The sequence below is a fragment of the Pleurodeles waltl genome, chromosome 4_2 (genome assembly GCF_031143425.1).
Source record: "Pleurodeles waltl isolate 20211129_DDA chromosome 4_2, aPleWal1.hap1.20221129, whole genome shotgun sequence".
NCBI lineage: Eukaryota > Metazoa > Chordata > Amphibia > Caudata > Salamandridae > Pleurodeles > Pleurodeles waltl.
The window spans coordinates 783387240-783531418 of record NC_090443.1 but is presented as its reverse complement, the minus strand read 5'-3'; positions in this window follow the sequence as shown (position 1 = coordinate 783531418).

The window sequence follows — 144179 nt, the reverse complement described above, 5'->3', positions numbered from 1 at the left end:
CTACAACTAAAATGTCCACTCATTTCAAAGAGAAAGCACACAGAGTAGAGGATTACCAGTGGTTTATCCTGGAACACCATCGAGAGATTATTTGTGAGTCCACACTGTTCGAAAAAGAACAACAATGGGTCTATAAATTACACACACACCAAATTGGCCTCAATGAGAACATACCTTGGAGCCAGCTGACGAAGTATTAACATCATATCAATCATTAGTCAAATACCCATCTCTTAAAATTAATGATAGACCTAGCCAGCGCAAAAGGTTCTCTGTCCATCTCATTCCTTTAAAATCCATAGTGTCACAAATAGAAAACCTCTCAAAAATAAGTACTAGCCACTCACATATACATCAACATCACTGTAAGAAGTGAACGAGTAACCCTTTGTTAAACACAAGAAAGAAAATCCCAAATAATTTTCAAAAAGATAAGGGAATCCCCAGTTCTGCCTCCGTAAACCCATGACGCCCCAATGACCTCTGTACAATTACAGGCACCCACAAAGGATACCTACTTTTAGGATCCTCGTGGACCCCCTTTTGTTCCATGGGAGGCCACCATCTTGGGGAAGTTAGCGGTTTAGTGTTGCATGCTTCAGCATGCCAAGATGCAAGAGCTACTGCACATTTAAACTCGGCTTCCATGTGAGCATTCAAGATTCAGACCCCGGGGAGGTGAGCATTAGGTTCAGAGCGGGAGTGCCGCTTCGAGGAAGTAAGTGCCTTTTGAACATTGTTTACATCGCACTGCAGATGCGGTACGATGAATCTATTCTAAAACTTTGCTAAATCTCTTGAGTGTGACTACAAGCCCACACCCCTCCCGGAGGAGCCATAATATGAGAGTCCAAATACATCTGAGTAGGTTACGCATGCATCACGTATGTGCTGTTTGGTGTGTTTCACGTGTTTACAAGTTTAACAGTTTTAAATGTCTTGTATTGTTGATTGTGAGAGCACTTTGGTCTCTCATTCCTGATATTTATGAGTGCCATTTCCCATGAGTGGGGTGCAGTTTGCAAATGGGTAGCACCACACCCACAAGCAACATATATAGTGGCTCATTACAAATGGGGATTATGATAACCATGTCTCTCTTGTATTTCAGCAGGTATCAATGACGGACACCATAAACGATAGGAGCCTAGGGGTAAGGCTCCGAAACATGTAGTCTAGGAAGTCAGGTACATTACATCCCCCACTTACGCAGCATCCTATTTAAGCATACATCCTACAAGAGATCTATTAAATCATTGGAATTACTAGGAGGCAGGTATTTTAACTCACCCAAGGCCCCACCACTCCTATCCATCCTGTGATTCGCTTTGACGAGATTTTATCAGTGCTTTCACGTATCCCGTAGGTCGTAGCATGCCCCTTCAGTAGCGGAACAGGAAGAAACCCAATGATGAAGCATGACACCAAGGTGTAACCCTGGTGGGTGAGGGTTTTTCTAACAGGAAAATCCTTTTTCCTACCCATCTTGTGGTAGTTCTTTTAGCTGGGCCTCTGTTGTAATGTTATATAGGCTATAAGGAGGACAGACCCAGCCTCACATCCTTCTTCTTCCTCTTTGATTTTGTACATATGATTAATGTACGTGTTTTTAAGCAACTGCCAGTGTATCAGTTCCATTTATAGTGGAGGCCCTTCAAAATATTACGTTTATTTAATCAACAGTCATTTAGAAAACTCACTTGGGCCCAGATTTAAGAAGGCCTAGCGCTTCCTTTTGCCACATTAGCTTAATTTTTTGTGATGCTAATGTGGCTCAACGAGGCCAAACTCACCATGCCAGATTTACAAAGTGGTGCACTAAGTACATTTCACCACTTTGTAGCACCTTGAGCCACATTATGCCTGCACCAGGCTTAATGCATGGAAGAGGGTGACCCCCCATTAGGGGGACGACAAAAATGGCATAGTGGAATCTATGAGATTCCACTGCACAATTTTTAGTGGCTATTTTGTAACGCCTGCACAGAGCAATAGCTAAAAGGGGAACACCATTATTCTTTGGCTCCAAGTTTTTGGGTGCTAACCCTGTAATGTGCTACAATAGCATAAAAATGTATTCAGCTATTGTCCCTAACCTGCGCCATGATGGCACACACATGGTGGTATTAGGGGAGCGCTAAGGGGTACAAGAAAAGTGGTGCTGAATGCAATGCAGCACCACTTTTCTTAACTTTAGGCCTAATACTTTTATCTTTGATAACATACCTGCTAATGCCAAATCCCTTTCTTAGTTAAGACTCTTTTGTATGTCCCAACCCCATGCAGCATTCAGGTAACAAACTACTCTAAAATTCTATATAATGTCCTTCACATATTTCTATGAGCAGACAAAGACTGAAATTGAAAACAAATTAATAGTTTATAACAAGTGTAAGCAGAGAAGTTGTTGGATCTTTGGGCCCAATTAACAAACAAATAAGTAAATGTGACAACAGATGTAGGTGTGAGTGTAGTTTAGAAATGTCTGGAATTCACAAAAATTCACAGGAAAATTTATGGAATGCAGCACCAGGCACAGATGTGTGTTCCTGGGAAGATAAGATGACATTCTGCGACAAATTACCCCACTTCATGTTGCAGTTTTTCCTGTCCTATTTTGTTAACTTTAGGACTCTCTGCACTATATGACTGCTAAACAGTGGTAAAGTGGCTGTGCTTTCCCCAGTACATATGCTGTATTTTAGAGCTTCCTATTTGGTTATTTAACTTGTCTTCATGTCAATTGAAGATGGTGCCTAAAATGCACCTATGCAATGGAAAGTTAAATGTCAAGTTAAATACACACTGCATTGTGTATTTACATCACTGGCATCCAGGACAAAAAAACATATGTCTGCCAGGAGCACTACTGTTCTCTGGCTCGGCTGCGGGTTTAATGAACTTCAGCTAAAACAGCAGGGAAAGTGCCTTTAACATGCAGGAAAAGACAATTTTTTAAATATTCTTAACTGTTTCCAAAAGTATGCCTTGTAAGCCCAAAGGGCAGGGTGCTAACATAAACATAGGACACAGTATATATTGGAGCTGGCATGCTCTAAAAGTGAAATAAAATACAAATGTTATTTCACAGTATTGGTCATGCAAGTCATTTTGCATACAGCTGTAACATAACATTAAAATCTTAATTTCCTATCTTAACTAGGGAAAATGCTAGACGAATTATTCAAAGTTATTTTAAGCTTAGTTGCTCAAATCAGATGTACTGGTGAATTCAGGTTTGTTTATAAAGTATCTGGCCTCCTGGAGCGTTCTAAATCTCTAATGTCCAGCCTTGCCCCACCGAAGGATTCGGACTTCCAAAAAGGTGACTTGGGGCCAGATGTAGCACACAGTTTGCACGTCGCAAACAGTGAATTTCGCCCCTGCAAACTGCACTTGGCAATGCACAAAACCCCTTTTGCGATTCGGTAACCTGGTTACCGAATTGCAAAATGGGTTTGCGAGTCGCAATCAGGAAGGGTAGTCCCCTTCCTAATTGCGAGTCGCAGTGCAATGCCAGATTGCTTTGTGACCGCGAACGCAGTCGCAAAGCAATCGCAGTTAGCACCCATTTCAAATGGGTGCTAACCAATTCGCAAAAGGGAAGGGGCCCCCTTTGTGAATGGCATTAAAAACATTTTTCCAGAGCAGGCAGTGGTCCTATGGACCACTGCCTGCGCCGGAAAAATGAAACGAAAACATAAAATTTTTTAGTTTTGTAAATCATCTCGTTTTCCTTTAAGGAAAATGAGCTGCATTACAAAAAATAACAAAATTGCTTTAATTAAAAGCAGTCACAGACATGGTGGTCTGCTGTCTCCAGCAGGCCACCATCCCTGGGAGTGCCGCGAGTCTCAATGGGGTTGCAAATTGCGACCCACCTCATTAATATTAATGAGGTGGGCCTTTGCGACCCCCTTGCGAGTCGCAGATGGTGTCAGGGACACCATCCTACATTCTGAATTGCGACTCGTAAATTGTGAGTCGTTCTGACTTGCAATTTGCGGGTCGCAATTCAGAATCTACTCACATCTGGCCCTAAGTCCGTAGGTAAAACCTTGGTCTGACAAGGAGAAATATTTATCCCACAAAGAGATCTTGGCTGCTGAGAAATTGAGGTTTGTCCATCTTGGAGCTTTTTGCACCAATGACTACAAGAATGAGCTTAACAATAAAATATATGATTTTGAAAGACCTTTACCCTTCAGTAAGTATTGTACGTGCATTTGTGACTAAGATTATTTTTTTGTCATCATTCAGAGTAGCAAGGAGGGAGAGAGCATCTCAGAGTCAACTTAGATATGGTGTTGCTTCTCTCTTCCCCAGTTCTGGTATGCAAACAGTCTGCTAAGCGTCACAAACGTGTTTGAAACCTAGTGCAAATGTGTGTGTGAAATCAAGTTCAAATTACTATACTTAAACTAGTGTTTAACACATTGGATGTGTGATGTTCAATGCAGCACACATGAAATGTGTGTGAAGTTAGGAGATGTGAAAGCATTTCTCCTTCTAAATTCTGCCTCAAGAAGGTTTTTTTGGGTGGAAAGAACTGTCTACTAATATTAGCATCTAGGGCCTTACATCAACTATCATGGGTTGTAGTATAGGAATGCTCATTTACCACCCGTGGGATGACCACCTCATAGGCTTGTGTGTATTTTTTTTGCAATTTTTATATAGCACAAACCTGGCCTCAGAGCACTTTAAATGGGCACCATATAAAAAATCAGGTTAACTTTTGTTTGTTGTAAGTGAGGGGAAATTAGTTGATGTTGAACTGACTTCACGACTCAAACCTGGCTTCCCTATTCCATAGTCAACAACTCTGTTGGTAAGACCACATTTACTGCAAGAACCTTGGCGCAAAGTAACCTAAAGCTCCACTTGAGTGACTTTTAGTGCTACTTTCCACCATAAAAGAAAGTGAAAATTTATCCAGATTTTGAGCAGGTCTGTATAAAATTGCATGACTTTCCAGTGGAGCAGGCTTGATAAATATGACCCTAATTCAGATGGAAAACAACTTGACTGGGATGACCCACTTGATGTGTCTGACCCCTGCTCCATTACAGTCACCCAGAAATTGTGTGTACGTCCAAGTTAACCTGAAACATTTGTTTGGTGCAACACTTTTTCATGGTACTTTTTCCCCTTAAACATAAGAAATTCATATATTTGGTTACCCTTAACCTATTTTAATGATCTTGATGTTTTTTCACTCGTTTAAGTTTGCTTTTATTTTTCTACACTGATTTAGAAGTTTTTAGTGTCTGGTGTTTTTCAAGGAGCATCTCAGAGCTTCTGGAACCTTGGGGTGAGCTGTGGACTTCAAAAGAACCTTAAAGGAACGTCTGGAAGAAGATCCACAAATATGGAGAAGTTTAGAGAACTTTTGGAAAAAAGCTCTATTAAGGGACTGACCCGCTGCGGCAACTCTAGCCGGCTTGCCTGAACCACGAACCGGCCTGACTTGCAGGTTTGTCCCGGTGAAGAAAATCTCAGAAAAAGTGACTAAGTCCAAATGTAGAAAGTTGACCGGGGACCTCCCAGCCAGTGTATCCAAAGAGGGCTCCAGGGACGTCCGATCAAGATTCAGGTTTGCCCCGGTCAAAGGATTTTTGCCTCAAAAAAATGACTAAGTCTGAAGGTAAAAATCTCCACCGAGGGCTCCTGCAACACGTATCCAAGGAAGAGTTCCAGGAGGTCGGATTGGACTGGCGATTTGGTCCCACTGATGAAAATCTTCAAGAAAATGACCAAGTCCAAAGGCAAACTTTTGACAGAAGCTTAACTCGAGCTGTAGCCGAGCAGGACTCCATCGCAGTCAGCCTCAAACTTTGACTTTGCCCCGGTCGAGGTGTGACCAGATTAACAGATTGGCCCTATTAGTTTCTAAGCGTTAAAAAGCATTAATTTAAAAAAAAATTATATCTTCTGTTCCCCTTATCCGTTTTAATCCTTTTGGTGTCATTTAAAAAAATATATATTTAGGCCCTCATTACAACATTGGCGGTAAAAGCCGCTTACCGACGTGCAGAAGACCGCCAACACACTGCCGCAGCCAAGGAATTCCGTCACAGCTATTATGACCCACAGTTCGGAATCTGTCAAAATTCAGACACCCACACAAGTCCGCCACACCAAAGGTCAGTGATAAACTGGCGAAAACAAAACCTCCACCGTCACACCAACAGAAATACGCCCACACTATCACGACACACGAATCCACGCAGTGGTCTTTCAACCACGGTATTCCATTGGCGGTACACACCGCCGCGCTCAAAATACACACACATTTACAAAACACAGCCACATTGGACAATTCGAAATACACACACCTGAGACACATACACACACCACTCCCACACACCCAATACAATATAAAACACACACCCACACCACCCACAAACCCCTACTACCACAAAATCCGAAAGAAGGCCAGAGAGAGACAGCACCAGCAAGAACAACAGCATCCACAGGCACACAACACCATCACCCACAGAACTTCCACGCACCTCACACAACACACCACTACATATCAGCACACTTATCACCACACACTCCACCCCACACATCACCTACACCACCCCATGGCACGGCAAAGACACCCCAGGTTCTCTGAGGAGGAGTTCAGGGTCATGGTGGAGGAAATTGTCCGGGTAGAGCCACAGCTATTCCGATCACAGGTGCAGCACACCTCAATTGCAAGGAAGATGGAGCTATGGCGAAGAATCGTGGACAGGGTAAACGCAGTAGGACAGCACCCAAGAAATCGGGATGACATCAGGAAGAGGTGGAACGACCTATGGGGGAAGGTGCGTTCCGTGGTCTCAAGACACCACCTGGCGGTTCAGCGGACTGGCGGCGGACCCCCACCTCCTCCCCCACAACTAACAACATGGGAGGAGCAGGTCTTGGCGATTCTGCATCCTGAGGGCCTTGCAGGAGTAGGTGGAGGAATGGACTCTGGTAAGTCAAATCTTAACTAATACATCCCCCACCCTACCTGCATGCCAGCACATACCCCCACCCTCACCCCATCACTCTAACTCCTCAAAAATGTCCCAACATCACAAACCACACATCCTAACACCAAGCCCTGCATGCAACAACAAAGCATGGACACCCATCACCAAGGCATGCCACTGCACATACCCATACAACCCCCTAAACCATCATCACACAAGGTCCCACACAGGAATGAAAGCACTGGGGTACACGGTCACCCACCCATTCCACACCATGCCACACACAGATGTAATAAACATCCTTTTATACCCCTGCAGGACCCATACCCAACGTCACCGGACATGTCCACACCACCAACAGAAGAGGCCCACAGTGATGACAGCAGCTCTGTCCAACTGGATCTAGATGACCAGCACGGCCCATCAGGGACCTCTGGACAGTCGGTTCCCCTGACACAGTCACAGGCCACTACAGACCTTCCCCCCTCTGGAAACACCAGCACAGCACCCACCCAGCGGGCCCATACCTCCGTCCCCAGGACACGTCGATCAGCAGTGTGTCCACCACTACAGGGAACCCAGGCTAACCCACCACCCCAACAACAACAGGGACCTGGGGGCAGTGGGCACACGGTCCAGGGGATGGAGGCCCAGGAACACAGGGGAACTGCGAGGGCTGCTGTGCGACAGGGGGCGGACAGGCCAAGGGAACCCACTCTCCACGAGGCCCTCTCCTCCATCATGGGAGCCTACCACCACTCCCAGGAGACGATGGCAACGGTACTGGCCAAGTTTCAGGAGACCCTGCGCCTGCAGGAGGAACAGTATATGGGCTTCAGGGAGGAACTCAGAACCATCAGCTCCACCCTGGGCACCATCGTAGGGGTGCTGAAGGAACTCGTGAACACCAGGAGGGACACTGTTGCACTACAAGGGGCCCCTGACACTAGCCTGGATGATGAACTGCCCACTACCTCCGACGGCGCTAGTAGACAGGACGCCCCACCACAGGACCACCACACCAGCACCCCAAACCCTGCAGAGGGAAAACCACCCCACAAACGGTCCCTGAGATCCAGGACAAAGACAGAGCACGATGCAAGACACCCGCCAAGAAATGAGACCACCCTGATTGTCATCCTACTGTCCCACTTTGTCACCCTGTCCGTACTTAAACTGCCCCAGCTCCACTTCCTATGCCCATATGGGCAATGCACCTGTGAGACTAATAGACTGGACTCTGCCATGGACATTCCTCCACCATCACCCCTCACCATTTTACTACCCCCTCCAATATTGAGCACTTAAATAAACACACTTAAAGCACAAAACAATCTGGAGTCTGTCTGTGATTTCGAAATAGTGTATTACAATTACAGTGACAAAATGCTCTTACAATTGTAATGTCAACATACCTATGTCACACAGCTCTAGTCCATGAGGAATCTAAGCAGATGTCACACAGTGGGACCCACATCTGTGAAATCATAAGGGAAAGTGACAACTCAGTGCCAACACACTGGGTGAAAAGGACAGGCAGGAGAGAGGTAGTAGTGTTAAAGTACATGTAGTAGGTAGGTCTGTACTCTTACCTGTGTCTCACTGGAAATATTGCTGGATTACTGAGACCCTTTTGTTTATGTCTTCTTCCTCTGCTTCCTTGACTTCACTGTCCACAGGCTCCACTGCTGCCACAACACCACCATCTGGACCATCCTCCTGCAGAAAAGGCACCTGTCATCGCAAAGCCAAGTTGTGAAGCATACAGCAGGCCACGATGATCTGGCACACCTTCTTTGGTGAGTAGAATAGGGATCCACCTGTCATATGGAGGCACCGGAACCTGGCCTTCAGGAGGCCGAAGGTCCGCTCGATCACCCTCCTAGTACGCCCATGGGCCTCATTGTAGCGTTCCTCTGCCCTTGTCCTGGGATTCCTCACTGGGGTCAGTAGCCATGACAGGTTGGGGTAACCAGAGTTACCTGCAAATGGCGAGGGAGAACTGTTAGACATGCACTAACCTGTTGGGATATCCCCAGACCTAGACAACCATTCCCACTGTCTTGCTCCCAGGTGCTCACCTAATAGCCACACACGGTGTCACTGGAGGTGACCCATCACATAAGGGATGCTGCTATTCCACAGGATGTAGGCGTCATGCACTGAGCCAGGGAACATGGCATTCACATGGGAGATGTACTGGTCGGCAAAACATACCATCTGTACATTCATTGAATGATAACTTTTCCTGTTTCTGTACACCTGTTCACTCCGGTTGGGGGGGGGAACAAAGCCACATGGGTCCCATCAATGGCACCTATGATGTTGGGGATATGTCCCAGGGCATAGAAATCACCTTTCACTGTTGGCAAATCCTCCACCTGAGGGAAAACGATGTAGCTCCTCATGTGTTTCAGAAGGGCAGACAACACTCTGGACAACACGCTGGAAAACATAGGCTGGGACATCCCTGATGCTATGGCCACTGTTGTTTGAAATGACCCACTTGCAAGGAAATGGAGCACTGACAGCACCTGCACTTGAGGGGGGATTCTTGTGGGATTGCGGATTGCTGACATCAGGTCTGGCTCCAACTGGGTACACAGTTCCTGGATTGTGGCATGGTCAAGCCTGTAGGTGATGATCACATGTCTTTCCTTCATTGTCGACAGGTCCACCAACGGTCGGTACACCGGAGGATGCCGCCATCTCCTCACACGTACCAGCGGACGGTGCCAATGAAGGACAACAGCGAGCACAGAGTCAAACAACTCAGAGGTACGCACCCACAGCTTACACAGAACACCAATCAGAATCCAAAAAGTGGCCTTTATGTGTGTTGAGTCTAGGCCTAGGTATGTGTGACGCAGTTAAAAATGAAGCCATGTGGGCCCCTGAAATGGCGGCTGCCTGACCTGTAAAGTGGGACAATGGGATGTGAGGTAACTGCGCTGGCGTTGTACACCGTCGCGGTAGGCGGTCGAAGACCGCAGCGCAATGCTGCATTGGTTAGCATTGGACCCTATGGGTCCCAGGAGCCAATGACGATGTACGCCGGCGGTGATGGTACGCACTGCCGTGGACGTGACCACCATTTTCGATCTGTTCAATCACTTGATACCTGATCTTCGACAGGAGAGGACCTATACTGCAAGTGCTGCTGTGACCTCGTTCTGGAAGAGACAATGGCTCGAGTGTCTGGGAAAAGGACCCCTGCCTTCACATCGGAGGAGTTGGAAAAACTCGTGGATGGGGTCCTCCCCCAGTACACGCTACTCTACGGTCCTCCAGACAAACTGGGAGCATGCTGTATGGGCTATGCCTGTGTGGAGAAGGCTGGATGTAAGAAGGAAGGGGGAGATGTGGCGTGCATGAAACAACAGTAAATGCATGTGCCACTTGGCAAGGGTAGGGATGGGGGCCAATCACTTTGACGGTGCAGTTGGTAATAACTTACTCTTCCCCCTGTACATTTCATGTAGGTCAGCGCCCACCAGAAAAAACATTTGGCGTGCCATCGCCAAGGACGTCCGGACCCTGAGGGTCTACCACAGACGGAGCACCCACTGCCAGAAAAGATGGGAGGACATTCGCCGCTGGAGCAAGAAGACAGTGGAGGCTCAGCTGGGGATGGCCTCCCAACGTGGCCATGACCCCCCTGATGTTCAGGATCCTGGTGGTGGCCTACCCGGATTTGGATGGGCGCTTAAGGGCATCACAGCAGACACAAGGGGGTGAGTACACTCTCATTCTGCTGACTGCGCGCAGTGGAGGGGTCTGGGTGGGGGAGGTGGGCTGTGGGTTTCCCTAGGCCAGGGCGAGTTCCGTATGCAAGGTCCCTCCGTAAGGCAGGCCATGTGGCACCCCACCCCACCTCTGTAGAGTGCCAAATACACCTAGTCATGCCCCTGGATCATCTATGTGTGCAGACGTCGTCCATAGCCTTGTAGGGCATTTCCCAGGAATTGAACAGTGGAGCCCAAGAGCGCGGCGTAGTGCACGGGGCTTCTGTGTCTGTCGTGTCCACCAACGGTAGCGGTAATGCATGCACTCAACATGTCTTTCTTCTGTCGCCCCCCCCCTTTTTGTGGTCTCCCTGTTCTTGTGTGCACTAGCATCGTCAGGCGGAGGAACAGTGGCACCGGAGCACCAGGGGGCTGCATCCCACACGGCCATGGAGGGTCACACTATGGACTCGGACTTCATCAGTGGGACGGAGGGCGAGGGGAGCTCCACGGCAGGGACAGGAGCTGAGACCAGTGACACGGACTCGTCCTCTGATGGGAGCTCCCTTGTGGTGGTGGCAACATCTGTGCCCCCATCTACATCTGTACCACCCCCCCTTCCAGCACCGCCCTCCCAGCAGCCCCTCAGCCTTCACCCCATGCCCGCTCACCCTGGAGGGTAGGCATCACCTTCGCCCCAGGCACCTCAGGCCCTGCCCCAGTCACCCCTGCTGCCCTCAGTGAGGAGGCCATTGACCTCCTCAGGTCCCTCACTGTTGGGCAGTCTACCATTTTGAATGCCAGGGTGTAGAAAGGCAGTTGCAACAAACAAATGCATTCCTGGAGGGCATTCATTCTGGTCAGGCAGCCCTTCAGCGAGCTTTTCAGACTCTGGCCTCAGCACTGATGGCAGCCATTGTCCCTATGTCTAGACTCCCCCCTCCAACTTCCTCCACCCCGACCCAATCCCCTGTACCTCAGCCTATCCCAAGCACACCTACAGACCAGCATGCACACACCTCAACACACAAGGGAAGCTCAGGCAAACATAAGCACCACACATCCCACAGGCACTCACGCAAGCATCACACACATGCAGACACGCCAACATCCACTGCCTCCACTGTGTCCCCCTCCTCCTCGTCTCCCTCCTCCCTCCCAGTCTCGTCTACACTCACACCTGCATGCACTACCTCTACAGCCACTACGTCCCTCTCCAGCACACCCACCACCACACCCCGCTCACGTGCAGTCACCACCCCACTACCATTCACACGTCCCCTGTGTCCTCTCCCAGTGTGTGTGTGACGCCCCCTCCCAAGATACACAAACGCAGTCACACACCCACCCAACAGCCATCCACTTCACGACAGCCTCCAGCGCATGCACCTTCACCCAAAGTCAGCAAATGAACACCTCCTACAACCACCACCTCTTCCACCACTTCCAAACCCCCTCCAGCTACCCGTCCCAGTGTGTCCCAAAAACTTTTCCTGACCAACCTTGACCTCTTTCCCACACCGCCCCCACCCCGTCCGTCTCCTAGGTCCCGAACTAGCACGTCAGCCACAACATCTCCAGGACCAGTGGTACCTGTAGTCACCGGAATCTGGAGTCCACCGGCCACCAGGGCAGCCAGTGTGGCACGGAGCCACAGCACAGACAGTCCCCCACCTGTGAAGCATCAGAAGTTGGCCAGTGCCCGGCGGGAGAGTGGGAAGACTCCAGCCACCAAAGCCGCTCCTAGGGGTCCCGGTGGGAGTGTGGACTCAGTTGTGACACCCTCCAAGGTGGGGAAGGGCCATAAGAAACCAGGAAAGTCTGGGAAGAGCAGCACGGCGGAGAAGACCTCCATCATCCCCTCTGCCACGGAGGCCACCTCCAGCACCAGCCCAGCTGCCCAGGACAGGACCGCCAGCACCAACCCAGCTGCCCAGGACAGGACAGCCAGCACAAGCCCAGCTGCCCAGGACAGGACCGCCAGCACAAGCCCAGCTGCCCAGGACAGGACCGCCAGCAAAAGCCCCGCTGGGCCATGAAGGACCGCCAGCAGCTGAGTCTCTGCAAAGGAGACCGCCACCTCAAGCACCGCTGCACAGGGCACCACCATCTCAAGCACCGCTGAACAGGGCACCGCCACCTCAAGCACCGCTAAACAGGGCTCCGCCGTCTCAAGCATCTCTGGCCCATTAGCGGCAAGGGCACTGACGCAACTGAGTCCGTCAAGGGGTGAATGATGCACTCTGGGCACCATGCCCCCTCCAGAACCAGTGGAGACTGTCATCCACTACCTCTGTCCTTAGCAGGATGAAGCACTCTGGCCACAAAGCCCCCTCCAGAACCAGTGGAGTATTACATCCACTACCTCTGTCCTTGGCAGGATGAAGCACTCTGGGCACAAGCCCCCCTCCAGAACCAGTGGAGACTGTCATCCACTACCTCTGTCCTTAGCAGGATGAAGCACTCTGGGCACAAAGCCCCCTCCAGAACCAGTGGAGTATCACATCCACTACCTCAGTCCTTGGCAGGATGAAGCACTCTGGGCACAAGGCCCCCTCCAGAACCAGTGGAGACTGTCATCCACTACCTCTGTCCTTAGCAGGATGAAGCACTCTGGGCACAAAGCCCCCTCCAGAACCAGTGGAGTATCACATCCACTACCTCAGTCCTTGGCAGGATGAAGCACTCTGGGCACAAGGCCCCCTCCAGAACCAGTGGAGACTGTCATCCACTTGAGAGACTGTGGCTTTGCACTCCCCAGGATTGAACAGTGGGCAAACCACCCACTGTAGAGACTTGTGAGACTGTGGCTTTGCACTCCCCAAGATTGAACTTTGGGCAAACCACCCACTGTAGAGACTTGTGAGACTGTGGTTTTGCACCCCCCAGGATTGAACAGTGGGCATGTGGCCCCCTCGTGGATTATATATTTTGTACATGGTGTATATATATGTTTCTGCCTACTTGCTTTTAATATATTACAATGGTTACACTCATTTTCTATTGTCTTTGTATTCTTCCAGGGGGTTTGGGGGGTGTAACTGTGATGTATTGATATGCATTAGTGTGTGTGTTGTGGTGGGTGAGGGTGGGGGTGTTGCATGTTGCGTGTCCCTGTTTGTTCCCTCCCCCCTCCCCTGTGTCGTAGGTGCAGTACTCACCGTGGTCTTCGCCGCCGGCTTTCGTGGTCCTGGTAGAGGAGCAGGAAGACTATTGCAGGAAGAATTTGGAGTTCCGGATCCATGGCGTCTTCGTACCTTGTGGGTTGTGTAGAGGTGAGCGTTTTTCCTTCGGGATTCCTGTTTCCGCCGTGTTTTTATCCGCGGTGAATCCGACCCGGAAAAGGTGGCGGATTGGCCTGTCATAATAGTGTGGGCGGTACATTGTCTCCCGCCTGTCTGTTGGCGGTGACCGCCGCGCTTTTTATTTGTACCTCCATGGCGGTTAGAGTGTTAAAGTGGCTGTCTTTGTTGGCGGTTTCCGCCACGGTCATAATTGCAAATTTTTTACCGCCGGCCTGTTGCCGGTTTTACCGCCGCTTTAACACCGACCCCCAGGGTTGTAATGACCACCACAATCTATTTTTAGAAATTGGTGTTGGTTTTATATTGTGTTTTGTGTTTTACTTATTTACTGATTTTTAAATGCTTTACACATGTCTCATAAGTTAAGCCTTGTTTCTTGTTGCCAAGCTACCAAGGGTTGAGCTGGGTTTAATTTATTGAGACCCAACTGGACCTAAGTGGAGGTTAGTGGCCTTTTGTGTAGGTACTTACTTGCCGTTACGATTAACGCATTTTCCAATAGTTTCACTTTAAAATTTGTGGTACTGCTTGAAATTAAAATGCACTTCTCTATGGATTGTCTGCTGCTTTTGCCATCATTACGAAGGTTTGACCAGAAATTTGCTTAGAACTGTGATTTAATCTAACCACGTAACATTTGTTAAATTTTCTTACGCATTCTCACCAGGACCAATTTTGTCCCTCTGTGCAGGACTCCAAAGTGAAGAAGTCCAAACAGAGGAATAGGCCCCCTGTAGAAATGATTTTTTTCCTCTACAGAGAAAATATTGTTTCCTCTTAGAGAAAGCCTTTCGTCTATTGCCCCTTTTCCCCAATACATCAATTCTTCTTTCCTCCCTGGAAAGGAATTTGCATCAGCTCTTTGCTGAAGTAAAAGTTTTAACGTTTCACTGATGCAGAGAACACTTGGAAATATCTGCATTGGTGATTGGGTTTATGCCTGACAGAAATTCCTTTTTGAATTTTTAGTATGAGTAAAAAGTAATTTTTTTCATAAACACCGATTTAAGACCAAATTTACTTTTGTGAATAGCTACGTAAGTCTTCAAATTTGGTATAAACCATTTCTTGGTGTGTTGTACCATATACCTTAGCTTCTAGCATGCATGTTTTAAGAAACTATATATTTTAGTTGCTCCTGCTGTGATCAATATTATTTTTAGTATGCCTGGGCAAAATGTGATTTTTGCTGGAGTAATTGGAGTAATTTTGGCATTTTTATATTATAGATCCATTCTCCTAATGCACGTGAGAAACTGGGTTGTTGGTTGAGTGGGTTATTAGCTAGGGGTGGGTGGAGCTCATGGAGTCTCACTATGTGGTTTTCTGGAAAGTGGTTAAAAAACTCTAACAGCTCCATGGAAATCTGCCAGCAGGCATGTTGCTCGGCACACCCATTCTCGCTCAGTTTTTCACACTTGGGAGTGCTATTTGTGTTCTCGTGGTGCAAATATCACACAACTGGCACCATGCGGTTCGCATGGGAGATGACATTTTGTTTTCTCTGTCTGTGCATGGTTCTAGGCCTAACTTTTAATCCACCCTTAGGGCCTCATTACAACCCTGGCAGCCGGCAGTAAGCTGGCGGTAACACCACCAACAGGCTGGCAGTGTTCCACCAGCCAGTGATGACAGTGGCACAATAGCCACGGTCATACCGCCGGCCCCTCCACTATACCACCAGACTTTCGCCTGGCGGTCATAATCCCCAGGGCAGCGGTGCAAGCACCTCTGCCCTGGGAATTATGAGTCCCCGACCGCCAGCCTGGCCACGGCGGTAAACACCGCCATGGAAAGGCTGGTGGAAAGGAGGACTTGGGGTGCTTTGCCTGGGGGCCCCTGCACTTGGCATGGGCAGTGCAGGGGCCCCCAGGCATAGCCCTGTCGCGCATTTCACTGCCCAAATTTCGGGCAGTGAAATGTGCGACGGGTGCTACTGCACCTGCTGCATATCAGCATTGCCGCCGGATCTATTACGAGCCAGCAGCAATGTTGATGTGACTTTTCCGCTGGGCCAGTGGATGGTAACACTGTTACCATCCCCTGGCCCAGTGGAAAAGTCATAATAGGGAGACAGAAATACCGCCGGCAATGGTGGTATTCTGGCTCCCATAGCCTCAGCGGTCTTTTTTAAAGACCGCCGAGGTTGTAATGAGGGCCTTAGTCTTTTCGATCCCACCCTTTTCTCAATTATCCACCCCTCATTTTCCTTTACTTTGTCAGTGTGTGTCTTTGTGTATTTTACTTTTCTGTCATTTTTTGGTGCATTTTTTGTGATTTTTTAAATACTTTTTTTTTGCTTTTCCCTTTACTTTTAAATTCTTTCTTTCTTTCTTCCCTCTATTTCTTCCAGTTTCTACTCCATGGAAGAGAGTGACCGAGGGAGTGGTGATGTCACTGTTGCTTCTAGTTGCTTACCTTGTGGGTGTCGGCACCACCAATAGTTGCAGCCCTGCCCCATTTTCATAGAGGAGGAGGTGGTAGCACCTGTCTTTTTTGTGTAGCACCACCTCCCCTCTATGCTGCCAGGAAGCATCAGGCCTGGGAGTGGTTACATCCTTTGGGAGCGAGGGTGTGCCGATTGGTTTTTGAGCCCCACCAGGATACAGCTCACACAGCAGCAGTTGGGCGGACATAATCAACCATGAACAGGACCTGATCATCCTGATGGGCATTGAGGTGTCAGGGCTCTGTGAGTAATCAATATTTAGATGTTGTATGTGATCCACAATGCTATTTTTTTTTCTAAAAGCAGTGCTGACTCAGAGGTAAGTTAAGGTTACGTTAATTTATTATGTGATCCAGTTTGAGGCTAGCATGGTTAGTCAGTGCTTCCTAATTGTACTCTTGGCGCCCGTTTGGGCTGGTTATTCCAGAAGTCATACAGACAGAGACTCCTCCAGTCACCAAGAATAAGATAGTGGTAGTAGTAATGAGTAATATCAGTGAGTTATCATTCCCTTATTTGTGCCTTTTTTTGTTTAGCTTATGCAGTCCCTCCCAATCACAATCCCCCAGTGATATTTTATCATCATAGTATGTATGCATCTATGCATTAAAAGAAAATGGAGGCTGTTGCCCCATCAAAAGGGGTTGAGAAGCAAAGATCAGTTGTTACAATATGAATGCATTGTTAGTGGTATGTAGTTGTAAATGCAGGGTCATATTTGTATTTACATGTCCCTTTGTATCACCAGAAGTCACATTTAATGAGGGTCTAGCTCGCACATTGCAGGGCCATATTTACAAGGCCACATGAAGCCATCCTGTGTGGATCTTTATGGCCTTGTAAATGTGTACTGAGTCAACGTGGCTCAAGACGCTGCGTTGACTTACCCTGCAGAGGGATGCGTGCTATGGGTGTTATGGTGGCTGTTCCCACGTAACACCCGTAGCATTTGACACATTCCCAGATTTACAAGGCTTTGTAAACCTGGGAATGCATCAAAAGCCTACACCTCCACAAAGGAGGCATAAGGGGGATGCAATAAGGAGTAAATACCTTTATTTCTTCTAACTTTGTTTCCCTTTCTCTATGTGTGCAATATGCAGCACACATAGAAAAAGTAAAACTCTTCTTTTTATTGTTTTTTTGCAGGAAGGTGTCCCTTCCTGCACAAAAACAATCATCCCCTCAACAAAGGTACCCTTGCAGCATGGTTCAAGGGTACCTGCATTTGCTCACGTCAGCCCATTGTGTACCAACACAGGGGAAAAGGATAGGAGTGTGCCATATCTTGTAGATAGGGGACATTCCTGCCCTTTTTGTTTTAAGCAGTTCAGCGCTGCAAGAAGGCTTATGGTGCTGCCCTGTCAAAAGTTTGTAAATATGGCCCATTTTTTAGGAAATTTGGAGTAGGGCTTAGGTGTAGGAATTAGGAATGTAAAAGTAATAGGTCAACTCAATATGACTCAATCATACTAGGGGATCTGATTTAGAAAAGTACAATGTTACTGTGTTTGCCTCTGCTTGTCAAATTTAACTGTACCACAATATTTTTTTAATATTCTTTATTTCTTACCTTATCACCCAAGGGGAAGAAGGGGGCAACATCGGCGGTGGGTCCAGGATGAGACAAGGGTGCTAGTGCCACCACCAGTGCAGATGTTGGCAGATCTGCTGGCCCCAGTAAGCCTTTCTGTATTATTATTAATATTATTTCCCTAGTGTTCACCCCTCCTCATTTCGAATAATTTTTCTTTTATCGTTATCGTACCAGTCTACTTTTATTGTACTTATTTTGTTCTGTCTAAGCTTTGGTAAATTATTGTTATCCCTATATTTATCTATTTTTCATATTTTTGTACGTGACTTCCTCCTGTCTGTACTAGCTTTCTTCTGCTTTCTTACTAAGCTTAGCATTCCCTTCTCCCCTTATATATCTTGTGGATTGGTACTTTAATACTAAGAGGACCGATTTTTTGGGCAGGTACTCTACTGACAAGAATGCATGCCCAAGACATCTTTTCTGTGCATGTTTGTGCAGGTCTTCTTTGCCTTGCTCATGCCCATTGCATTTGCCAACCAAGACCTCACAATAGGTTCTCCCGGAATGTCCAAAGTATTCCACTGCCTTATTGCACAGATGTAGTAATGCCCCTCCATTATGAAACAGTTGCGGTTGATTTGTCTATCGACAAAATTCCTAAAGTGAATGATGGAAGAAGGTAGGACTGAAATGATTTATTTTGGTTGTATGTTGTTGAAATCTAAAATGTGTAAAAAAAAATTCAGCCGCACGGATCACCAGTGCAGGGGCCAGCAGCGCACCAGTTGGCAGGGTGCTGCAGTGGTCGGAGGGGGAGAACTGGCGGCAGCAGGGAAAGGCGTTGGTAAGTCATATTGCTCTTGCTTCTTGACAATTGCTAATATACTCACTACAAGGAGGTTGTTTGTGAAGCTACTGGTTTAGCAGCTACAGCGGGAGTTGAGTTGTTAATGTCCTCTTCTCTCTGCTAATCAGCAGATAAAAGCTCATAATGAACAGACGCTGCAAACAGTAGCTTCATGGAAAAGCAACAAAGGATAGACAGCTAAAAGAAAGAATGGGTGAAATGGTATATGAGTGAAAGGATGTGTGGGTAAAAAGAAAGGATGTGTAGGTGAGTGATGCATGGGTGGGTGAAAGGATGGAGGAAAGGGGTGAAAGGATGCCTCAGTGGATGATGGGTGGATAGGTAAAAGCTGATGCTCCGGTGAGGAATGGGTGGGTGGCAATGGATGATGGTATTGAATGATGCGTGGGTAAATGTAGGGATAGGTGAAAGCAGGGTGTTTTAAAGGGTGGATACTGAATAGGTGACTGTATGGATGGATGGGTTGGTAAATCTGGATGACTGGATAGGAATAGTGAAAGACTGGATGAGAGAGTGTAAAGTTTAAATGGTGGGTATTAAGGGGGAATAGAATATAGGAATGAAAATATCAATATATAATTGCTTGGATCTACAAATAAGGGAGCTGTTGTGGAGAGGGACATGTCTGCTATTCACCTATTTCACTTCGTTTGCATGGTTCTCAAAGCCTTGGTTCAAAGGGGGGTATTTTAATTTTCTTTCTTCTCCCTTAACTCACTGTAGTTGAAGCAAGGCAGATATGTATCCTCCCGCCCATCATCATAGCTCCTTCCCCATTAGTCACCCATACTACTATGATGTAACTGCAGTGTGATTCAATTCAGCAGTACAATAGTGTTGTCTGTGCAATGTGGCCCTGCTTCAGTTACATCAGGCTACTATGATGTAACTGCAGCGTGGTTCAATTCAGCAGTACAATAGTGTTGTCTGTGCAATGTGCACCTGCTTCAGTTACATCATGCTCCTATTGTGGAACTGCAGTGTGTTTCAATTCAGCAGTACAAGAGTGTTGTCTGTGCAATGTGCACCTGCTTCAGTTAATACAGCAGTTGCAAAATTATCAATGTATTGCAAACTTCAAAGGTGTGTTTACCTCCCCCCATCCAGTGCCCACTCTGTCACCTCCTAGTACTTCAGTCCTTTTATCCTTCCAAAGTGCTGTCCCAGACACCCGAAAAAAATGAAAAATCCTTTTTGGCATGCGTCACATTTATGTACACGTGATTAATAATTCAGAGCTTCCATTAACTCATTCATGCCAGTTCAATTTTACCCTTTTGACATCCGTCAACTACAATGAAGCATGAGTGAGTAAAAAATTGCCCTGTAACTTGTTGCAATCAGCTGCATTAAATTCCATTGGCCCTGGGACACCAACCATTTACTGCTACTCTCCCACTCTACCTTAAAAAAAATGTTTGCACAAAGCACGGTTTATCATTTGGCTTTTTCCTTTTTCTTTTCTGCTACAGCTACTCCTGATGGATATCCAACTGGCCAGGAGATAGCAGCCTGACCACGACGGCAGAGACTGGAGGGCATCTGCAATGAATATTAGTCACTGGTAGACCTTCAGGAGGAAGAGGACAAGGCCCAGGCAGCAGTCAACATGCCCGCCAGTTCTATGACCTCCAACCGGCCGCCAGTGACTCTGTCATTGGAGCCGCAAGCTGGCATCAGCCGGTCCCCATTCTACCACTGCTATCCCACCTCATGCTCAGACTTCCAACTTTCAAGGCCGTGTCCTACAACACTTTGTGCACCTGGACCACAGGATGATGCACATAGATAGAGGCAAACCTGGACAATCTCCAGACCTGCATGAATGCCCTCTTATGACTCTTTTTTAAATGTTTTGTTTTGGTGGGAGGGACACTTGTTGCTGTTGGAGAAGATGGGAAGGGAGTAGGGACAGGGTTTTCATATTGGACTTTTTGTTGGACATTTTGGGGATAGCCTTTTTTGTTTGGGGAGAGGGGTGTCCCTATTGTTGGTGGAAAGGTTGGGTTTTTGTATTTGTTAAAAATAAAAAGAGATCATTTATTTTGCTTGATTTCTACTGCAAATGCTTATTTTGGTGTTTTAGTTTGCACTACTGTCTTTTAGTGAAGCTTTTTTTTTTAATCTGCTAAAAAGAAGTGTATATAATTTACCTATATCCTTCCTCTATTGCCCTCTGCAACTATATTGACCACCAGGGGATGATTTCCGTTGCCTAATTTGCCTACAAAAACCTAGATACACATAAAGTAAGACAACATCTTCTTTAGTAGGAGTTAATTACTAACTTAAAATGTTAAGTTCAATCCATAGTTCTCCTCTTACCTGAATAGATAAAGCAAGGGAGTCTTTATACTACATGTTTTTTCCCAAGGTGGAATCTTAGGGATGTTGGGCAGTAGTAGTAGCAGACTATCACGCTAACAGAGAAGACAGAAGGTGCCACTCCCACCTATGTGAACTACCACTGCAGGATTAAACAAAGGGCTATGTATCAATGTCAACTACAGTGAAAGAAAACAGAGAGTTAGTAGATCATATTATCACATAACTTTAGAAGAGTGAGACGGGACTACCACAATGACGGTATCTGACACACAACAAAGTCGACCTGATATGACAATAAAAACTACCAAGATCAATCTCTTCTGAGCAATGGTGGGGCGCTAGTATTCAAAAACTAAACTTAGGAAATGGAAGGAGAAGTGGGCCCAAAGTCAAGAGATGCTGCACACGGTTAAGCGTTTACACAACCCACAACACAACAGGCCTTAATGATGATTTTGATGGGGCAGGTGTGGAATATTGCTCAGGTAATAGAAGGTCATGCAGTGAGTTGGTGTCTCTTTCAGCACATCCAGCCCAGAAAGTGTGTGACCTCTTTATGATGTAAAATTAAGTCACACCTCAATAAAGCACACAGTCTGGGGGAAGAGAGTTAGGGAGCTCGATGAGTGGATGGGAAAGGAAATTTGGGGAAATGTGTGACAAAGACAAACACTACACAAAAGAAACCATGACAATATTCATTGTTAAGGAAGCAAAGGATGAAGGGATAAGTATGACCAGTTCAATTAAATGCATTGCAAACACTCCTTCCCAGAGAGACCCAATATTGTATATCTCTAAATGTTATGTCTTCTAGGTTTGAAAAATACAACTTATGGAGGATTGAATTTGAACCACCCAGTTCTAAAAATTATGATGGAAAATGCTACTGTATTGCAAAATTGGGTGGTGTATCTCCCTTCTTCTTGGAATGTCCGTCACTCTTGGGTGCCTGAATGAACCTGTGTGGTATATAAGATAGAGTCTTGAGCTTTCCCCCAATTTTTATGTGTAGGACCAGGAGAAAGACTTAGTATAAAAAAAAAACAGAAACTGTATTATAGAATAAAGGAGAAGGACAAACAGAAGCAAGGAATGCTTCAGGAGTGCACCAAGAAGACTCAGAGGCAGAGCAAGATCATAAAAAGGAGTTTCACATTTGAGTCAGCAATGCAGCAAACACACACTTAGCAGCATTTCCCAAATCAGCCCCAAAACAATGCAAATCATCAGAATCAAGTTTGTAAATTTGTTGGACTCACTCGCTCACTGTCAGCCACACATATATCATCAACCATCACTCACAATAACTCAATATATCACCATTCATTGGTGCAAAAGTTAGTAGTTACCTCTTCCAACACAAGCATGTGGTTGAACAAAATGGAATCTCTTCCATTGGTAACAAGTAGCAACACACTGGAATTTGGCATTGGCACTGGCAGTCTTTTAATCAATGATCTTCTGGGGCAGCCCTGCTAGGAGATGTAAAAAAAAAGGATAGGCAATGGCATATGAGGGAGGCAGGCATCGTCTTCAATGTTCTGAAGGAAATGTGGGGGCTTCTTCACTGCATACTGGTCCAACTCCAATCCAGCCATATAATAATGTGTGACTAAAAAATGGTAGGACAGCATAAATCCAACACAAACATAATGTTCCACTAGCATTTTTTGGGGGGAAAAGAAAGAAAGAAAGAAAGAAAGAAAGAGAGAAAGAAAGAAAGAAAGAAAGAAAGAAAGAAAGAAAGAAAGAAAGAAAGAAAGAAAGAAAGAAAGAAAGAAAGAAAGAAAGAAATTCAAAGATATATGATTAAAAAGGTCAACGATGGCACTAACATACTCAGACCAGGAAGTAGAGGTTGTTCTCAAACTCAGGTGGTTCACTCAGAACTTGGTCAGCAAACACACTTAATTCTGACCAATTTGGAAAGTCCTGGAACATCCTCTGAAGTGCCATTGGTGCTGACACTTGATCAACCCCTCTTGCCTTGCCTCTGCACTGGACTTAAGACCTGCCACTTGAGATCAAACCAATGCAGAGGTTGGGTCAGATTCTTCTGGCGCTGTGGTTGCTGGTGTTCTAGTTGTTCTCCAGGCTTGTGGAAGGAGTAGGATTCTTGGCACAGCCGTTCAGACACCTTGTTATTAAATTCCTACAAGACGTTTGCAGCTATGTATGATTTCTCCATGGTGATCATGGCTACTGTTGCATGCTGCTGAACACTTCTTAAACTTTCTTTAGGGTCAAGATCCTTAGATAGCTTTTGCTCTACCCCCACAAAAGAGATCCAGTGGGCAGTGAAACATGTGCACTCCGTCGCCTGACAACTGGTCCACATGCCTGTCATCAGGTGGATAGTGCATACAACACTTTGCTGCAAAGCTTATTCAAACAATTGCAGAACTGCTGAGACTCCTGCCCTGCCAAGTGGTGCCCTATCCAGTCTCTGGGCCCTTGAAAGATGAAGTTGTCAGAACAAGAGCTGAAATCCATGCACAGAACGCTGTGCAGGGAAATTTTTGACGCGCCATCTGCAACGCTGCTGATACAGGAAGCGCCGCCCACTTCGCTGCAAGAATCAGTGCTCCACCTGCATCGTGGCTGCTGATAATGATGCAAACCCCATGCAGCACAATTTTCTAACACCGTGCAACTGGATTTCTCACGCATCATCCCTGGGCGTGGATCCAAGGTGCCCTGTCTGGAAATCGATACATTGCTCTCTTGCGAGGGAGAAAAACAAAGCATCACCTACCCGACCGGAGAAGAAATGATGACCGGCTTCACTTCAAGTAAGGAATCGTCGCATTGCTGACTTTTCCGACGTACGCTCGCCCATGTGGCTTTATTTCTGATGCAAACCAAGTACCTTGTGTAAAATCAACGTTTCCATTATTTCCTATAGAGTAAGACTCTTCTTTTTTTGAAAATTTTTATTTTGACTAGTGTAAGTTGGATTTATGTCATTTTGGTCTTGTTTGATTTAGATAAATATTGCCTATTTTTCTAAACTGGTGTGGTGTCCATTTTGTAGTGTTTTCACTGTATTACTGTGTGTATTGGTACACATACGGTACACATGGCTTCCGAGATAAGCCTGACTGCTTGTCTCAAGCTACCAAGGGGGTAAGCAAGGGTTATCTAAGTGTGTTTCTCCATTTCCCTGACTAGAGTGAGGATCCTTGCTTGGACAGGTGGTAACCTGACTGCCAACCAAAGACCCTATTTATAAAAAGCAGCATACAGTGGAGTGGCATGCAGTGGAATAAAGTAGAGTGTTGTGGCATGCAGTAGAATGACATAGAGGGAGATAGAGTATAGTGGGGTAGCATCCTGTGTAGTGGCTTAAACTGAAGTGACATAGGGGGTCATTACGACCCTGGCGGTTGATGCAGAAGTGGCGGTTTTACTGCTAACAGGCTGGCGGTAAAAAATTTGGAATTATGAGCATGGCGGTTACCGCCTTGGTCATCCGCCACTTCTCCGATCAGACCGCCATGGCGGAGACGACCGCTGGGCTGGAGACTTGGGTCTCCAGCCCGGCGGCCGTCACAAGACCCCCGGCCGTATGATGACCCGGCTTACCGCCATGGAGTACATGGGGTTTGGAACCGCCATGAAATCCATGGCGGTAAGCACTATCAGTGCCAGGAAATTCCTTCCCTGGCACTGATAGCGGACTCCGCCGCCCCCCACCCCCTCCCCTGAGTCCGTCCCCAACACCCCCCAGCCACCCCCAAAGGTGGTAGGACCCCCCACCCCACCCCTACCCCCGACATCACAACACAGACACACACCCGATACGCATGCAGACACCACCAACACACATTCCGGCACACACACGAACAAACATGCCAACAGACACACACACAGTCATACACGCACACCCTCATTCAGACATACACGCACACATCCATACAGACATACATACAGACAGACACGTACACATTTCCATTCACACTACACCCCCGCATGCATACACGCACTCACACACACCCTCTACATACTCACACGCACACCCCCATGCACCCACACATCACACAACACCCCCCCAACCCCCTCCCCAAACGGACGATCAACTTACCTTGTCCGTTGATCTTCCGGGAGGGGACGGGATCCATGGGGGCTGCTCCACCGCCACAACACCTTCAACAGAACACCGCCACACCGAATCACAGAATGTGATTCGGTGGGCGGTGTTCTGTTGACGTGGCGGTGGAGGTGGAGCAACCTCCACTTCCCCGCCGCCCACCAGTATGGCTGCTGGCGGCTTTCCATCCAGAAAAGGACAGAGGGCTGCCAGCAGTCATAATACGCTGAGCGGAAAACCGCCACCACTGGCGGTCTTCAGCACGGCGGTCCCTCAGCGGTCTTGTGAAAAGACCGCCGAGGTCGAAATGGAGTGGTGTACAGTGACATTGCACACAGTGCAATAAAATACACTGGACTGGATTAGAGTGGAGTCCATGCAGTGGAGAGGCGTACAGTGTAGTGACATTGAGTGCAATAACTGGCTACAGTGGCATGGCATATGGATGTATGTGATTTTTAGCAGCAATATAGATTATCATGTGCAGAGTAATACAAAACAGCAAATTGTGATCTCTTGTGTTTCTCCAGATTTACCAATCAGTGCAGGTCACACACGGTCGTCTTGCTTTCCTTTGTAAATCTGACCTAAGTATTACATTGCTCATGCAACACCATAAGTGATGCAAGGGTACTTCAACCAAGTATCACACCTAGGCTTTAGTTATATTTTGGGTCATTTTATAGAGTGATCCAGGAGACTGCTTTCTTTTCTATCTCATCCTGGAGGAGTCTCCCCTCCAATTGTGCATATTCTGGAAGGCCAGTTACGCCATGTTTCTTTGCCTTCCATGCATGTTGGATTTCTAGCTATCTGAAGTATTGTGTTTTATGTAATTGGTAGTCTCGCTGGAGAGAGTTAAAGGTAACCAATGTTCTCTCCTTTATCAGGCCTCCCAATCTGAGGATCCCAATGGTATCTCATTGCCCAAAGTCCTTGAGTTTCACTATTTCTTTCAATCGTATTCCCGCCCAAAGGGGCCTTTCTGGTGTGATTTGTGTATCCCATTTTGTTAATCTCTGTACTCCATTCCATGCTTCAACTGTCATCTGGGTTGCTGGCAACAGTTTTGTTAGTCCCATCCACCCATATAGATAATGCAGATAGGGGCGCGATTGAAACTGGGCCCTCTCTAACATATATGTGGGATGGTCCCCAGGTAGATGCCCCCAATCATTGATTGCAAACAGATGTGCTGGCCCAGAAGTAGGCCTTAATGTTGGGAAGGGATATGTCTCCATTATACTGATTTCACTGCAGTGCCTTCACACTCATCCTGCGGTGTCCACCTTCCCACAGTAGCATCCTAACCTCCCTTTCTATTTTAATACATATATCATCTGGTATTTTGTAGTAAGTATTTTGAAGGATATACAAGAGGTCCGGTAAGGTGATCATCTTGCACATGGTAGCTTTCCCTAGGAGTGTTAGTGGCAGAGGTATTTTGTAGTAAGTATTTTGAAGGATATACAAGAGCTCCGGTAAGGTGATCATCTTGCACATGGCAGCTTTCCCTAGGAGTGTTAGTGGCAGAGACTTCCGTCTTTCCACGTCCCCATGGAATTCTGTCAGTACTATTCAAACATTGTGGTCTAGGCTTTCATCTCTGTCAAGGGCCACATTTATTCCTAGATATTGGAAGCCCCTCCTGTCTATCTATACTCAGCCTGGGCAGTCCTGTATGTCAAAATTGCTTCCTGACGGGTATAAGTTTGGCTTTTCCCAGTTGATTTGAGAACCCACGAGGGCCCTGTATCTTCAAACAGTTGAACTATCCCTGGAAGTGTTGTACTTGGGTGGGTGACATACAAGAGAATATCATCAGCATTCAATGAGATTCGTTCCTCACTCATCTCCTCACTTGCCTTACCTTGGCTGGACAAGAGAGAAACCAAAGCCTGGTGGGTAGATACTATAAGGGGGAAGATGGTACCTCATATAACACTGCCAGTGAAATTACAAGACTATCTGAATACAGTGCAAGTCCTCACCTTGACAGAAGAGGAGTGCTTGTCCTTGGAAGACAAAGGTGTCCTTTCTTAAGTCATAACTGCCATAGGCACCCTGAATACCAGGTAAACCCCGGGTTCAAACGGTACACCAGCAGAGCTCTTTAATAGAAATACTGGGCTCCTGGGTCCATATTTCCTGAAGATGCTCCAGGAAGCTAAAATGGGAGGAACTCCCACTAGACCTCCGCAGAGCTAACTTAGTAGTGATCCATAAATTTGTGAGGCCTAAGCACATTGTACTCCTTTTAGATGATTTCACTTTTAAATATTGCCAAATGCCTTCTAACGGTGATCACCACCTTGATACTTAATCATCAATCCTGTTTCATGCCACAGAGGTTGACTAGTCTCAACTTACAAAAGTTTTACAATTGGTTAGAGACTGTAAGACACAAAAAAGATCCCCACATATTTTTGTCCTTGGATGCTAAAAAGGCGTTTGACGTGGTTCACTGGCCCTTTATGAGACAGGCCCTGGGGAGATTTAGGTTTGACCCCATGTTCCTTGCCTGAAAAACAAGGAAGTAGGCCTCTAAAGGAAAAACTGTTACCATAGCTGATAGTGCAACCCCTCTTAGAATATATGTGCACTGTATTTATGAAAGAAAATAAAACTTATATGAGACCTGTCCTGATGCGTCGGAGACCGGTCTTGATTGCTCATTTCATATAATTCAATATTCTGCTTGCATCCTTCCATTATTGTAATTTCTTCAAAAAACTATAGGTCCCTGGCAGCATCATTTTAGGCCCTTGTGACATATCTTATGTCTTAGCTTAATACATTTTCATTCTTTGTTGATTAAATATCTTCTCTATTAGAAATTGGGGGCTTCATTTACAACTTTTTGGCACATGGCAGCACTGGGAAAGAATGTGCTGTATTAATGACATATGGTGCAATCATGTCCCTTCTGGCTGCACCAACGCACAAATCAGAGCCTTACACCAATGCAGGCGCCCTTGCACCATGGTGGAAGGATGTCTGAGTTATTGACACAATTGTTTTGTGCGGGGACACCTAACTGCACAAAAAGCAATGAATTAAGGTATTTACCTCTTTCCATGTGTGCTGCAAAATGAACCACACATATAAAGAGGGAAAAACAAGGATAAATAAAAACCATTTCTCCTTGTTATGCCTACCCTGGGAAAGCACACCGTTCTGATGCATTCCTGGGCTTACAGATCCTTGTAAATCTGGGAATGTGTCAAAACCCAAGGGTGTTGAATGGGAAACACCACTGCAATGCCCATGGAATGCCTCCTTGGTGTAGAGTAAGGCAAGACAGTGCTATGCGCTGCCTTGACTTACTCCATATCTGTGAGGCCATGAAAAACCATGTGGGGTGGCTTTGGGTCGCCTGATACATATGATTGAGAGGCCTGTGCCAATTCAGCATCATAAAAATAGACACTCCAATGGTGCAGGCTTCTTGTAAATGAGGACCCAATCTCTAGTTGGCAGAGGTGTGCACACTGTCCAAGTGTGGACCACAGTTCTAGCCAGGGTAAGTCAGATACCAACCCAAAATAACCAGTGCTCACCCTCTGGTTGCTTGGCACAGAGCAGTCAGGCTTAACTTATGATGCAATGTGTAAAGTGTTTGTGCAACACTTAATTACAGTAACCCAGTGAAAGACACCACAAAAAGACTGCAGATCAGTTTAGAACAATATAGTACATTTATCTGATTAAAACAAAATCAAAACAACAAAAATCTAAAAGTAGAAGTTGAGCTATGAACATTTAAAGATTAAATATGGAAACAGTGCTTAGAAGTAACTAGCAGCCAAAAGGTTACTTGAGGTCAAGAGCGACCGGTGCAAATCCAAAGTACAAGCTGACCGAGATGAAGGGTGGGCCAGCTACAGAACCCATGCAGGGTCCACTGAAGCAGTACCTTTAATGGAGCAAATCATCAACTTTGAGGGCATGATGCATCTGTTTTTGTAGTAATCGGCTGCCAAACTCACTTGTGAGGCCCAGGACTGGAGGGGGAACCTTGTGCAAGGGTAGGACCCACAGATAGCAGAGTCCAGCACCACCAGAAGAGTTACAGGTAGTTTTTGAGGCCTTGGAGAATCTTGAGTTCAAGGATGTAGAGAACAAGGCCAGGCCCCCTCACTCCAGGCAAGAAGCAGCAGGCCAATAAAGCAAAGCAAGTAGCAAAGTGGCAGCACCTCCTACAGCACAGCACACAAGCAGTAGGACAACACAGGCCAACACAGCAGTGCAGTTGCAGAATGGCAATCACTCTGGCAATACAGCAATCCTGATTCCTGGCAAAGCGTCCCTGGTTCCAGTAGAGTTCTGAATGTGTGGAGTCTGAGGTCCAGTACTTGTACCCAAATGTGCCTTTGAAGTGAGGGAGACTTCAAAGAGGTCTTTGAAGATCACAGGGTCCCTGTCCTTCCTTCCCTGGCTCCAAACATCTATACAAAGGGATATGCAGCCCTTTGTGTGGGGAGAGGCACAACCCTACTCAGGTGAAAGTGAGGCAATGCTAAGCTCTGCCCCACCATCAAGCTCCCATTGTGGGTCACTGTCTAGAGGGAATGCACAAAATCCCAACTGTCACCAACCCCAGACGTCTATTCAGAGATAGGCAGAGGCACAGAATGGTTAAAGTAAGACAATGTTAACTTTCTAAAAGTAGCCTTTTCAGACTTTCAATTTAAAATCTGACTTCATCAAAAGTTGTGATTTTAAATTGTGAGTGCAGAGACACCAAATCCAACTTTGTTTTCCCAATTGGAAGTCACACTCAAAGGCTGCTTCAAGGTAACTCCAATGTTAACCTACGGGAGGGATAGGACTTGCCGTAGTGAAAAACAAATTTAATAGTTTTTCACTACCAGGACATGATACACTTAAAGGTTCATGTCAAATTTTTAAAATGCATTGCACCCTGCCTTATGGGATGACATATGCAATAAAAAGGAAGGTTAGGGACTGGCAAGTGGGTACACTTGCCAGGTCGAAATAGCAGTTTAAAACTGCACAAAGGCTTTACAGTTGCAGGTCTGAGCCATGTTTGAAAGGCTACTGTAGTGGGTAGCACAATAAGTGCTGCAGGCCCACTAGTAACATTTAATTCACAGGCCCTTGGCACATGCAGTGCACCTTACTAGGGACTTATAAGCAGTATTAAATGTGCCAGTTGTGGAGAAGCCAAGGTTACCATGTTTGGTTACAATGTTTGGAATACACAGCCCCTGCACTTTAGCACCAGTCAGCAGTGGTTAAGTGCCCCGAATCCTAAAAACGCAAAAATTAAGTCAGTAAAACTGGAGGTTAGAGGGCAAAAAGTGAGGGGAACCGACACCAGGGATGCCAGGTCTAACATCCTCCCGGCAGAATACAGACTTCTCTTCCATATTGAAAGGACATATTCTATTTCCAAATACAAAAGATTTGCCCTCAGTAAATATAGTTTCCACATGGCTGGTCCAATTGGAACCTGATGTTTCTGTAACTATTTCTTGTTTACATTCCAGCTGAGACAAATTGGTAAAATGTTTATGAGCCCTTATTCTTAGATGCAGTTTCAAAATACTGACCGTTTTTTCAGTGAATCAACTTGCTATATCCCTTGTTATTGCTGTTCATTTACAGTGCTCTGATAGCTCTGATTCTTCTGATACCCGCCTCATTTCATCAGTGCAAACAGTTTTTCTTTCCTTTCAATACAGTCCGGGCTAAAACCGTGATGTTTTCCCCTTGTACTGCTTAAGATTCTTTCTCTGTTTCGTAAATTTGTTGTCTCTGGTTTCTTTAAGTTTTACAGACTCTGTTAGTGCCTTATTCTCATAGATGGTATTTTAGTTTCTCAACTGGTAAGATTTGCATCTGCTTTCAGAGTGCCAAACAGATTGAATATTTCAGTGTCCTAGCTACCATTGATTGTAGTCTGTTTGAGGCCCTGTACTGATTGTCCTCTTGCTTGCTGGGGAGTTCAGTATTCCAATCAGTCTCCAGTTGCAGAGTTTATGTTCGCCATCAATTCTCGAAGTCATACTAAGTTCTCATTTTTCATGGTCAATCTTAACCATTAATAACAACGTAGCCAGCTGGAAAGAACTGATTTGACACTCGCTGATGGAGGAATGGAAGTACTTTATAATCTGTTGCCCAGCTTCGTAAGGCACTAGCAACACTCGTGCAAAGTGGACTGTATTTCCAGAATTGGTCATGTAGAGTTAGTGCGACTAGGTGATACAGCTATAACCACAAGTGCCATTCCCTGGCCTCTGTGCATTCAGAGACCAGATAGTGAATAATTATGTGCACCCTATCATCATGCAGTTCTTTTAGATAAAAGTAATGTTCTGTTTTCTGTCTTTATGTTCAACTGCGAAGTAAATGACAATGTTATATAAGGGATGTTTTGAATTGTTGCTTCTGCGCTCATTGCTTTTTTAACGGATTAAGGATAATTTTGCCAAATTTCAATTTTTCCAGTTTTGTTGAATTTAGTAATATATTTACATTTGTATTTCAAATTGGTGTGGTTCCTTAACTTCTTTATTTATGAACTTTAGCGCTTGTATCATATGTTGTTATGCCTCACACACATTTTATATCTCGTAATTGAGGCCTGCGTCCTCCAAATGAAAACACCACTGGAAAGAGAGAGTTACCCTTGAGGGGTTCATATGGGTTTTCAGTCAATCCAAGTCACTTAGTTCTATTGTATATTTCACTGTTTGGGAAGTGAATCCCATGAATGTGCCAAATGATTTGGAGTTCCTTAATTTCCCGTCTTCCGATTCAGAAAAGTATTTAAGCGAGAATCGCTGCATGCTCGAAATCTTAAAATAATTTTGGGACACATTGTTAAGGAGCAGCTTTGAATGAACTTGACTTACAAGTCACATTTAATCACATCACAGATAAGTAACCATATTTTCACAAGACTCTGAAAACTTTAAAAAGCTCTAGCACCACATTAGCATCATTTTCTTTTTTTTTTACTAATGTGGTGTTCAAAATCACCTCTCCATATTTAAAAAGTGTCTCAATGGATGCATTGCACCACTTTGTAACCCCTTGCGCCACATTATGCATCCCCTAGGCATAATGTATGCAAGGGGAGTGTTCCCTCCTTGTGGGGGGTGAAAATACGGCGCAAAGAATTAGCTGTATTTTTTAACACCTACTCTGAGCAGGCATTAAAAGGAGGCACATCATTTGTTAAAATGGGCCACTATGTACTTTGTAAGACTAGCTCCAAATTTTTTGGTGCTAGTCCTGTAAAGTACATCAATAGCATTAACATTTTTTTATAATATTACCCCTACCCTGCACCATTGAGCACGGTATATTAAATACAGTACACACATGGTGGCGGTAGGGGGGCGCTAGAAAAGTGGCTTTGCATTGTACGTAGCACCACGTTTCCTAAATCTGCCCCTTATTTTTTTAAGGTTAATCTTTATCCCCCTGTCTGTGTAAAGTCAGATATATTGTCAGATATATTTTCAGTTTCATGGTATGTTTAAATTTTTGATGGCTTCTGACTGTTGCATTGCTTTATCTGCTGCTGCCTTGGATCCACTTTCTCAGCTGTGCACACTACTCCAAATAATTTCTTTCAATATTCTGAACAAGCTTCCCCTGGGCAAAATTAATTCTGCTGCTGCAAAGCTGACTTCAACTGCTGATGATGGTCGTGATAGTGGACAGAGGAGCCCTTGCAACTGTACTGATAATTCCACTTTCTATAGTCATCTAGTTCAAAGAATATCCTAAGAACTACAGAAACTGAAAAATATGCCTTTAAAGTTATACTGCCAGATGGACCCTGCCAAATGATCTGTCCCTTCTGCAGCCTTTATTTTAGTGAAGCTGTCTCTACTTTGTCAGTGGCTGCACAAATTCTGCTACACTGATGATTAACACCACATATTCTGAAGATTTCCCAAGCTGCTACCTGGACAGACTCCAAAAACTTTATAGAGATTTTCTTGACAAACAATGTCATTTTATAAGGTCAGGTGCAAAAATGGAAAGTTCTGCCATATATTGTACCTAATTGTAGTTTTCACATTCCTGACCACTGTGTAGGCATATGAAATTTCTAACAGCTAATTATCTGAAGAGAGAGGATGTGATTAGGAATGTTTTTGTTTTATTTTTAGCTATTTATATAGATCTATATCCCTGGTTTACACATGCATTTGAAAGGACAGGAGAGAAAAACAGATTTGGGTGTGGTGGTAATTGAGCAAATTAGGAAATTAATTAGGACAGGTGACTCTTAAAGTACCTGTGGATGATTGACAAGATCATTCAAGGCATCAGGTGAATAGGAAATCATGCTTCACCCTGTTATTGACTTTTTTTATGACAACATGTAAGTATATTTAAGTAATTAACGAATTAGCATAATCAGAAGACTTAGGATGCAAGCATTATATAGATTTGTTCTAGAGGGTTAATTGTCTTGCAGCTCACATGTGCCTGGCCATTAACAGCTCTTAATTACCCCCGTACCCTCACAAAAGATGTGAGAAGCGTTCCTGGCAACAATTCCCAGTAGTTTGGTATAGAGATGGGTGTCTTTCCATTGGTGTTCGAACATGCACCTTAGATATCCATTGAAGAACAGTAAGATGGACCTCTGAAAATATTTTTGGAACAGCACAAATAGATAGCAATGCAAATACGAAATAGGGCACACAAATATTCACAGCAAGGATAAGTTGCAATATAAATATTTAGTCCCTCATAATGACTTCGGCGGTCTATTCCGTAGACTGCTTAAGTCACGCCCGCCATATGACCGCCAGTGTTTGCGGTCTGAAGACTGCCATATTATGGCTGCTAGCTGCTCTCCACCACTATTTGGAGGGGAAACCGCCAGCAGCCATACTGGAAGTCGGCGGTCTACGGACCTTGCTCCGCCACCACTGCCATGTCACCACAACACCGGCCGCCGTATTACAACATTGTAAACAGCCTGGCGGTGTTGTTTTGATGGGGCGCTGGTTGTGGAACAAACACCATGGACTTTGTTCCCTTCCGATGATCACTGAGACCACTAGGTAAGGTGATCATCCAACAGGGGAGGGGCGGTGTTGAGTGTTGTGTGCATGAATGGTGGGGATGTGTGTGTGAATGGAAGAGGGTGGGGGGTGTTGTGTGTGTTTGTGTGTGCATGTGTGAAAGTGTCTGTGTGCTTGTGTGAATGCATGTATGTGGGGGATGGGAGAGTATGTGTGCGTGTATGCGGGGGATGTTGTGGCAGTGTGTGCATGTGTGTGTGAATGAGTGAAAGTGGATGTATGCATGTATGTATGTATGTAAGTGTGGTGTGTGTGTGCCTGGATCGGGGGGCCAGTACAGGGATGGGGGGGTCAGTACAGAGAGCGGGGTTGGGGGTCAGTACGGGAACTGGGTGGAGGGGGCATTGCTGCTGGGGGGGTGGGGAAGTTCATGATGGGGTCAGGCGTGGGGTGGCTCCTACATGGGGGGTTGGGGAGTCCTGTTGTGGCGACAGGAATTAGTATTCCTGTCACCAGTATCCTTACCGCCAGGGATTTTGTGGCGGGGATGCCGCAACAGAATGCCTGGCGGTAAGGATACTCGTTATGTTGAGGGTGGTGTTAGGTGGACCGCTGGGTCGAAGGTGGTCAACCTTCAGCCAGGCAGTCCCACCCCTCTGGCGGTACAGGGGGTGAATTGCCTGTGATGCAGCCACTTCACTGCCGCAGTCATTATTTGACAGGCTTGCACCATTATGCTGTTGACGGTCTGATCGCAACCGCAGGCGTGGCAGTACAGGACCACCAAGGTCATAATGACCACCTTAATGTAGAAACAATAAAGGCCAAGGGAGATTGGTTCATTACTCCTAAAGGTATGTTATTTTATGTTATGTTATGTTATGTTATGTTATGTTATGTTATGTTAAGTTATGTTATGTTATGTTATGTTACGCTTTGTTCTCTGTTATGCAGATTTGTACAGGCGCTATTACCTGGGAGAGTATTCTGGCGCTGAGCACTTGTGAGTTTAGGCAACTTAGGGCCTAGAGAGACACCTCAAAGAACCAGGTCTTCAGCTTCTTGCAGAGTTCAAGAATTGATGATCAAGTTCCTATGTGTAACAGCAGGTCATTCCACGCTTTGAGGGATGCAGGTAAAGGCTTGACTGCTACATCTGCTTTTCTTTGTGCTTAAGATGTAGTGAAACAATATAAGAACATCCAGAAAACCACATTGGGGAAAAAGTAGTTCAATGGCAATATTTGAGGCAAGTCAGATGCGTCCTAAAGCAGGACACTCCATGGATAGAAACTACTGGGGGATAGGAGAATTTGTAACTCAGTGCACTTTAGTTTGCCTCTTGTACTGTAGATTCTCTCCATGAACGTCCGATTCATCACCTGAATATATCAAAGTGGATGATGTAGCCCTGGCAGAAAATGTTAGACCATTCAAATGGGTTTCCTGAAGCCCTGTCTTGTTTCTTCCCCAAAGACAGGTATTTCACACTGTTCCCTAGCTCAATGTGGTTCTTGGTACCTGTTAAAGTTTTTTTTTCCAAGGGGCTGGTTGCCCAGGTTGCTCCTTTTTTTTACTACGCTGGTTAGATCTGCCCATTATCTTGCTTTCACCTCACCTCCATGCTAGTGATTTCATTATAGAGGGTGGAACAGGGGGTATAAGCTGTACACTTCTCTTCTGCACATAATACTGCTCACTAGGAATCCACTCGCTAGGTACCTATCCAGTTTCATGGCTATGTCACGTTCCACTTGTTAAACTTTTCTGTTTATGTTTGGATATTGATTTATTGGTTATACAAAATTATACAAGTGTACTGCTGCCCTATGCAATCTGCCTTATGACTCACCTGGCCGATATGTATGTACTCTGTTAAAATTCAACAAACACACTTTAAGCAAAAAAAGATTCAAAAGGTAAAACCAACTACACCAACCTGCAAGAATGGTGCAGTTTCTCAGGTGTGGTTCTAACAAATCATTTCCTTGTTGTTCAAAGGTTCTGTGTTCACCTTAATCCAAGACCATGTCTGCTTCTCATCATCATCGATTTCTGAAACTGTTCTTAGCAACAATATGAAATAAACCTACTCACAGAATAGACAGTTGTTCTGACAGTGCACATTCCAAAAACAAATGTTTCCAAATTCCTGTTACAGGCACCAGAAGGTCCTCTTGCAAAAGGCATGGTACCATTCTTCTTTTGGGACCACCTGGTGCTGACATGAAAGTGGACCAAACAATAGTTTGTTAAAAGAGAACCAGTATTAAATACTGAATTGGTCTTAGTCCAAGAACTAAGATGTTCCCTCACTACTCACCCCCTCTTTTCCTATACTATACTATTGCCATATGCTTAATGATACCAAAATTACCTCATAGCAATTTTCAAGCTAGCATACAAGGTGATATGTTCAGAGAAAATGAAGTCTCCCTTCCCTTACAACTCCACCTCCCAGAAAATACAGCAAAGCAGTAGAGAGAGAACATTTGCTGAGGATCCTTCCCTTAAATCAGATACTTGTGAGATTGGCTAGTCGTTTAAAAGAAGACAAATTGTGAGCACTGGTGAACTCATCTTCCCTTCCTGAAGCATTACTGACTAACATTTGGTAAGTATCCTATCCAAGGTGAGTGAAATGTAGAAAACTGTGAGCATGATATTCTGCTTTACGATTTTCCTATCTGACCTTCAAATAGTATGAAATGTTTTCCCACCCTACTGGCTTTCTAGTCAATAAGGCTTTGTACAAGTGCCAGAGTTAGCCTAGGGCTGTGGCATGACGGTAAGAGAGGCCTAGAGTGGCAGTATCTTCACAAAATTGACACAATAATACTAATATGTAAAGATCGTGGTCAATAATAACTCTTTATTAGTATGTTTCTAAAGGTTAGTATTGATTATAGGTTGGATAGTAATGAAAATAAACTGATTTATGAATAGATACATACAAATGTACAAGAAAAGCTATTGGATTTCAATTGAATTGATGTGAAGTGGAAGAAATAAACTGAAGTTTGTGCTTATCAGTAATGACAAGAGGAAGTATTCAGGTTCATCAGCAAATTTGGATGTCTGTATATGCATGGACAGTATGAGTCTGTGTCTACCATTTCTTGTTAAAATAACCCAATTTGTGTTTGCACATTTAGGTAAGTAACCTCTTACGGAAACACTAAAGCAGAAGAGTGTCTTCCAGAAAAAGCGACAGAAGGAAGGCGCATCCCAAAGGCTGACCAATGAGGTGATAAACTGGTGTAGCTACAACTTGGGGCAAGCTAAGGGTCAGTACTGTATTGCATATCTCCCTCATGTTCTATGTTTACCTTTCACAGTAAGGCTCCTGAATGACCCGCAATCTCAAGACCTCTGTAGAATCCCAAAAAAGAAGTCAAGGCGCTTGCAGAAGCAGCTCTGCTTATTGGCACCAGACATATTATTTCTCACATCTCAACCCCTCTTCCAAGGAGTCTACTTCCATCAGTGTATAAAAATCTTTGTATATGTAGCTAAACCAAAGGGGTATTGGTGCCTTAATCTTCATTTCTGCAGACCTTTGCCATTGGTCATGTGAGTGGTGCCTTTCGACTTTGACAGTTCCTCTACCAGCCAACATATGTTTGCTTAAGATACCATGGGGCATATGTAAGAAAAGTGGTGCTGAACGCAGTGCAGCGCCACTTTTTTTGCACCCCTTAGTGACCCCTTAACACCACAATGTTTGCGCAGTATTTAAAATATGGTGCAACATGGCAGTAGTTAGGGGACTAGTATCAGACTTTTTGACACTAGTCCAGAGCTTTGCAGGATTCGCGTCAAAAAATTAGATGCTAATCCTCAAAAGGTCATTGAGGCCCTTTGTAATCAATGGTGTGCTTCCTTTTAATGCCTGCTATGAGCAGGTGTTAAAAGTGCTGAAAAAATCAGTTAGATTTCTTTGTGCCATTTTTTTGCCCCCTTAACGAGGGAATGTCCCCTTTCCATACATTATGCCTGGTGCGGGCATAATGTAGCGCAAAGGGTTACAAAGTGGCGCAATGCAGCATTGTGCCTCTTGTAAGTTTGGGGCAGCAATTTTGGCCTCGAATCATGGGTGGAGTCCCAGAGGTACTACAAGTCACTTTTCAGTGAAATAAACACACCAGAAAAAACATAGAATGAAAAGCTTATAGTAAAGCATATATGGTTTGCTCTATATGTATTAGGCATATTTTTCCACAATCAAAATATGGGGTGTGATGTTAATCCTGCAAAGCACCGGACAAGCATCAAATATTTTGATGCTAGTCCCCTAACTACCGCCATGGTGCATTATATTTTAGATATAGCACACGTTAGGGGGCACTAACGGGCGCAAGAAAAGTGGTGCTGCACTGTGTGCAGTGCCATTGTTCTTAAATATGCCCCACAGTTTGGTTGTATGCAGCATAGAAGTGAAATAATGATGTTTCATGATGATGGTATAGTCGATAATTTATTACTGACTCAACAATGTCCAGCAAGACAAATGCAGCAACCAAATGAGCAGCTTATGTGAAATGTTAGATTACTAACATTATTTTCTGGAGTCCTAGTGGTGAGACATTCATGAAACTCACACACTCCAGGCCTATGGTGACTTGCATTATGTACTGTAAATCCATTGTGCTCTCACGGTGCAGCTATCTGACGATGTACATTATCTAGTGGTGTCTACTGAGACATCCAAAGTGCAGCTCTAAGATTACCATGCATCATGTACTGTAAAATCACCATGCTCTTAAGATGCAGCTGTGTGATAATGTGCGTTATGGACTGGTCTCCAAGAACTGAGACATCGATGAAGCATTCACAGTGCATATCTGTGGTGGCATTATGTATTCATGTCCAAATCTTGAGAAGACCACAGATTACATTGAAAGAGGTGAAGCTATCTCAGGATCCTACCTGAAGATGAAGAGCAAGGGGGAGTTTTAAGAGCTGAAACCACAGGAAGTAAAAAGAGGGGCAGATTTACTAAGTTTTGACGCAGTGCAACGCAGCAAGAGAACTTGCTGCAGTGTGCTCCATAAAAGAGAGAGGGCAGGAATTCTTCATCTCTAGTAAGATATAGTACGTCTGCTCTCTCTCTGCACTGTCACACTAGTGACTGCAAAGTGCCAATGCAAGGGTGCCTCTGTTGCACGCAAGATTGTTTTTGTGCAGGAAGGGGCACCTTCTGGATCAAAAAGAATCAGCTGATTATTTTTTTTCTCTTTGTATGTAGAAAGATCGAAAATATAGAAAGAAGAAAGAGAGGAGAAATAGGCAGATTTCTCATTATTACACCTCCCATGGGAAGGCAAAGCATTTTGATGCATGTTTACTATAGTTAGTAAATTTATGGTGTCTCTGCATTGCATTGTGAAGCTCACTGAAGGTCTTGATTTGCCCTTGCATTGCCTTTCGTGATGCATGAGTAAAGCAACCCCTTAGTTAATCTGACCCAGAGTTTTTAGAGTTCTGCCTATTTTCTGTTGGTATGGCTGCTTTATCAGCCTTTCTGTGTATTGGTGCACTGGTCAGTTCCTGGGAATAGGTGCTACCACCCTTGGCTACACTTAATTTTCCTAACCGAGGGTATTCACAACCCAATCTCTGATATTTGAGACCTTAAATTCTAGTTTCAAAAAAATACAAATAATGAGCAATTAAAGCATTTCATTGTGCATTGCAGCACAACGTTATGATTGCTAAACAAAAGAGGAAAAATACTATTCCATGTCTAGAGTGAAAATCACTACAAGCTCTCTGCGAATGAAATAATATATCAGTGTTTGAAGAGAAGAAAGCTACTATCTACACCGACGTCTGAATGTAGAGATGAAACGAGGTGGCATCAATAAAAGATGCTGTAAAGTACAATTTTATAAATGGTAAGATTTAACTTTAATACTTTAATGGCCCCATCAGCCTATTGAAGCATTAGAAGTAAATCCCTGATGTATTTGCTTCTATTGCTCTATAACAATAGACCTCTGCCCGGACAAGACAGAAGCATCATTAACATTTATAGTTCTTTCTGGTAAAGGGGCGGATGACATGCAGGCTACAAAGGGATACTGTAATTCAAGCACTATTACATTAGATCTTGTAACATTAAAGCTTGTGCCATAATTTCCACTTCTCCATTCTGTCAGTGATTATGAAATGCCGAATTGTCTCCTTCCTTAGACATACCCCATTTGAATCTATTTAGAAGGCATTAGTTATGTTTTAATAAACCGTGTTTTGCCTTCTGGAGTTTCAGAATTTCACTCACTGCAGCAGCACCAATGTCTCCATTCACATTAAAGGGCCACAATGTCTAAGAAAATAAGGTTAATTTGATGTTGAAGTGGTTATTGAATATGAGACTGATGATTTGTATGTCGTCCTCATTTTAAGTGTGTTATTATTTTTTCTGATACTCTAAATGAATGGCTAAAGACAAATGGCAACCTGGGAAATATTTCATTTGTTGGAATAGTGTACATAATATACATTATTTTGAGAATGGAAAGGCAAATCTGAGACAGACTTGTCATTTTCCAAGCAAATACTAGATGGTGGGTTCTGAAATTTCGAGCTCAGTTGTTGACTGCATGGCCTGCATTGCTATATTTGTTTTTCCTTTTCTGGCATCCCTGTTTTGAATGCTAGTAGCACACAGCTAAATTCTAGCAAGGCATGGAATGAAGAAAAGCACAGATCAAGAGGGGCCAGAGATTTTACATGTCATACACAAAATTACGTTAGTAGGGTTCCTTAAACCACTTTGCGAACTGATGAGGTCGAGCAGGGGTGTTAATTGGTCGTTAAAGGCCTCTTATCGCTAAACCAAATGAAGATTTTAAGTTCTTTCCTTAACTAGCTGGCTTCATTTTTGCTACAGGAGGATTATTAACACTCTACAAAGAATATACTTGGTTTCATGATCTGTGGTCTGCATTATGCTGTTTGAACGTGGTAGTTTTGGTGTGTTTTATCCTGTTTTAGGATTTTACAACTGATGGTTTGTGATACATTCTGCAAACCCCTTGATCACGTCTTTTGGCAAAAGAAGCCATATTATAAAACTGTCCCCGGGCTAAGGTGAGGCAACAGCTGTTTCTACCTATTTCTATACCATAAGCTACATCCATGTTGCAGGATTGGCCATTGACACTGTGACGACAGTTCTTTAATACATATTAGATGCTTGCATATTTCATGTCTATCTGCTCTCGAGGGGGTGGGGGTTATCTCATAAGTGTATGGCACAATGTATATGGGGAAATGCCTTTTCTCCTGCTCCTACATAATAAATATTGATATGGGCACTGAGACAAACATACTTGCAGGATGTGCACTAGTTGTATGCCACCAGAAAAGTGTGGCATAATAGGTGTATACACTGTAGCACAAATGTTGAAGGGAATTTGAGATTCCTAGGGAGACCAAATACATCACTTTGCATGTAGGTGCAGTCACACCCATCTGCATGGTGCTGCATATTCATCTTTTGATTATCAGCCAGATCTCCACCAGGGCAGGTGCACAACTGAAGTAGGGACAGGGAGATTCTTTTTGAAATGCAACTCATGTATATTTTCTAATCTCTAAAAAGTACAGATAAAGGGCCTAATTACGAGTGTGGCGGTCCTCGGACCGCCACACTTGTTGTGGTTGTCGGACCACCGCAGTTGTGGCGGTCCGACCACCACATAGAAGGTTGGCGGGCAGCCCTGGCACCCTACCTCCATCTCAAATGGTATCGGGGATCTCGATTGGCTGACAGTGGGTGCTGGTTGGAATCAGCCAGGGCAGCGCTGAAATCAGCACTGCCCTGTTGATGACAACCTTGTTCTCTGCCATCCTTTTCATGGTGGCTTTACTGCCATAAATAAAGGCTGGCAGAGAACAGGTGCAGGGGGCCACAGTGGGCCCTTGTACTGCCCAAACCCATGGCATGGGGAGTGCATGGGGTCCTCCTGCCCAGCACCTTTTTATTGCACACTCTCCGCTGCGCAGAAAGTGTGCATAACAAGGGTGTTGGTTCCCCCTGCGGTTACGAACAGGAGACAATGCTAACACCATGTTCCTGCTGAGCTGACCAGTAGAAAGTTTTAAAGGGACCAGCGGGGAGGTAGCGAGCGCAATGGCAACCACCCTGTCAGCATTTTGGAGGACCGGTGTTCCCGTCTGCCAAACTAGTAATCTGGTCCATAATGTGGAAACAGCAAAATCCCAAAAACTTAAGCAGTTATTAAATTATAGAGGACGTATTTACACCCCAGTGGGAAAACACACTGAAAGTGACCCAAATGCTATTCAAATACACATGCTTTGTCAGGGCTACCGCTAAAAATGTAACATGTTACCAGTTTAGCGAATCTGACCATACCCCTAAAAATACTAAAATAAATAGAAGTCTGAAATATTTCACAGTACATCAAAGAGGCCAGTGCAAGCTCACTATAGTCAACTGAAATGATATATGTAAGTATTACACCAAGCTTGTATACATAATCAATATCAGAATACAAACATTCCATTTGGGTATGTACTACTACCCAACAAACATAATGGAACCCACAATGAAATACTAACACATAAAAACAATAAACTGTCAGCTACAACCCACAAAAACCATCATAGATTTTAAACAGGGAATTACTTTGGCCATAATTAAAATCTACCCACATACAGCAGTTCAGGGGAACTGCTATCACTTCAAACAAAGCATACAAAGGCATCTACAAAAGTCCACCCAGGGGATACATAATTCAACTAGCCAAGAATTAGCATACAGAATAAAAATGTTACTACCTTTAGCATATGTCATAGTAACAGAAGCTATTAATCACTTTGATATCTCAATTGAATTCTGTCATTAGCAATTATGTGAAACAAAACTAACTCTACTAATGGATTATTTTGAGAACAGTTGTGGTAGTCGCCTGTAACAATAAGGCAATAGACAAAATCCAAGTATCACATTCCATGGTGGAATGTCAGTGGCAGTATCATACTTCAAGAGGCAAAAAAAATTATGCAGTGGTGGCACAATTCCTTGCAAGGAACACTTGAAAAAAACTGTCCAACAGTGCAACAATTCCTAGAAATACTTACAAAAGGAAAAGCTGCCCGGAGTTCAGAATGGTGCAATCCCTAACCCAACTCAAACCAAGAATCGCCAAATCAAGTAAACAAATACATGAACTCCTAGGACCTTATTCGCAAAGGTAAATTCACATTTGTTTGTAAATTTACCATTGTTTGCTGTTCACAAAGGTATTTCATTTGTTGTATTGTTATGACTGAGGAGTCTCCTCGCTTAAAAGGATTGGACTGCCCTATCTTTTTATGTGCAGAGATTCTGTGGTCGTGTAGATATTACTAGTAATATACTTTTGTGAATAGAAAACAATCATAACACAAAAGTGTAAGTTTACATTTGTGAATCAGGACCCTAGTGTTCAAAGTAAGACTCTTTACTAACAGCCATGGCTTGCCATATCTAGGCTTAATAGGAAGAGTCTTATAAAAAAAACACTAAACAACAGCACTATATACCTCCCCTAAACAGGAATGCTCATACTTGAATGGCATGGAAATAATCAACTATTTTAAAGAAACAAACACTTTTCAACCAACATTAACATTATGCTAATTCATAATAACTCATGTAGACAATAAATAAAAATAAATTCAGAAACATTAGAATTGTCCACCCAATGCCATACATGATGAATCTAAAATGGCAATCCCAAAAATTATAGATTTAAAAAAGAGCCCACAGAAAATGCCAAATTAAACATAGAAAAGCAGAACAACCACAAAAAAGTCCAATAATCCACAAAGTTCATTCCAAACCTGAAAAATTAGACAAAATAAATAAAAGCTTAACGCAAACTGATAAATCAATAAAAAGGATTACAAAATTGGGTAAACAGAAAAAAATACATCTAGATAAAAAATAAAATCTAACTTCTTAAAATAAAAAACCTAAAGAAATAAAAACATATACACCTACCCATAACACCGACAACACTAGTATAAAATGAAGTACAGAAAAAGCATTCTAATCAATGTTAAACAAGCATATATATTAAATTTAGGCATTACATTTCACAACAAGGCCTGCCAAAATATTGTAAACTAACGCATACACACACTAAAGATATACATTAAAACAAAATTGTATTACAAAGTCTAGGCTAAATAAGTATAACACCACCATTAAAACCATAGAAAATTGAAGTAGAACAGTCTCACTTGAACAAGACATGAAAAATGGGAAACCACAATTGCAAACTCCACACACATGCAACAATGATTAAAAAAAGACTACAGAATCAGTACACTGGTTAAAAAGGCAGAAAAAGGAAAATAAAAATAAATAATTTCAACCTATGGAAATCGATGTTAATATTTTTAAAAGTGCAGTCTCAGTAATGTTGACAAATTAAAAACAAATGTTATAAATGTTTTCTTGGTTTAAAAACATATTTATATTTATATTTAATGTGTAAATATATAAAAAAATACTACTAAAATATAAAATCATTTTTTCGTGCTTTGTGTAACAAAATATGTTTGTTAAATGTTCCTGTACAACATCTTATAAAAACCATGTATCTATAAAGATATTTGTATTCTAAATGAGACAATATGTGTAATTGTAATTATTTTGAATCAATCATGTATTTTTCAGAATTTCACAAATATTCAAAAAAGTGCTTTTTATTTATTGAAAAAATAATGTAAAAATGTTATATATTTAAAAGAGATGTTTAGAAAATGAATATAACAATGAAATATACAAATGTATACTCCCAGGAAAACTACAAAGACTTTATTCTACAAATGCATAAAAATCAAACAAATGCTACCAGTTTATGGATATCACATTTACTGTACCAATTAAAAGCTTACCACAAATGACCACCATTATGAAACTCCAAACTTAACCACATTAGGGGAATTTTTGTTCTCTGGGGGCTCTGATTTATCATTCCAACTCCAGGGGTAAGGTTCAGATTTACTATTTCTCTTCCAAGTTTCACCACATCAGGGAAAGTGTTGTACTGTTTAATTTCAAATTCAACTCCTCCCATATAACACTAAAAATAAATCATTACAAAAAGTAATTTAAAATGCCCGAAAAAGGTAAATTACACAATATAATAACACAAATTGAGAATACTACTAAAACATAGAAAAATAACCAATAATTTCTATAATGTTAAAAGAAATATCATTTTTTTTTTAAATAGTTCAGTTGAAAATTATTTACAAAAAATCCGGCAATTTTTTAAATTATAAAAGTTAATTCAATGCATATTAAAAAGCCTAATGATTACTTTTTTCTTCCACAGGTGCGTGCTTTGTTTCAAAGACTGACTCTAGATCATGTGCGATTTTTGAAAAATTGAACACTGTTTTTTGCCAAAGACTGCTCAGCTTGTTTTGTGGAGTTTATTTTCCTCAGTGCAAAATGCCTTGAAACTCCAGATGCAGTAAATAATCCCTCCAGACATGACTTGACCCTTGACCACTGGTGCCATTTTTCTCATGCAAACATGCCCTGCACCTTGAGTAGAACTCTTACTTGCTCCTCACTCTTTCCGAAGACTTGCACCCTTCTCCCATCCAGGCAGCTGATCCAGTTCCACCTACCTTCACCAGTCTTTGAACTAAGTCTTGATGGGAATATCCTGCTTTGGATTCATTTTTAATCTCCCACTAAACATTTGGGCCCTCATTCTGACCCTGGCGGTTTGAAACCGCCAGGGCCGGGGACCGTGGAAGCACCACCAACAGGCTGGCGGTGCTTCCTGGCCAATTCTGACCGCGGCGGTAAAGCCGCGGTCAGAAAAGGGGAACCGGCAGTTTCCCGCCGGTTTTCCCCTGGCCAAAGGAATCCTCCATGGCGGCGCTGCAAGCAGCGCCGCCATGGGGATTCCGACCCCCTTCCCGCCAGCCTGTTCCTGGCGGTTTACACCACCAGGAAGAGGCTGGCGGGAACGGGTGTCGTGGGGCCCCTGGGGGCCCCTGCACTGCCCAAGGCAATGGCATGGGCAGTGCAGGGGCCCCCTAACAGGGCCCCATAAAGATTTTCAGTGTCTGCTTGGCAGACACTGAAAATCGCGACAGGTGCCACTGCACCCGTCGCACCGCAGCAAATCCGCCGGCTCCATTCGGAGCCGGCTTCATCTTTGCTGGGGCTTTCCCGCTGGGCCGGCGGGCGATCTTTTGCAGATCGCCCGCCGGCCCAGCGGGAAAGTCGGAATGTCCCCCGCGGTCATTTGACGGCGGGGAGGTGTTTGGGCGGTTTCCGTCCGGCGGAATGACCCCCTTGATGTTTTGGTGTTACATAACTATAAACATTGTTTCACTTACCATTATCTTCAATTGGAGAATTCTCAAAAAATACATTTTCCTCTTTAGCAACACACCTTTTTGAGACATATGCCATTAACTAGTCTAATCCAGTAACACGGGGTTATTCCTTCACCATTCCCGATTTTCTATTGGTCTCTAATTACCACAAGCCCCAGACTAACCACTATGTTCTAGAGACCATGGAGCTCCATTATGTTACCTGTTCAAGCTTTGTACTGGAGGCCTTGGTACCCTGACTCACCGGTACTGCAGGCATTCATATTTGCACCTCTAACCCACTTTGCACTAGTGCATGTAACTCCTTAGAACTCTACATCAATTGATTTAGTACAAACTAGTCCAATCGAGACTTTGTAAGGTTACAGGATTGCAAAAAAGTGAAGTGATTGAGGGCTGCAGGGTGAGAGTTTTCAGTAAGAGGGGAAGGCTACAGGATTTAAGGAAGCTGCAAATTTAGATGCTAAATAATAAAATAGGATTGCAGGAGGAGAAGTAAGAGGCCAAGTGAACAAGGAGAAGGGAAACTGTATGGGCAGAGCCAGTGATGTTGGAACACGTTTTAGAGTTGAGGTGAGGTCCAGTAGGTTCTGGTCACTCAAAACATAATTTTATTGTGCTCCAAATAGCTGTAACACCAAAAGGTTGTACTGTGAAGGGATCTCTGCATTTTAGAATACTGTGTCATGGAATGTTGTTTCTTACCATAATAGGCCCAAATCATACCCTAATGTTACTTGTTCACACAATTTGTTGTCAAAATATTGTGTACTAGAATTTTCTCTTTATCACTGGTAGATACTAAAATTATAAATCTTATGAATTATTTGCAGTGTAAATCTCAAAATGCCATTCTTATTACCTGAATGCTTTAACTAAGCAATTAAGGCTGGCATTTATTGATAACTGTTTTTCATACGCTGCTTGTTAGTATCCATCTAAGCTCAGAAAACATGGACAATTTCTGCTTGGTGTACTTGTGATGTACTGTTGTTCTTTTGTTAAGATTCTACACTTTTTGTTTTAAAAATACCCATAGTGACTAAATTCTCAGGATTTGACAGTGCCAAGCCAAGACACACTCAGTATTCTTCCAACAATGCATCATCACTTATAGATTGTCCCTGACAACAGATAGATCTTACACACACCCATCAAATGTATCTATGCTCCCACATTCATTTAAAATATTGCTCTTTCTAATCCTGGCATCTCTCAGTGAACTACTATTGTTAATACCTAGACACAATATGGCTGCTGTAATTGTTAATACACAGATTATCTTCACAAAAAACTGGTCTTGATAAAACCTAAATTTACTCAGAGTTCTGCTCTTAACACCCAGAGTTTTTCATTTGTATAATAGGGACTCTCTTAATTTTGCATACTTTGATACTTTCACTCAAAGATCTACTCTTTATTACAATCAGAGTCATTAGGAACAGGGACGTAGATTGCTGTTAGGTGCACCATTTTTGACAGACACAACAGTAGCAGGTGCACATAATGATGTGCCCTATTGCATTTTATGCAACAATACAGAGTCAAATGCAGAAAAATCCCTTCTAAGACCTAACCTTCATCAATTACTGAACAACCAAAGCCCATGCCAGACTGCACTCTTTCATGTGCAGGTACATACAAATTTAACTTAGTGAGTCTATACACAAGTGGCATCACTTCTTATATGAGAACAGATGACCACATCATGCTCCTTCCGAACTAAGCGAGTCTTCCAATCTTTCAGATCAACTCACAAAACTGAGAGGGTCATTATGAGTTTGGTGGTCAGAAACATCTGACCACCAAACCCCTGTGACGAGACCACCACAGTGGTGGCAGTCTCCCCACTGGCCCAATTGCAACTTTCCCACTGGACCGACGTGCAGTAGCCAAGGTTCCCGTCCATTATCCCACTAGGAAAGGTGCAGCATCATTGTTCCCGGCTCATAATTGAGCCAGCAGCAATGCTGCAGCAAGCAGGGTGCACCAGAACCCTTGAAATTAGCACTGTCTGCACAGAGTTTTTACAACAGGAAACCCTCAACTGTAGGAAACCACATAAAAACAGTATCACGATGAAAAAGGGCAACAATGATGTGCACAAACTGGTTAGCCACTAAGGGAGCCAAAAGTACAAACTCCTGCTCTGGGGCACGCACCTCCCTCTTCGCACATGTCCTTCTGAAGTTAGTTTTGTGTCAATGTTCCATTGTGCATGTCATTGGCAAGCACAAAAGTGCAGCAAGAGATGCCAGTCTTGGCACACACCCCACCCTCCATTGCAGTTCATCATGTCCGAGATGTACTGATGTTGCATCATCATGAGGCAGATGGCCCTAAGTCCCTCTTTTAGTGCATTGAGGCTGTGATCAGTATCGTTCATCATTTTAAGCATTTCCCACTGGATTATTTGCAACCAGCAGGCATTAGCTTTTGTCTGCAAGGTAAAGAAAGGTATGGACACTCCTGCCAATACTTGGGTGTCAGTGACCAGTCTGAACTCTTCAAGAGTGTCCATGTACTGAGCCCAGTCAAAATAGTCAGCATCTCTTATCCTTTGAGACTGATGCAACAATGTTGTTTTCTTACTCAGCGGGTGTTGATACAGTTAAGACAGATAGTCTTCAGGGATGAACAGGGTTGGGGTGTGGAAGGTGATGAGGGAGCAGAAGTCATGCCATCCAGGGACAAGGTGGCTGTAAGCTAAATTGCTGCACTGCCAACAGGTGTCCATCAGCATGGAGGTTCCGCATTGAATGTCCGGGATGTGCAATATTGTGCCACAATTCTTTTTGCTGCCCAGCAGGATGGTTCCTTTGCCTCTGAAACATAAGGAATACATTGTGAGTTTCTGTGCAGCTATAGTTCCCTTCTATCAATGTGTACCTGTCTATTTCAGTGCCCCAGATCTCCTGACACATGGCATCTGTGCTATTGGTTAACCTCCCCTACGAGACCCAATTCCCTACATATCATTGAGATGGATGCCCCTGCACCAAAACTCCATGTCCGGGGTCCATTTGTTATTGATGAAAACAGCTCCATATATCCTAAGGGTCATCCTAGGGCCACAGAACAAAGCTGGAGCAAATGTCTTTGTGCACTGACAATGTGGTTTATCTACCTTTAAGAATCTCTTTTCATTAAAGTCAGCACCAATCAGTGTCCTCCCCTATCGCTCCCATCCTGTGCATCATGTCTAGCTTGGTTTGGATGTCGCTAGGCTGGGTAAAATAGTACAGCATTGTAGGATTGGTCCCATAGCAGGTTAGGATCACCAGTACTCTATGAGGCTCTACTCTACTCAGTTGCAACTTGGCCCTAATTCTACACAGGTACAGATGGAAGAGGCATTTAACTTTCTCAGGGGCCACCTCTTGGTATACGTGAAGTCTATCTGTGCTGACTGCATGTGGTATCAGCGAACAGACAAAACATGACCTGGCTGATGTCTTAGAGCCCATGGCGTTAATGTGCTGATACCACATTTTGTAAAAGTGTGTTGTGTAGTGCTTGTGGGATGGTGGTGTTGGGTGCAGTGTAATTAGAGGTGACTTGTGAGAGGACCCTTTGCAAACATGGTGACAATTTCGGAATAGACTCCATTAGATTAGACTGCTCCTTGGCAATGCAAGGATGCTGTAGCATCTGTATCCCCCAAGAAGGTAAAAATGCATAATTGTACATAACGTAGGAAACATCATGGGTTTAAAAGTTGTTTCAGAGAAGAGACAACTGTGATGTTCTTTATGATTAGATGACTTGTCTTCCTCATAAAAAAACGTTGGGGAAAGTTTGAAAAAGTCTTTGGGAAAGGTGTTGTATAGAACCCTATTGAGGGTGTGGATGCAGAAAGTCCTTGGCTGTGTTGTAGCTCCTAATGCAAGAGTTTTGTTGGGCAAAACAAATACTTTTTCTTGATCCTCCTGAGGATGCTGCTGTGGCTGCTGAGAGGGTGTTGGTTCACTGTAAAGGTGGTGCAGTTTTAGCTGCTCAAATGCAAACCTTTTGGCCAAGATGTTATTTTGCATGTTGCCAAATTACTTTGAGAGCATTTCTATGTTCCCATACTCTTGGTGAGGCACCAGAGGGTGACCTCAATCAAGATACCTGGTTTTGGAGAAAAATAGGAACATTTTATTTTGTATACATCATTCTCTCTTTTTTTTCCTACATGTCATCGGGTCTCCTTCCCCTTTTTTCCATTCCTGACCAAATTGTGCGTTTTGAAGGGTATGTGTCACTGGGTCAACCTGTAGTTTCTAACCTCAACTGGTGCTCTGCTGGAGCCACTAGCCGTTCGGTGCCCTTGGAGTGGGCCATCTCCCTGACTTGCAAGTGTGAGGGGAATGTGAAAGAGGAGATGTGTCATACTTATCACAGATGAGTGATTTCCATGTCCCCTAAGGTCACGTGTGCGCCCATCGGGTCCCAGCATGTGTCATGCTATGGGACCCTTCAAAGTGGTGCCAGGTTTCTTGACAATGCCCTTTCCTTGATGTTTCCTTCAAACTAGTTTTGGGCCCCTTTGTTGGGCTCTCGGGTGGATTTTTTTGGTCATCTGTCTCTACAATTGTTGCATGGAGGGGGTTAGAAAACTGTTCCGCCCCCGTGTCTGTACTTTGGTGGTGTCCAAATTTGGCATCTTTGTTCAACAAAAATGCTGCAAGGCCTTGCGTGTCGCTGTATCATTAACCTTACTGCATGAGTGAGCTTACTCCTGAATGCTACTCTCCATGTGTCTGTGATGGATGTTTTGGGCTCCCTTCACTGGTACTCCCCTCTTCCTTGCACTATATCCTTTTAGGCCCAGCTGCTGTGGTGCAGTCCTGAGGTCAAAGAGGAAGCAAGAGTCATTGTGTATGGAAAGTCTGGAGCAAGGCCGGGAACTCATCAGACGTCACCCAGGTCATGGGTATGGACCAAGGCGGCTGAATATCTTGATGAACCACCCTCTCTGCTGACTCAATGATATGCCATGTTTCTGTTGGACTCATTTGTGTGTTACCAGCAATATGTGTTTTCCCGCTACCCCAAGTGCACAGAAAGCCAGACCCTCAACACTAAAGTATCGCCTGCTTTGGAACTAAAATGGGGACCCACGCTTATTTGGAGGTTTAAGGAAACTCTATTGCTGTTTGGGACTTAAAGCCCTTGGTCCTGGTTGGGGACATGGGAATGGGGATCTTTTGAACCCGTATCTGTGTCCCGTCCCATTTGCCTGTTGGCTTAAGGGCCTGCGGTGCCTGCTTTTATGAGGTGGCCTGAGTGTCACACCACCCCCTTTGGGACTGCCCTCCTCCTGGGGTGTGGTTAGCTAGCCCCATCCTGGGGGATCAGGAGCAAAGGGGGCCTGGGCTCTGGTGGACACCACAAATGGTGAATTTCGGCAAGGATACCTGGTCGACAGTCGCACATCATCCTAAATGGTGGACTCTAGCAAGGACTCCTGATCGCAAATGAAGGTTTTGAATGCCTACTATTCTCTCGTTCTTCTGTGTAGTCTTGCCTCATTGAATTTTAAGGTGGGTGTGAAGCGCATGCGTGCATTAGAGGTACTGTGCCTGCGCATTCTGTATCTGCAAGAAGGTGTTGTCTCCCCATACGGCCACCCCTCCCTAATGTGGATGCTGCCCTGGTCCTTGTTGGGCCAGGTTACCTATCTGCAGCTGATGATGACTTGTCCTGGTCAAAAATACCTGACCCTTCTGTGGTGGTGTGGCAGTGGACTCATTTCCATGTAGATGAACATAAAGTGTACTGACATTTCCCTGAGATTTATTTTGCTAGTGAAATTATGCAGGCCTGGCTTTGGCCTATTGACTTTTGCACATGGTGAGCTCTTAGGTGGCACATGTTGGCCATGTGGCCCAGTTTCCTACAATATTAGCATTGTATGGAGTTTGGATGCTGCCAAGCACCCTACTGTCTGTCATTGGACATACCTTGGAGCTCTCTGCAGTTTTGCAGTGGAGCACCTTTCATGACCGGTGCCATTTATATGCTTATGGCCAACCTTGCCTACTTGAGGGCAATCTTTCACAGCTTATGTTGGACCAGCTTACCGCTGTCCCTCTGGGCCTGGTCCTGTTTTTCCTTTTCTTTTTTTCTGTTTTCTTTGTGGAAGTGTAATATGTGTGCTTGTATCTCCTGCCAGGACTTAATTTATCAGCAGGCCTTCCCTTTTAAAGGACATTATAGGAGAAGATAACCTGAAGGCCTGTATCGATCAATGCTTGTACTGTCTCTTGTCCCCACCATTCTCTCATCCTCCCTAGAAAATCTGTGATGGTCTTTCCCTGTTTCATGGTTCCAGCCATCAACCCTCTTAAATCAGGGCAGTCATAGAATATTTCCCTCAGGGCTGCACATATCTGGTGCCTGTATGAATTAAATGTGGCCCCATTGCGCTCTGACTTGGTCAGCGTGACCACTGGGATGCAGGCTTGGCCAAATACCATGTTGGTTTGCTCTCCAAAAATGCTACTCAGCAAGCTTTTAACATCACCTTTGACTAGGTTTATCCCACTGTGTTCTTCTCGAAGTACGAGATCCATTTCTCGGCCCCATCCAACAATGGTGGCTGTTTAGCCCTCAACACTTCATTGTCCATCTGAGCCCAATGCACATAGATGGCCCATGATGTATTCTTCTACACTAGTGGACACATATGAATTATGTGCAGCCCGCTGGTTTCCTCTTAACCCATGCCAGATATAGTCCTCGGGGTTCGCTTTGTCTCCTGCATTGAAGGATTCCTCCTCTGACCAGGGTCTGTCATACTGGTCACTTTCCTCGGTCCAGTGAGCTAGTATGGGGCAAAAGAATCATGCAAACATTCTTCCTTCTCTTGAGCCACTATATCCCTAGAGGTTGACTCACCAATCCAGTGTGCTCAGGGAGGGTAGTAAATTTCCTTGTCGCTGCTTTCCTTATGCATACACAAAGACACCATTTTATTCTTCTGTGTTTGCACCAGGCTGCCTCGGTCCCTAATCTCCTGATTAGCCTCTCTCTCCTTCACTGGTGCTCTGGGGATGTATGGACCCCAGTCAGAAGCTTCCCTTCTGATTCCAACTCGGATTCTTCCATGACTGGGGCTCTATATCTACCCATACCCTCACGAGGTGAAGGACGCCCTGCCTGACTCTCTTGTTGGGTGTCTAAGGCACAAGTTCTCTCCCTCCTTAGTAAGCACCTTTCTTTTGATTCCAATCTAGACTGACTCCTTTGCTCAGAGCTGCACACTGTCCTTCTAATTTGGGACCTGCCATCAAATTCGATCTCAGTGGTTTCCTCGACTGCTTGAACATACCTTGAGGCTCCTTCTTCACTGCCAGACCTCAGAGGACTGTGTCCTGTTTCATCACTTTCACTAGCGATCACACTATCTAAGATTGCTACAAACCTTCTTTTACTCTGATTTCCTCCCCACACCTAATGGGGTGCTTTTCCTGTGGGCCGTTAGGGCTTTGTCAATCAACCGCAATGGATGTGCCATCAAGCTTCGTGGTGCCCTAACGCTGCACTAATGTGGTGTAGGGAGTGCTTGCCCATTAGTTTGATATGCATAAATCTGGTCGCCTGTTGTCTGGTTGGGGCTTATTGGACTCCCTCGTTGGGTGGATTAGTGTATACCAATGAAGAGTTGGTAGGCATAGGGCAAAGCACATCCATGTTTACATATGACGGGGGTGCGGTTGCCTTGTTTGCTGAAGGTGGGTTGAGGTTATCCACCTGGACCTCCTCAAAGAAGGCCCATAGTTTCAATAATACTTCCTGTTTCTCCTTCTTCTGTCCTGTATACTTTGTCTGTATATAGGTTTTAGTGTGTTCAATTATGTTGATGTCGAAAGTTCCCTCTTTAGGCCAAGGGTACATTTGTGCCTTGTTATGTGTGTACAACTCATGGCAGAACTTACTAAGTTTCTTTGTCTGAGTGGGGAACTTACTCTTCATGTGCTCTAGAAGGGTTTCCATGGTGGGAGTTGGGTAGTATCTTTTTCTTTAGGTGTTCTGTTAATCTTCCACTTTTACGTCATTAGAGGAACTGGTTACCCATGTTCCACCTTTCTATGTTTCTAAGATTTCTTTCTTCTACGTAGTTTGTTTTTCTATTTTATAGACCTTTTTCAAATTAAAAAAAAATCTCCAGTGGTGGGGGATCTATACAGCTAGTACTAAACCTACTCCAGTAGTGGGAAATATTTACAAGGGGCTTGCCAACACTAATTTGTTAGGGGAGGATAGATACACACAGGGGATTCAATGAGCTCAGTGATATCAATGTTATTCACAGATGCATCACATTAAATTCTTAACAAACAAACACTAGAAGATTCACAATCCTAGAAAAAGTGAAATCGTTAATTCACTGCAACATTAAAAATTTGTCGACAAAATTGCAAGCCTTACTTTGACATCAAACAACAATTTTGTGTGAATTACCAATTTGCCTCATTACACATAAAACATCAAACACAGTCACATTGATCTATCAGCATCACAGTATCAAAATGAATAACTGGCAGAGGTGTTAGCAATCTAGGCCCATAAAAAAGAAATCAGGGAAACAGCCTATCTGCTAAGCTTTATCCCTGCCCACCCCTAGTGCATGTTATTCCGTGACTAAAGGAAACTGTGCAGGGATTAGGGGAGACCGATAATCTAGTTGAAACCAGGTTGGGGAAAAGTGTTATAACAAGTTGTGTGGAGAAAGAAGGTACTCACTTAACTGATTATATACCCATTATTGGCAAAAACATAAGTTATGCCTACTCTCTGTGATTCAATCGTTCTAGGTCCCTAACATCCGAATTATACCCTATTTTAATCCCAGGGGTCCAGCGTACCATCTGCATAACACCCAGTGGTCCAAGTAACCACACCTCTCATTTCGTTCAGATACCAGCAGTGCTAAGAAAATTATAGTGCTGAGATATCCTCATTAGCCTATTAAAATTGAGATTTGGGCTCCAAATCACAACCAGAGCCTACAGGTACCGAATGCATGATGCCCAGTGGTATAACCGAACACACCTTTTACTTCTTTGAGACACTAGCAGTGTTAAGAAACCGATAATGCTGAGATTGAGATGTGGGCCTTATGCTACACCCAAAGCCAATGTGTACTGACGGCATGTCACCCAGCAGTCCTGGTGATCACCCTGTTTAACTCACTCAGTGTACCATTGTATATCACCTGGCTGTCCAGCAAATAGACACCTCTTGAAACATAGATGTCAGCTCTATGTCACACTTACAGCCTATACATACTACTGCATCACACCCAGCAGTTGAAGCGGTCAGCAACCAATACAATATAAAACAACTCAAACGATAACAACATTTTCACCCCTCCTGACGCTGACTATCAAGAAGGTGACTCCCTGCGGATTATGGTCTCCTAATTGGCCAAACACAAAACGCTAGGACTAAGGAACAGATGTGGTCTCCACCCTGCGGATTGAGCAGAACTTTCAATAAATTGCTGCATCTGCTCACAATCCCTGCTGCAATGTGAATCCATCTGGGCTGGGAACTCTTCCTTCAGCTGCATTCTAGTCCGAGATGCCAATCTGTGCTATCTGGCTCTTCAAAATTTTAATCAACAAGGGATTTTACATTAAAAAGCAAAAGACAAGAGGCATTTGGCAGAGCAAGAAACAGTTTGTTTAATCAAACATTACAGTCTGAAGAGAAATTACAAAATCAGGTCTGAGGACTTTCTCTCAGAGTACATCTGTTTGGAACACACATTATACCATTCTCGAATACCATAAAACTATAAAATGGAAACAGTTATTGTGGAGTCATAAATATATATTCCAGAGAAATAATACAGGTGGGTCTCGACCTGACTCAGACACAATACGGGCCATTAAGATGCTCCACCATTCCTTCTGCTGAAACCTCTCATTGTGCCCTAGCCCTTGCCAGTCAAAATGATAATTATTACAATTCCTGGGACAGCTCAAAATATTATTAATCAAGTTGCCTGTGCAATGCTAATGAAAGGTATAACACTCTCCTTTACATAGGACTTCTGCTGGGCTAATTGTTAAATTCTACTGGTTGTGTTTCTTTTACCCCAGCTCATATGTTCAGCCAGATAAACATGAACAGGTATTTCAATTTATCACATCATTATACAATTACCATGGGTTCTCATTGTTTCAATTTTCCTGTATTTAGGGGTCAGGCAAGGGAACATTTCACTCCTGATATCATCTTTTAACCATACCTCACTTTCCCTTTCTTTCACCTACTCATACCTAATTCCCTTTGAGGGTGTAGTTCCAGTTGGAGTCTATTCACAGTTTGCATAGTTTGACCAACCTAGATTATGTAGGGCAATGTACAGCTCAGAATCCTCGGGGTTGTTCACTTGCCATCATAGAAAGTACAGCTAATGTCTGATCTTAGGCCCAGTAGCATTCTTTTCCCCTTTGCTTCTTTACCTCCCAGTGTCGAAGCATACCCTCAAACTCTGCCCATTTCTGTACATCTTGGTTTATAGGCAAAATGTAAGCCCTAATTATGCTTTCTTTCTCATCTTTTATCAAGTATAAGGGCCAGATTAATACATTTGCTAGCCACGTTTGCTTTCTTCAGCTTAGGGTACAAACCCAGTATAAAAAAATAAGGTTTTATCAGAAAGTGGCTATCTGTTGCTTCATAAAAGAAACTCATAAACTCTCCTTGGTACTTTATTAGCAAGGGACACTGCCTTACCATGGAAAGAAGATCTGCTATCTCCTCTACACATTTAGTGGCTTTTGCTTGGGCCCATAGGTAGAGTATATTTATCCTGCAAGAGTGCTGTGAGTCCCAGGATATGGTATGATAAAAGTGGATCTGTATGAAACAGGCAGTCCAATATATTTTCAGGGCCTGTAGAAGTACCAGATCTAAGTCCTCCTCTCTTATAGCCTTTGATTATCCACTGTCCACTCCTCCCCAGGTCCCAAAGTGTAACATTGGACTAAATAAATATTGCTATGTATATTAGAGTAACTGTCTGATGTCTTTCATTCATTGTGACAATTGTTGTTGCTCAGGTTTTGTTTATTGTATTTTGAAGTAGTAAAACATATACATGACAGAGCCAGAAGATGCAAGCATTTATAAAATATGATCTTGTTAGAAACAACGCAGAGGCTATAGGCACTCCATACAGGAAAATCAAATGGTGCAAAGGAGGTGTCCAATACACCCAATACACAAAGCTGCAAAATGCATTTTAGACCTGACAGCCTAAGGGTGGTCATCCTCTAAATGTTTGCCTGCCTCCCTCCACTTTTCTGACTCTGTTTTTGCTGGGATTAGGACTCTGCGCACTTTACTACTGCTAACAAGTGCTAAAGTGCATATGCTCTCTCCTTTAAACATGGTAACATTGGTTCACTCCCAATTGGCATATTTGGTTTACTTATATGTCCCCAGTAAAGTGCACCACAAGTGCCGAAGGCCCTGTAAATTAAAAGCTACTAGTGGGCCTGCAGTACTGATTGTGCCACCCACATAAGTATCCCCTTAACCATGTCTCAGACCTGCCATTGCAAGGCCTGTGTGTGCTGTTGCATTTAAAATTACTTGCCAAGCCTTAAACTCCCCTATTACTACATATAAGTCACCCTTAAGGTAGGCACTAGGTAACCCATAGGGCAGGGTGTTATGTAGGTAAAAGGCAGGACATGCACATATGTGTTTTAAATGCCCTGGTAGTGAAAAACTCCTAAATTCATTTTCCACTACTGTGAGGACTGCTCCTTTCATAGGCTAGCATTAGGACCGGCCTCATATACTTTTTGAGTGGTAGATTCTGAACTGAGAGGGGTAACTAGGTCATATTTAGTATGTCCAGAATGGTAATTGAAAATCCTGCTTATTGGTGAGCTTGGATTTTATATTACTATTTTAGAAATGCCACTTTTAGAAAGTGAGCATTTCTCTGCACTTACAAACCATCTGTGCCTTACAGCCTGTCTCCAATCAACATCTTGGCTGGGCTGGTTGAATGCCCCCTTATGCTTTTCACCCAGACAACCACAAACACAGGACACTCAGACACACTTGCAGTCATCTGCATATTGAATGGGTCTTCCTGGGCTGGAAAGGTGGATTGCCTGACACTTACATTTCAAAGGCTAGTGGCCTGCCCTAAAAAAATGGACCACCAAACCCCCTACTGGGACCCTGACCGACAGGACTGTACTGAAAAGGGAACTTGTGCACTTCAAAAGCCCCGTTTGAAGTCTCCCCCACTTCAAAGAAATTTTTGGATATATAAACTGGGTCTCAGACCCTACCAACTCAGATACTTCTGGACCTACTCCTGCAACCTGTCAAGAGGAGCTGCCTGACTGCCCAAAGGACTCATCTGGACTGCTTTGCTGAGAGGCACTGCTGCCCTGCTGGCCTGCTGGCCTGCTTGCCTCTGACTGTCCTGAGAAGGACTCTGCTTTCCACAAAAGTGCTCTTCAAGGGCTTGGATTGAGCTTGCCTCAGGGCGAAAAAGAATTAGGGCCTCATTACGACTTCGTGGGGACCTTTCATAGGACCGTCAAAGCCGCTGCAGGGAAAAGACCGCTAGTAATGGAGGTCTTTTGCACACCCTATTATGAGTTTTCCGCTGGGCCTGTGGGCGAAAACAGCGTTTCCACCCACTGGCCTTGCGGAAAACTCATCACAACATTGACGCCGGCTTGTAATCGAGCCGGAAGCAATGTTTTGGTGCGTCATGCATTTCACTGCCCGTAATTTGGGCAGTGAAATGTGCGACGGGGCTGTCCATGGGGGCCCCTGCACTGCCCATGGGACTTGTACTCCCCAGGGCATCTCTGCTTGCAGCGCTGCCCTGGGGGATTGCAACCGATGAGACCGCCCGGCTGTCGACAGGGGGCAACCTGGCAGTGCCGGCAGTCGGATCATGGCCCATCAGCCACGGTCAGTCGGACCGCCCTGTCTGCAGCGGTCTGACCACCACAGCGAGTGTGGTGGTCTTGAGACCACCATACTCGTAATGAGGGCCTTAATCTCTTCATGAAACTCCCTGTTCATCAAAAATGGATGCACTTGTTCCGGAATCGACACACAACTGGCAGTGCGACAGAGAAATCGCAGCACAGTTGACCAGAAAAACGCAGCCTGACTTACCGATCAGAAATTCGACACAGCACCTGCCTTCTGATGCATCACCCGTGTCTACTTCCAGCGCGTCGATGATTTCCCCCGCATTGTCCCTGGGCATCATAAGATCCCCTCATCGCAGTAAGGAACCAAGACTGTGCGCTGAAAAATTATGCAAACCTCTTGCAGCATGGAAAGAAATGACGCATCACCTGTGCCGCGTTGGAAAATCCAAAGCAACACCCTATTTTTCCATGCACCTCCTCCTACTGTGCGTAACAAAGAGACAACTGTTTATTTCTAAGGCTTAAAATTCTTTTAACTCTTTTACAATTGATATTTCAACTTTTGATAATTGAATCTTTGTAATTTTTACCTTATTTTATTCAGATAAATAATATCTATTTTTCTAAACCTGTGTGGTGTATTTTTGTGGTGTTTTCACTGTGTTACTATATGATTTATTGCACAAATACTTTACACATTGCCTTCTAAATTAAGCCTGACTGCTGTTTGCCAAGCTACTAGAGGGTGGGCACAAAATAATTTGGATTGTTTGTGACTTCCCTGACTAGGATTATGGTCTCTACTTTGACAAAGGTGTATACCTCTGCCAACTGGAGACCCCATTTCTAACAATGCAGTATGTCTCATTACATAAGGGAAAGAACAAAGCTAAGTAACAAAGGTAACGATTATTTTAAAGCACAGACGTTTCAGGGTTCTTGGCTCCCAGGTCTCCACACTTGTCTCAGTGCTGCTATCATTGCACCTCGCAGAAGGAAGTTTCCTTTTTTGATAACAAATTCTTCTAGTTGTTTCCGAAGTCCATCAGTGCCTTTCCTCTGTACAGGTCTCTGACCGTTTGATGTCCCTTGCTCATCTATGAGCTACTGTAGTTGTGCAGATACATAAGGTTTCCATGTCAGCAGCAGCATCTAATCCCCATCCCTAAGTGGGTAGTTGAAGCTTTGTTAGACCAATTCATAGTCTACTGACCTGCAATATAACATCTATGGTGATGGTGTCCATTTCGCTAAACCACTCTCTCAAGATTACAACTGTGTGTGGTTAAAGTGTATAATAATCTACTGAGTGACGCCATTTTTTCAACGGCATTTCTTCCCACTACTGATGTGGGCAGCATCATTCAAAGCTGTGTGCACACCTACATTGTTATTATAGAGGATTTGGTATTTTCATCTAGTAAGCTTATCAGAGTGTAGGGAGTCATACTTTCTTCCATGGGCTGCTGCACTGAGTAAGCACTGGACTTTAGTTCACTTGCGGGCCAGATAATTCCCCCAGATTGGTCAGAGTATTTTTAGCTTTCTCTGTGTCCAGATGTCTATCATGGAGTACAGCATTATGTCTTCTACATAGAGGAATATGTAATTTTCTGCAGTCACCATCAAGATGCCTCTATACTGCTCACCTTCCGATCTTCCAGGTCAAAGGTATTGTCATGATGGCTAGAGCATGGCTATCCCTGCCTGATCCCTTTCTTCATTTTGGGGCCTCTTACATCACCTGACCTAAACAAACCCTTCTTATCTTGTTTTGGACTCAGGCCCTCATTACCACTTCGGCGGTCTTTGTCAAAGACCGCCGGAGCCGCTGCAGTCAATAGACTGCCATTGCTGGTGGAGTCCGGACCGCCATACTAGGAGACCTGAAAGGACTTCCGCCCGTTTAAGTTCCAGGTCCGTCGGCCTGGCCAATGCAGTTGAAGAGGCGGTTCCACCACCAGCACCACCATGGCAACAAGACACCGCCTTCCGTATTACAATACATAATATGGTGTGACAGAGTCCTGTCAGCAGTGCTGAGCTGGCAGTGGAAAACGCCAGGCACCATCCCCACCTGGACGGCCACTTCGACGGAAAAGGTAAGTTGATCGTACAAAAGGGGGATTTTCTTCAGGCCATGCACATTCCAAATAATCATCTTAATCTTTGATGCCTCATCAACCATTCTCAGAAGGGTTTTTGACTCCCACCTTGCACCCTATGTATTGTCAGGAGGGAAGTGTCAAAATGTTTGTGTTGTCCACTTCCCACCATACACCAACATATTGTTATATACTGTGTTTATTAAGGACAACTCTGCTCGCATTAAGTCATAACCTGAGCAAACACCCTGTAGGAAAGTTCTCCTTTTTGCCCTGGTCACCCCCACACTTTTTGGACAGGTACTGGTGGTTACTGACTCTTGGCTGTGCCTTGGGTACTTCTTACCAGTCCCAGGGCCAGTGCTCTGTGTAAAGTGGATATGCAAATTAGGCTAATTATAATTGGCTAAGTCAACCTACCTATCAGTCCCTAGTATATGACAGGGCATGTAGGTTTAGGGGCCACAGCATAGGTAGTGCACCCATAGGTGCACTGCTGAGGTGTCCAGTGTCATTTTAAATGCAGGCCTGCCTTGCTGGCTGCTTTTAAATTAGTTATATGCAAATTCGACTTTGGAATTAAAAGTAGTTCCAAAGTCTTAAACTACCTTATTTTTACATATAAGTCACCCCTAAGGTGTGCCCTGTGCGCCCCTAGGGATGAGTGCCATGTAACTATAAGCAGGGACCTTATAAAAATAGTTTTATAAGCCCTGGTGAGGTAAAAATAGCCAAAAAATGTTTTCCCTCATTGTAGTAAATGGCCTTCATAGGCTAGAATGGGGAGACTTTATTTTAATTTTTAAGGTCCCCTTAAATGATGGATACCGAGAGTTTGGTATCAAATTAATTGTTATAATAAATCCCACAACTTCCAGATGTTGGACTTAATATAACTTGTTCAGGTAAAGAGTTTTAAACTTTACCTGAAAAGTTGCCAATTTCAGCCCTCATTGTTTTTGCTGCTGTGCCCTGATTGGCCAGCCTTGATGAGGTGTGAAGTGGCCTGGCTTCACACAAAGAGATGTGCCTGTGGGATGGAATTTCCCCTCAGCAGATGGTGAGGCAGGAAAGGGGAGGGCTGCCAAACTGGTCTTTAAATGCAGAGAAGGACATTTGGAACAACCCAGCAACACCCCCACATCCTGCAACGCCAGACAACTAGGTGCCCCCTTGATTAGATTAGGAGAGGGCAGGAGAGGGGTGTGTTTATATGATTTTTAGCCACACCAGTGGGTGGGCTCAGCCAGATGTAACCTCCAAAAATCTGATTCAGCCATGATGGAGTTTTTGAAGAATGTTGCCTCCTGGGATTGATTTTTGCCACACTTCCCAGGAAGTGGTCATCACAGGGGGAAGGACCCCACACCTGATTGGAGAATCAGGACCCCCCTGTTTTTCACCCAGGAGCAAGGATAAAACTGGCAGACCTGCACCCACACCTCAGATCCCCAACAGATTCCAACAAGGAAGAACCAAAGGAGAAGAAGGACTGCCCTGCTGGACCCCTGGCCTGCACCTGGAACCTGCACTCAGAAGGACTGCACCAGCTTCACACTTGGGCTTCACCACAAGAAGGACTTTGCCTGGCTTCAACTGGTTCAAGGAGGAACTCCCTGTTTGCTACAGGTGAAACATTGCTAACCAGAGTCCCCTGCACCAACTCCTGAAGAAATCAGCCAGTTTTTGCCCAGTGGCCAAAAAGGAGTTCGTCCAGGTGCATTCTGGGAGATGTAGTCCGCAACCGCAAGGATCATCTCAGAGCTTCTGGACCCTTGGGGTGAGCTGTGGACCCCAAAAGAACCTTAAAAGAACATCTGGGAGAAGCCACAGAAGTTTGGAGTACTTTTGAAAAAAAAGCTCCATAGAGGGACCGACCCACCGCGGCAACTCTAGCCAGCTTGCCTCAACCAAGACCCGGCCTGATTTGCAGGTTCGTCCCGGTGAAGAAAATCTCCAAATAAGAGACTAAGTCCGAAGGTAAAAAGTTGACCGGGACCTCCCAGCCAGCAAATCCGAGGACGGCTCCAGGGATGTCGGATCAAGATCCAGGTTTACCCCGGTCGAAGGATTTTCACCTGGAAAAAACGACTAAGTCCGAAGGTAAAAATCTCCACCGAGGATTCCCGCGATGCGTATTTGGGGACGGGCTCCAGGAGGTCGGATTGGACTGGCAGGTTCATCCCGCTGAATAAAATCTTCAGAAAAGAGACTAAGGGGGTCATTCCAACTTCGGCGGGCGGCGGAGGCCGCCCGCCAAAGTTCCCCCACCAGAAGACCGCACTGCGGTCCAAAGACCGCGGCGGTCATTCTGGCTTTCCCGCTGGGCTGGCGGGCGACCGCCAAAAGGCCGCCCGCCCGCCCAGCGGGAAAGCACCAGCAACAAGGATGCCGGCTCCGAATGGAGCCGGCGGAGTTGCTGGTGTGCGACGGGTGCAGTTGCACCCGTCGCGATTTTCAGTGTCTGCCAAGCAGACACTGAAAATATGAATGGGGCCCTGTTAGGGGGCCCCACGACACCCGTTCCCGCCATCCTGTTTCTGGCGGTGAAGGGGGTCGGAATCCCCATGGCGGCGCTGCTTGCAGCGCTGCCGTGGAGGATTCCCTGGGGCCGCGGGAAACCGGCGGGAAACCGGCGGGAAACCGCTGGTTTCCCTTTTCTGACCGCGGCTGTACCGCCGTGGTCAGAATGGCCCCAGAAGCACCGCCAGCCTGTTGGCGGTGCTTCCGCGGTCGTTGGTCGCGGTCGTTGGCCAGGGCACCACCGCGGTCGGCCTTAAACTTTGACTTTACCCCGTCGAGGTGCAACCAGATGACCCAACTGGCGCTTTTTGTTTCTAGGCACTAAAAAAACAATAATTCTTTAAAAATTCATAACTCCGGTTCTCCTTATCCGATTTTATTTGTTTTTATGTCATTTTAAAGATACAAATATAATCTATTGTTATAAATTGGTCTTGGATTTTTAAACTGTTTCCTGTGTTTGATTTAATTACTGTTTTGTGATATGTGAATGCTTTACACTCTGTCTCCTAAATTAAGCCTTGTCGCTCGTTGCCAAGCTACCAAGGGTTGAGCTGGGTTTAATTTACTGAGACCTAACTGGACCTAAGTGGAGGTTAGTGGCCTATTGCTAAGTGTAGGTACCTACCTGCCCTTACCAATCACCCATTTTTCAACACACCCTTATTCCCCCCCCATGAAAGGCTACTAATGCTCCCCCTCTAAACTGCTTTGAATATCAGACTTGTGCCTGTCATTTGGTAATACCTTTTAACTTACTACCCAAAAAGTGTTGTGTATTGAAGAGACTCTTCTGCCACTAGAAGTCCTGGCTGGCAACAAAAAGTCCTTCATTTATTCAGGTCAGTTAACGCCATTGTTGAATAAGACTTTTTAGTATGTTATCATTACTTCTTTCACTCACTTCACCACTCATGGTGCTTGCTGCTTATTGGCAATCATCAGCCAAGCAAAAGTTTCTTTTTAGCAGTTTCTCTTCTCCTGTCGTTAGTTGAGATATTTCCAGGGCTTGTTTAGAGTCAGTGTCTGTTTCACCTCAAAGTACTAATACTTCCAGTACTAGTTGGGCTTTTAGTTTGTCCAGCTGCCACTTTTTTCCTGTATTTCATTTAGTGGGGGCATCTGGATGGGTTCTTTTAACCTTATTCTGTCTTTGCTTAAATACTCAAAAACCTCCCTGTCCATTTGTTTGTGATTCCACCCATTCACACACTTTCTGTGGTGTTATGAAGAATCTTATCCTCTCATTGCTGGTTCTACATCTCTGTTTTAAAGATGCCCTTGTGTCAGTCTCAAAGGCATTTGCTTGTATCTTCTCTTACAGAGTTGGGATGTTCCCTCTTTATCACTGTGTCACTTCTTTTTTTCTCTGCTGGACTGGGCTCTCACTTCCACTCCTTAACTGCTAGCAAATCATTTACTCTGATATTGTATAGGCTACACAGTTCTGTTTCATGTTTACTTGCTCTTCTCTCTCTTGTGTGGGTACTTTCTACTTCCCCTTATTTTTAGCTGGGTCGGTTTGACATATCTTTAGGCACCAATGAGAGCTAATCATGTGTGTAGTTTCTATAATACAACTGCTAGAAGTCAAAATAAGAGTTAGAAGGGAGGGATTCATTTCCAGCTCACAACTCTGGAATTGATTTAAGGCCTATTCACTGTTTGTTGATGTCTCCAGTGCTGGCTTCAGGCATGGGAGGTAGGGTGCCCTCTCTTTATTGCCTCTGTTAAAGCCACCAGCCTCTCATCCCAGGTCTTCATCCTTCCCCCATCACATGGGACTGCTACATTCACTCACTGGCTAAACTAAGGTCAGCCAGTGAGGGAAGGCAGCAGTCCTTCACTCGCCAAAGAGTAGATGGGATCAGTGAGAGTTGCTGATCCCACCCCACTCTGTGACAAAGTATCATTGATTAGCAGGATAATATGATACCTTTCATTAAACTAAAAGTGACAGTTATCCCACCCTGGAAGTGATGTAACTTCTTTGGATGGGACTTCCAGGCCTCTGAGCGCCCACTCCAGATGTAACGTCACATCCAGGTCCCATGGGGTGTGGACCCACGGGGTGTGACATCACTGTAGCCAGGTGATCAGTCAAATGGCTGCAGGGGGGGACCCCCCCTTAGTCAGGTGACCGATTACGTGATGGTGGTAATGTTACAAGTGAAACCTGCCCCGGAAGAGCATGTCACCCAGTTGTGACATGCCCTCAGTCAGCTGGACTTCTGATCCCTACAGAACATATGAATAGGATATGGTGTAGTGGTGTCAGACCCCATTTGGTGTCTAAACATGCCCGGGCTTGTTGCACCCCTGCTCAGGAGGACTGCAACATGCCTGGGCATGTTGTAACCCCAACACCCTGAAGACCATGTGATTAAGTTGAGACGTAGAGGAGTATGGCCCCTTTTGGAGAAAGGAATACCTAGAAGGAACTCCCAGCGTGGAGGCTGCCAGAGCCCTGTGCTCCTCCTGGAAAGAGATTCTGTTAACATTTTGAAGCAGTACAACTACATCGCCAAAAAGACGCCAGATACAAATGGCATGAACACCATTGGTAAATATTACCAAAGTGTGACACCTGCACCGATTACCCCAGTTTTGCAGCAGAACAGTTCTAAGGACACAGGTCACAATGTCACAGATTTTAATTGAGGAGTTGTGCAAGACGTTTGCAGCTCTTAGCCTCAATTAATTGATGTGGCTGATTTTCCCTAAGGACGGATCCAGCAGCAGTGTGGCCTCCAGTAACGAGGCATTGGCTTGAAGCAGTTTTGTCGAGATGGATGATGCAGAAGGGCCTAAAATGGCGCCTAACGCTCCAATGTATGAAGAAATGAGGTCTCCAGCCCAGTCGTCGCCTATTAGCGTTATCGTGTGAGAGCCAGGGGTGAGTTCGGGCGGTGGTTTGTGTTGATGTATCTGCGTAACTCTCAAGAGATAGGAGGATTTTTTAAACAAGCATCATGCTCTTAAGTGAGTAAAAAGATATTTTTTTTTACATTTTTAAATTCTGCATGCAGACACATATTCAATATTACCTAACAGGTTGTCCTTCTTTCTTTTTTTGCATTGCAGAAAGCATCATCAAAAAGAGCAAGGGGAGATGGTACACCACCACTGGTTAATTCAGTTAATTTTTACTGCTTATTCAAGCGGAAGCTGACCATTGTTAATGCGCAAATAGATTATCACAGGCAGGCAGACATCATGAGTCTTCAAGATCTAGCCAAACATAACAACAAAAGGGGATACATATTAACGATCATAGATGTATTATCCAAGTACGTCTTTGCAGAAGCACTACATGATAAGATGCCATATTCAGTAAAGGCAGAACCCCTCAGACACTGCAGACAGACACAAGAAAATAATTTTTCAACAAACGGCTTCAGAACGTATTAAAACAACACTCAATCCATCATTTTATAATGGATACAGAGGTCAAAGCAGGAGCATTTTAACAGAACCTCAGGATGTGGAGACATTTCACAGCTTACAACACATACCGTTATATGGACGTATTACAGACATTTATAGATGTTTTTAATGCCTGCTACAACAGAACCATCAAAACAGTGCCACTAGCAGTAATGACGCAAATGTTTTTAGCAATGTGGAGAACCATGTTCAGCAATCGGTTTGCAATCAAAGTAAAGAAACCTCTTCTAAAGGAAGGTGATCATTTTAGGGTGTATAAGTTAAAAGGGGTCTTTTCAAAAGGCTACCAACAGACATTTAGCAATAAAATATTTAGAGTGGCACAAGTAGATCTTAAAGAATTTATAGATATATATATATGTACAGTTTAAAAGATTACAACGGTTATTAGGTTACGGTCTTTTTTTTAAAGAAGAGTTACAAAAGTTGGTGGACAATCTCCAGCAGGTCTACAGGGTTGAAAATGTTCAGAAATGGAAAGGTAGATGGGTAGAAAAGAAAGCCTTAATCAAATCGATTGATTCGAGAAATGGAACAGATGGGTGCAGGCTAGCAATCTAAAGGTCATGTGAGTATAGAGCTCTCTACACCAGAGACCAGGTCATTTTATTTCACGTTACCTTCAATGGGCATGTTCCCCGTCAGTCACATTTTTAATTTTACAGTGAAACTGGCTAAATCTGTAGGCCTAAAAGGGGAGTGGGAGGCAGCCCTAACTGAAATCTAATACCCCGGAACATGGAATAAGTTTACCTGGGCAGAGGCCAAGCTTACTATGAAGTGTGATCAGAAGGTCGCATATCTCTATGCCGGGTTTACTCCCAAATAGTACCCCTCCACCGCCACTGTGGTTGAGGCCATCAACAAATCCATAGCCAGCATTGAGGCATATTCAGATATTCATTTATATTTAGATAGCTTCCGAAGGAAGGTGTTCATGAAAATGCCTAGACTTGATACAGAGTTTATCTGTATGGGTAAATTAAGCAGAGTATTAGGGACTGTACAACATATGAAAAGCACTGTGGAGCCGGACCATATGTTTCCTGATATTAACCAAGGATTCTATATGCTCTTCATATATACCAATAATATAGAACTTCAGAGGGTGTGAGATAGTTATTCCCTCTTGTTAAGGTGGGTACAGGTGAATTGTGAAAACAACATGTTGGTAAATATTCAATATATCATGTCAGACTACGTACCAGTTACGAAAAGAAACACTTTTGAAAACAGTCTGAACCGGTGTCTTTTAAATATGGGAAAGTGATTGTCAAGCTTCATTTAAGGCCAAGACACTGACTATTAAAAAAGCCGTCATGGTGTTCATAAATACACATGGCGACATTGCCCTTTCCAGGGACTAATAGAGACACCAGGCCAGATATGGTGGACCCCCATTCTTTCAAGGTTCCCCGGTAATGTATGATATTGGGCTTGGAGTTTTTTTCCCAGTTCGTTTAGAAGAGCAATGCCTTTCTTGAAAAGAGGTTATGAAATGGCAAAACCCTACATTAAAGCAACCGCTGCAAACATTGCCCAGGATGTGGTAGGGTCTGTGACATCGGAAGTAGCTAAGCCAATGAACAAACTACCCCAAGGACCCCAAGGAGAAGCTTGGCTATCTATAAGCATAACACAAGTGTGAAAAAGAAGCAAAAAGCATCAAGGCGGAGGGGCATGCCCCATTCCTAAGAAAAGCCGATGCAAATAAGCATCGAAAGTAGATTTTTCATTAAAGACAGGCCTGCAGGTGCTTTAACTCTGCACTCTCTGATAGAGTTTTTTTATGTCAGGGTCTAACGACATGTATCTAGATCTCAACACTACTCTTCTACATCTGGTCTGTAAAATCACAAAAGAAATGGTGCCAACATAGACACTGATGCTAAAGTTACAACAATCACCTACCCCGTAGCTACCATGTTTACCCAAGTAAATATTACCCTCGGTGAATGTTTCACAACCCAAAGTGATGATATGTACACCTACAATGCCTACTTTGAGAGTATTCTCAAATACAGCAGTGACGCCTGGGCTATTCTAGAAGGACACATGGGCACATTTTGGAGACAAGGAGCTGGACAGACCCATTAAATGTTTTGTAAAGAGACCTAGCTTTGCATCTGAAATTAAACAGTTTGATCTCCTCCTCAATTGTATACATTCCAATCTCTTTCTCCAAGATAAGCTACTCATCGATGGTATTGATGTTAAAATCAATTCACTCGCAACAAAGACCTTTTCTGTCTCATAAGCGGCAATTCACAGTGGTGTACATTTTTCATACTGGCCATTAGTTTATTTCGAAAAGTGTGAAAGTGTCACTCAGCATTCTACTGGAACACGCTGAGGCTTTACAGCTATTGAACATCAAGTATGCTGCTGAAAGAGTAGCTTTGAAGATATTCAGCATGCCCGCAGGGACGAGGTTAACCCAACAACAAAATGTATTTTTGGGACAACTACCAAAATTCATCATCATAGGGTTTGTCAATAACACAGCTTTTAGTGGTCTACACCTCAAAGCCCTTCAATTACACTGCGCTGTTTCACAAGGGAGCTGTAATTCCTGCAAAACTATACACACACCCAACTGTGAAGACAATAGTTTTGTTAGGGAATATCTAGGACAGGTTTCAGTAACAGGAAAACACCTGTGGGACTCTGGAGTCATCATGTCGAAAGAGGGTAGACAGCGACCTGTACAACCTGATCAAGAATGGAAATCTAAAAGCTGAAGTACATTTTAAGCAACTCCTAGAGGCGAAGGTGAATAGGGTTGTATTCTCTGAGTTTGAAAACATCATCCAAATCACCCGCACTCACTACATTTTGTTTGATCATATTTTAACTGTTGTAAAAAGGACACTTTTCAGATTTGTGATTTCTTAAGCAAACAAACATATGCCAAGTAATACTTTTTAGGGGTATTTTCAATTGATACATTACCTGCTGAAGTTGGACTCTCTTGTGTTTAACACAGATGAGCTCTAAAAGGGAGGAACTCATTGGGTGGCTCTGTTTCTAGATAAAGACACTGTTATGGTGTTTGACAGCATTGCAGCATTCCCCACGCACTGCATCTATACAAAACTGATATTCCCGTATTTAAAAAAGTTTAAAAGTAGTATATATAGTATTATTAAAATATCAGAGGGTGTTACGCTTAGAATTTTTTTAAATCTATATACAAGTGACCTTGCTAACTACAACTGTCTTGCGAAAGAGAAGACCTACAGCAAGCACTGCTACATCAGCTTTCACAGTTTGTCAAACGTGTAAGCCTGTGTGAGGTACCCCTTTGTGTAAGGTTAAATGTGCAAAATAAAAATAAAATATTATTAAATCTGAATACCTTTGTGTGGTTTGTTAATCCCAATTAAACATACATATTGAAGCTTTCAAAATAACATATTTTGTAAAAGATACCAAACAAATAATAAAAAGTTTTTTTAAATGGTTTTATTTACAAATCTGTTTTCATACCACAAGGGCACTTTCCATTTACTACAAAAAATAAAACAAATGAAAACACCTCTAAACAAACATAAACATTGCTGTATACTACCCAGCTACGCAAGACAGTTTTCAAAGATGCATTAGACAGGTAGCCACATCTTTATTCTGAAAGAAACCTGTAAGGTTCCAGAACTAGAGCCTTGGCACTCCTTTCAGGTGACAGCTGGGGTTAAAAAAGGTGATATTAGTGTCTTTTAGCAGGGGTGGAATACAATAGGTAGCGGGGTCTCTGGAGGCGAATAAGCCGGATCTTTTAAGTTTTAAAAAGTTTCCTGCGTTCAGCATTACCTACAAGCATAGAAGGAATGTTGAGGTCTGCAGAGACATGCAGAAACTGCTCCCAACCTCGAGGAGCTTTCTGCTGTGGTAGAGTTTTGGGGTGAGTGAGGCAACACAGTTCTTTGACCTTGTACATGAACAGTTGTAAGTACTGATTTGGTAGCTGTAGCGCTCATGTTCTGTCGTTTAGTTGACCCAGTGATTGTTGACCCTGTTTAAGTAGAGTGTCACCCCCAACGGACTTGTGCAATTGATCTGAGCATTAAAAGACCCAAAAATACACATTAATTAGTAAAAGACATTTATTGCCTTTTGCAGCCACACGGTTATAACTAGCATACTAAATAACTCTTTACATTTTCAGAAGACCCCTTCAGCTGGTGGAGAAATGCACTGCATAAGAAAACATCCATATGTTAGGATGTTTAGGATACTACATTTCATAATACACACCCGCTTTTCCGCTTTGAAGTAACTGTTTTCTTTGAAGATGGGCAGTCTACAGGATTCTCAGGTTTTCTTTTTTTTTAACAAAGTCTCAATCCTCTGCAAGCTTTTCAGTGTCACAATACTGATGCTTGGGGCCGTGTTATGAATAGGCTCACAATAGTTGTGGGATTCCAGTGCAAGCCTGGTGTCTTTGCAGAAAGGATTCCACCTTCATTTCCAATATTAGCTCTAGTTTAGTGAGACTCTTTTGGGTTACGGGATACAGGGTGCAGGTAGGCAAAGGGATACTTGAGCGTCTTCACTCAGCTTTAGTTATCTAGACCTGTGCTATTTACCTGCATGCTGCGGGTTATCCTGAACACCTATTAAACAGGGAGACTTGAGGCCCTCCTTCTTTGAGGTAAAGGTTTGCATCAGCTCCTCAACCAGTGAATCAATGTGTTGAACGCTGCCTGAAAAAGAAAACATGTGGGAACAAAAGAACCCCTTTTGAAATATGTGATAAGGTTTCATCTTTCTAGACCTAAGTATTTGTTTACTTTAGAACATGCTGCATGCACACACTCTATTAATCAAGTGGGACCGATGGGTAAGTGATAACAATGTCTCTGTAATGACCAGCGCAGAAGGGTTGAAAGTTAGCATGGGAGAGATAGACATAAAGGCATTGGAGTGTGCTGGTAGGCACAAACATAAGGCTTGAAAGGTAGCATGCAAGATGTAGCAGGACATGCAGGATGGTGCGGTAATAAGACATGTACAGTTATCAGAGCAACACAGCCCTAAACACACATCAGTACCTTTTATGCAGGTAAGTAGCCTCAGTGTCCCACTCTGACGGCAGTACAGCCTGCAAAAAATACCAAACAAATTTGATTGAAAGAGTAAAAGATGCTACAGTAATAATATACACCTACAATGGAGCTTTTTTCTTTACTTAAGCCACCCTTTCAAAAGGTATCACAGTAGAAGCCTGTTATCATGTTGGGAAAGGTGAAGGTTTTAAGACCCCTTTAGAATTTTAGCCTAGAAATGTTAACTCAAGCTCTCAGTCCTTGCCACGTTAGACCCGTTGAATTCTCAGCCTCCAAACCCTTCAAAGGGTACAAAACAATATCATGATTGTATAATATATTCCGCATATTCATTTTGCCATGTTTAACATAAATTATTAACCCGTGCTAACACTGACAACAGCTACAGCATGCACGAATCTCAATGACAAGCCCTTTGTAAAGATTGCCACAAAGCCCCTTTCGTTTAAAACACACCACACCAGACACACACTACAAGGTCTTTTGAAACATGGTTTGATTACATGTATCTGCTTAAAAGCTGTGTTGAATCAATCCCATCAAGAACACATGTAAATCACACCAGAACATTATTGCAGGAGTTTAGAAACAAACTAACCTTTAAACAGAAGGCCTTGTATCATCTAAATATTCAGTCTTGCTGTATGCAGACAGAACATCTCATGGATCACTCTTAAGTTCCAGCCTTCTTATGTGCATGTGTACACAAACACACACACACACAAACACACATACACACATGTGCATACACACCTGTACACACATGTGCACACACACACACTCGCACACATACACATAACGATAACACCTATATTTAGATATCAACTCCCCTAGACACATGTGGATTCATTTAATTCTTTGAGAATATCGTTTGAACAAAGCATTTTATCACACATAAATTTAAACTAAAGAGATATAATATTTATTTTCAATATTTATGCATAATATCCATGTATATAATATTACACATACAGCACCATTCAAAAAAGAAAGTGACACATCAGAAGGTTAATGTTATAGTGCTGATGATGTAGGCTCCTACAGTCCTCAAACGTAAAATAGATAAATCAAGATTCTACAGCATGTTGATTTTATATTGTTTGAACACAAACTGCATACTTTAGCTGTGGATATGCCCCAGCTTCCCCTTCACATAATAAAACTTCCGCCTAACTATTTTTTCCCCACATGACTCACTGAGCATGCTAAATCTATCAACTCAGCCTTTTGTGAACACATTCTTGCTCTCAAAAAGTTGAATGACCCTTTTTATTCAAAATTGAGCCCTGCAAAGCCATGCTGTAGAAACCAACATTTCAAAATACTAAGCATTGTATTACACATGCAATAGAGAACATGCAAAAATGGAACCCAATGTACCGCCCATAGTATTACAACCCCCCAATCCACCACCTTTTCCGGGGCGGATTCACCGTGGATAAAAACACGGCGGAAACAGCTTTTGCAATGGGAAAGAGCTCACCTGAACACATCCCACGAGGACTCCATGGACCCGGAACTCCAAATACTCCCTGCCCTTGTGTTTCTGCTCCTCTACGACCAACATCTACGTAGGCGCCGAAGACAACGGTGAGTACTGCACCTACGACATGGGGGAGGGTGAGGCAAAAGTTAGGGGGACACCCACCAAACACCCCCACCCCCACCCCCAACCTCACATAATACAACATACACACCAATGCATTCACAAAAATCACAGTAACAACCCCCCCGGAAGAATGAAAAGACAAAGCGAAATTTGGTCAAACATTGTAATGTGGCATAATACATGTCATACAAAAATATACAGAGATATATATGAAAATCAGTCATAAATATATACATTACGAGAAGTAGTGCAGATATGTACATAACAATGTCCGTACACCACCAGTCCAAAAATGCATGGGGGAGGCCCACAAAGGATACCTGACCACAATCGGAGAGAACACTGCCGGGGCATCAGATAGAAATACTACAGGCACCTCAGGGGGAAGGGAAGGGGGTGCACCTCAGCCAGATGACTGCAAAGCCAGATCCACAATGGGGCTCCATGCCCATTGATGTATCCTGGGGAGTGCAAAGCCACAGTCTCTCAAGTCTCTACAGTGGGTGGCTTGCCCACTGTGCCATCCTGGGGAGTGCAAAGCCACAGTCTCTCAAGTCTCTACAGTGGGTGGCTTGCCCACTGTGCCATCCTGGGGAGTGCAAAGCCACAGTCTCTCAAGTAGATGCAGATCTCCACTGGTTGTGGAGGGGGACTGGTGCCCAGACTGGATGAGTCTCCCAGTGAAAGTACCTGTCCTGTCACTGTCCCAGCTGCACATGGGATAACGATGCCTGATGTGGCGGTCTATTCATTCCTACCCGGTGGTTGCCCTGTTCAGCGGTCTTCACCATGGCGGTCTTTGCCCTGTTCAGCGGTGCTTTGCCATGGCGGTCTTTGCCCTGTTCAGCAGTGCTTTGCCATGGCGGTCTTTGCCCTGTTCAGTGGTGCTTTGCCATGGCGGTCGTTGCCCTGTTCAGCGGTGCATTGCCATGGTGGTCTTTGCCCTGTTCAGCGGTGCTTTGCCATGGCGGTCTTCGCCCTGTTCAGCGGTGCTTTGCCATGGCGGTCTTTGCCCTGTTCAGCAGTGCTTTGCCATGGCGGTCGTTGCCCTGTTCAGCTGTGCATTGCCATGGCGGTCGTTGCCCTGTTCAGCGGTGGTTTGCCATGGCGGTCGTTGCCCTGTTCAGCGGTGCTTTGCCATGGCGGTCGTTGCCCTGTTCAGCGGTGCTTTGCCATGGCGGTCTTTGCCCTGTTCAGCGGTGCTTTGCCATGGCGGTCTCTGGACTGTTCAGCGGTGCTTTGCCATGGCAGTCTTTGCCCTGCTCAGTGGTGCTTTGCCATGGCAGTCTCTGGACTGTTCAGCGGTGCTTTGCCATGGCGGTCTCTGGACTGTTCAGCTGTGCTTTGCCATGGCAGTTCTGGACTGTTCAGCGGTGCTTTGCCATGGCGGTCTCTGGACTGTTCAGCGGTGCTTTGCCATGGCGGTCGTTGACGTGTTCAACGGTGCTTAGACATGGCGGTTCTGGTACAGACATTGGTGTGGCATGACGTTCCCTAGACTGGGCATTGGTGTGTGGCATGACGTTCCCTACACTGGGCATTGGTGTGTGGCATGACGTTCCATCATAGCCTACCTGGGCTGTGGCAGCCGGGGCCCTCCTGGGCAATGACTCCGGCGGTGGCGGTGGTCTCTGGACCAGTGACAATACTTGGGCCCTCCTGGGCAATGACTCTGGCGGTGGTCTCTGGACCAGTGACGATACTTGGGCCCTCCTGGGATGTGACTCTGGCGGTGGTCTCTGGACCAGTGACGATACTTGGGCCCTCCTGGGCTGTGACTCTGGCGGTGGTCTCAGGACCAGTGACGACGGTGCTGGCGGTTGTGTCTCGACCGCCGGAAATGATGGCGCACTTCTCCGCCGTGACACTCACAACAGGCTGGGCAGACTTCCTCTGGCCCTTCACCACCTTTGGAGGAGTCACAGCTGACTCTCGAATCCCCTTGGAACCCATGTGAGTTGTTTTCCCACCAGGAGTCTTCACACGGTCCCGTCGTCCACTCTCCAATTTTAGAGTCTTTACAGGGGGTGGTCTGCCAGTGCCTTAGCTCCGGGTCATACTGCCTGCCCTGGTGGCCGGTGCACTCCACAAACCTTGAACAGGCACCACTGGTATTGGAGGCTTTTTGGCTGAGGCGCTACGACGGGACTGATGAATTGGAGGCGGGGTGGGGGCAAAAAGGTCAACTTTACAGAGGGACAGTTTCTGACGAACACTGGGATGGGTAGTTGGAGGGGGCCTGGGAGTGGAGGAAGAGGAGGTGGTTGTCGGAGGTGTCACTTTAGGTGTTTTGGGTGCAGGTGCAGGTACTGGAGGCTGTCGTGAGGTGGATGGATGTTGGGTGAGTGATTGCCGGCGTTTGTGTACTTTGGGAGGGGGCATCACAGACACACTGGGAGAGGACACAGGGGACGTGTAAATGGGAGTGGAGGTGGTGAGTGCAGGTGAGCGGCTTGTGGTGCTGGGTATCCTTGTGCGAATCATGGTGCCTGTAGATGTGGTGCATGCAGGTGTGTGTGTAGACGAGACTGGGAGGGAGGAGGGAGAAGAGGAGGAGGGGGACACAGTGGAGGCAGTGGATGTTGCTGTGTCTGTACGTGGGTGAGGCCTGCTTGAGTGCCTGTGGGTTGTGTGGTGCCTATGTTTGCTTGAGCTACCTGTGTGTGCTGACTTGTGTGCATGCTGGTCTGTAGGTGTGCTTGGGATGGGCTGGGGTACAGGAGATTGGGTCTGGGTGGAGGAGGTTGGAGGGGAGAGGCTAGACACAGGGACAATGGCTGCCATCAGTGCTGAGGCCAGAGATTGCAGGGTTCGCTGAAGGACAGCCTGACCAGAATGAATGCCCTCCAGGAATGCATTACCGTGTTGCAACTCTCGTTCTACACCCTGGATGGCATTCACAATGGTAGACTGTCCAACAGTGAGTGACTTGAGGAGGTCAATGGCCTCCTCACTGAGGGCAGCAGGGGTGACTGGGCCAGGGCCTGAGGTGCCTGGGGCGAAGGTGATTCCCACCCTCCTGGGTGAGCGGGCACGGGGCGAACGCTGAGGGGCTGCTGGGAGGGCAGTGCTGGTAGGGGAGGTGGCGGCTGTACCTGTAGAAGGGGGGCGCACAGATGGTGCCGCCACCACAAGGTAGCCCCCATCGGCGGAGGAGTCGGTGTAGCTGCTTGGTGATCCGGTGGCCGACGTGAAGCTCCCCTCGCCCTCCGTCCCACTGGTGCATTCTGAGTCCGTGGTGTGGCCCTCCATGGCCATGTGGGATGCAGCTCCCTCGTGCTCCGGTGCCACTGTACTTCCGCCTGATGATGCTGATGTACAAAAGGACAGGGAGAGCAGAAAAAGGGGGGGAAGACAGTAGAAAGAGAGTTTTAGTGCATGGCATACCGCTACCGTTGGCGGACAAAACAGACACAGCAGCCCCCTGCATTACGCCGTGTTCCTGCCCTCTGCACATGCAATTTCTGGGATATGGCCTACATGGCAATGGTGGACATCTGCGCACATGGATGCCACAGGTGCAACTATACCTCGACTTGGCACTCTGCTGAGGTGGGGTAGAATGCCACATGGGCTACATTACGGAGGGGCCTTGCCTACCGAACTCGCCCTGGCCTAGGGACACCCACAGCCCACCTCCCCCACCCAGACCCCTCTACTGCGCGCATAGTCCACAGAATGAGGTTGTACTCACCCACTTGTGTCTGCTGTGAGGCCCTCAAGCGCCCATCCAACTCCGGGTAGGAGGGGGGTCATGGTGCGACGGGCACCCCTCCCACGTTGGGAGGCCATCCCCAGCTGAGCCTCCGCCGTCTTCTTGCTGCAGCGGCGAATGTACTCCCATCTCTTACAGCAGTGGGTGCCCCGTCTCTGGTGGGCCCCCAGGGTCCGGACCTCCTTGGCGATGGCACGCCAAATGTCCCTCTTCTGGTGGGCGCTGACCTACATGACATGCACAAGGAAAGAGGAACAGTCATTACCAACTGCACCGTCGTTGTGAGTGGCCTCCTCCCTACTCTAGCCATGTGGCCCATTCATTCCCATGCATTAATGTTCTATGAACTCTGCCCCCTTCCCTCTTCCAACCAGCCCTCTCCACCCAGGCCTAGCCCATACAACGTGCTCCCTGTGTACTAACCTGTTGGTCGTAGAGTAGCGTGTACTGGGGGACGACCCCGTCTACCAGTTTCTCCAACTCCTGTGCAGTGAAGGCAGGGACCCTTTCCCCAGACGCAGCAGCCATCGTCACGTCCAGACCGAGGTCACAGCAGCACTTGTAGTGTAGGTCCTCTCCTGTCGAAGGTCAGGTATCTAGTGATTGAACTGATAGAAAATGGCGGTGACTTCCACGGCGGTGACGTCCACGGCGGTGCGCATCATCACTGCTGGCGCATCTGTTCATTGGCTCCTGGGACCCATAGGGTCCAATGTTAACCAATGCAGGATAGCGCCGCGGTCTACGACCGCCTACCGCGACAGTGTGCAACGCCAGCGCAGTTACCCCACAATCCCATTGTCCCAGTTTAGAGGTCAGGCAGCCGCCATTTCAGGGGCCCACATGGCTTAATTTACCTCTGCGTCACACATAGCTAGGCCTACACTCAACACGCATACAGGAAGGGTTTCGTGAGTGGTGTAGTCTTGTGTGTAACTGTGGGTACATACCTGGAGGAATTATGACTGATTCGTCGCTGTTGTCCATCGTAGGCACCGTCAGCTGGGACAGTTGAGAAGATGGCGGAATCCTCCATTGTACCTACCGCTGGTGGACCTGTTGACAATGGAAGAGCGACATGTCATCGTCACCTACCGGTTTGACCGTGCCACAATCCAGGAGCTATGTACCCAATTGGAGCCAGACCTGATGTCACCAATCCGCCATCCGACTGGAATCCCCCTGACGTGCAGGTGCTGTCAGTGCTCCATTTCCTTGCTAGTGGGTCTTTTCAGACAACAGTGGCCATGGCATCAGGGATGTCCCAGCCTATGTTTTCCAACGTGTTGTCCAGAGTGCTGTCTGCCCTGCTGAAACACGTAAGGAGATACATCATTTTCCCTGAGGTGGCAGATTTGCCTACAGTGAAAGGTGACTTCTATTCCCTTGGACATATCCCCAACGTCATAGGTGCCATTGATGGGACCCATGTAGCTCTGGTCCCCCCCACAGGAGTGAACAGGTGTACAGGAACAGGAAGAGTTATCATTCCATGAATGTCCAGATGGTATGTTTGGCAGACCAGTACATCTCGCAGGTAAGTGCTATGTTCCCTGGCTGAGTGCATGACGCCTACATCCTTCGGAATAGCAGCATCCCTGATATGATGGGTCAACTCCAGAGGCACCGTGTATGGCTACTAGGAGACTCTGGTTACCCCAACCTGTCCTGGATATTGACCCCAGTGAGGAATCCCAGGGCAGAGGAACGGTACAATGAGGCCCATGGGCGGACTAGGAGGGTGATCGAACGCACCTTCGGCCTCCTGAAGGCCAGGTTCAGGTGCCTCCATACGACAGGTGGATCCCTATTCTACTCACCGAAGAAGGTGTGCGACATCATCATCGCCTGCTCCATGCTTCATAATCTGGCTTTGCGACGCCAGGTGCCTTTTCTGCAGGAGGATGATCCAGATGACGGTGTTGTAGCAGCTGTGGAGCCTGTGGACAGTGATGAGGAGGGAGCTGAGGAAGAATACAGCAATATTTCCAGTGATACTCAGGTGAGAACATTTTCATGTTTGACATTACATTAACTTTCACAGGTCTACCTCTATCCTGTCTGTCGGTTTCAACCACTATTTGGTAACTGAGTTGTACCTTTTGATTACTGTTTCAAAGGTGTGGTTACCAACGTGTCATCTGCTTGCATCCTTCAAGTACTTGTGATGTGTGACATAGGTATGTTAGCTTTACAATGGGAATTGCATTATCACACTGTCATTGATAATACACATTTTCAAAATCACAGACTGACTCCAGATTGTTTTGTGTTTCAAGGGTGTTTATTGAAGTGCTAATTATTGGAGGGGGTGGTAAAATGGTGATGGGTGATGGTGGAGGAATGTCCATGGCAGAGTCCAGTCTATTAGTCTCACAGGTGCACTGCCCATCTGGGCATAGGAAGTGGAGCTGGGGCTGTTTAAGTATGGACAGGGTAACAAGGTGGGACAGTGGGAGGACAATCAGGGTGGTCTCATTTCCTGGCGGGGGTCTTGCCATCTTGCTCTGTCCTGTTCCTGGATCTCAGAGACCGCTTGCGTGGTGGTTGTCTGTCTGCAGGGGGTGGGGTGCTGGTGTGGTGGTCCTGTGGCGGGGCGTCCTGTCCACTAGCGCCGGCGGAGGTGGTGGGCAGTTCATCGTCCTGGCTAGTGTCAGGGGCCCCATGGAGTGCCACGGTGTCCCTCAAGGTCTGCTGTATGTCCTTCAGCACCCCTACAATGGTGCCCAGGGCGGAGCTGATGGTCCTGAGCTCCTCCCTGAACCCCAAATACTGTTCCTCCTGCATGCGCAGGGTCTCCTGCAACTTGTCCAGGACCGTCGCCATCGTCTCCTGGGAGTGGTGGTATGCTCCCATGATGGAGGATAGGGCCTCGTGGAGAGTGGGTTCCCTAGGCCTGTCCGCCCCCTGTCGAACAGCAGTCCTCCCAGTTCCCCTGTGTTCCTGTGCCTCCGTCCCCTGGACCGTGTGCCCACTACCACTGCCCCCAGGTCCCTGTTGTTGTTGGGGTGGTGGGTTAGCCTGGGTGCCCTGTAGTGGTGGACACACCGCTGATTGACCTGTCCTGGGTAGGGAGGTTTGGGCCCGCTGGGTGGGTGCTGTGCTGGTGTTACCAGAGGGTGGAAGGTCGGTGTTGGGCTGTGCCTGTGCAAGGGGAACCGACTGTCCCGAGGCCCACGATGGTCCGGGCTGGTCATCAGGATCCAGTAGGGCAGAGCTGCTATCGTCACTGTGGGCCTCTTCTGGGGGTGGAGTGGTGTTGTCTGGACCCTCCTGTGTGGTGACGGTCCTTCGGGTTCCTGCAGGGGCATAAGAGCATGATTATTGCATGTGTGTGTAATGGTGTGCAATGGGTGGGTGAGCGTGTGCCCCAGTGCAAGCATTCCTGTGTGGGAGCTTGTGTGATGGTGGTTGATGTGGGTGTTATGGGTATGTGCAGTGGGCATGCTTTAGTGCTGGGTGTCCATGCTTAGTTCTGTCATGCAGGGCTTGGTGTTGGGATGTGTGGTTTGTGTTATTAGTACATTAGTGAGGAGTTGGAGTGATAGGGGAGGGTGTGAGGGTGGGAGTGTGTGATAGCATGCAGGTAGGGTGGGGGATCTGATAGTTAAGATTTGACTTTCCAGTGTCACATCCTCCACCGACTCCTGCGAGGCCCTCACGATGCATGATGGTCAAGACTTGCTCCTCCCATGTTGTTAGTTGTGGACGATGAGGTGGGGGTCCGCCGCCAGTCCGCTGAACCGCAATGTTGTGCCTGGAGACCGTTGAACGCACCTTCCCCCGTAGGTCGTTCCACCTCTTCCTGATTTCCTCCCTATTTCTTGGGTGCTGTCCCACTGCGTTGACCCTGAATACGATTCTTCGCCATAGCTCCATCTTCCTGGCTATTGATGTGTGCTGTATCGGTGAGCCAAAAAGCTGTGGCTCTACCCGTATGATTTCCTCCACCATGACCCTGAGCTCCTCCTCGGAGAAGCGGGGTGTCTTTGGCGTGACATGTGGTGGTGTGTGTGATGTGTGGGGCGGTGTGAGTGTTGATGTGTGTGGTGATGTGTAGTGGTGTGTGGTGTTTTGTGCGCGGATGTGGGTTGGGTGATGGTGTTGTGTGCCTCTGTATGGTGGGGTTGTCTTTGCTGTGCAGTCTCTCTGGCCTTGTCTCTAATTTGTGGTCGTAGGGGTTTGTGGGTGATGTGGGCGTGTGTTTTATATTGTGTTGGGTGTGTAGGAGTGTTGTTTGTATGTGTGTCAGGTGTGTGTATTTTGAATTGTCCAATGTGGCGGTGTTTTGGAGATGTGTGTGTATTTTGACCGCGGCGGTGTGTACCGCCAATGGAATACCGCGGTTGAAAGACCGCCGCGTGGATTCGTGGGTCGTAATAGCATGGGCAAATTTCTGTTGCCGTGGAGGTCGAGGTTTTGTTTTCGCCAGTTTATCACTGACCTTTGATGTGGCGGACTTGTGTGGGTGTCTGAATTTTGGCGGATTCCGAGATGTGGGTCATAATAGCTGTGGCGGGATTCCGCGGCCGCAGCGGTGCATTGGCGGTCTTCTGCACGGCGGTAAGCACCTTTTACCGCCAATGTTGTAATGACCCCCATAATGTATAAAAGTTTTTACCTCCAGAAAAGGTGCTTGAGTGTCTGCCTCTCTAATATCTTCAAGGTCTGGGCAGCTGTAATAGCATGGTTCTGAGTCTGCGATTGATGCAGGGGGTCCACATGTCCACTGTCTCCAAAAATGTGTGTTTTTCAGCTGCAGGCAGAATAGACTGGGGGTCTCCCACAAAAAGGGATTTATACTGCAGGGTCCTAATTATATACACTTTGTACAAAAAAGAGCAGGGAGTTCCCTCGTGGAGACCATTCCTAATTTGGGAATACTTTTTAACTGAAGGAGGCCTTTATTTAACACACAATGGATAACTTATTCTTGATTTTTTCAACAAAAGTTTTAATTTATGCACAGTTTTCCAACAATAGGGGAGTTCCCAGGTATGACAATGGTTAACTTATTCTTTTTATTTAATAATAATGGATGCAAATGCACTGAGACTAGCTGCATATGTAATGTGGCCCTGTGGGCTTCAGAGAGAAGGAGTCCCTCTGAAGACAAGCTGGGGTCTGAGCTACCAGCTTGTCTTATGAAAGCACCGTAGACCATGCTGGCAGCTTTGCTCAGTTTTTTCTTTCTCTCTCTTCCTCTTTTTCTCTTTTTGCTTCTCTCTCTCTCTGACTCTTGTTCTCTACCTTCTCTCTGTCTCTCTCTTACTATGTCTTGCTTGCTCTCTCTCTCTCTTCTTCTCATTCTCTGCCTTCTCTCTATCGCTCTGTCTCTCTCTTTCTCTCACTCTCTTTCTCTCTTTGTTTATCTTTCTGCTTCTCTCTCTCCCTCTACATCGCTCTCTCTCTGCCCCCTATCTCTCTGCCTCTCATTCTCTGCCTTCTCTCCGCCTCTCTCTCTCACTCTGTCTGTCAGACTCTTTAAGCTCTGGTACCCACATGTGCATATAGTACACCAGTAACAGACACCAGTTTTTTCTTGCTTGAAAAATAAAAATCACCTAACAAGACCCTGCATAATAACAGGGTGTACTGTGAGCAAAACAAGCCCAGGACTTGTTCCACCCCTGCTCAAGAGGGTTGTATTGAAAACAGCTGAGGACTACACTCTAAGCAATGATGTATGTTGGTCTAAGTCACAAGGTGAATTTCTGCCTACAAGTGCCTACACCAACATTATAGCCCACTTGCTCATATGTGGGGGCTGCTATAAAACCCTCAAGATGTACCCATATGTACCCTCAAGATGTACCCATATGGTACATTCCAAGGGTTGCATTTCACCCTGTGGTTGCTACATGCCCATTGGGGTCACATGACCAGTCAGCTGACTAAGGGCATGTCACAACTGGGTCACATGCTCTTCCGGATCAGGGGTCATTCATGACATCACAGGCATCACGTGATCGCTCGCCTGACTAAGAGGGGTGTCATGCCCAAGTAGCCATATGACGGATTACCTGACTAAGGAGATGTCACACCCCACGTGACCACACCGTAGGTCACATGACCCACACGGTCATGTGACCCAAATGGGATGTCAAATCCAGGCAGCCCCCAGTGTCCCAGAAGTCCCGGTCATGGATGTTACGTCACTTCTGGGGTGGGATAACTGCCACTTTTAGTTTGATAAGAGGTACCATATTATCCTACTGACACTGACACTTGGCCCTGGGCACTAAAGGGCCTAGAAATGAAGAACTCAGGTTCGAGGCAATCAGTAATGCTCCCCCTCGTCTCCAAGGGGAGGGCCTCGAGGTGCTTTGCCAGGCTGAAGAGGTCTTGCCCACAGGAGATGTGACTTCTTAAGCCCAGCAAAGTTCAACTTGACAGCTAGACGTCTGGGCATTTAGCACATGTCAAGTTCCTGACTGGCTGACCTGAATGAGAAGAGTGTCTGTCAGGCTGACCTTTGCTTAGCCTGTCAGACACTCTTCTTTCTGGACAAAAGGTGAGGATCGTGCGGCCCCTTCACCCATTATGACAGGCCACAGCTGCTTTCTCTCCTATTTTTTCCTAAACAATTCACAATAATATAACTGATGGTTTTCTGTCACTATCCACCAAATAGTGAGAATTTTCTCTCATTTATGTTGTCTCTGAAATCAGGAGGTTGTCCTTGTTGTTCTTCAAGATGGAAGAGAGAATGCAAAGGAACGCTGTGAGCAGTGGAATGAATGTGCTACTCCATTGGCATCTGGCCACGTCCCCTCCCAAATGGACTAAATACCACCCCTATGTGTGCTGCATACCCTTAATCTGTCATTCCTTGAACCTTTCTAGGTCCCACTCATGTTCTCATACATTCACCCTTGACTAAAACCCCACATACAACACCACCTCCAGCAATAAAATTATGTCACTCACTCTATGAAGTCCATCTTCCCTTTCACCTCACTGGTGGTCAGTAGTGCATCTCGATGTTTGTAATTGGTTAATACCAATATGCATGGTATGCTAGGGGCAAAGGGCCCCATTTCCCCTGTTTGCATTAGGTTCCTTTGCTACACTACGGCGTCAACTATTATATTGGTGTCCAAAAAAGGTTGTGGCTGCTCATAACTGCATAGTTTACATACTTGGTGTGACACTTGCAGGTTCACTCGTTCTTACAATGCGGCTGATGCATCTTATGTGCACATTGGACGTCTTAAAGCTCAAGGAGACTTTTACATAGTTTTTGAATATACGATATATACTTCTCAGAGGCCAAAAAGAGATAGTGCTGGAATTATATCTAGCAGAACTTCAAATTTAAAAAACAGTAATTTCGAGTTAGCTCTATTCATCCGGATTTGAAAAGTAGGTTTTAGCACCTGCCAAACACCGCCGGCGAGGTTTTCCTTAAATAACCTACATTTTTCCCCTTCGAGAAATTCCGTTCAGTCATATTTTCGCGGAAAATCTCTCGATGCATCATTATGTGACCGTCTTGATGCTATTGCCCCTCAAGCTTAAGAAAATGTTCTATCAAGTTGTTTCGTTGTCCTCGGATAGCTCTCACGAGCCAGTATTAATTTTACTGGAAGATGTGAAGCCTTGGGATATGTAAAACTTTTGACCTAAATTTGAAGTTTCCACTAGTGCAGCCCTTAGCCACTCATTCCACAACATAGCTTCTTAGGTAGCGGCGGAAATATATTTTATTCGTTGATGGTAAAATCTCATAATTTTTGGTGTACACCCGCACCGAGGCTATTATTGAGCTAAAATATTATAAGTAGTTGCTTCTGTGCCTATTCTTGTGTCATAGTCAATTTGGAATAGTTGACAGCAGCTACTGCCAGCACCAGAATGAATTTAGAGACCTGCTAGGTAGCATAAGAGCTAATTTGGAAACGATGATGAAAATAATTCTACACTTGAACAATTTGAGCTGAATGACTGCCTACTAAGCAAGTAGGATGCTGTATTATTCCAATGAATTTAGAATATTCTCTTTATAAACTACCTTTAGAGTACAGGCGACTATCTAAAGCAGCCCTATACAAGTCACAGACCTACAACAAACGTACAATTCCCCCACTGATTGTATAATTTCCAAACATATTAATCATAGCTTGGCGTTAGACAAACCAGTCAAACTATGTTTATTTGACTATTTCTGACTTGTCACAATCCTTGCGATTAATTCAGACGGAGCTTGTATGTGAAAAGTATTATAATTTCTACTGCAGTATTGGTATGGGATCTCAAATTAGCATTATGACACTTGCAGTGTTGCCTCATGGGACAGCCCAGTTCTAAACCTGACCACTACACACAGCACTGTTACAGTTTTTTTTTGTTATTTTTTTTTAACAAGAATGGCTTTGGCTTCGCACTGTGAAAAGGGCATAAGAGGCTGGAGACGGAATTCTCAAAAATCTTAGACTGGACATCCGGTATCATGGGATAGTTTGAAAGCCAGCTAAAGTCAGCAAGGCTACTCCATGATGGGAAACGCTTCAGGACTTCTCAACTTCGTGGGCAATTATTTTTGTGTTTGAGCAATAGTGTATTAAAGGAAAAAAAAAGAACAAAGAGGCATACAGACAATATTACAAGTTACATAAAAATGTAATTAAATAAGAATATTAAAGAAGGGATCTCTACAAAACCTTACGTATATAAGTATGACATAAATAAGGAAAACAAAGAAAAAGTAAAGTGAGGAACTAAAATGGAAATAAGCATATGCAACAATTCCAAGAATACTATAAGGAGTAATAGTTGAGCTCGAAGAATAAACAACTATGTATAATAGATATCAATACAATTACAAATACAATATTAAGTATGAGTGAAACATTCAAGATGGCTTGAGTACTTCCTCATATCTAACTCAAATGTCAGCATGAGTTTGTAAAACCTGAGATAAATATGACGCTATCGGAGACCACAAAACATGTATTGATATGGCAAGGGAAATCGTGGACAATGTTTTATTATCGCCCACTTCTACTGGCAGCTGGTAATCAACGAGGATGAACATCTGTTAAAAGACGCCATATAAATAACATCAATGAGCACAGTGGAGAATGATACACCAAGGTAACTATGAAAATCATACTCTTCACTTGATTGTAACCGGAATTCTTGTGACTCAGCAAAAATGAATAATGCTGCACAAATCAGAGGCTTTTTCTTCTATTCTCCTTCTGTTTGATTTTAAGCCTGCATTTTCCAACTTCATTAAATGTTTTTAATTGAAAATGTTTTTAAAAGGCAGAAATACAACTCTAATTATAGATTGTTCATCACAAAATTGTTATTTGACGTGTGCCTCGATTACAGATGAAAAAAAAGAAAGAACTGAAAATGTTATACTACTGCTCTGCTTGGAATGTTGAGATTACCACACATGGCAGATTTCTTAGAATGAGGACACTAAGGGGGTCATTATGACCTCTAGGGTAGGTGGTAATGTGGCGGTAGTGCCGCCAACAGGCTGGTGGTACATACCGCCACATTATGACATTGGTGGGTTGGCTGCAGCCAACCCGCCAATTTACCATTCCTACTGACATGGTGGTAGCAGCTGCAGGCCGCAGATAACAATCTCCAGCCCAGCAGCCGCTATTGTACCACCACGAAAACCATGGCGATAGACCCTACCAGTGACAGGGAATTCCCTCCCTCTCACTGGTAGGAGGCTCACCCATCGCCCCCAGACATCCCCCACTTCCTCCATCCACGCTCCTCCATTCTGATCCCCCACTCCCCATACACGCACACACTCGCAGACATGCACCACGCATACACCCACTCACACCGGCATACACACATTCATTCACGCATACGTCCATTCATTCTCGCACACATCCGTACACACATTCACACTGACATGCAGACACACATTCACATTTCCATTACTACATACATTCACACCCATGCATACACCCATGCAAACAACACTACACACACAGGTTCATTCACGCATACACTCACACATTCATGTACACAACCCCACACACACACAACACCCTCCACACCCCTCCCCTGTCGGAAGCCCAACTTACCTGCATCCAGGTAGTCTACCGGCAGGGAACGGGACAGGGCGCCACTACTGCCAGCAGCGCACGCCAGCAGAACACCGCCAGGCCGTATCATGGGTCATGATACAGCTGGCGGCGGTCTACTGGTGGGGCGCTGCTGGTGGTAGCAGTATCACCTTACCACCATTCGCCAGTATGGCCACGGCTGGATTTCCACTCTTCTTGTGGCAGAAGGCCGGCTGTGGTCATACTCTGGCGAATGTATGGCAGCCCCGGTGATGGCCTTTTGTCAGCCATCACCACGGCGGGAGGCAGCTTATCCGCCAATGTCTTAATGTGGGCCTAAGTAATGCAGTTCAACTGAATTCTATCTATAGAGTTTTGTTAAGGTTTAGTTAAGATTAACAGAGTGAGTAATGTTTACAAACCAAAATCTCAAGAGAACTGGAAACAACCAGTAAAGTAGGTTAACACTAACTCTCACAACTGAATACACATCAGGACCAGTAGGTTTCTAATGAAAATATAGTTCCAAAGGGTATGTACAATAAACACCAGCGCAGCTAGCTCAGCCCAAGAACCTATTATGGTTGTGATTTCATTTGAGTTCATATAGACATAATTAGTCAATGAAATGTGGATTTCAAACAATGTCCATAAAGCAACTAATCAACCAACGAATTCAAATTGACTTATTAAAAATATGAAAACATGAAATTCTAATGTATGGCACTTAAAGGGAACCTTTTTCGACTATCTTCCCCGCAGCATAATAAAATGGGTATGTCAATGACCTTCGTCCTCAAATATAGACTGTGCATCACTTATAAACTTGACTTGCGCACTCAGGAAAGCTCATCTAGGGACTCTTTGCTCATTTCCTTCAGCCTTAATGGAAAAGGGAAAGACTAAGGCTGGTGAGAAAAGCAAGGCACAAACATTTTCCTGACAGAGTTGAATATGTGTGAGACAGAGTATTTTTACCCACAGTAAAGCTTCACTGGGAGGCAGAGAGCACGGTTAATTGCAGGGCTATAAAGTCCAGGGTGATGGGCTCCTCAATACTGTAGTACATGAAAAGATCTGTGTTAAACGTTGTAATATGTTCTCTAAGATAGCTGGAAACAGTGCACTGCATAGACTTTTCTGTTTTAGCAAAAATATTGAACTCATTGGGGAAAATGGACAGCCACGCTTATAATTGTTCAAATACTAACTTTTTCAATCACACAAACAACCACTCCCCGCACTTACATGAGAAGTGAAATAAATAAAAAAAAAAACTTGAGTTAATTCTCTTCAGTTAAAAAAAATCTTTATGAACAATTCAGTGTGAAAAGTCCATCAACTGCAGCATAAAGCTCTACATCAACACAGTGTTTTGGGCAAACAATCTCCCTTCTTCATGGAGTCACTGGAACATAGATATGTGAAACCATGAGAAAGGGAGAATGTCCTGGTTACATAGCTGTAATCCTCATTATTGTTAGTCCTATTCATCCTTTACCCAGTCTGAACATGTGAGGTAGTATCCCATCAGAGACAGGAAATGCTTGTTGATCCCACCCATCCACAAGCTAAGAGCTATAATTAACTAGCCTTATCTCAGCCCTTCCTGAAATACCAAGCAACTCAAAGTCCTAACATAGGGAGGGTGTGTGTGAAGTATGACTGGGTCGAGGACAAGTAGGACTAAGAGTAGTGAGTATTGCCCGTAAATAATCAGGACATTACTTCTATGTCGCTCATCCATGGCACAGTCCTAATATATGAGGTATACTAAAGCATACACTCCAGAAGATAAAGGGCTTTGCATTATGGACACCTGAATAAAGTACAACAAAGGATAGAAGCACACACCCAAGTGAATTTAATGCCACATCCAAAAATAATGTAAACATTCCAACAGGAGCAAGATACTCCACAGCCTGCTACACACCACTCCCACAATTCAAGTGACTTGTTTACACACAATTCAAACAATAATGTCTAATAAAACTGTGTTCAGAGGACCAAGTCCCAGACCAACAGATTTCACCCAAGGCATTCCTTTAAAAGTGGCCCATGAAGCTGTCACTCGTCTGAAGGACCTGGCCTGAATATCAGAAGTGCAAGACAAATCAAAGCCCTGATATGCCAAGAAGATGGTGTCTTTATTTCAATGACTGGGAGTCATATTAGACACTGCTTTTGTGGGTCCTGCAAGACCAGAATTCATAAAGAGACCATCAGAAGTCTGAAATGCAGCAGATCTGTGAACATACACAGATGATGCATGTTTAACATCTAAAGTGTGCAGCGCTCACTTCTCTTGGGAAGAAAGAAGACAGAGGCAAGGTAAAACAAGTACCTGAGAAGAATGAAACTTAGAATTAACATTTAGAGTGAATCTATAATCCAATTTTAACAACTGCATCTTCCACGAACCTCAAAACAGAGGCAAACATTTCAAAGGAGAAAGTTCTCCCAAGTGCCTGGCTGACATGATACCCACCAGAAATAATACCTTAAAGGAAAGAAATTTCATATCCACAGAAAAGAGAGGTTCAAAAGGAGGGGATTGAAGAGCGTGAAGAACCAGAGAAAGATCCCAAGGAAGAACAGAATGTTTGTCAGGAGGTGAGGTCAGAGAAAAACTATGAAACAACCTGGAAACTAAACTTCCAGCATTCAAGGAAAACGAAACTGAATCCCTAACTGTTCTGACAGGCACCTACTGACTTTTCAAAGAAGACAGTGTATAACCTTTATTAAACCCATCCAGAAAGAATAAAAAAGTAGAAGAAATTGTACAAGACGTAGGAGAAAGATCATGAAAAGGACATCGTGTCAAACGTCATCCAGTGTTTACAACTAGAAGACAGTATAGAAGATTTCCTACAAGAGCCCTCAACCACCGCAATAATGTGAGCAGGGAAACCTTGCTTCTCTAGTCTGTGCCGTTCAACTTTCAAATAGAGCTAGAGGAACCAGAAGTTATGGACTGAGAGACAGCAGATGAGATGGAATCCAAGGCAGGGTTCATTGAGGAACAATGTCCAAGCTCTTTAATAAAGAAAACCATGACCTTATGGCCAGTAAGGAATTATCACCAGCACCTGTGCCTTCTCCCATTGGAACTTCAGCAAAAAAAAACTAAAAGAGTGGAAAAGGAGAAAAGGTATACAGCAACATTATATGCCACAGAATTGACAAGGAATTTACTCCCCAGGACCCTAGTTGCGGAGCCCTAGAGCAAAAGGTTGCCAGAAGTGCATTCACCCTGGAAGGAAATAGGTTAACCCCTGGACATTCAAATCATCAGCACATATGGTGGAACACCCTGTGAGAGACACACAGATCCCAAGGGGATGGGAACTTGTGGCTCAAGGCTTCTGCCACAACATTGTCCATCCCCTTGATGTGTTGAGCAGATTAGATTGAAGATGACGTTCTGCCCAACTCGCCACAGCACAAGCCACCTGATTGAGTGACTGGCTGTGAGTTCTGCCCTTATGATTGACATGCCTATGTCACTGTGTTGTCTGATCAAATCAGGACATTGCAGTAGGACAGCTGGGCTTGAAATACCAGAGGGATCTCTCCATCACCAACAGTTCTTTCCAATTGGATAACCGCATGGTCCCCAATCTGTTCCATCAAGCTTGGAATAACTATTGTACCACTGTTGCACCCCAAAACAGACCTCTGGCATCCTTCGTCACCACCATTGGAGAAGAAGTATACATCCTCATCCCCTTGGTAAGATTTGCAGAGTCCAACCATAAATATATTCTGCGAACAATGTCTAGAGATACAGGAATCTCCATGGTCATATCCTGAAAGGGAGTTGTCACAGATCGGTGTAAGTACCACAAAAACAGTAGATGCAACATGACCCACAGCACTGTGAAAGCAGAGTTTGCCATGTGGCTTTGCACCTTCATCCATTGAAACAAGGGTGCTGTCTTCTGAGACATTGGAGATGCCAGCAGAGACTGCAGGTGCTGTATACTGGACGGAGGAAGGAAAACCCTGCACGGGGCAGAGTCAAATTCTACTCCTACAAATGTCCTCAGTGTTGAGGGCTGGAGATTGCACTTTCAAATGTTCAAAAGAAAACCAAGGCTCTTTAGTGTAACTATCGTCAGCTCCAGATGTTGTTGTGTAACCTGTACAGATGGGGCTTGGAGCAGCTAATCATTCTGGTAAGGAAATAATGATATCCCCTGAAGATGAAGGTAAGCCACCAGAGACACTACCACTTCTGTGAATACCCTTGGCACTGAATGTAGGGAGAAACGTAGGACACAATACTGCTAATGATATACCATCAGAGAGTAATGCAGATACTGCTGGAAGTCTGATACCATGGGAACATGGAGCTATGAATCTATGAGATCCAACTTCGTCATTGCAGATCCTGTTTGAGTCAAGGGAATGATTTGTTGCAAGGCCTCTATCTTGAATGGGACGCGCTGAACATATCTAAATGACAACCAACAAAACACCAGACAGCCATACATACTATTTATCAAATTCAGCTCAAAGTGCTCTAAACCCTAACAGGTGCACGATTGACAGATCATTTCACATAAAATTGCTATCAATCACTGTGCGGTATGTCAGAAATGAGGAAGTGAAGCTGGTTCTGGAACACGCTTGTGTGTAACATTCCAAGCTGGCTCAGTCGTTCTCCCTGCAATGTACGCACTGCTTCTGCAGCTATAACAGCCTGGCAAGGCCCCTGCATCTGTGTAAAAATAGAGCAGGACTTCAAACTCCTGCTTTGATAAAAAAACAAAAAACATATCCAGGAGAGTAAAAATAAAGCGGGCAGATCTTCCTGATCAGACCGCTTACCTCTAAATGAGTCAAAGGAGCCCAAATGATTGTCCTGGCTTTTGCCTCCTCCTTGTTGACCACAGGTCATTCCAAAGTCTAGCACAAGAAGGAAACCCGTGACAGAAGTGTTGCAGGAGGAAACCCCACCAGTCATCTCTGCATCTCTGGTATCCTGCCAGTGACAGTGAACAATACAGAGACTGCTGAAGTAAGGCAAGTTAATTATAGCCCGTAGCTGAATAATGGGTTGAGTCAGCAAGCACTTCCTGTTGGGTTTCTTGTCTCTGACTGGATACTACCTCATAAGTTAGGACTGGGTTGAGGAAGAGGGAAGTAGAGGTAATTTTTTCCCCAAAATACGCCATGTCTGTGTTGAATTTTAAGTTGGAGTGTTTTTCTGGCTTGTTAATCAAACAATACTACCCCTACAAGAAAATATTCATCCCTTTTGTCCCCGACTCCCTCACACTCCTCCCTCATACCCCACCTAATGCACAGATGCATGCTTAAATTTACCATCTGCTTGGGGCAGGTGATAAAAGCATGTGGTAAAACACCATTGAATTGCACATTTCGTATGGTTTTACAATCTAAAACATCAGTCCCATGACTCCTTCATCTGAGCTCCTCATTCCGGTGCTGACAATGTGAAGTGATTCAGCCTCGTCAGCAGCCTCTTCCCACAAGTGTTTCTTTTGGAGACACCTTCCGCAATTCTTTTTCATCCCCATTCACTACACAGCATAAATCCCTCTACCCTGTGGGAAAACTGTCAGTACCATGCATAAACTGTATTGGAGGTGTCTTTACAAAGTAAGGGAAGGGCATGGTAGGGTGCAGGACTGGAACAAGAAGCACTAGTATTAAAGGTTATGAAGATTACAGGTAAGTAAGAGGAAAATACACGCGGTTCCACTCATATTTGCACTGTTCTTGTGCAACATTACAGCAGAATAACAGAAACATCAGATGTTATTGTATTGTTACCCCAGTAATGTGCAAGTGTCAGTCAGTCAGTCAAAATAACTTTATTCGGCGTTTTGCCATAAAAGTATACATGCATACATAAAAGTCATCATAAAATACAGTACTTATAGCATTCATAAAAAGCAAATCTATTAAATCTAAGCTTATCACCCAAGCTTACTAAAACAGTATAAGATAATAAATACTTATAAAAGCGTATATAATGATAAGACAATGTAGTAATAAGACAATGCATAATTTCTCTTAATAAATAGTCACATTACCAGTTCATATCGGTTTCTAATGGTTATAGCGGATTTAATAAAACTAAGAATAGAAATGCACATTTGTTTGGATGAGAGGCTTTGGATGCCAGTCAGTCCTTCTTTGTAGGAAGAAGTGTGCAAGTTACGCAAAATGGGTAATAAAAAGGATTGCCTGGGAACTGAATAAAGTTTACAAAATAAAATAAAGTGGCAAGTGCTTTGTTTCGAAAAGTTATCACAAGGGCATGGCGGTAGTGTTTTTTCCCACACGCATTTTATCGGGAACGCCACTCTAAAGTGGATCAGGTTAAATCTAAAAAGTACGAGTAAAGAGTATAAAGAAGGGGTCGGGAACCAGACAAAATAAGGTTCTAGCAAGTCTGATGATAGAATTTGTATGTATGAATTAAAAGAACTCAATTTCTCTGCCACTTGGTATCTAAGATTCATAACATGCTCTTTATGTCAAAGTTTAACAATTTCTTTCGCATTAGCTGGCAGGAGCTCTGGTTTAAAATACATATGCTCCAAGTCCAAGTTTCGGAAGCCATTGTGAACAAAATTTAGCCATGGAATTTTGTTACAGTTTGTCAGTGAAATACAATCTTTTACGCAATCGTGTGTTAAAGTAGCCGCCGGGTTTAACTATACTTTTATCCATAGCAAAAGTGGGGCAATATCTATCAAATCTGTAATGTAGCGGACTCCCAGTTCCTCATGGCATAAAATGTTCGCTATGTTCTTAGGTACCATAAGTAACCGATGAAGGAATTTATTCTCTGCAAGCTGTAGAATGCTTGGACTGGTATATCCCCAAAGGCCGCCCCCATAAATTGCTGCCGAAACACATTAGAGTTATAGACCGTGAGGATCTGGTGGACTGGTCTATGCCCTAGTCTGCGGGCAAAACGAAAGATTGCCTCAACATTTCTTGCCAGTTGTTGAAACTTAAAATTCAAATGGAATTTCCAAGACAGAGTGGAACTTAGATACAGATCTAGATAGCAAAAGTCTTTTACTTTTGTCAAAGTGTTCCCCCCCATTCTAAAACATTTGGTATGAGTATTTTTAGGACCGCAGGTCATAACGTGTGATTTTTTTAAATTAACTTTCAAATCAAGCTCTCGCGTGTGTGTTAAAAAAAGATCCAGGAGAGTCTGTAGACCATTGGCCGTGCGGGCAATTAAAACAGCATCATCGGCATATAATACAATTGGCAATTGTCTAAAACTCATCCTTGGTAAATCCTTACCATTTTGAACCAAACAATTATACAAGCCGTTTATGTACAGTAGAAACAAAAAAGGTGCCAGTGTGCAGCCCTGTCTAACACCTCGATTGGAAACAAGGGGGTTAGACCTTTCGCCGTGTTGTCCAAACTGAATTAAAATAGAGAGGTCAGAGTATAAGCGTTTGATCAAATCCAGCAAATCTTGCTCAATCCCCATTGTATCCATTATGTCCCACAGTTTGCTCTGTTCACCATATCAAATGCACTGGACAGATCTATAAATGCTAAGTGGATAGGTTCCCTTTTGGCAATAACATATTTACTGAGGATAAGATGTAAATTTAGGGCCTGATCCACTGTGCCTAATCCAGGCCTAAACCCATATTGAATTGGCGATAAAATGTTTGTCCTTACAACCCAATCCTCGAGCAGGGTCAGAATGACACTCCCCAGTATCTTTGCCATGGAGTCTATTAAAGAGATGGGTCTATAGCAGAAAGGGTCAAGCCTATTACCCTTTTTGAAAATCGGGACGATTATTGCCATTAACCATGAGGAGGGGATGGCCCTTTGAATAGCACTGTTCAGAACATTTGTGATTAATGGAACCCACAGATCAGGTAGAGATTTAAGTAGGTCCACCGGTATCCCATCGGGGCCAGGAGGTTTCCTTAGTTTCATTTTAGTTATTGCTGCACTGATCTCGTGTGCCTCAAGTAAAATGCCGCTCTTAGTTGGATTTAGAGTAGCCGAACATGGGAGGCCACATACCTCCCCTCCATCAATACAGATGAAAAATGGTCTACCCAAACCCCCTCACTGTGCAAGTGATAAGCAGGACCTTAGTGTCATGTCTAATTAAATTAATTGTGGAGTCTCATCAAATTCAGATGTCCAGAATTCTGCTGTAATATTTGTACTATCTTATACAATAATTTGTGTTTTTGCACACTGCGAGAAAACTGGGCTGATTGCAAAGCCCCCTCACTTTTGCCCCCATTTTTTAACTGATACTGGTGTTTTCTTCTTCTGATTGTTTCCTGGGCACTGTTAGCCAGTCCCAGTGCTCTGTGTAAAAATGTAAATAGTAATTAGGTATAATTACAATGTGTACTTACAACCTGCCTGTAAGTCCCTAGTATGCAGTAGGACATGTGGGTTTAGAGGCCCAATAGATTTAAGCCACTTATGGGTGCACTGCTGTGGTGTCTGATGTCACCCTGCTGGCTGCTTTTAAATTAAAATTAAGCCCACATTTGATTTTGGAGTTTAAAGTACTTCCAAAGTCCTAAATTACCTTATTTTTACATATGTCACCCCTAAAGTCTACTCTATGTGCCCCAAGGGTGGGGTGCAGTGCAATCATAAGAAGGGACATTATAAACATTGTTTTATAAGCCCTTGTAGGGGAAACATTTTTCTTTTCCCCCACTGTAGCACATTACCTCCATGGGCTAACAGGGGAAAGCAATATTTAAAATTAATAAAGTCTTACTTTTGATGGGAGTGAGTTAAAAATCTAATTGAAGTTATCAAATAATAGTTAAAATAAATCTAACAACTTGCCAATGTTAGATTTATTATAACGTTCACAGGAAAAGAGTTGTATAACTCTTTCCTAAAATTATCTAAAATCACCCCTGTATTAGCCTTTTCTGATTGATCAGCTGTTGCTAAGCTGAGCCAAGCTGCCTTAATGAGATGTGAAGTGGCATGGATTGAGACAAAGGAACCATCTGATGGGAGGAGAACTGCAGCAATATATGCAACAGAGTAGGAAGGGGCTGGGTAGCTAAAATGTTTTTTATAGGGGAATAGACAGTTAGGACAGGAACCAGACCTCTCCCTTTCCTTGCACCCCCAGCTTGATGTGCACCCCTATAATTAGATTAAGAGAGGGGCTGGAAGGGGAGTTTAGGGAAAACAGATGTAGGTGGGCTTAACCAGACCTGATCCTCCAGGAGAGATTTTCTGTATTCTGGATGTTTGTGGAACAGTACTTTCTGGGAGGAAAACATGCCATGCTTCTAAGGAAGGGATCATCTGTGAGAGTGGCAACCTCTACCCCATTGGTCTGGGGTGACCCCCTGCTTCCCAGCCCAGAAACCCAGATAAAAGTGGGAGATCAGATCTCTGCCCTGCTAAATCCTTGGTCTGCACCAAGAAGGAATGCACTTACAAGGACTGCACCCACTGCACACGCTGGGCTTCATGAAGAGAGGACTTTTCCTTACTTCAAAGGATTCAGGAGTGGACTTCCTGTAAGCAACAGAGTATAAAGGAACTAACAAGCGTCCCCTGCATCACATCCTGCAAGAAGAGTCCAGCTGACCAGCGTTCAGTGGACTTTTAAGGCTTTGACCAGGTGCATTGTGGAAATTGTAGTCCCAACTCCCAAACAGCAGCTCAGAGCTTGTGGAGCCTTGGATTAAGCACGTGGACACTTCAAGACTCCAAAAGTACCTTCTGGAAGAAGATCCAGAAGTTTGGAGATGTATGTAGCACTTTTGGAAAAAAAGCTCTATAAGGTTGCCAAGCCGGCAACGTTGAACTGAGACCAGGCCTGAATTTCAGGTTTGTCCCGCTGAAGCTAGGACAAGATTGGCTTCTACTTGTTAAGTCTTGGATTTCTTAGCATAACAGCTGAAAGTTTAAAAGGCTCAGCATGCACTTCCAATAATAATGGCATATAATAAGCATATATTTAATAATTAATACCATAGGTTGGAAAAATGTGATTGTCCCCTTTTCAACAATTCAATTAAAGCTCCTGAGTATGGAACAAAACTGTCCCTTCTGCACACATTTCATATGATCAGACAGGAAAGAATAGATGTACTCCCATGCTCTGCCTCACACCCCAGTGACTTGCACTGAATGGATCGTGCATAAGCATAGCAAATGATTATGTGTGGTCTCACAAGGATAACATTTGTTCTCTAAGCGTCGAGAACGGAGTTTCAGTACCTCAAGTGGGGTGACAACCTGATCAGAAATTATAGAAAAATGCTAAATAATTCTGAAATTGTTCCACTACTATTGGTTCTGTAATTTTCACCACAAAAAGGAAAAGTAGATCTTGCTCTATATTTTCCTGTCAATTTATGGTCTGAAGTGGGTTTTTAAACAATGAAGGAATCAGAAATGTGATTAATAAATTGAAAAGGTGTTTCACTTCTGTCCAAACAGACATAGTCGAGCAGTAGTTTAAAACCTGTTGGCCGTGCCAAAAGGAACAGGTGATTTCTCAGAAAGATGCATGTTAAGTCAAAGTAGCACTAAACAAACTTACTGGCATGAATACAGCAAAAAAAGTAAACAAAGCAATATAGAAAAATTAAGAAAACTGTTATAAAGGTTACAAGTAGAGATACATAGGACAGATCTAATAAAAGTGGCACTGCAACTAGTGCAGTGCCACTTTCCTTGTGTCCCTTAGTGCCTCCCTACCACCAGCACCATGTGTGTGTCGTATTTAAAATAAGGCGCACCAAGACTCAGAGTGGGGGGCAATAGCATCACTTTTTTATGCTATTGATGTACTTTGCAGTAGTAGTGCCAACATCTTGGTGCTACCCCTGCAGAGTACATAGTGGCCTATTTTAAATAATGGAAGCCCCCTTTCAATGCCTGCTCTGAGCAGGCGTTAAAAGTGCTGAAAAAAATGGAGCTAGATTCGGTGCGTCATTTTTACAGCCTCCCGCAGCGGGGGAATGCCCCCCTTGCATACATTATGCCTGACACAGACAAAATATGGCGCAAGGGTTTACAAAGTGGTGCAATGCATGCATTGCACCACTTTGTAAATATCGAGCAGAGAAAATGCTGCCTTGGCATAAAAAAATGACACTGTGTAGGAGCTAAGGTCGTGCTAGGGGCTCTTAAATATGCCCCATCATTTTTAGAACTGGATGAGTGGTACCTGATACATGGAATTCTATTGTTCTAAAGCAGGAAAACGCAAAGTCCATATCAGAGACAATGTTTCTGATAGGTTAAGACAGATATATTATTTCATGCGAACTGCAAGAATGTGGAATATGGTGAGATTATTTTTACTTTGGGACTTTGTGCTTGTTTTTTGTTCTCAAAATCCTAAAAGCTAGTGATTGTCCCTTGATACTAGACATATCTTTGTTTAATCTCTGCCACAGACTTCAGTTATATCCCTAAAAACTCTGACCAAAGAAACAGAATTCCATAGTTGACAAAGTCATTTTGTCCCTTGGATATCTGTGGTGACTAGGCCCTGGTTCGTTTTCTATCTTCAGACTTAGACACATTTTTGGTTCTTGAAATCCTCCAGCAGCAAGCTTGGATTCTGTACAGAGCAGATATGAACAAGGTGAGATACCTTCACAAGGAAGTCAACTGCAACCTTTTTCTTTAAGGAAGGAGACTCAAAGCAGAATGAACATAGCAGTCTTGCCACTGATGATTGCCCTTCCTACATGATCTCTGCAGGACCTTATCTCTTCCTCTAGAGGTATAATGTCCTATAGTGTAATGATAGCGGGAAAATCACTCCTCGTCTCTCCTAAAACCCCCAGGTCTTCAAGAGGGGGCTTTGTGGCAAAAGTACTCTTTCTATGCAGTACTCCCTCATTCTCCAATCTCAGGTGGACCTTCTCCTGCAGAGGGATCCTTGCTGCCTTTTATCTCCATGTATTAGCAACATTTGGATAATGGCTTGCCCTGTGAAGCAGTTCCAGCCCCTAGTGCAAGCAGGAATCATGAGTCACTCAATGTTATTTCCTTGCAGGCATACAAACCTCCTTTCTTCCTGGTGTTCTTCCTATGGTGTTCCTGGTATTCTTCTAATTTGCATGAATGTTCTGAGGAGAAGATGATGAGTTTCTGTTCTTATTCTGTGAACTAGCCTTTGATTCAAGATTTCGTTACACCTAATCTTGGCAACTTTCCACCTTTTGTTAGTGGTAAAGTGTGAACAAACTATGCAATCTACTGAATTGGTGATTTACAAATATGAGCATGCAGCAAAGTTCCTCTCCTTACATGTGTGAGACAAAACCTACAAGATGACTTAAGGAAAACATCCATAAAATATTCTGGACTGTGATTGACCATTAAATTTAAAAATGAACCTGGTTTGGAAATAAAATGCTGACAAAGCATTTTTGGACGATTCAAATGGTCAGAAAATGCTGTAAAGAATCATTGGGTGATAATAGATCAAATCCACCTTCAAGAACTTTAGTGCCCTCATTCAGATGATTTGCCCTGCCAGTCACATCAAGCAGAGTAAGACAATGCACTAATCCAGTGCCGCAGAACTACTGTACAAGTCAGAATAATTAAAACCTCAGAGCTTATGAGAACAGCAGTGATTAAACTGAATGGTAGAACTTTCAACTAACAGTGACTGTATCATGTTTAGAATTCAAGAAACTGTCACAATAGCCTTTGGAACCTTCAATCTGGTACCAACCAGGGCATAACAGTCTAAATCACTTACCTTTAAGCTGTACTTAACAGAATGTCATCTATGAAACTGTGGTGTAACAGGCAGAGTTCTTTGAATGTTGAGATTTTAGCAACAGTGTTCAGGATCTTTGTTGTTGCAGACCGTTGGCTGTGATTCAACAGCAACAGTGAACCCAACATGGGATGGAACTTTAGAAAATATGTATCCAGTGTACTAAGAGTGCATTTCCTTGTTTGCAATGAACATGTACTACATTGGTGTATGATTACTTCTAAAGAATGTAAACAGTTCTTTGGAGTCAAATGAGTCCTTAGAGAAAATAACAATAGAATTGGTTGGAATGTTAATGATTGTCAAAGCCAATGGTGTTAGACCTGTCAGCTTTAGGGTGGTCTTCCCCCTCCAAACCCTTTGCCTGTTTCCATTCATTTTTTTTTTTTGCATTAGGACTCTGTGCACTTTAAAACTGCTAACCAGTGCTAAAATGCTGTGCTCGCTCCGCTAAACACGGTCAAATTCGTTTACACCTGGCAGGCATATTTAATTTATTTGCGAGTCCATTTAGGCTGGTAAATCGTATACCCAGGTCATGTAAAGTAAATGCTTTTAATGGGCCTGCAGCACATATAGTGCTATCAACTTAAATAGTCCCTTTAAACATGTCCTAGGCCTGCCATTACAAAGTGAATGTAGTTTAAATCTGCCAATTCGACTAGGCAATATAATGCCATTGCCAAGCTTTAAACTCTACTTTCTTGCATATGTCACCTCTCAGGTAGGCCCTTTGTAACCCATAGGGCAGTTTGCATTGCAATTAAAATGTTGGACAAATATTTTAAAGTTTTTCACTAATGTGAGGCCTTCATGTCCAAAAGGATAACATTGGGTTACCTTTGAACATTTAATTCATTGTAATCTTTTATTGGGGACTAAGAAGCATTTCATGTTTGGTACCTATGAAATTGTAATTATAAAACATCTTTAATTTAAAGTCAGATTTTAAATTATAATTTTGAAAATGCCACTTTTAGAAAGATGTCATTGTTCTGCCCCACTTGGTGTTTGTAGCCTCCCCCTGGTCAGATGACTGGGTGTAGTTGACAGTCAGGATTTTGTGATTCCCCCTAGACAGTCACACAATAGAGAGATTAGGTGTGCTTGAATGGGTCATCTGCTGGCAGAATGGGGGGCAGAGCTGGGCACAGCACCACTTGCAACTGAATAGGCTGTGCTCTGCCTTTCCACAAATGGCTTGTCACCTCAACATTGTCACTGTAGCAAGCTTGGAGGCAGGACAGGGTCGTCAGGAAATTCCAAGCACTTCAAATAGAAACCTCTACAAATGTTCACCACATCAAAGAAAGCACCAAGTATAAAACTAGGGCCCTCAGACATAACGTCACTTTCTGGACCAATGGAAGAACTCTCTAAGGACTGCCTGTTGCTGTGACCTGTTGTGTACTCTACAAGCCTACTTTGTTGCACCTGGAAGAACTGCTTTGCTCCTTGGAATCTGCTTTAAACAGATGCCCTGTCCTGCTGCTTGTGTCCTGCTGCTTGTGCCCTGCTTCTTCATCTGAAGCCAGGACCCCTAGAATGACTCCAAGGGCTAGTATGCTGGCCTCCTGTTTAGGGTCACAGAGCCATATTCAGGCTCCCACCATCTTGAACCAGCACCTGGACCCAGATTGAGTGAGTTCTAACCTCTCAACTGGTGCCCCTCCAGCCCTGGACCCTTTAGTGGTGGTGCGAAAAGTGCCCAGAAATTCAAAATCCAAAGCTTGGAACTTTAAACATTTTTGGCTAAAAACTGCTCTGGGAACTGAGGAAAAAAACAAGAACAACTTGCTCGCCAATACGCTCAAGGTGCATTATTGTTCTGCCTGACTTTGCAGCTGCTCCCTCAGCATTCCTCGACGCAGCACTAAATCCTGTTCAGTGGTCCTTTACAAAAGGATATCCTGCCTAGTGGAACTCTCTCAATGGTAACAGCCCCTCTGAACTTTACTTTCTCACAAGATTTTTCATGAAAATTGTTCTAACTCTGAAGGTAAGCGCTGACTGGGCCTAATTCACTTCTTGTATCCAACCCGCACTCCATCGCGGTCAGCCATATTTTTCAACTTTGACCTGGTCTTCAGCAACTATATGTCTGTGGTTGGATCTTTGATCTTTATGGTGTTCGATATTACTAAAATCTTTTAAAAATGTTGTTCTACTGCTTGGATTTTTGTCATTTTGGTGTACAATAATTTATTCAAACTTAATCTAATTTTCTAACTGGGTGTGGGATTGTTTTTGTGTTGTGTTTTTACTGTATTACTGTTTGTGTGCTGCATTAATATTTTAGACATTGCCTCTAAGTTAAGTCTGACTGCTTAGTGTGCAAGTTACCCAGGATTAATCACTGGATAATTTAGTAACCTTTTGTGGTTCACCCTGCCAAGGATCATGGCTGTTGTCTGACCAAGGCTCACACCCTAGTCAACCAGCAACCCAATTTTTCACAAGTGGTAATTTTTCTACTCACTGTGCCTTTGCAGATAGCAATCAAACAAATACTACTCCATGCTGCTCCAATAGAAACAATCAAGCCTACGCTACTATCCTAATTCCTATCTATCATTCACACCTGGGCATTGCCGTTATGCTTAGGGCACCTCAGTGAGACAGTAAATAATAAACAATGGGTGGAATGGTTGATTTATTTTGTCAAAATCATTTTATTTAGTGACAATGGCCAATAATTTCATGAACTTCAACAACACCTTTTGGTGATTATACATGTCTGTATTATGGTGTATAGGTTGAATGTCCTACCAGTATATTTTATGTGTCAGTTAGTCAGCAAATTCAAAGTTTTTCATAGGCTTTTCACCATGCTTTTTAGATACAGAGACCATTCAGCAATATAAGAGAAAATGTTGCAAGGATTTTCTACCAGCAAGACACTAGGGGACCTATTCATAGAGACTGACCTAACAAGTAAGTAAATCTACCTATACAACAAGTCTTTCACGCCTTTGAGCTACTTTATGACTTTTGGCTCCTCACCAGTTACCACTGTAAAGTGACTTAAAAGTGTAGACTTACAAATCTTTACCCCGTGAAATAGGGTGGAATCAGTAAAAAGAGTGTATAACAATGCTATTTGACTATTAGAAGTGACTTTATGATCATAATTGATGTAATCTACAGTTGAAAAAAAACTATGGAATTGGGACTGGGATTTCCCTGTGATAAGGTTTAGGGAAATTTGGAAAGGTTAACTAAAGTTAAAAAAATAAATATATATATATTTATTTGTAGAATTGTGATGTAAATTAATTTTATATGTATATTCTAGTGTAGATAAATGTTTAATAATGGTACAGCACTATTAATTACATTTTAAATTACACATTAAATTAATTTAAATATATTCAATTAAATGAAATACATTTTGAAAGAGTTTATTTTTTAATTACCCACCTTAAGTAAACATTTTTAAGTATTCCTTATGTTTTAAAAGTTACTGAAAGTTCTGTGTATGCATAACTTAAGGGAATTTTAAATATCTTTTTCAAGTTACATTTATTTTTTAAATAGAGAAAAGGTTAACAAAAAATGTTTTAATGAAATTATGCATAATTGCAATATTATTTATAAATATATGCATGTGTGTGTATGTGTGTATTTTTACATTTTCCAAAAGTTTCAAAAATGTCTTTCATTATTTTAATTTTATTTCCAATGAGGTTTTTGTTTTATGTCCCTACCTCCAATAATTTCTATTGGAGGGAATTGCAGCATCTTTGATAGGCCATGGATGGTAGTAGACGTTTTCTGGGTCTGAGGTGAAATACATTTACAACTGTTTTGGGCATTTTTGAGTGTAGTAATAATAGAAGTGAAGTTTGTGAATAGCAATGGACTTACTCTTCTCTCCCTTCCTACACACATCCCTAGCCCATTTCTAATCCCTACTTATTCCTCCCCAAACCCCTCCCCTTTAGAAGAAAGTACCCGAATTTCCCAGCCACGTCCCTGTTTCTCCCACATTGACTGCTAAAACCTATACCTATCTGTACAGAGATATCCGCAGTTGTGGCAGAGATTTCCTCACATAAAAGACTCGAGAGGCAGAGACTTCCGCATGTAGGTTAGTGAATAGCATTTTGTTAGTAGTACTATTGAAGTACTGCTAAACTTACAGCAAAATGCAGTCTGTGATTAGGTCCTGCAATCATTGATCTACTACAGAATGTTGACCTCGTAAGTCTCTTTGAATTTCCAAGGTAGCTTTGTAGGGTAGTGAAGTCTTAGCACAAAGTTCTTGGGGCAGAAATTGTGATTTGGTACAAGATAACATAGTTAATACAGGTATAACAATGCAGAATGACTCACCAGAGTTGTTTTATATCAAAATAGAAGCAATGCAATACTTTCTTGAACATATAATTAAATAATTGTAAAAAGAAATCAAACATTGGAAGTCACACAGAGTAATAAAGCATTAAAATATTATAAAGGAAATATAGATACACCACTGTGCACCTCTGTTACACATAATAAATACTGTTGACCATCATTAACTAATCATGAATGAGCAATATTTCCCACAATGGATCTTCTTATACATCCTGCAAGAATCCTGATTCAAGAGCAAACTAAGGTTTGTGCACAAATCAGAATTGTGAGTTTTGTGGCAACTGCTGCAAATGTACGGTTTTCCCTGCAAGATTTAGAGCAGGTAAAATTGGCAGATTTTTATCCATAAAGATTCAATAATTCTGAGTTTTCATGTGTCAGAAAAGGGGAAATCATGTTGTAGTGCTTGATTTTCCCTCAATTCTAAAGGAAATACAGAACGCTGTAGTACTGATGTTTCTGGGTGTGGTAATGATCAGTATAGGGAAAGGTGCGGAAGACATTGAGACGCGAAGGGTTAATTAGCTTGAGCAGTGTAGATGAGTGTGATGCCTGTTGAACCCCCAAACAACGTGGAAAAGTTCATGATATTATTTTCAAGCTTGTTTGTGTAGAAGACTCCGTCTCAACCTTGAGAACGAGAGTACAGGGAGAAGATGGAATGAAAACAAAGGCTGGAGAAGGGCCGAGCAGCCAAGTGCTGATAACATAGCTAGAAACTTCCAGAAAGAGATAGAATCCAAGCTTCGAGTTATTTAAGCACTGCAGTGTGGGTGAGGGATTTGAAGCTCGCAGATGGCATGGCCCAGCGCTGCCTCCCTGTTTTGCTGACCGTGATGCTTGAGGGGGAGAGAGGTCCAAGCAGGCGGTAGAGGGCTTCCCAGCATTTAGTGGACTAAGTTAAGTTCCACACAGGGATGAAAGGCCTTTGTTTCTCTGCTCTATTATTATGACTGATTATTTATGCTTGCACTGTGTTTATAACCTGAAGTATTCAGCTCGTTTATATTTTGCTTTCTAAACCTCGTAGTATGAACCTGCTACAGTAACTGAAACATGCATTTTGGTGTGCAGTAAATCAAAGCTTGTCTGAAGTATTCAGTTTGTTTATATTTTGCCTCCTGAACATCGTAGTGAGAGCCTGCTGCAATAATTGAAACATGCATTTTGGTATGCTGTAAATCAAAGCTTATGTGAAGTAGTCAACTCATTTATATTCTGCTTCCTGAACATCGTAGTGTGATGCATTTTGGTATACAGTTAATCAAAACTTATATCTGTCAATGAACTCTTTGCTTATATATATATATGCATAGATGCTCTTTGTAGTGTACTTATATATAAATAGATGCTTTTCATTGCTTTTCTTATTCTACTATTGTTAATGTGCTAAATGCCTACATTTACCCTCAATTTTAGTAAAGCTAAATTGTATTTATAATTGGCGTGTGGTCCTTCATTGAGCGTCCTTATTGACTTATAACAAACAGGTGTCAACCAGTCACCTGGATAAGACATTTTGGTACCAGAAGTGGGGCATAAGTCAATAATGCCTCTTTGGGGACGTAAGAAAAGTGAGGCAGAGAGCGGAAGGCAGCATGGGGCAGAAGCCAGATCCATTCCCGGGTGGTTAGCAACTGACCCGTTCTCTGGTGTGGCAGGACTCCTGAACCAGTGGGCAGCGCCAGTATTATGGGAGGCATTAGATGAGAAAGTGACTCCTCTCTTAGTGGAAGATGTGGTTGAGAGTGTGAAGCTAAGAGGGGCGAAGCTGCAGCTGAAAACAGCAGGGTAATTTGGATGGCTTTTCCTGTCTGAGCTCCGTACGGTATACAGGAAAACATTAACACAAGATGCAGAGATAAGAAAAGTGCAGGGTGAGGTTGCAGCCTTGCAGAAAAGGCAGTTACTTATGAAAGAGACCACAGAAAGTGCAGTGACTCGGGGTGATCAAATGGAGGCAAGGTGCACCGCATTAGCAGTACGAGTAGCAAAACAGAAGAGTAGGCAGAAGCCTAAAATGCCCTCAACTGTGCAAATGAGGGAACTGATACCCAAGCAGAAGAGTAGGCAGAAGCCTAAAATGCCCTAAACTATGCAAGTGAAGGCACTGGTACGCAAACAGAAGAGTAGGCAGAAGCCTAAAATACCCTCTACTGTGCAAGTGAGGGCATTGGTACGCAAAGAAAATTGGGATCCATATACTTGGGATAGAACAGTCTCAGACAATGATGACTGGAATTGGGAGGATGAGGTGGAAGTACGTGTAACAGAACTAGGTGGAGTTGAAGGTGGAGAAGGACATGTAAGTGAAATTGAAGGTGAAAAGGGAGTGAATGGTGGGCAAATACAGAATTCTTGTTTGGTAAGAGATTATACGCAGAGTGAGTTGTTGGAAAGAACCCGTATGCTTAGGCAGATGCCTGCAGAGCCTTTGTTTAAATGGTTGGTGAGATCGTGGGACACTGGAGCAAAAGATGCACTACAGAATCCTTTTACGTTAGGTCCCATCACAGAAGGAGAACCGTTTGAGCTGGACATGATAGTACAGGATGATGTAGATGATGTAGTGATGTGGAGCCTATGGCAGAGGCAGGGAAATAAGAGAGTGCCACAAGATTGGGCCTTAGTGGAAATAGAACGCATAACTGATGATCGGCCGGTCACCTTAAAAACATGGGTCCCCTTACTAGGTTGGACAAGAGAAGGAGGGGTTGGCAATAAAGTAGGTAGAGCGCAGGAGTTTGCCATCGTGAAGTGGAAATGGTATCTGCAGCAGAGGGCAAAATCGGGACCAGCAGGAGTGTCAAAGTTACAAGAGATAAGCTAGGGGCAGTGGACTTGCAGGCAATGGCCCCTGCGCCAGAGCCCTCAGAAATGGAATCCTCACCATTTAAGACAGCCCCGCCTTTTGAACAACTCACCGAAGAACAGCAAAATGCATGGTTCACAGATGGTACCGCCCGGTACTACCAAGGAAAAAGACAATGGAAAACAGTTGCATTCCAGCCTGCTACAGAAACGATGTTGCTGCGAGGAGGGGATAATGAATCAAGCCAACTTGCAGAACTGCAGGGGGTAGCAGCAGTGATCGAACAAGCCCCCATCGGAGAGAAAACATTTGTGTACACTGACAGTCAGGCCACTTACCAAGAACTAGTAAGCTGGGCCCCGACTTGGCGCAAGGATGGATGGAAAATTAAAGGCACCCCCATTTCGGGAGGCAAGCAGCTATGGGAAGAGATGTGGGAGGAAGGGCAAAACTGTCAAATCTATGTGGGACATGTGGATGCCCATTGCCCATCGGATACCTCACTTGCATCTCTATTCAACAACACCGCAGATCAAATAGCCAAAACGCGAACGGTGGTCATCAAGGAGGAAGCTGAAGCTGCTTTAGCAAACAGGGCCCATGCAACATCCGGAAATTTGGGAGAGAATAGCACTTATGCATGGGTACAGCAATGACAAATTCCAGTTACTAAAGAAAAAGTGCAACAAGCAGTAAATGAGGGCCCCATATGCAACCAGATTAGACAAATGCCCCTGCAAAAGAAGCCTAGCACCCATATCAGAAGAGGAACTGCAGCTACTACGGTGTGGCAATCGGACAATATCGGGCCGCTACTAAATGAAGGAGGAAAAAGCTACGTATTGACCATGGTGGACACCTACTCTGGCCTTATGTTGGGTATGACCTGTAAGTCGGCAGACCAAAAGTCCACTTTGTGAGGGCTAAACTACCTGATAAAACATTATGGGGCACCTGTTGAGATCCAAACAGATAGGGGCACACACTTTTCAGGGAAAACAGTGCCGGGCTAGGCACAGGACCAGGGAATTCGGTGGATTGTGCACCTTAGTTATTATCCACAAGCTGTAGGCATGATTGAGAGATATAACGGATTGTTGAAAGAACAGCTAAAAAAGTTATCAGCACATGATAGACTTGCACAAGTGATTTGTGAACAAGCGTACACCCCCCACATTGAAGAAAGGTCTGCCCACGATAACACCCAGAGAGGTGAGGGAGGATTTGGAAGCACAGGGAGAAAAGTATGGGTGAACCATCCATGGAAAAAGCCAGATGCAGGAGAGCTACTGAGTCAAGGGGTGGGGAGTACGTATATTGTACTTTTAAAGAACTCTAATGTACCTGTATTTGTACCTGCAGTGAGACTTACCCCACGGTCATAAACGATGACATCTGCGTTGATGATAGCAGAGAATGCCGTTACGGACCTTCATGTCACTTGTGCACCTCAAGCCGCTAACGTAACTGATGACCAGGGAAATGTTTCACTTTGCAACATGGAGGTACCTGGAGGCAAGTGGATGGCTGCCAAAGCTGTGACCTGCAAGGTAACTGGACAGCAAATCCAACATGCCAACGGACTGAACGAGGTGCATGGGACGCCAGCATTAGTACAGGCTTTGAGTTATATGCAAAACATGATATGTAAATATTGTGATACCAGGACAAATGGTGGTCGTTACAATGAATTATGAAACCAAAGGAGTTCGATACTCCAAACCACCAGCCTTCTTGTTTTATGTAACCGAAAGACGCATGATTAGCAACTTAAGCAACGTTTCTATAGTTCGATAAAGAATAGGATGTAAGCAAGCTCTGCATGCAAGCATAATTAATCGTATTGCGTTACAGATAAATATTGCCAAGGAGAATGTCTCAAAGTATGATCCATTATGTGCACCATGGACACCACAGTTATGGCCCTTGCCAAAGTTACGCATTAGAAGAGATCTAGGGTCCTTGATAGCTGGGTCCACCGGAATCGGGGTCTGGGCCCTAAATTCTTTTGATGTTGAAGCCATTAGGAATAAGCTATCTTCTACAGGATATAGTACAGGAGAGGCCATAAAAGTAATTTCTCAATGGGGGCCCACACACTCACAAGAAGGATGGAAAGTCCTGCGTGGGTTGTAACGAAATTGGCAATGGCATAATTTCACTTATGAACAATTTGAAAAAAAAACAAACAGCTTTTAAAACACACAAGCAGTGTCCAAGGACATTGAGTGCATACTATGGCAAAGCATTGTTAATCAACAGTATGCAGACTTTAAAGCAGAATGGGGACAGCTTCAGGGTGAATATTGGAGACAACAATTGCATTTGCCTGAAGAAATATGGGTAAAGCCCATACAATTTCACTGTGAGGAAGAAATGTGTTATGCTCTTTTTGATATAGCAAGAAGTGATCTTCCTCCTGACATATGGTGCCCCTTTATATTGCTCCCCGTAGTGATAAGTAAAAGAATGGTGGATATCTCACACTGACAAAAAGTGGATTGATTAAACAAATCACACTGTAGATCCCACTAGATGGCAGATTGGTCTAAGGGGTGGGTATGTACCCACACTGGACGGGTGCTAGATTCATGTCTTCACACAATACCGGTAGAATGTGAATGGTTACCTTATCCTATTGATTGGCACAGACTTATATCAGATAGGGACAGAGAGCATTTGTTATGTCATTAATCATCCCTTACTTATTAACGGATTTATACAAACCACCGAAGAGCAAGCAATGTGTATGTGCAATATTACCAGCATTATTGATATAAGCACTCAAATCTTGTACCAACCGACTAAGTTCACCATAACCACATTACAGACACAAATGCGTGCGCAGTTAGAGTGGAACATCTCGCTTGTTGTTAAGCTACCCAGATTAGAGGCAATCAGGCACTACGCACAAGTTACCTTTGCTACATTTGATATGGCAGCTAAATACACCAAGGATACAGCCATACTAATGACCATAAACGCTAAACAGATTATACACACTGCTTCATGCATCCAGCAAATAACTGAGCATCATTGGTATGACATCTTCTTAGGCTGGGCACTAGGAGCTATGAAGACGCTAAATATAGTGTTACAACAGCTAATTTGGTTATTGATTGTTTGTGTTACGCTAATGACTATACTATGTAGACTATATGTATGCAGAAAACAGCTTTATACTAAGATGCAGGTGCTTAGAATAACGCTGACCAGTATTAGTAGCAACCTAGCTAGCGGAATGTCAAAGTAAATGATATCCGTTTCAGCATGCATCACGCTCATCTAAGGGGTGGAGTGATCAGTATAGGGAAAGGTGCTGAAGACCTTGTGACGCAAAGGGTTAATTAGCTTGAGCAGTGTAGATGAGTGTGATGCCTGTTGAACCCCCCGCCCCCAAACAACGTGGAAAAGTTCATGATATTATTTTCAAGCTTGTTTGTGTAGAAGACTCCGTCTCAACCTTGAGAACGAGAGTACAGGGAGAAGATGGAATGAAAACAAAGGCTGGAGAAGGGCCGAGCAGCCAAGTGCTGATAACATAGCTAGAAACTGCCAGAAAGAGATAGAATCCAAGCTTCGAGTTATTTAAGCACTGCAGTGTGGGTGAGGGATTTGAAGCTCGCAGATGGCATGGCCCAGTGCTGCCTCCCTGTTTTGCTGACCGTGATGCTTGAGGGGGAGAGAGGTCCAAGCAGGCAGTAGAGGGCTTTCCAGCATTTAGTGGACTAAGTTAAGTTCCACACATGGATGAAAGGCCTTTGTTTCTCTGCTCTATTATTATGACTGATTATTTATGCTTGCACTGTGTTTATAACCTGAAGTATTCAGCTCGTTTATATTTTGCTTTCTAAACCTCGTAGTATGAACCTGCTACAGTAACTGAAACATGCATTTTGGTGTGCAGTAAATCATAGCTAATCTGAAGTATTCAGTTTGTTTATATTTTGCCTCCTGAACATTGTAGTGAGAGCCTGCTGCAGTAATTGAAACATACATTTTGGTATGCAGTAAATCAAAGCTTTTCTGAAGTATTCAACTCATTTATATTCTGCTTCCTGAACATCGTAGTGTGATGCATTTTGGTATACAGTTCATCAAAACTTATATCTGTCAATGAACTCTTTGCTTATATATATATATATATATATATATATATATATATATATACATAGATGCTCTTTGTAGTGTACTTATATATAAATAGATGCTTTTCATTGCTATTCTTATTCTACTATTGTTAATGTGCTAAATGCCTACATTTACCTGCAATTCTAGTAAAGCTAAATTGTATTTATAATTGGCGTGTGGTCCTTCATTGAGCGTCCTTATTGACTTATACCAAACAGGTGTCAACCAGTCACCTGGATAAGACAGGTAATAACACATCAGTTTGAACATGGAAGAGCAAATAAGCACCTCAGAGTTCTTGAGGACTACTGACTGTTAGGCAGAGAAATAGTTTGCACAATCCTGAGGAAGAATATTATAGTGAAAGAACATTGGGCCAGATTTATTAAGGAGTTGTTCTTGGGTCACAAGACACCATAATTCCTTAATTCAGAATAACAAAGCCATGCAAGGGGTGATTTGCACCACCTTCATGGTATTGTATAGAAATGTAACCCAATGTTGCTGTTCGCACTGTGTTATGTTACATTTCAAGCTGGGAGGCATTCCATCAGTGGTGCATGGGTGTTCGTGTGCATCCAGCCATGGATTTGATGCAATTTCAGATTTTCAAAAGTTTGTAAACATGGAATTGCACCAAATTGGTATGCCTTCCAAATGATGACACAACATGGAGAAAAAACATTTTCTCTTCTTGTTATTTCCTTTTTCAATGTGTGATGCATTCCGCATTACACATGGAAAGACAAAAATGCCTCTAGGGATTGTTTTTGTGCAGTAAGGTAGCAAGGGTGTCTGTATTGGCAAAAAGCACCACACCGTGCTTCAGCACAAGGAGAGACCAGAAATGCTCCATGCCTTTGTAAATATAAAGCTTTTCTGCTCTCTCCCTATCATGCAACGCAGCAGAGCAAGTTCCCTTGGTGCACAGCATTATGTGAAATAATAGTAAGTATTCCCCCAAATATCTAGCACAGTAAATTCATGTATCTCAGTGTTTGTGGTAAGTACATTTCTGATCAGGAAGCCTGCTTTATCACTTGGTTTGGGGTCAGGGTTGTGCAGTACCTAACATTGCCTTTCTTATAAACCAAACACATCATCACAGGGTCGGTGGCTTATTATGCAGTGGGACAGATCTTGGCACTAAAGGAAAGCAGTCTAGCCTTGCCTGCAAATGATATTTAAGTGCTGACCCATAGGAACAGAGGATACACTCAAAGAGCTTTGAGCTCTTGGATCAAGCTAGCACATACACCAGGCTAATGTCAGACCTCTGTAAAATAAGGTAGGCTTGGAGTGCCCCAGGTGTAGCTCAGGCCATTTCTTCCAGAACTATTACCACTCATAGTGGTGACAGACCTGTGCTCTATGTTACAGCACATGATGGCTAGTATCATTAAGAAAGAAGGTTTTGTGGGGGAAGGCATAAAAATGAAACAATGAAAACATTTGTAACCACATGGAGGAAATATTTACATCTGATAGAGTCACCACCCACCTTGGCCAAACTTGAAAGCTGGTAATGGTGAATTGTGCTCTGTTCTCCAGTGAAGGATAGTGAGGACAAATGTAGGATTTGATATATGCATGGTAAGCAAAAATAGCAGCTTCAGCAAAGCATCAAACATAGCCCTAGCTTTGAGGAAATAATCAGTACTCAGCTCGACTCTCTGGAATCACCAAGAGACGGAGATTTCCCACATCACCAAGGGATTAAATGAGGTGGAAGGCATCTCCTTTTAAGAATATACGGCTGGACATCTGCCCCCCGTCAGTGTATTCACAAAAGTGAAAACTGGTGTACAAAAGGCACACTGATTTGTGAAGCATGGGCCTGGTACACACATACCAATATTTGTCATCATTATTGCTATAATTTATGCGCATATTATTTGTGAACATTTCACATATTTCAATATAAATAAACACTTTAATAAGGACTTGCAGGACTAAGATTTCACAAGGCAATGCAAGTCCTTAACTAGAATTTACTAAGCCACACAAATCCCTTTTCAGGGGTTTAGTAAATACAATCTAATGCAGCACATAGTATTGTCCTACTTTACTTTCAGTCATGGTGGTGTTCCATGGGTGGAACATAGGTGGTCCCATGCATACACCCAGGGATTTTGACACAATTCCAGATTCACTAAGGTGAGTAAACCTGCATTTGCAAAAAAAAAGGTTTCCTTCCTAAACCAGGTATAACAAAGAGAAGTATTGTTCTCCATGTTACTTCCTATTTCTATATAAGCTGTTTTCCACAGCATGCATAGAAAGAGAAAAATGCCTTTAGGAAGGATTTTGTTGTGCAAGAAGGTATCCGTTCATGCACAAAAACAAACTTGCCTGCAATGAAAGCCCCTTCCTGAACAAAAAGAAATCTGTCAGTAATGCAGGCACCGTTGCGCCATACTGCAAGGGTGCCTGCATTTGTGCTAAGTAGCAAACAGTGAGCCAGTGCTTGGAGACAGCAGAAATGTACCATTTCGTAGTAGATATGGCACATTTCTGTTGCATCCCTTTCATGAAATGCAGGCAGTAACTTTGTGTGCTGCTTTGTTTTGCATGAAATCCATCTACTCCAAGTATCTACACTCAGCTTACTTAAGGAGGCCAGTATGCAGCTTCCTCTGGTGCAAATAGGCTTCCTCAAAACTATAATTATGCTGCCATTAGTCAGTGCATGAGGTTAAAATGAGTACCCATTTGAGACTTCTGTGTGAGGAGACCAATGCAGAGTCTCCCCATCTCAGGGCACACCAAAAAGCGCCCTTGAGGAACTCTAGAGGGCTTATTTACAAGTCCTGTGTGCCACCTGTGCATCACTTTTTGAGACACACCAACAGAGCACTGTGCAGGCCCATATCTACAAGGCCATGCAAAGCCACCTTTTGTGTTTTTTCTTGGCCTTGTAGATATGGTGTAAGGCAACGCAGAGCAAGAGACTGTGTTGCCATACACTGCATCAGGTGGGCATTCCATGGGCATTGCTGTGGGTTTTCCCATGCAACTCACATGGGTTTTGGTGCATTTCCAGATTTACAAGGTATTGTAAACCTGGGTATGCATCAAAATCGTATGCCTTCCCAGGGGAGGCATAACGAGAAGAAATTTTCTCCTCATTTCTTTCCTCCTTCTCTGTGTGCTGCATCTCCTTCTTTGTGTGCTGCATACTGCAGCACACAAAGAAAGAGGAAAAAGCCCCCAGGGATTCTTTTTGTCCAGGAAGGTATCTTAACTGCACAGAAAAACCCCCGCTTGTGACGCAGGCATATTTGTACCATGGCACAAGGGTGCCTGAACTGGGTTTAGGAAGCCCATTGTGCACCAGCATAGAGGTGAAAGGACAGAAATGTGTCATATCTTGTAGATACAGGCATTCCACCCTTTCCCTGTGGCACAAGGCAGTGCAGCAAGGTAACTTGCTGCACTGTCCTGTACCACTGGGCTTGTAAATAAGCCCCTCCATCTTCAGTTTGTGAAGTCCCTGGCAATTAGTAGTCATATAAACGCTGCCAAATAGCAACACTACACTACAAACATATATTTGAATACAAGCAGAAAGTGCAGGAATACTGTGGGGATTTCTTGGGGCTTTTGTCTCTTGTTACCCTTAATGATTTGTTGATGCTGTGTACTTAACAATAAAACACATTATATTGAGCGGAAAATTCTGATAGATACAACACAAATCCAATGCTTCAGAACTTTGCTGAAACTGAAATGATGGACTGTGTATTTTAGCTGAAAGGGGTTGATAATGTGATAAGAAATAACACTCTAATGCTCATCAGATTGGTAATACTAGGGGAACTTTTTATACTGATCGTAGAGTTTGAATATATAGACGGCTTGTCCCTAAATAAATCAAATGATCTACAGTGAATGCTATGATACAATATGTACACAGATTTAAGCATAATTCATTTTGGTGCAGAGACTGTGAAGACTCATTAGCACAACTGGAACCCACATAATAAGTGAGCTGTGATGAAGAAAGGTGCCACTGAATTCTGAATCATGTGAAGATGAAATAAGGGCCATCCAGAGAGTCCAAGATATAGAGAATTTTGGTGCCCATTTTTACCCTCTGAAGGTTTTGACTAAAATCAGAAAGCATAGCTGCAGGAGGGGCAGGAATGCTGGAATGTGCTGGTGGTTAGATAAGAATATCAGGTAAGGTTTTGTTTACAATATATGGATGAGAAGGGATAGACAATCTTATGTATTCCTCCCCCATTACTCCTCTGCTTTTGTGTAGCAGTTGAAAGCAGGGGCATATGGTTTTAGGGGCCATACCTAACATAAAATTATATATGAATAGCTGTGAATTACAGGGATGTTTTTTGCCTCGTGTTCTGAGTCACGTCATAGACATTGTGGGCTTCGCTGTCATCTATTTGATCTCACTCGGTGCCCCTCAGTAAGAAACATCGCTCAGAACTCACACTTATCGATCTATAAATCAATATATTTACTTGCACTTTAACATAATGTTCATACCAGAAGGTAGGAGTCCTAAACAAGAGCGGAACAAAACGAGTATCTGAATGTTACATTCAGTGTCAGAGGTGGGTAAGGTCAAATAAACAGTGAACTTACATCACTAAGTGATAGCAGTTTTAGGTTCTCCTTAGAACTAATGCATAAAATGTACCTTAGAAACTGGATGTACATGTACACAAGCTTTAAATGTTTGCAAAGGCGGCCTGAGTCGGCTAAGGAATGGTGATCTTCTGTGTACAGTTCTGAGATAATCTCTGTAGAAAACATTTCAGCCCTATTTTAGGTACATCAAAAGAGGGCTGATTATTTTTAACTTACTCCAAAGAGAGAAAGTATACATGGAGATGAGCTGTCACCTGAGTTGATTACATGTCTTTGCCTGGTACTTCCGTGTCCCCTAGTGTACGAATTTAGTTATGACCCCTGCCAGTTTAAATATAAATCTTCGTTCAATAGACAGACATCTCAGAGCCCTGAATCACTGTGCCATGTAATCGAAGTGTTTACCCTAGAAACCAATGTTATTGCAGTGTGACGGTCATCCTTCAGGGGAGAGAGGATTAATTTAGAGATTCCAGTGAAAAAGCATTCCCATAACTAACATCCCCTATGACCAATTATTGTACTAATAGTTTAAGGTCATAATAAAGCTATAGAAGTTGAATGCCTCGAAGAAAATCGGGATGGCTTTTGGTGCATTGCAGAATCAAACGCAAATAATTGTATTTTTGTCTATAGATCAATATAATTATGTTCTTTGTGGTAGGCCACGTTGCATTATAATTTACCTTTCTAATGCACTAGGTGTGTGGCCAGGAAACTGATCTGGATCTCCTCATATTAAAAGTGTTAACTCATAAAGAGTCTATGGGAACACCCTCTTTATTCTAATCTAAGATCTGGTGGGACCAGAGTTTTATGGGATGAGGTGAAGTAAAAGATAGTGCTGAAAAATCCTGATAAATATATGCTTGGTGCAAAATTCTTGTTTTAGATTTCTGCAAAGTCATACCAGTAGAAAGATATATATCATTTTTATGGGGAAGAAAGTCTTGATGTAGACCTCAACCTACAATTTATTAAAGTTGTACACTATTTTGTGGAGTGGTGTGACGCAAGAAGATGTCTGTCTGAAGTGCTGCGTATACAATGAGGATTGCCTTTAACTGATCACGGTCTAAACATTCGAAACATGGATTGAGACTGATTTACTGTGTTTTGCTGTTGCCATTTAACTGTCCCTTTCTCACGTAGTGGCACTGACCAGATGACTAATGCTATTGAACGTGCATGCAATTTAATTTAATGAAAATCAAAGGTTATATTTAATTTGTTACAACAAATCATTCAACAAGTTCCTTCTATGCTGGCTTTAAGGTGTGCATATAATAGAATTTCCTACAGCCTGACTTGGAAAACGAAATAGATTTTGATTCTCAAGCACTGATTACTCGCGTTTGTTTTCCTTAGAAATACGTCTTTCGAACGTTCTTGTGATGGTCATTATTCTAAACGGGTGTATTTAAAATCCCAGCTAATCAGACATCCATTTTGCAATTCTTCTGAAGAGATGCCCGCAATACAACAGACCTGCAGTAGGCAAAGGGAAAGAACTCCTCTTTTTCTGATACATTTACTGGTAAGGAAACATCATAATTGAGCACCAGTGAGCACTTAGAAGAGATGTATAATTATGCATAATGACAACCTGTGTATTTCAAAAGGCTTTTAGGATGTGGAGAGAGAGATGAAAAGTATCCTTGTGTATCTAATCAAGCCAACGTTGTCAATAATAAAAAGTGTACGGGTGGGAACTTTCAAAGCTATTTCAGCGAGACGCAGAAAATGACCGGAAGTGAATAAGGGTCATGGTGTGGTGTTTCTGGTCCTATAAAAGGCTTTGCTGTCTGCTAAGAACTACGCCTCCTCTCTCTGGTTGGGACGCATCTTGCAGCGACGCCCTGAAGAAGCCTGTATGAACACTAGAGAAAACACTTAAGAAATCTCCCCAAAACATGCACTCCAGCTGCTCGACAACCTAGACCTTCATAATAAGTGCATATTTCACGAGGTGCATGACAATCGCTAATGGAGCACAAAGTGTCATTTATATATTCCCGAAATTGCTCTCGCTTTCTGCCAAAGGTCATGCTCGGAAGTTAAGATCTAAGTGCAATGTTGAATCCAAGCGACAAGGTGTGCCCTTTAAGCAGTCAGGCAGGCAACAATTCTAGGAATATGATTGCCTCATGCGTTCCCTAGAATACCACAATTACTGTTGGAAGTCGGAATTCATTGAACCATTCCGATGTTAAAAGAAATCTGATTAAAACTACATTTTCATTTAAAGTCAGAGTCGAAAACAATTGTGTCGAGATTAGTGTTCAAATTAACAACTCCTCAACAATATTGAGGGATGAGGATGACATTTGATAGCAAGACAAACAGGTCACAGCTGACGTGGCCGTATCAGTGCTTAATTTGTAAAGAAAAAACGGTCGGTGCCCAAAGCTCTCCTGTGGAATACGCGGCTGCTGCATTTAAATCTGAGAGCGCGGGAAACTGAGGCAGCGCAATCCTGAAACAGTCTCGGTCCTCTTCACTCCATTTAAAGCCACTCCCCCTGCTCCTTCAGCTCACTCTTGCAGCTTTCTGCTTTCTCCCTTTGTGACGCTTTTTCGTTTTTCTCTTCCTCCGTCTTTCTCTCATGTGCCTTTTGCTCGCAGAAAATGCTTGGGGCAGAAAATTAAGCTCCGGCCCTCAAAAATAAGGGCCAGCTCTCCGCACCGAAACAACAAGCACAAATTAAGCACTGGAGCGTATCTACTGTACCTCACAGTACATACACACTATGCTAAACCACGTACAAACCACACACAAACTAAACAAACCATTTACTGCAATTGCAGTACAATGACCAGTATTTATACAGATAAACAGCACTCCCCCCAGGAACTTCACACCACCTTCCCCTGGGCAGGGATGGAAGGGGAATCGCTTCCGCTTCCACTCCAGTCCCCCAAACCCCCAGTGACGTTTGCACACTGACCACTTCAGAGGTCGCCCCATCACGCTGGAAGAGAAATGAAAGCATTTCTCTTCCGATCAGGGGGTTGGGGCGGGCAGAGAGGCATCAAAGTAAAGGAAAGGCTTTTCCTTTCCTTTGATGTCTTCCTGAGCATTACTGCAGCCCAATCACATAGCGATCAGGCTGCAGGAATGCCCTAGACACCAGGGATATTGTTTACTGTGTGTAAACAAATAAGGGGAGCGGTCCCTTGGGCAAGGGGGAGCAGATCTGCCTATTTTAATTAGAGCAAGAAGCAACTAGGCACCATGACTAATTTATTTTAATTTTTTACCAGGTGGGAAGCAACCCCTTAGGCAAGGGTCGCTCCCCATTTCAGCAGATCTGCCTATTTTTATTAGGCTAATCTGCCCCCAAAGGGGGCAGAAACAACTAGTCACCAGGGTTTTTTTTTTTTCAACAATTTCACGAAAGGGGAGCAACCCCTTAGGCTAGGGTTGCTCCTCTGGGGGGCACATTTATTTTAGGCCATTTCTGCCCCCCTTGGGGGAAGATTGGCCTATTTTAATTAGGCTGATCTGCCCCCAAGAGGGGTAAAAACCACTAGGGACCAGGGATATATATATATATATATATTTTTTTTACAGATGGGGAGTGACCCACTAGGCAAGGGTCGCTCCCTGGGTGGCAATTTTATTTTAGGCCATTTCTGCCCAGCTTGGGGGCAGATTGGCCTATTTTTTTTAGGCTGATCTGCCCCTAAGGGGGAGGGGGGGCAGAAACCACTAGGCACCAGGGATTTTGTATTTTGTTTTATTTTTTACAGATGGGGAGCGACTCTTTCGGTTAGGGTTGTACCCCTGGGGGGGAAATTTATTTTAGGCCATTTCTGCCTCCTTTGGGGGCAGATCGGCGTATTTCTATTAGGCCAATCAGCCCCTGGGGGGCATAAACCACTTAGGCACCATGAATTGGTGTCTGTGATTGTATGGGGGGATCCCCTTGGGCAAGGGTCACTCCCCATGGGGACACATTACTGGTGGCCATTTCTGTCCCCCTTTGGGGCAGATTGGCCTATTTTTGTAAGGCCGATCTGCCTCCAAGGGGAGCAGAGAGCCCACCAGACACCAGGGAAGTTTTGTTTTTCAAAAAAGAGGGTGAGGGTATGGCCATATCCCCACCCCAAATAAACGGGGACAAAGTTGTTCTGCCCACCAGTGGGCAGATGAGGCAATTACCCCCGATCCACTCCATGGGGGGGGGGGGGGGGGGCAGAATGCCTATGAGATGCCCGGGAATTAAAAAAGAAAATTCTGGGTTGGTGGCCACCAACCAGTATGGGCATATGCCCCCACCCCAACTGAAGGGGGTAACAGTCTTTCAGCTCTCCCCCCCCCACACTATAACAGACCTCATCCCAACAGCAAGCAAGAGGACATTTGATTATTTTGGGTTTTGGTTTCACATTTGGGCCTTGAGAGCTTGGCTAACTCTCAAAATCGCCCCACTTGGAATGGTAAGGGCTGCACTTTTTGAAGTTTGAGACGCTGCCATGTAGAAAAATCTACGAGACACATCTCAGTACTAAACATCTGGGTCAGTCCACGGTGGTGTGGTTCACATGCACCGTGCACCAATTTCTTACCGACAATGCCCTGCAAACCACCAACTTTGCTTGAAATCACACATTTCCCCCACATTTTTTTGATGAAACTTTCCGGAATCTGCAGGAATCCACAAATTTCTTACCACCCAGCATTATCACACCTATACCGATAAAAAGTCGTCCCCACTTGTCAGCCTAAAAATGTATTTTTTCAAACTGCCCTTGTGGACCCCCTTTGGTTCCCTCTCAATTTGGACATGTTTTTGGCTCTTCCCTGTTAGAGGCACTTGGCCCCCCTACACAAGTTCAGTATAATTTTTAACAGGAGACTGAGGGGAACATTGGGTGGTAGGAAATTTGTGCCGGTGCGGTGATCCCACACAGAAATGTGGTGAAAATTTGATTTTTCAGCTAAATTTGAGGTTTGCGAAGGTTTCTGGGTAAGAAAACACTCGGAGATCCACGCAAGTCACACCTCCCTGGACTCCCTCGGGTGTCCGGTTTTCAGAAACGTCTGGATTTGGTAGGTTTCCCTTGATGGCTGCTGAGCCCAGGACCAAAAACAGAGGTGCCCCCGCAAAACAGATAGTTTTGTATTTGATAATTTTGATGTGTCCACATAGTGTTTCGGGGCATTTCCTGGTGCAGGCACTAGGCCTACCCACACAAGTAAGGTACCATTTTTATCAGAAGATGTGGGGGTATGCTGGGTAGAAGGGAGTTTGTGGCTCACCTCAGATTCCAGAACTTTGCAGCACCAAAATGAGAGGAAAAGTGTTTTTTTTGCCAAATTTTGAAGTTTGCTAAGGATTCTGGGTAACAGAACCTGGTAAGAGCGCCACAAGTTACCCCATCTTGGATTCTGATAGGTGTCTAGTTTTCAGAAATGTCCAGGTTTGCTAGGATTTCCTAGATGCCGGATGAGCTAGAGGCCAAAGTCCACAGCTAGGCAGTTTGCAAAAAAACAGGTTAGTTTTCTTTGGGAAAATGTGATGTGTCCATGTTGTGTTTTGGGGCAATTCTTGTTGTGGGCACTAGGTCCACGCACACAAGTGAGGTACCATTGTTATCGGGAGACTTGGGGGAATGCTTGGTGGAAGGAAAATTGTCGCTCCTCTCAGATTCCAGATCTTTCTATCACTGAAATGAGGGGAACAAGTGGGTTTTTATTGCCAAATTTTGAGGTTTACAAAGGATTCTGGGTAACAAAACCTGGTGAGAGCTTCACAAGTTCCTCCATCCTGGGTTACCCTATGTGTCTAAATTTAAAAAATGCATAGGTTTGGTAGGTTTTCCTAGGTGCCGGATGAGCTAGAGACCACAACCCACAGCTAAGCACTTTCCAAAAAACATGTCAGATTTCAATGTAAAAATTTGTGTGTCCATGTTGCGTTTTGGAGCGTTTCCTGTCGCGGACACTAGGCCTACCAACACAAGTGAGCACCATTTTTACTGGGAGATGTTGGGGAATGCTGGGTGGAAGGACATTTGTGGCTCCTTTCAGATTCCAGAACTTTCTATCACCAAAGTTCGGGGAAAAAGTGTTTTTTTTTGGCCAAATTTTGAGGTTCGCAAAGGATTCTGGGTAACAGAACCTGTTGAGAGCCCAAAAGCCACCCCATTCTGAATTTCCCTTGGTGTCTAGTTTTCAAAAGATATATAGGTTTGCTAGGTTTTCCTAGGTGCCGGCTTAAAATCCACAGCTAGGCACTTTGCAAAAAACAGGTCGGTTTTCTTTGGGAAAATGTGATGTGTCCATTTTGTGTTTTGGGGCATTTCCTATTGCAAGCACCAGGCCTACTTACACAAGTTGGGTACCATTTTTATGAGGAGACTTGGGGGAATGCTGGGTGGAAGGAAATTTGTGGCTCCTCTCAGATTCCAGGACTTTCTGTCACTGAAATGTAAGGAAAGAGTGTTTTTATTGCCAGAGTTTGAGGTTTGCAAAGGATTTTGAGTAACAGAACCCGGTGAGAGCCCCACAAGTCACCCCATCATGCATCTCCCTAGGTGTCTAGTTTTAAAAAAATGCACAGGTTTTGTAGGTTTCCCTAGGTGACGGCTGAGTTAGAGGACAAAGTCCACAGCTACGCACTTTCCAAAAAACATGTCAGATTTCAGTATATTAAAATGTGATGTGTACATGTTGTGTTTACTGTCGCGGGCATTCCGCCTACCCACACAAGTGAGGTACCATTTTTATTGGGAGACATGGAGAAACACAGAATAGAAAAACAAGTGTTATTGCCCCTTGTCTTTCTCTACATTGTTTCATTCCAAATGAAAGACAGTGTGTAAAAAAGACTTATATTTGAGAAAAGCCCTGTAATTCACATGCTAGTATGGGGTCCCTGGAATTCAGAGATGTGCAAATAACCACTGCTTCTCAACACATTGTCTCGTGCCCATTTTGGAAATATAAAGGTGTCCTTTATACCTATTTTTCACTCTTTCTATTCCACCAAATGAATTACTGTATACCTGGTATACAATGAAAACCCATTGCAAGGTGCAGCTCATTTATTGGCTCTGGGTACCTAGGGATCTTGATGAACCTACAAGCCCTATATATCCTACAACCAGAAGAGTCCAGCAGATGTAATTATATATTGCTTTCAAAAATATGCCATAGCTGGAAAAAGTTATACAAGAAAACGTGGACAAAAATGTCTCTTTTTTCACCTCAATTTAAATATTTTTTTATTTTGTCTGTTTTTTTTTTAAAACAACCTTTAGTCTATTTATTCGATGCATAGTTAACAAAACCAATACATCACATCTTTCTATCTAATACAAAAATATATATAAATCATAATATATATAGTTTTAAATATCAATCTGTAACCCCTAATTTGCATAAAAATAATTTTATTTATGAAATTTCCTAATAGGTACCTCCTTTTCCAGGTCAGTGTAGACTACCCATATATGTCTTATACCTTACTTAACTAAGATTAACAAACATTTCATGAGTACTCTACAGTGATTATTTGTTTTTGTTTTTAGGGCAATTTTTTTTTTTTTAAATTCTATAAAAACTAATACATATGTACTAATAAAGATCTTTTAAAAAAAAAATTGTGTTGCTAAACGTAAAAACTTGCTGACTTTAGCATTTAAAACAACGTCAGAGGGTTTAAAACAGACAATCACTGCTTGCCTACAAGTCTGTATCTTTCTTTGGTTGAAAGCTGCCTTTAATAGAGATTTGTGTTAGTTTTGTAGGCCATTACAAATACAAATCAAGTGGATTATATCTTCCTTTCCCCGGCCACACAGCCTGCACTGAGGGATTGTTCCAGGGCATTCCCACGGGCTAGATAACACCACAAGGAATGATACCAAACCAGTATTTGATGAAATGGTCCTTGACTGTCTTTGTCCACCCGGCTTCCAGGTAGGGCTGACATTTTAAAAGTTTATACTCATTTATTACCACCCAAGAGTGCGATCTGCAGACCAATAAGCTCTTATCCATGTTCACTGATCTTTTCCTTGTTATTCGATTTAGGATTTTTTTTAAAGCCGGGTAGGAAAGATTTAAATTCCATAATTCTGCTACTTCCAAAACTGTTACTGCCTGATCTAGATACTCACGAGAATTAATCTCCTTCCAAAGTGCTTGGCAGAGCTGATTTTCCTTTGTTAGCTGTAAATATTTACTTTGATATATCTGCCTTTCCTGTCTATACATTGATATAGATAACCAAACTCCAGCCTGATTTGTGCTTGGGAGGTATATCCCGGTGTTGGGATTTGTTTGGCTGTAACGACTTGAAGCAGTGACCGATAACTTGGGCCAGTAAGCAATTTTTTTAAATTACGAAAAGCAAATAATAGAGCATTTCCTTTTCTGTATAGCTCCTGTTTTTGGGGAGAAAAGGAGACCCGTTCATCAAAAAGCACACCCAGATATCTGTACTCGTTTACTTGTTCCAAAACACCCCTTTCTGTATCCCACTTTTTTACTCTAAATTTTTTTTTGCTGATTTCCACAACCTTGGTGTTTTTCTGATTTATTTCCAGACAATTTCACTCTGCATATTCGCATATCTTTGCGATGAGCTGCCGTAGCCCTACTTTAGTTTGACTCAAGAGTACTACGTTGTCAGCATATAGCAAGTTTGAAATAGTCATATCACTAAGCTTTGGGGGTGCGCATTTACCTTGTTTAAATCCGCAGTCAAGTCCGATAAAAAGAGATTAAAAAGATATGGTGCCAGCACACAGCCATGTTTCAATCCTTGTTTTGTTTTAATTTCCCTTGATAGGAAAGATCCATCCCCTATCTTAACTCTTACCCATGTATCTGTGTATAACTGTTCAATAGCCTTTACCAGATCCACCGGTATCCCCCAGGAGGCTAATTTCTCCCATAGGAGAGGTCGCTGTACCAGGTCAAAGGCTGATTTAAAATCAACAAAACATAGATACAAGGGTTGATTTTTTTGTTTGTACTTATCAATGACCAGAGATAGAGTTAAAATATTTGCATCAGTACCCAGTCCCTTTAAAAAACCTGTCTGATTGAAAGGAATAATGCTATTTTTGGTTATCCACCTATGAAGATACTCCAGTGAACTCCCTGCATAATATTTAGCTTCTATGTCTGTTAGGGTAATTAGTCGATAGCTCTCAGTTTGTGACTTATTACCTCCTTTAAATATTGGATGTATTAACGCACCCCTCCAAGATTTTGGAATACTTCTTAGTGCCATACAATGGTTTAAAGTCAAAGACAATTTTTCACCCCAAAATGCAGAATTCAGTTTATACAAGGCATTTGGGATCCCATTAGGGCCTGGAGCACCTACAGTTGTGCTGTTTTCTATTGACCTCATAATTACAGACCTTGTAAATATTATTTTTTTGGTTTCCTTTTGGGGTGTAAGGGGGTTTTAATTTAGCTTTTTCTAGGCTTAACTTTTTTGCATCCTCTTCAAAATTTTTGCTGATTCTCTTTTGTTCTCCGAAATTGTGACTTAGGTAATCAAACCAGACGGCTTCCAAAACATTGGAGCTGGTCAAAGTCATCGGAGTTTTATTCACGGCATTCACCATTTTCCAAAAACCTTGTGTATTTGATTTTTTATTCAAGAATAGGGCCTTGGCCCAAAAACCATGGTTTTCCTCATGTTTGTATTCCCATATTTGTTTCCGATATATGTTGTTAAGTCTTTTTAAATCTGCCTTAAAATAATGGTTTGTTGAATTCTTGTTATATAATCTTAAAGCACTATTCCATTCTTTTCTTAATTTAATCATGTGTGCTGAAAATGTTATATCTTTATTCATTTTTGCACCTTGACCCTGGTTTTGATACCACTTTTGCTATCATTCTGTGAGGACAGCAGCCACAAATCTATCTAAGAAAGGTGACCAGATCATTATTGAACCCCCTATTAAATCCATATGGCATTGCTTGATAATCTCCATTGACCGTTCACTAATGGGTTCTTTTAACCTTTCAGACCATCGAAGTTTCTTATAGTTGGTTGTATTAATATTCCTGGGTGTAGTAAGTGCAAGGTTAAAATTAGGGAGGCCACAACCTATCTCCAGGCATTGCTGGCCATGGTTGCTCATATCCTATTTAACGATGTAAAAGTTTGTAATTAGAGTAAGCAAAAATAAGGATGCCACAGTATAGTCAATTGTCGCTTGAGTTCCTGCGGCATAGCAGGTAGTTGCCGGAGGAGTATCTTGCGGATATCTTCCATTTAGTAGTATAAGCCCAAAAGCCTCCAGATCTTTTACTAAGGAGAGTGCTACTATCCCGGCTTTTCCTTTCTCTGTTGCCCCCAGGGACAGCTGTTGTACTGCCCATAATAGATCTTGCAAAATCGGTTGTCTATCCCTTTCAAAGGGGTATAGTAATTTCAGATTAAAATCCCCTGCGACTAAGAGCTCCAGGGGTCCTAGATCCTGATGGGCAGTTAAAATTGTATATATTAATTTGGAAGATATACATTTCCTGGATCGTACAACTGGGTGGATATAGACATTAATTAGCAGGAGTGGAAGGGGATGTTCCTTATTCCACTCATCTAACTTCACTAACAGGAAGACTTTGTTTTCCTCATATATTCGAGTACATAATATATTTAAACCTGCTGAGATGAAAATTGCTAATCCCCCCTTTGGATGACCATACTTTTTCTCCTTTATTGCTGGAGAAAAAAATCCCATAAATCCATCAATTGAAAAAGAGTCGGTGGCCCAAGTCTCCTGGAAAAAAAACATTTGAAATGTCTTTAATAAACTTGATAGATCCTTTTGTAGGGTGTTTGATCTAATCCCTTTCATATTCCAGGAGCAAACTTGGAGAGGGTTTTCATGCAAGATTGTCAGTTCATTATGCACCCTACTACTCATAAGTCACTGATGTTTTTCTCGATGGGTTGTTTCTGATATCCAGCCTAAGTCTAGCTGTGATAAGTGTGTATTAGATATGGTACGCGCTAAGGGGTAATCTTCCATGTTTCCAGTTGCAGATCTAAGAACTGAAAAAGGTTTATCCGACTCTTTTGGCTTGGATTGATTAGGCAAATTGGTTTGTTCCTCCAAAGGGTCAGGATAGCATACTTGTTTGGGTATACTGAAATGTATTCCCCATTTTAAGAAGGAACCTTTTTCATTAACAACTCTTTTAACCAACTGTGATGACCTCCAGGTTACCAGGGTTAATTCGTTTAAGCCTCTCTCTTTTATATTTTCCCTAGGTAAAAATTCTATGGAGACAATGTCAGTAGATTTTATATCTTTTAATGCAGGAATAACTTGTAATAATTTTAGTATGTTCCCTCTATTTAGGATGTCAAAACGCCCCCTGAAGTGATATTGAGGTTCTAATATTAGTTGTAAACAATTGTTTGGCAAAACGAAATTGGAACTACCTATAATATCTGTCTGTTCATCTAATTTGGCGGTCCTCGAATATTCTAATACCTGACTTCCTACTGGTGGCTTTATCAGACCGTTCTAACTTTATAGCCCTTTGCTTTGCTATTAAGCCACTTAGGGAACCTTCATCCGGGGTAGATCTTGGCATTCTTCGTTTTCTTGCCTGATTTTGGGCCAAAAGGGCTCTGGTTTGAGCCCAATTGTGCTCGGCATATTCTGAATTTGCGACCGTAATTGTTATACCCTCTTCTTCAAACATCCTCTTATTTAATAATGGACTAGGACTCGTTACTGCCTGTGTCCCCTGTTGATGTGGCTTTATATTTTGAGGTTCCTGCTCTGATTTGCCTATATCGTTTGTCATTACCATAATTTGTTGGTCATTATTTTGTATATCCCCCTCATTGGAGTGTAGTTCATTTTTGTTTTGCCCCCCTTGATTATGAGTAGTATTGCCCTTTGCTCCAAGGTTGAATAATGGGAACAATTTATTTACCGTAGAGAAACTCGTAGTGTTTGTCACGAGGTCAGTGGGCATTGCCATGCCATCACGTTTACCCAGGCTAGATTTTATCGCCAGGGGGCCTATTGAGGCCACCTCTTTTTTATTTCTCGCTTTTCGTTGCTTTTTCTTTTGTCTTTTAGTGGGTGGCTTAACTGGTTCAAGTGGGTAGCTCTGTAACTTTCTATAGGAAAGCCTTGAAGGATCGACACAAATGACCCCTTGCTGAATTCAGAATTTTGTCTACTTTTCAGAAATGTTTAGCTGTCCGGGATTCAACATTGGTTTCATACCCATTCCTGTCACTAACTGGAAGAGGGCTGAAAGCACAAAAAATAGTAAAGATGGGGTATGTCCCAGTAAAATGCCAATATTGTATTAAAAAATTGATTTTCGGATTCAAGTATGCCTGTTCCTGAAAGCTGGGAAGATGGTAAATTTAGCACAGCAAAACCTTTGCTGATGCCATTTTCAGGGGAAAAAACACACGCTTTCTTCTGCAGCACTTTTTCCCATTTTTTTTTTAAAACAAACTTTTAGGTGTATTTTTTATCTAATTTCTTGGTCTCCTCCAGGGGAACCCACAAACTCTGGCTACCTCTAGGATCCATATGGTGTTGGGAAAAAATGCAAATTTGGCATGGGTAGCTTATGTGGACACAAAGTTATGAGGGCCTTTGCAGAAACTACCCAAAATAGCCCAAAAAATACTTGGCACAGTAGTGATAAAAGACCTGGTAGCGAAGGGGTTAATAACTGCAACCCAAGACCTATAGGACAACTCTAGAGAACAAGTGTCTGGATATCGTACTAAGACACAAAAAATAACCACGCAATGGTGCTTATAAGATTGTCTGGAACGCCAATCAGATTTTTATACAGAGACAGCCTTTGTCAGCGACTTGCCTACACACTGGTGCCAGCCCTTTCAACTTGCATGACAACTTTCTTAACCCCTGGCAACAGTGGAAACAGAGAATGTCTCCTCAATGAGCAATCCGCTGACGTCAGCTCTGGTATAAAAGCCACTATAAAAGGGCAAACTAACATGTGTAGGGCAAGAAGGGAAAAACAGAATTACCTCCATATAGTAATAAAAAATCCAGACCAATAGCCTAGTGATGTGAGGAAATGGGAGACAATGAATAAAGAAAGAAGTGAAAAATGCCAAAGCAATCTCAGGACATGAAAACTCTATTCGACTCTTCCAGGATCAGTGAAAGAAAGCAGGAAAGAAGAGAATGTAACCAGTTAATGAAGTGCTCCACCTAAAATATGAAAAAAAAACTCTGAATGGGGTTATATTGCAAAGTAGACACTTCTGGAATGAGAAACCCATAACAGGAACACAGCCCCAGGTATGCCCTGAAGAGTTTAAACAAAAAAAACTGCAATTGAATCCATAATCTGGAAAGCAGATGAAAGGAACCCTAATAGTGAGTAGTATGTGTAATTAATCACAATATGGGATTATTTACAGCTGTTTTGTTGTCATCGCACCTATTCTTGAAATGTGAAGCCCACTACAGATGGGAGGGTCTAATCAGAAACAATGGAAATTAATCCACACTTCTGAATCTTGTCACTGTTAGAGATTCCTCCTGCTCCTTTCTGGCCATCATAACAGTTCTTTTGTATCTTTTAATTTTGTATTATGGATTCACTTATATGTTTTTGGGTAAACTCTCTCAGCATATATATAGATGGGCCTTTGTTCCTCCTATGGGCTCTTCATTTCACAGGTGTCCATTTTGGCAACATTATCCACTTAAATTTTTGTATCCTCTTTGTTAGAAATGGGGTCTTTGGTTGACAGTCAGGTTACCCCCTGTTCAAGCAAGGACCTTCACTCTAGTCAGGGTAAAAGAGAATCACGCTCAGCTAACCTCTGCTTACCCCCTTGGTAGCTTGGCAGAGCAGTAGGCTTAACTTCAGAGTGCTAGGTGTAAAGTATTTGTACCAACACACACAGTAACTTAATAAATACACTACAAAATGACACAACACCAGTTTAGAAAAATAGAAAATATTTATCTAAACAACTCAAGACCAAAACGACAAAAATCCACAATACACAAGTCAAGTTATCAATCAAAAAAGCAAAAAGAGTCTTTATGTATTTTAAAACACATACTGACACCGTTAGCATGAAAATGTACCTTGGGTGCATCAAAAATAACCCTGCATGGGCAAGTGTGTGTCAAAAAGCGCTTGCGATGCGCCGATTTCACTCACGAGCGAGACCTTACATTGTTTCTCCTTTCGTACGGTCCAGGCACGTCGTTTCTTCTCTCTGCAGGAGAGCGGTGCGTTGATCCGGTCATCACTCTCGGGTACAGGCAGGCCTTGCATTGTCTTTACACATCCAGCGGTACTTGGGTTGGAAATCCAGCCACACGATGATTAGAAAACCACGCAGCGGGGGTTGCGATCTCACCAGCTTCCGTCAGCAATGCTGCACGTCATTTCTCCCAGCTCTGTGTGTCGATTCTTTGGTCGCGTGTCCAGCGAGCATCGATTTTCAGCCGCGGAGCCGGTGGCGTGATGTTTCTTCAGCCGCAGATCGGAGTTGCGCCGATCTTTTCCCCGCACGACGCTCTGTGCATGGATTTCCTCCTCTTAGGCTGCCAGCTTCTCCTTTCAGGGCCCCAGGAACTGGATGGGCACCACAGGACAGAGCAGGAGTCGCTCCAGAGGCTCCAGGTGCTGGCAGAGAGAAGTCTTTGCTGTCCCTGAGACTTCAAACAACAGGAGGCAAGCTCTAAGTCAAGCCCTTGAAGATTTCTTCTCAGGATGGAAGGCACACAAAGTCCAGTCTTTGCTCTCTGGCAGAAGCAGCAACTGCAGGATAGCTCTCAAAGCACAGTTACAGGCAGGGCAGCTCTTCTTCCTCAGCTCTTCAGTTCTTCTCCAGGCATTGGTTCCTCTTGTTTCCAGAAGTGTTTCTTAAGTCTGCGGTTTTGGGTGCCCTTCTCATACCCAATTTCTCCTTTGAAGTAGGCCTAATTCAAAGTGAAGTCTCTTTGAATGTGAAATCCTGCCTTGCCCAGGCCAGGCCCCAGACACTCACCAGGGGGTTGGTGACTACATTGTGTGAGGGCAGGCACAGCCCTTTCAGTTGTGAGTGACCACTCATCCCCTCCCTCCTAGCACAGATGGCTCATAAGGATATGCAGGCTACAACCCAGCTCCCTTTGTGCCACTGTCTAGTGTGAGGTGCATTCAGCCCAACTGTCAAACTGACCCAGACAGGGAATCCACAAACAGGCAGAGTCACAGAAATGGTATAAGCAAGAAAATGCTCACTTTCTAAAAGTGGCATTTTCAAACGCACAATCTTAAAATCAACTTTACTAAAAGATGTATTTTTAAATTGTGAGATCAGAGACCCCAAACTCCACATGTCCATCCGCTCCGAAAGGGAATCTACACTTTAATCAGATTTAAAGATAGCCCCCATGTTAACCTATGAGAGGGACATGCCTTGCAACAGTGAAAACCGAATTTAGCAATATTTCATTGTCAGGACATATAAAACACATTACTATATGTCCTACCTTAACCATACACTGCACACTGCCCTTGGGGCTCCCTAGGGCCTACCTTAGTGGTGTCTGACATGTAAGAAAATGGAAGGTTTAGGCCTGGCAAGTCAGTACACTTGCCAAGTCGAATTTACAGTTAAAATTGCACACACAGACACTGCAGTGGCAGGTCTGAGACATGATTACAGATCTACTTAGGTGGGTGGCACAACCAGTGCTGCAGGCCTACTAGTAGCATTTGAGTTTCAGGTCCTGGCACCTCTAGGGCACTCTACTAGGGACCTACTGGTAAATCAAATATGCCAATCATGGATAGGCCAATTACATACACATTTTGTAAAGGAGCACTTGCACTCTAGCACTGGTTAGCAGTGGTGAAGTGCCCAGAGTAACAAAAACAGTAAAATCAGAGTCCAGCACACATCAACAACCTGGGGAACAGAAGCAAAAAGTTAAGGGAGACCACACCAAGGATGAAAAGTCTGACACTCTTCAGGTCGTCTTCTGTTTTCATGTTGCTCTGGCTTTTATGGTTTATGTACACCCATTATCATGTGATTCCTATGATTTTCATCATATTTTACCCGCATGATCAATGGTACAACTTGTGGTTTTGTTTTAAGTAAATATGGTCTACGCAAATCTGTTTTCAGTTGTCTTAGTTGAGTGGTACGTGGCTTTGTCTTGAGTTCTGTCCTTTTACAGGATGATGGCCTATGTACAAATTAATCTCACTGAGGAAGGACCTACCCAAAATACACTGGAGCTTTCTACTAAATATGTATAAAGGGAGGCTGAATAACCTATGATTGTAGAAAATAAATATTTACGTTTTTTTTTACAGGAGAACATTATTGGTTTGGCACTTGCTAAATACATAAGCCTGGATATAAGGCAATTAACCAGAGCTGAACACCTAGGAACACACTGTACTGTTAAAGTGTGTTATTCTTTTCATTGCATAGACTCCTAGGCTGCAAGGAGTCACACATAGAACACCATACCTAAATTGTTAAGGAATTGACATGGATAAATTTGTGACTGCACAAAATAGAGACTTGGACTTTTGTTCTGTTCATTTGACAGGTAAGAATTTGAAATATCTGTCAGCAGAAATGTCAAGGTTGAAGGCCTTTTTACAAGTTTGGTGGTCCATGCAGCGCCATGGTGGCCACCCGACCATCATCGGCTTGGTAGTCGGACCATGGTATTACAAGCCTTGCAGGTCTATGGAGCAAAGATTGCTGCAGTTTCGCCGGGACCGCCAGGTGGCCCAGAACACAGCTATGACCAGGCAGGACAAGCAGGCTGGTAGAGCCTGTGTTTCTGCCAGATATATTATGATGTTGCAAACTGCCAATGTGACCATGGCAGTCCAACCACCATGTCCCAGCAGGGGGAAATGGAGAGTGTACATGGAGCAAGTCACCTGCACGCAGCGTTACATATCCGGTACCACCATGGAGCCCAGCACACACATCCTACTGCTGCTGCTCATTGATGGAGCCCAAAATCCACGGCGCCGTGGACACAACTGACGGTAGGTACACACACCTATCTGTGGGCCTCATTTTCAGTTTGCTGGATGGGAAAACCCATTTGACAAACTCTCAGCAGGGAGGCTGCTGCCGTAGAGATGACCACCCCGCTGGACCTATTAGGTTTTTCCCTCCAGAATGACGCTGGAAACCTCAATTTCTAACCATACGTCTAGTGGGAAACAGGTGGCAGCATTGCCTCCAGCTCAAATTTTAGCCAGCAGCAATGCTGTCACCTGCAGGGTGCACCAGCACACTCACAATGTTTAAGGTCTGCATAGCAGACAGTGAACTTTGCAAGGGTGCTGGGCAGGGGATCCCCTGCACTGCCCATGCCAAGTGCATGGGCAGTGGAGGAGCTCACCTGCCTTCCCCTGGACCTGCTCTCCGCCAGCTTTCACTGCCATGAAAAGGCTGGCAAAGAATGAGGTCATAATCTGCAGGGCAGTGCTACATCCACTGCTGCCCTGGCTGATTACGACCTTCACCTGCCGTCAACCCGTCAGGATCACTGATCCCTGCAGAGACAGTGGAACCCTGGCGATCCGACTGCCAGGGTCTTAATGTGGCGGTGGGACCAACACAGCAGTGGCGGTCCTGACTGCCACAGCAAGTTGGCGGTCTTAATGCCACCAGCCTCGTAATGAGGCCCTGTCATTACACTCAACAACAGATTGTCGCGCCATCATCCACATGAGATGTGGTCACGGTATAGGCACCAAGTACACTTGTCATTGTGTACACAATCAGAGTCATTCACAAAGAAGGACATTCTCACATCCATTAAATGCCTCTTTGGGCAGGTCATGCACACTGCACTACCACACTACACAAAACCACACGCCTGCACATTTTAGACACAGGGACAGTGAAGTGTACACAACATTGTGTCACACAATAACAACACCATAGCAACATAACATCTATCAATACAGCTGACACCCTCCCATTGCACACATGCCATGGACTGTCATCAGATTCAACACACATATGTATGTTTGTGTTATGGAACACAAACACCCCTCCCTTTAATGGACTCACAAATCACCCACATTGCAACACAATGGAAGGACAATGGGATGCAAACTAGTCAGAGCGACAAATATCAAAAGCTCACTATGCAAACAATACCTGTACAATAAGGATGAGGACATCAGGAGCACTCAGGGAAGGTTGCTGCACTGGGACACATATCACTTTGTACACGTCCCTAAAACAACATTTGCACAGGAACTGGCACTACATGTATCTCAGGGACAGGCAATATTAGAGCCAAGTGACATGCCTCTCTGTAGAATGTGGAAGTGCAAGCCAAGAAAGCAAATACAACTGCAACAGCATGGGACATACACCTAGATAGAGTAGGTGCGAGGTACACACAGAAAAATGGACACATACAGTCAAATGCAAAGGAAGCTAGTACAATTGAACACCCACCATGTCTGTGCAAAGAAAACTCAAACTGCCACACATGAGACAAATCTATAATCCATACAAGTCTAAAACCATACATGCTGACATTGATCTACACAAGGTGAAATATGTACCATACCACACATGACACAATGCAATGACACCACAATTTCATTAAAAACACATATCCATACAGTTAACATCTACCCTTGTCCTGGATAACACCAGCACTGCCTAGAAAGTCAGATATTGCAAACAACAACAAACGGACCAGCAATCAGGCTCATAAACACAACTGTAGGCGGACAACACAACTTACTCGGGAACAACAAAAACTTAGAAAAGGAATAGCAGGACAAATGTGTACCCAACAAAACAACTACTAGGGTTTAATCAATGCAAAATTCATAAAAACAAAGGCCACTGCCCAGTCCAAGTAATGTCCATGCACATGTTTGTGCCCACACTTGACTTCAATCACTGCCAGGGAACCTCCACAGGAAGGGGCATCAAATGGGCAGGCAGGCACCTCAGAGATCATCCTGGGGGGGTCGGATTTGGGATGGGTGAGTTTGGGTTTCAGAAGGATGGGCTTCTTTTTGGGGGAAGGTTATGGGTGCTTGCAGGCGGGCAGAAGTGACAGGGGGAGGACTTTGAAGTGGAAGGGATGTGTTTGGATGTGGGTGGGGCCTCTTGAGTTTGGGAGGGGGTTTGGAAATAGCAAGGGAAGGGCAAGGTCAAAAAGATAGGAAGGGAAGGGCAAGGTCAAAAAGTGAACTCTCCTTCTTAACACAGGGAAGATCATCAGAAGGGGTTGAGAATTTGGAGGTTGAGGGAGTGGTTGTCTGGGCGTAGATTTCTTGGGTGTGTATATGTGTGAGGTATACTTCTGTTTAGATGGTGTCTGTTGCGTGTGTAAGTGTGGGCATTTATGTGTCTTTGGGGATTGGGAGGTGGAAGTGTTCCGTGATGTGGGAAGTGGTGTATGTTTGTGTGTCTATTTTGGTGGTGTTTGTGGGTATGGTGGATGTGGTAGATGTTTGTGTGTCTATTGTGTGGTAGGTTTGCTTGATGTGGTATGTGGGTCGGTAGGGGTGGTGGGGGTGTCTGGTTAAGTGGTAGCTGATGTTGTGTTTGTGGGTGTATGTTGAGTGCCTGCATGCCGGTATGTCTTGTGATGTTTGGGGATATGTTTGCTGCTTGTGTGTCGTGAGGTGGGTGTGTGCGAATGTGTTTGTGTGCTTGGGATAGGTAGGGAAATGGGGGATTTGGATTTGGAAGAGGGAGTTGAAGGGGTGCGCAATGGGGGGTGACTTGCTGCCATCAGTGAGGAGGCCAGAGCCTAAAAAGATCACTGTAGGCCAGACACAGCACTATGAATGCCTTCCAGAAAAGCATTTGTCCGCTGACATTGGATTGCCAACCCCTGGATGGCATTCACAATGGCAGTTTGCCTCACAGAGATACTCCTCAGGAGGTCAATAGCTTCCTCACTCAGGGTAGCAGGGGTAACAGTGGCTGGGACAGAGGTGCCTGTGCAAAGAAGACTCCCCCCCTGTTGGTTGAGCAGGCACAGTCAATTGGGTGGGGAGCAAAAGGGAGAATGGTGATAGAACTGGGGTGACAGACAAAGATGGATCCGCCACTACTAAGGAGTGGCCACTGGAGGTTGAATCCGATGATGAGGATGTAGATCCGGTCTCCTCTTTGGCACTCCTCTCTCTTAGGCCACTGGGCTCTTCCATAATGGTTGTATCTTGAACGGAGGTGCCATGGCCAGATGCTTCCCCACTTGGTTGTGCCCTATCCTCTTCACTTGACAGGGCTGATGCTACAAATACAAAGATGAAAAGGGTCACTACATGTTCCTGATCACACTTAAATATCAGCTCTGATTAGGAAACATTAACATGATGTCAAGTAGGCCACAGCAACAAACTCCACCAAAGTGGCCCCTACATGTACCATATCATATGCATGCATGCCAAATGAACTTTCAACAGTTGCCCACAAAAAAATCAGGATCTCAGACAACTACAATTGCATGGCTGAAGTTGTGCAGTCACAGTAACCAATGAACAAGTAGGAGACCACATCATCTTCAATGCGTTTCCTCATGGAGCACACCTCAGTTACCTGTCGTCATACAATAGTAGGCCAATGCCAAAATGATTCCAACAGATCCAACACACAGTCATGCAGACATTTATTTGCAACATACACAATAACACAACAATAAGAAATGATGTTCCCAGAAAAAGCCATGTTGCTGACAACAGTACAGTAGCTTTGAAAAGCTGACACTTCACCAAGTTGAATTTGTTCCAGTGGAGTCATGGAGGTATTATTAATGCTGCTCATATATGCCACACATTTGTCATGGAAATGTACACTGTATACATAGTATGCAAAATGACAGGGAGATACGTCCCTAAAATCAACAACACAATGAATCCCCAGGGAAATCACCACTAATGTCTGGCATCCCTTACTTTGACATACTCTGACCGCATCAGTAGGCGCCATTAGTCCTTTGTATGTCACAGAGGCCCAGAGATTTGCAAGTACTTGTAGCAGGCCCTCAACATGTTCTCCAATGGGGCGCTAAATCACTGTCTCCATTTTGATCCTACAAACCCAAGTGTCTGTGGATGAATAGCTGCACCAAACCACATGTGATTCCAACCTAACTGCATGCCAACAGTCAGGTTACAAACCATCCCTATTACACATGTGCAGAGTACTTGGCTACATGATGCGGAATCAATAGCCTGTAAATGCACATTGTGGCTACAAAATCTAGTCATACACATCTTGTCCCTAATTGCTAATGCAGTTATACATGCCAAATGCATGCAATGATGATTGGGGGATTGAGGGCATGGGTCAGCCAACAACAAATGGTACACACTCCTGTCTGTGGCATCACGTGAAATGTATCCTGATTGCAAATGTCCTATTCCACACACAGGTTGGCATACACATATGTGAGGGGATACAGGAATCATCCCATTAACACAGGTAGACCATGCATGAAACAGCAGTGTATACATTTTGTCAAAAGAGAAAGGGGCAGATGCTAACATGTAGGCACAAGGAATGCTGGCAACAGTGATGAAACACAAATCATGTCAATGGACATTCCCCACTTACCAACGGAAAGTATTCATTAGTAGCTGAACTCAAAGAACTATGTGTGCTCTGTCACATGTATGATGGCTATCTTCACATTACAGACAGTAGTGAGGCACCAGCACCTGTCACACGTTGAAGACAAGTAGCCTCTGGATGGCAGATGCTAATATACTCAGATGACAAGACATATGACTGAGGAAAGTGATCCATCCCTTGCTTTCCTTTGGCCTGTAACACTGGGGAGTAGTGGTGTGCTGCATAGAATTTATACCCACTACAACAACAAACATTACATGATTGATCAATGCACATAGCCATGTGTTGTTCCTGGAGAGCAAATTGTTTATTGATTAGTACACAGTTGTCTCCTAGGTCCCTGGGCAAATAGGCAAGGCATAGCAGCATGCACCACATGACATATCTACACAAACTGTCACTCATCTCCTGTGTCACACATGGCTCATACCTAATCATCAGGAGGAGATGTCAGAACCTAATACATTAACTTGGTAACGTGACAGGCAGAAATATACCCTGTGCTCACCTCCTTGTGGCTGCTGTGCTACCTTCAAATGTTAACCAAGGTCTGGGACATACGGGGGTTCATGGCCCGACATGCGTCCCACCCATGTTGAGAGGACAGCCCTAGTGGGACCTCTGTGATCTTATGGGCCCAGCATCTCAGGTCCCCCACCTCTTGTGACAGTTGGTGCTCCGAGGGCTGTGAAACCACAGGGTCAGTATTTTCAGGGCGATGGCTCTCCATATCTCCTTTTTCTTATAGGTGTTTAACTGCATTGATGCAAGTGCCAAATCAAGAGAATACAATCACAAGTTTTGGCACAAATGTTTCAGTCACACACGTCAGAAACACAAAGCTAGAAATTCTAAAAATGGCAAAACAACACAAGTGTAAAGCACACAAGCCAATAAATACAGGGGCATGGCTACAGACATTTGTAGCCATTGGCAGAGTAATGCACTACCCTGCTCCGGGCCTACAATGACTAAGTAAGCCCACTCACATCAGGTAGCCCATGCTCTAGCAACATGTCCTGTGATGTGGGCCAAAAAGAAATACTACACTCCTATGTGGCTTCTGAGGGGTAAACTCCTTAGGCCTGAATGGATCAACACATTCACACTCTACTAGATTGACAAACTGCAGAGGGTCCCTACAGGCAACATCCATAGTACAGACTTCATCATTACACTTGAGTGGCAATGAAAGGGCTGGCATGGTGGGTACAGAAAGTGTATTCCTTGGGCATGTTTGGACATGTGACCTAACAAATATGGACTCATGCCACTTCAGAGAGTGGGTTCTGTGGTATGTACCTGCACCACAGAACACTCCTTTGTACATATGTGTATATCCTACAGAGATGGCATCCAACATACAAAGGTATGCATTGTACTATTTCTGCTATGTGACCAAGCTATCAATATCATGGCCTCCCAGGAATCAAAACACTCTTCACTGTGGGACTGCCATTAGTTCAATAAGCCTGTACAGGACAAATATGACTTATATGAAGGTGAAAGATCTATTGGAGTGAGGGACCTGTCATGAGTCAAAAACAGACATTGACAATGATGCAAAATGTACATATGGACTACTTCTGGGATGTACCTCAGTACCCATTCACAATCTAGTCTATGGACTGAGGCATTCTACGCATGTTTTGCCACTAAAGCATCATATTGTCCACATTCCAGAATCTTCTGATGTACAGAGAGTGGGCACAGTGCCACAGTTGCATAACCACAGTGACTCTCCCACAGCCTGGACTAGGTCCCGTACTGGGAGCTACAACAGAAAGGCCCTGGTCTCTGCAGTCTGAACAGACAGAACCACATGTCATTCACATTTCCATCACTTCCCTGCACGACAGTACATCATGTGGCCATCATCAATTTGGCATGTGGTTTGTGTGGCAACCTAAGTGCCAGAGTGAGTCAGCATATGGAGTCCAGACAACAGACAACAGTTTTGCAGGGCCAGATGTGGGTTGAAAGATCTGTGGTACTATACACAATGCTCAGAAGCTTCTCAGATGATTCATACAAGATGCATACACAGCTCATGCTGTCATGCACATACATGTTGTCCAACATTTACAACACTCATGGAGAAAGAAATGTCAATGGATGGCAGTAAAGTCTCCTTACCTAGTTATGTGGATCCAACACAAGGAGGATCTAGGACCCCAAAAACCTTACACAACACAATGTGAGTGAACTTAACATATTGTACTGGCCACCAGTACCTGCATCATGTGCATCCCATTGATGCCACATAGACATCCCAGGACTGCAACAACAGGCACACAAGAAGTCTAACTGGCACACAGGGGCACATTGTAGCCTGTGAGAAGGGAAAGGATAGAATCTGCTGGAAGTGGGATGATTGCTCACAGACGCAGCACACAGCAACTCAGGTAGTAGAGGTTTTGCTGGCAACTGTGTCAAGAGTCAAGTGAGTGAATGTGCACAACACAGCCGTCATGTCCACAACATATGCAGCCATCACCACTGACGGACGCAGCTTTTGGGCTGCAACTACCACAAGCAACAAGGTTAGCCTATGGCTGTGTCTGCGGGGTTCGAACTGCCAACCACCCAGACGACTTCCACCGGCATTCACAGGCAGTTCCTTATGTCCAGTGGAGTATGTAGGAGGCTGGCCTGGTTTGTAGAGGGTACCCAAGGTATGTACACCTTACACCAGGTCCAGTTATCCCTTATTAGTGAAGTGAAGGCAGTGTTCTAGCAGCGTAGGCTGTTTAGAGGTAGCTGTAGAAGAGCAACTTAGGCTGAACTAGGAGACATGTGAAGCTGCTGAATACTACTATAGTTACACAGTACTTGTACACAATAAAAGACAATACTCAGTGTTATAAAATAAAGGTACTTTATTTTAGTGACACAAGGCCAAAAATATCTTAGAGGCAATACTCCTTTTGGAAGTAAGTATTATACACAATATATACACTAGCAACCAAAATCAGGTAAGTAAACAGTCATAGAATAGTGCCAACAGTAGAAAAGTCAATAGATTGCAATGGGCCTAGGGGCAACACAAACCATATACTAAAATAGTGGAATGTGAATGTCGAATTCCCCCCTAGGCAAGTGTAGTGTGTAGAGGGGCACTGGGAGTGTAGGAAAACACCAAAGGTAAGTAAAGTACCCCACCACAGAGCCCAGGAAATCCGGAGTAAAGTACAGCAAGTTTCCTCAGGACACACTACAAGTCGTGATAAAGGATTTTGCAAGAACCAAGTAAGACTGCAAGCAACAAATGATGGATTCCTGGACCTGAAGACCTGTGGACAGAGGAGACCAAGTCCAGAAGTCGAAGAACAGTCCAGGAAGGACAGGAGCCCCTGCCAATCTAGAAGACGGTGCAAAAGTGGATTCTCCGGTCAGAAGAAAAGTACAGAAGAGCACCAAAGAAGATGGCTGTGGATTCTTGGATGCAGGCTGTTTGCGTCACTGGATTCCACCAACAAGCCTTGGTTCAAGCAAGTATACGGTTTGTGTAAAAAAGGAGCTGCCTGGGCCCAGGAGGGACCTGGGGGTCTCAACTCGAACTGAGGAGACAGAGGGGGCTCTCAGCACTTCATGGAGCCCTCGGAAGACCAGGCAGCACCCACAGGAGTGACAGAACATGGGGACAAAGAAGATGCAAAGTGCAGTCGCAGCACTACACTGGAAGGTCCTACGCCACCAGAGAACAACTCAGGGAGCTGTGCGTCACAGGATGGAGTGCTGGGGATCTGGGCTATCCGGTGCATGAAGGATTCTTGAAAGAAGTGCACAGAAGACCAAGGAGCTGCAGAAGACATGGTGCACAGGGGTACTGTTGCACCACGGGGAGGCAAGCTCTTACCGCCACCAAACTTGGACAGCTGGACCTTTGGACAGCCTGGGTCACTTCGGTCCACCACCTGTGTTCCAGGGAACACGCTCGTCATCAGGAGAGGAGTGCCAGAGAACCAGTTGTCGTCGCAGAAGGCAGCCTGCAGAAGCTGGGAAGTGACTCCGTCACTCCAATGGAGGTTCCTTTGGTTCTTCTGGTGCAGGGTGAAGACAGGCAGTCCTCAGAGTGTGCACACCATGGAAACTGTTGCAAATGGTGGCTGGAGCTGAAGTCGCAGGTCACAGGAGTCGTCCTGGATACTTTGTTGAAGTTACAGCAGTTCCTGGAGCAGTCTGCGGTTGATCCAACAGTCAGAAGCTGAAGCAGAGGATACAGAGGAGTCCTGGAGGAATCTTGCAAACCGAATTTGAGGAAACACCCAGAGAAGAGACCCTAAATAGCCCTGAGAGGGGGATTGGCTACCTACCCAGGTATATGCCTATCAGGAGGGGTCTCTGATGTCACCTGCTGGCACTGGCCACTCTGAGTTCTCCAGAGGGTCCTCACACCTTGGAATTCAAGATGGCTAACGTTAGGGACACTCTGGAGGAGCTGTGGGCATCACCCCTGGGGTGGTGATGGACAGGAGAGTGGCCACTCCCCTTTCCTTTGTCCAGGTTCGCACCAGAGCAGGGACTGGGGGTCCCTGAACCGGTGTAGACTGGATTATGCACGGAGGGCACCGTTTGTGCCCTTCGAAGCATTTTCAGAGGCTCTGGGTGGCTACCCTACCATGCCTGTAAGACCTATTACCAATGGGAGAGGGTGTAACACCCCTCTCCCAAAGGAAATGCATTGTTCTGCCTTCCTGGGATTGAGCTACTCAATCCCCAGGAGGGTAGAAACCTGTCTGTGTGGTGGCAGCAGCTGGGGCTGCAGTGGAAACCTCAGAGAGATTAATTGGCAGTACTGGGGGTCCATGGCGGAGCCCCCAGGGTGCATGGGATTGGGCCCCCAATACCAGATTTGGATCGGAGGGACAATTCCATGATCTTAGTCACCTCACATGGCTATATTCGGAGTTACCATTGTGAAGTTACTCATATGTATTGACATATATGTAGTGCACGCTTATAATGGTCACAAAACCCGGGGAATTGGCCCTGGACAATGTGGGGGCACCTTTGCTAGTGCAAGGGTGCCCTCACACACAGTAACGTTGCACCTAGCCTTCAGTAAATGAAGGTTATGCATTTAGGTGACATATAAGTTACCTTAGTGCAGTGGAAATGGCTGTGAAATAGTGTGTGCAGTGGCAGTCCTGATGAAAGGTTTGTATGAGCTCCTTATGGGTGGCAAAAGAAATGCTGCAGCCCATAAGGATCTCCTGGATCTGCAATGCCCTGGGTACCTAGTGTAGGAGGCTGGCCTGGCTTGTAGTGGGTACCAAGGGGTACTTACACCTTGCACCAGGTCCAGGTATCCCTTATTAGTGTAGAGGGGTGTCTAGCAGCTTAGGCTGATAGAAAAGGTAGCTTAGCAGAGCAGCTTAGGCTGAACTAGGAGACGTGTGAAGCTCCTACTAAACCACTGGTGTCCTATGCACAATATCATAAGAAAACACAATACACAGATATACTAAAAATAAAGATACTTTCTTTTTATGACAATATGCCAAAAGTATCTCAGTGAGTACCCTCAGTATGAGGATAGCAAATATACACAAGATATATGTACACAATACCAAAATTATGCAGTAATAGCAATAGAAAGCAATGCAAGCAATGTACAGTCACAATAGATTGCAATGAGAGCACATAGGTATAGGGGCAACACAAACCATATACTCCAAAAGTGGAATGCGAATCATGAATGGACCCCAAACCTAAAAACAGTGAGGGTTAGAAAAATAGCCCACCCTAAGACCCTGAAAAG